General features: G+C 46.2%; 1 protein-coding gene across 1 annotated transcript; it reads right to left on the reverse strand.

The window, feature by feature from the left end:
- Positions 1-38855: 38855 nt before the first annotated feature.
- Positions 38856-104921, reverse strand: LOC125944634 (Down syndrome cell adhesion molecule-like protein Dscam2). The gene is made up of 3 exons (XM_049665171.1): positions 104413-104921; positions 39900-40247; positions 38856-38860 (listed from the first exon to the last, which is right to left on the reverse strand). Exons 1-3 carry the CDS (start codon positions 104486-104488, stop codon positions 38856-38858), a joined length of 429 nt encoding a protein of 142 aa, XP_049521128.1. The 5' UTR covers positions 104489-104921.
- Between the last annotated feature and the right edge of the window lie 39258 nt (positions 104922-144179).

Consider the following 144179-nt stretch of genomic DNA (forward strand, 5'->3'; position numbering starts at 1 on the left):
AGTGATCAGTGCCTACTTTCATTTTAAGTTTGTCCTCGAGCAACCTAAACCGATTAAAAAGATGAAGACATTAAGAAATTATAACAAGGCTGAATTTCTCTCAATTAATAATGAACTCGCAGTATTCCTTGATGAATACTTGCGTGAATTTGAATGCCGTAATGTTCAGTCAAACTGGTGTATCTTTGTTAATAAAGTGACTAAATTAACAGATAGGCACATCCCTGTTTAGCACGAGCACCTCTAATCTAAAAAAAGAAAACATGGCATAATCGTCAGCTAAAACGCTTGTCTATTAAAAAAAAAGCGCCTGTTTATATCAGCTAAACTAAGCCGTACCAATGCTCGTTGGTCAGCCTACAAACAGAGCGCCGATGAATACGCGCAGGCCTTAAAAGACGCCAAAGATAACTTCCTAAGCAGCACAATACCTTCTATGCTTAAAACTAACCCTAAAAAATTTTGGCGCATGGTTAATTTTAAGGACGATAGCATAATAGCGCTCAGTGACCTTAATGGGGACGCTATACCGGCCAACCAGTGTCCCGGAGTACTAAATGAAGTTTTCGCAAAATATTTTTCGTTACCCAGCAATTACACTCCGCCACACCTACGACCATATGACCATGATATAATGTTGCCTCTTATTATCAGCTATGACGGTGTCGTAAGCATCATTAGGTCCCTGAAACCGTCCTCTGCGCCGGGTTGTGATCAGATTAATGTGAAGTTCCTACAAAGCACAGTTTGCTACACATCAATCATCTTAACTAAAATTTTCTAGCAATCATTGCACGATGGTATTCTTCCATCCGAGTGGAAGGTCGGGAAGGTAATTCCAATCCATAAATCAGGCAATAAGCATTCCCCTCTAAATTACAGATCAATTTCGCTCACAAGTATACCTTGCAAAATACTAGAGCATATCTTGGCTTCTCACCTAACTACGTTCTTCGAATTACATTCATTTTTCGCACCATCGCAGCATGGATTTCGCAAATCATACTCGTGTGAAACTCAATTAACACTTTTTGTACGCAAACTAAACACCATTCCTGACAATAGGTTCATGGCTGACAGCTTTTTTCTTGACTTTTCTAAAGCCTTTGACAAAGTGTGTCACAAACTGCTCATTTTATATTACGACTACTTAACCTCAATCCCTCCATTTAAATCTGGATTGAAAGTTTTCTTGCTAGCCGTTCTCAGTTTGTTTCAGCTAACGGCGCGAATTCTGAAGAATGCACAGTCCATTCTGGTGTACCGCAGGGCTCAGTCCTCGACCCTCTTATTTTCCTCATTTATATTAACGATTTACCATCTTGCATTTCCTCATCCGTTCATTTGTTTGCCGATGATTGCGTAATTTTCCGAGAAATATCAGGTCCAAACGACGCCGCTCTTCTTCAAGCTGACATTAACGTCGTCTTTGAGTGGCGTAACACCTGTGTTATGGAACTAAACACTAAAAAATGCAAATTCATGCGAGTGTCTAGAAAGATTACTAGTTTACCTATTTATCACCTAAATAATGTACTACTCGACAGCGTATCTTCATATAAGTACCTCGGAGTTAACATCAGTAGCAATCTAACATGGGATACTCACATCTCTCATGTCTGCAACGCTAATCGCATGCTCGGGCAACTTCGTCGTAACTTTGCAAAATCGCCTTCGTCTCTCAAACTAATACTATATAAAACACTCATTCGCCCTAAGTTAGAATATGCCACTTCGGTTTGGGATCCGCATTATTATAATTTGGTGCATTAGCTTGAACTTGTGCATATTAAAGCCTGCCGCACAACATTAACATTCAAGAGAGATACGAAGAAATATTTACTAACGACACTACTGGCCACAGACTCATTACTATGAGTCTATATTGTGTACAGAATTATTTTCCAGTTTTCAATGTTTTTGTATTTATCTAATGTATTGATTGCTTTTATTTATTTTTTATTCTGTATCTTCCTTTGTCTTCTTTTTTTTCTCTCCTTCTTTTTAGTTGTTTTATATTTTTGGTCGCATAGTCTATATAACACTTGTACTTTGCGTATTGTGAGCATATATTTGTTTCTAATTATCGGTTAAATTAACCTCGTGTTCTTTGATATGTGTCATTCCTATGTTTCCATAACGTGTCAATTTATTTATCTATTCATACGCTGTATGTATTTCATTTGCCTATATTTTGAAGTTCAGTTATTGTAAGCACCTTTCTTGTATTTGATTATTTGCTTCACTAACTTTGTGTATTCTGATGTCTGTTGCTGTTATGTTGCCATAATGTATTAATTATTGCATCGTTAAATTACTAATAGGAGGTCCCCCTGACAGTTCTTGTAACTCCGGGACCTCCTTCTGTACTAATGATGAATGATGCTAACCTTAAACTACCTACGCTTGCTTCTCGGGGTGCGATGCGTCGCTTAAGCCTTTTTCACAAACTGTATCATCATCCTTACCTGCGCGATTTACTAATACTTCCTCCCCATTACGTTTTGCACCATCTGGATCATGCTCATAAAGTTGGCATTCCGTTGTGTAAAACAGAATCATTCCTACAGTCGTACATACCACGCACATCAAATGATTGGAATTACCTTCCCAATTTGGTAGCAACAATCTCAGATCATGAAAAATTTGTGACTTTATTAACTAATGCATTGTAACATCTTGTTGTATTTTGCCCTGCTCTTTATAGCAATTATTGTATAGTTAGAAACACTGGACTGCTTCTTTGTATTTATAGTATTTTTTGTAACATCTATTCTGCCTCTTCATAACTATTATCGTATAACTAGAAACATTGTGCTGCTTCTTGTAGTTAAAATTTTGTTGTTTTCCTGTATTTTATACCACTCCCCTCTATAATGTCAGTTGACCCTGAGGGTATCATAAATAAATAAATAAATAAATAAATAAATAAATAAATAAATAAATAAATAAATAAATAAATAAATAAATAAATAAATAAATAAATAAATAAATACGCGTGCGCGTGCATGAACGCACGCACTCAAGCACACACACACACACAGCCGTCGTTCAGCCTACATCTCTGCGGCTGCACTCACTTCCCTTCAAAACACCAACTTCTGCACTCCCGACGCTTCGAGTGGTGCAATCTGAATCTCGCACACGATCTTCGTTAGAGAAGTATCATAGGCTTCTGAGTGTAAATGTCATTCATGTCCTTGCAGCTTGTGTATTCATTCCTCAGTGTTAAAATCCTGAATACTTTGAAAAGATTAAGGATGCAGTTATTGTAAATATATTTGATTCATTGACGAAGAGAGAAAGAAATGATGATATGAAGGCAGCATGCCTAATGATTAAGAATTGACCCGATGTCTAGAACGACGCAGGGTAGCTACATTATGAGTTTTCACATTCATTTCTGTGATTAAAGACGTAAGACGCCTTTTCTTTGATGGACTGTAATAATTACCACCACTGGGCGCCCATTAATTCCTCCCAGTGACTGGCTTCGGAAATGTACGGCCGAAAAGGAGGCAGGTTGATAACGACATTGGACTTATGACGCTACGTGCCAGTTTTCCAGCCATCTTTTTTTTTTTTTCTAGAAACCCAAGTTCAGATTATTGACCACCTGTTGTGTTACTATTCTCAGTTTGATGCACACAGGCAATAGGTCGCCCCATGCACTAGCACAATTATAAGACCAATATTTTGTCTACAGGCATGGCATTATACAGCAGAGACGTCGTTGTTCATCGGCGCGCAAAACTCTGAAAGCACTATTGCTTTCTGTAAGGTTAACCAGCTTGAGTGATAGTCTTTGGCAAAATGACACTTTTTTGTGCTCATACGTGTTCAGAGAACGTTCTCTCTCTCTCTCTTTCTCATCTTTCTATTCCCTTCTCTTCTTCCTCCTGTGTAAATAGATATACGAACACTTTTACGGTAACGTTTTCTAAATTCCTTACTTCATATTACCTTTATTTCTCTCCAGCACAGATGAGCAGGCGAAGGCGTAAATATCGACCCGTGCTGCTTGCGTGTCGTTCCATCAAAATTTTCACAAATTTCCTTCATAGAAGTTCATCCAGTTTTGCTTAACGTTTTGTTTCCCTGAACGTTTCCTTCAATGCCTCTACAGGGCAGCTGTCCTTGGGAAAAAATTGATGACACTTGCTCGCGCCTTTACATTAGCGAGTCCACAGAAAGAAAAAAAAAGCAATCGATAAGAAAGATACCATATACGACATCGTGCAATCATAAAACATGTGCGCTTCACCTTGTATTTGCCTCGCAAGGTAACAATGCGTTTGTGAAAAACCGAAGGGACAATTTCGTGGTGATGACAACAATTGCAACGGGCGTTGCTTCTCGAAAAAAGAAAAAAGGACAGGCACCGGCGTGCGGTAACGCCGTTCTTGTGCCCTGCCTATTGATTTGTGCATTTGTACAGATGACTTCCGCAATAGCAACGCTCAGAAATGCTCTCGTTGTGTGTATACAGCCGCCAGTCCATTGATCGCCACGTGGAGTACACCGCACTGTCTTGGTCGCGACCTAATCACCGGCGACCAGCGCTTCCGCACGGGTAGACATTGTGAAAAATTGATCGCGACGTTGATACTTGCGAATGTCACACCGAGCAACGGGACGATTCTAAATACGGTTATAAATACGCGCACAACACGGTGAACGCTACCTGTGGAAACGCTTATCGGTCAGCGAAATTATATGTGCCTCTGTGCTTTATATATGACGTGTTTACACCACCGTGGTGGATCTATGGCTATGGCACTCTGTTGCTGAGAAGAAAGTCGTGGGTTCGAATCCCAGCTGCGGAGGCAGCATACCGATCAGGGTGGAATGCGGGAAATGCTCCTGTACCGCGCGTTTGGTGAAGAATAAATAACCCCGTGATAGTCCAAATTAACCCGTAGCCCTCCCCCACGTAAGATCTCACAGCCCATATATTGTTTTTAGATGGTAATCTAAGCATTTAGTCGACTCAAAATGTTTCAATTGAACCACGTGGAGCAAATTATAGTTGTACAACTTTTCCTGCGTAAGGTTGGCAGGGCATCAACCGGATCCTCCGTGACCATTTTGCCTTGAACGACGAGCGCGTCGTAATTCTGTGCGAACTTGTTTGACGTATAGTTGCTGGTTCAATCAGAAAATACCAGCGATGTATGCACTCTAGTTTCGATAACGTCTATGTTTCTCTCTCCTCCGTCCTCAAGAGTAGGCAGGCGTTGAGCCCTTTCCGGTGTCAGTTGCGAGCCTGCTCCTCGCTTTCACTTTCCTGTCCAGTGCATACATGTTTTCAAAACAGATGACAATATAACGTCGTTGTTATCACTGGACATCTGCCGGCACCGGGGGCGTCAGATTGGAAGTAAAATTGAAATTGCTGGTTTTTATATGCCTAATACACACAATTTATTAATAACCCACCGCTGTATAGCTCAGAGGATATGGCAGGGCGCTAATGGGGTCTCGGTTTCAATTCCTCGCCGTGGCGGCCAAATTTCGATGGGGGGGGTCATGCGAAAACGCTTGTGCACTTAGATTTAGGTGCACGTTAAAAAAACCCGGGTGGTCAAATTTATTTCGGAGTACCCCGCATCGGTGGGCCTCATAATGAAAGATTGCGGCTTTGGCACGTACAACAACAGAATTTAATTTCGACAGTTGAATAGTGTAAGACTTCCTCCATTGTCAGTTCAAAGGATGGTGGCTACCCGAAGCTGTTCTTAATATCATGGCATCCAATATTCTTCTCAGAGCTACGTCAAGGCTCCACTCTTCGCCCACACTGTGCCCCAAAGCTTTGAGGCAACTCGACTTTTCAGAGTAAACATATATAAAAAAGTGTTGAATGCTTTAACGGTTGAGAAATAGAAATACAAAGAGAGAGATTATTTTTGAGGGCCTTAAACACATGCTAGTAAGCTCCCAGGCAGCAGGGAACGAGATGTAAAGTAACATAACTGCTCTTACTCAAAAGAAAAAGAAAAAAAAAGAAAAAAAAAAACATGGCACACAACGTTGACTGCATCGGCAACGGTTGCGAATGCGTTTTCTCGTTTTTCCATCTTAGTTTGGAAAATTTCCCATTGCTGAAAAAAGAAAGACATAGTTTGTTGACAGCGTTGCCATGTGCGGCTCATTTGATGTGCACACAGCAACGCGCCACGAATGCAAAAACAGAAGCTATACCTGCAGCTATATGCCGTCGACCGAGTTGTTCCGTTTTGCCGTGCGGTAGGTAAAATATCAGAAGTAGCGCAAAAAAAAAATAAAAAAATGGGTTGAGAATTTACGTTGCTCAATTTACGCAACATAGTGCTAATGTGGGCTCAACGCAGGCCGACGTATAGTGTGAATGTGGGTTGAGTGATGTATCTAGAAGGGCCAGCGCTGTTCCATTGTGGGAACAGTATGACTCAGCACTGTGCTATTCTTGGTTCAATGTCGACAAACACAGTGCCAGCATGGGTTCAGTATGAGCCAGCGCTTGCCTGTGCGGGTTTAGTATAAGCCAACGTAGTGTCACTATAGGTACAATACGGGCCAACGTTGTGTCAGGGGGAAGTTATTACGCCACTGTTGTATATATAAGGGCCACTGCAGTGCTAATATAGGTTTTATATGGCCAGACGTAGCGTCACTGTGAGTTTAATATGGGTCAATGTCGTGGAGGAGGAGGAGCAAAAGAAGAAAGCAAAGTCAGGGCGGTCAACCAGACGCACGTGTGATTTGTGTGGGTTCGATATGGGCTAACGTTGGGGATACGTTGGCCCGGCTTCCCTACACTGATATTAATGGTGGATGGCGCTTTGCCGCGACGTCGATAGATGACATTTTTATTTTAAATACTGTCTAACGTCACTTTACCGGACCTCTAAAGATAAACATCATTATACTATAACCTCATACTACATCGCCATTCCAGAAATGTTGGAAGGTTTGATTTGTGACAAGAATTCAGTGAATTGTCGAAAAATAACCGATCAATTACGCAGTTCAATTTGGCTGACCACAGGTCACTTACGTAGGTACTCTTAGCAGCGCCTTCGACCTTGGAGGCCATGTTTGGCCGGGTGATACTGTATGCTTTGGATCAAATGCTGGCACGCAGATGGCGCTACATAGCCAGAAATAGGGCCGAAATTTAGCAATGAAGGGTCAGAGACGGCGAGCTCTTATGAAGAAAAATCTGATAAAGTGGTCAAGGTGCATTTTTTATGTTGAAATAAAATGCCATAAGCATCTTTTTTAAATTATCAGTGGATGGCTATAGAGCTTTCCACTGATTACAAACATAGGCCCTGCACGGCTTCCGGTTTTGCCCACTGATGTAGCTGCTAAATGCAACTGGCAAAGAAGCAACCATGCGTTAAAACATAGCAGACTGATAAGGCACGTGACCGGAAGTTTCTTGCAGGCGGCACGCTCGCTGCTGTTATCGCGAGCATGAAACCGTCTATAAGTTATACGCTCATAAACGGGGCATGTCAACGTCATGCGAGCCGACAATATATTTTAGCAGAGGCAGCGCCAATCCAGTTCTATGTTTATGTTCTTTTCTCACTTACGAAAGCTCAATTCCTGATAAAAGAGGTGCTAAGCCCACCCGGGAACAATAACTAACGACTTAAGCTTGACGAAATATTTCCTTTTCGTTTCCCTGCAAGTAGCGATATTCTCATGCCTGTTTCGTGGTTCGGAAACAAGCATTCTGCTAAGCCGCAAACCATGCACTCGTCCAGAGCACTTACGTGCTGTGAACAATCAAATCTGTGCTACGTTCCTCGCAACCTTGAGGGGCGTCTAACTAGTAACAGCCCTGGCGAGACACGACGGGGACCTGGTATCAAGCTTAAGACGTCGGCTTGCATTTGCCATGCCGCGCTAACTAGAGCAAAGCAAAAGCCCAGAACAGAATACACACGTGTCCTGCAGGGGGTCTGTTGTTGTCGAACGATACAGAAGGTAAGACAACGTCTGGGCGTCATTATCAACCTGACATTCGCTCTTCTCCTTACCGGTATGAAAAAGAAAACAGCGTATATAAATACCTCGAGCAGCTCAGGCGTCATTTCCAGCCGCTCCTCCCCAAGAGCGTGACAAAGACGCATGGTGGCACCGCAGCATCGTGTGCACAATACGGCGAGAGAAAAAAAGAAAAAGAAAAAAATCGAGATCGGGAGACGAAGGAGAAGAGGAACGGAGGCAACGCGTGACCTCCCCCGGGAACAGGCGAGACGAAGGCGCACAAAAGCAGCAGGCCGCGCAGGAGGCCCGAGGAGATCCAACGAGCAAGAACCGCTGTCGACCACGACCGCAATGACCCGTTGTCGGTCTATCACGAGTAGCTGGACACCGCAGGTCTTAATAAACATCAACGCCACCACAAGCTCGGGCTCACCCCCCTGGCCACGCCGAACTAAGCAGGCGAACCGGCAAAAGCTCCACTAATATGGCACGAAAGGACGCGATCGAAGAGTTATGGCAGCACCCAGAACGGAGGCATGGCTCCTTACGGTTCTCTCGCCTCCTTTCTTGTTTTTCTTTTTTTTTTCCCCGCTTGTTTTTCATCTCCCGCGCGGCGGAGCCGCGGGAACGTTGCGTGGCTCCTGGCATGAACAGAGCATCACCGAAGCGTCGTCGTAGAGCTTCGGTGGCCGTTGAGCGTGGAGTCTTATAGCCGCGAGCTAGATGAAAAGGTGGCTGATGAACGCCGCCGTGGCAGCCCTTCTTCTCCGTTCTTGTTGGTCGAACACAACGGCCGGCCCGCGGGGACACGGATACACGAGCGGGAAGCGTGCCTGCACAGCCGACCTGAGCAGCGCCGGTCGCTTAATGACCGCCGCCCGAGCAGCTATAGAGAATGACCCGAGATAGATGACGGGACGCCGAAGGGGCCTGCGCTGCGCGAGGCGTAAGCCGGTCGGAGGTTACCCCAGGCAACGCACGCGAGCTCGGGCTCACTGCCGTCGTATAGGTATAGGGGAAGGTGCCCTACCGAGTCCGAGAACCGCGCTATTACAGAAAAAGAAAATAACAAACAAACAAAAAGAAAAAGTGAAGACACTCATGGGTAACGGTTTCACCTATCGTTACGACAATGTCATTTAAGATGCAACAATGCGCCTGTGCCTCGAGGGGTATAACAACTCTCAAACAGGTCCTATCAGCTATTTTTGGCTAAACATTACGGCACCGTTTAGACGGTTCTTCTGCAAATATAGTTACTTATAGTTCTTAGCCCAGCTGCAAATACATTATTGAGTAGAGTGGCGCATGTAGGGAAAGTGTGCCTAGTGCCTATGCATGTACAGAGGCAATGTTTTTGCGAGGAATTAAACGAGGGTGGAACGTTTTTCGAGTTCGTCTATCCAGTTAGGGAAGCTATACTTTGGCTAAACTTATGGCATTACGCTGACAATAGAAGTTTGTATCTGTGCCTGCTGCGGGCACACGCAGTGAGTGTTGCCTTGCGTTTCATATACAGGGTGTTTTTTTTTTTAACTGCACCAAATTTTTAAAATTAGAAAAATATAAATATTGGTCACGTTATGTTTATCATTCGAGTGTACGGATTGGCGGCCTCTAGATACACAGCAATTTCCGCGCTTACGTGCGTAATTAGTGAAGTTACGGTAATTAACTTTCTAATTATCAACAATAGGTGGCTACAGCAAATGAGTACTTTGGGGCCCTTCCTCGATACTACCTATCCCAACAATCAAATTTTGAATAGCGAAGTTCATGTGGGATCTACGCGAACAATTAGTTGCCCTTGGCAGACTCCTTGAAACCGAAGCAGATTACGCTACGTTGAAACTGTGCGACGTTGTACAGACTTAATGATGGCCCCAAGTTTATTCGAATTTCAAGATTTCTTCGCCGAAGTACGAATGCCATCGTCGTCTTAACATACACCGCATGAAATAGCCACATGTACGTATGACTGTGTAACACGTAGTCGCTGATGTCGTCACAATCCATGCTTCTCTCGCTTAAGCTCGTAGACTACGTGCGTAGAACACAGCAATCGCCACGTCGCAGGCATGTGTCGAACGGGCGGCGTAGAAATTATGCCATTGCCGTCATACGATCGTCTACAACGTGGTTGTCATCGGGCTGCTGGCGTCACTCACATGTACGCTCGCGACCGATACGCTCAATTACTCAACTTTAAGGAACACGTTGGCCCACCTGGTATAGTTTTGTGTAACCACGATAAATGCAGGATAACCTGGTACTTGCAAAATGCTTCGCGTAACATCCATTCCCACAGTACGTGGGATCTGCACATTTTTTTATAGTGTTTTCATGGGGTGATACCGTGTTTTTTGATGAACAGCAGGCTATTCATCAGGTTCATTGTCTGTGCTCGTAGAATACTGGAGGTTGCGTTGGATGGTTATAAGTGCCTGGGATGCCTTGCCACCGCTTCAACCTATTGAGTATACCCTAATATAAATGATAATTCGTGCTTACCATCAAGAATGTATCAGAGAATCACACGTGTATCCCGTCCATAAGTATCATCCGTTCTCGTATAGCATTAGTATAGAAAACATCGATTCTCGGATCTTCGTTGAGAAACTCTCCTTCGGGAAAGAACACTTTCGCTGCGTCTATTATCTTCCAGGGCGATAACAACGTTTCCCGACAACGAGCAGGAACGTACAAGCAACATACTCTCCACTTTCTCTTTCCTCGGAGTGCCTTCTCGTCCGACGTCTTTCGCGAGTGGTTCGGAATCAATGCGCGGAATATTTGCCGTATTGTTGTGTACTGCTAGTACGCACACGGCCTTCGGGAGAGACACGCAGGCGCCGGCGTTGGAAAGCCCTGCTGGCACGCTATTACCGGGACACCGCGCAGGCGCTCGCGCTCATCCCCTTGCCCCGTGCACTAGGTCCCAGCCTTCTCGAGACCCGCTCAGGCAAAGCAGGACACGGCCGAGTGTGGGCGAGGGACCGCGAGGAGTTCGCGAGCGCTTCCTCTTAGTGTTGGAACCCGGCTCGCGGGCACTTCCTCCGAGAGAGCCAGGAAGTGTTTCCAGTCCGGATGTAGGACCGTGTTCTTGTTTTGGGCCCCCGCGTCTTCGTGTGTGCTCCAGTTGATTGGACCAAGCTGTCGCATCCGGTGTCTGTATCGACCTGAGATCCAATTGTGTTTGCTGCGAAAATGAGCAGCTTGCGCTGCCTCGCCTTCACTCTCTCCTCACGAGGTGCATCTCCTTCCTTTTCCCCGAGACGCCCGGCCGGGGTCTAAGGCAGAGGAAGCCCCGGGCTCGAGGCCCGAGCCCGCTGGTCGCCATGTTAACAAAGAGATTGCCGGGGATACGTGCAGAGGCGTTGATGGGCTTTACCGCCGTACCAGCGCTGCCGCTGCCCCGAAACCGTATTCATCACCGAAGAGGCGCCGCGTGTACTGCTTGCTTCTTGTATATACCCTGAGCTCGAGGGCTCTTACCTGTCACGAACACGGTTCTATTAGTGTTCGCGCCAAGCAGCGCGCACGCTTGCCTTAGCTTGCACAATCGGGAGGTTCTTGGATTCAAGGTATTAGTGTCGAAGGCAATGAATCATGTGTGGTACTCTGTGTAAGCCCACACTTCCTGTGCGCGCCCAGGAATCTTTGCAATGGATTCGCAACTTCGTAATAAGGTACGACGTACATTATATTTTATTTTTTATTTATTTCTTTCACGAAAAGAGAGCGTTGTACAGCAGGTGTAAGATTGTAGCAATACTTTGAAAAGTAAAGCAATGAAATAAAATTAAGTATTGATAAAAAGTAAAAGGTAACTCTGTAACACCCAAGCACATTTCAAAATGCACAACAATTTCAACAAATTGATTACCTTCATTTCTGGCCACGGAGAGCACATTCGTAAATAAAACAAAGAAAGAAAAAAAAGAATATAACACGTCGTTTTAGATAAAGCAAAATTAGCATAATAATTAATGAATTAGTGTATGGTTTTCTGAACTATCCACAACCGAATCTTCCCTCCTGCATATTAAGGACGTTACTATTGGCTTTGCGTTATTTTTCACGCTTTTAAATTGGCATATTGAGATATGAAAGTCAGTGTAGCATATGTGATATATAGGGCATTATAATCATTTACTAAGGACAAAGCAATGTACCAGTCGGCGGGTTTGGGATATATAAATTTGGTAGGCATCGTATGAAGGTAATCGGTTTAGCACGCAGCTCTTGTCATCTACGTGCGTACAGCTTTGTTGAGGGTTGATAACTCAAACGCAAAGTTCCAGATATAGCAAGTGAACCCGCCGTAGTGGCTTAGCGCCTATGATGTTGCGCTGTTAAGTATGAGGTCGCGGGATCAAATCCTGGCCGCGGCGGCCGCATTTCGATGAGGTGTCTCGTGCAATGGGGGCACGTTAAGATTTCCTGGTGGTCGACATTAGTCCGGAGTCCCCCACTACGGCGCGCCTCGTAATCAAATCGTGATTATCGCACGTAAAACTCCAGAATGAAATTCAGATATAGCAAGTGAATCGATTAAATGCAACAAGTATCTGGATCTAGCTCACAAGCGCCTCAGTTCTTGTCTCACGCACCACCCGAATATATGGAGCCGCACCAATTCCGGCTGATATCAACACTACTAGCAACTTTAAACGACCTTAAACCAAACAAAACATAAACCAAACATTTATAAGCACGCATCAAACAACGATAGCCATCATTATTCAAGTGTAACAAATTCATCGCACACTGACAGCTTTCGCCTTCTGCGAGGAAAACTTTTCTGAGACACTGATAACACCTGTGCGCTTTCTTTCCATCAATCACCACTAGCAGCAAAAAAAAATATATTTTGAAGGATGCACTTATCGCATCAATGAAACCAATGACATTATACCGAACGTCGCAACGTTAGTGCTTGCAACAAATCTAAAACTTAAGTTCCTGAATTGGTTCTTTAAAATGTCGTTTTGGCTATCAGTATTACGTTTGATGGCTTCCTCTTGGGTCGGATATTACGACCTTTAAATAGTTTACACGAGCAACCTGCCAGTGGTGCACGGGAAGCCATCAAAGTTTCATCGTTGACGACCGGGCTTCGCGAAGCCAGCCACGTCAAAACGTCACCAGTTGCGCGCGCGCTGCTATGTTTATATTTATTCAGTCGTCCACAGAAGCTAGCACCATTTTTCTACGTCCGAGCGTGGACGCCCACGCGCAGGAACAAATAAAAAAAAGGGGGGGGGGAGAGAGAGAGAGAGAGAAAGAAAGAACTGACGAAAGAGCATACAAGCCGATTGAACAACCCGGCTAAATGTCAGTCAGGTACGTGGTTCATTGCATCGGCACTCTTGAACGCACAGGCGGATTAAAGCCCGCATATACAAAAAAAGGACACAGAAAAGTCGGAGATGCAAGGGCTGGTAGGCCTGCAGAAGTGGTGTGTCCTCAGCCGAAAAGGCGGCGGAAAAAGGCGCTTCTTTTTCCGCGTATAAAGGCCCGACATGCTTTTCCAATCGCTCCGCGCTCAACTGCGCGCATCCTGGCGTCAATATTGCACGTCGTCTCCCGGTAAGGGCCCCATTCGTCGAAGGAGATGAGCCAGTCACGCGTCCTCCCTCACTTCCCCCGCCTTGCCTCTTTCAACCGCGATGGCTGGCTTCGTCTTTTTTTTTTTTTTTTGCCATCGCGTCTTTCACTCTCTCCCTCGACCAACAGGCTTCGCTGGGAGAAGCGGTGCAGAATCGTGGCTCTAGCCCGGAGAGTGTGGAAAGTGTGCGCTCCTTCATAAGACGAGCACTGGCCAACGTCGGCGGCCCCGCCGGCCGACCGACCAGCCCACCCCCGTCGCTCCATCTCGGCCAGACCTTCTAGCAATCCTCGCGATGCCGACCACCGACGAGGAGGATTTGGCCAAAAGTTGGGCTCTCGCCGGAATTACGGAGCCATCCGCTGTCATTCCCGATCCGCACCGAAGGGGGCCGGACGCTCGGAAATGAAAGAAGCTGGCAAAAGGAGGGAGAGAGAACGGAGACGGTCTGAATGAGTTGAGATGACTAGAAAGTGGGGAAGACAGGGATGACGGTAGGCGAGAATGACTTGAAGGTGGACATAGCGAGGGGAAGGTGGGCAGAAACGAACTGGTGGTGAGGGCACCGGCATGACGAAGGCTGCCGTGTTCTCCTCCGGGCTTGCTGACTGACCCCTTGCGGCCTCCCCGCAAGGAGGCTTGTTCGCGCACCAGCGCTAACGTACCCGTATATAGTATACGTCCTGCCTCGGAAGAGGAGGATATCGCGGGTGCCGCTAGCGAACCTTCTCCTTTCGCGCGCTTAGACAACTATGCCTGCGAGGCCAGCGTGCGCGCTCACGCACCAACAGGGCACGCACGCACGCACAAATTCTCTATCAGCATCCTTCTTCCGGCATTCTCGCCAGCGCTGCATTGTGCGCGGGAGCGACGCGTTTATGAGATTCCCGGCACGACCGCTATCCCTCTCCCTCTAGTCTCCCCCTGGGGAGGAGGGGGCGAAAGGTGGTCCCTTTCATTTCGCGAATTTCATTAGATCGCATTCGCGCTCTCCGACTCAGCTCGCATGCCGGGAACAAAGTGGAAGCGGAGGGCAAATAACGAACGACAAAAAAAGAAAGAAGGATAAGAATAACAAAGACGGGAAAGAAATGTGTATTCACGCACGCCATCACCCGGGTCTCTGGCCTATTCTGACGCCTTTTCATCTCTCACCTCTCTCCCTTTGCGCTGCCTCGATCTTATCTATTCCCGTCTCCTGCTGGAGCCCTTGTCTTGTACATATGTATACTTCCCGCTTATTGCTGTGTCTCTCTCGTCGTCATATTCTCGGTGCGCTGCACGAACATACCATCCTCTTCATTCACTCCGTTCCTTTCTCTTTTTTTTTTGCATTTTTGTTCTTTACTAGCCAGCCATCGTAGCTAGAGGCATTCTTCGCGTCTTCTCACTCTTCACAGCACGTTCACTCATCCGCGCACCCACCACCCCACTATCCACCATCGCGGAAAACCCCACCGACATTGTCAAGACGAATGAACAAAGTGGAAAGCGGGGGCGTAAGGAAACGCGAGAGGGCGATGGCAGAGGGACCGGGGTTTGGCTGCTGGCCTGGTCGTACATGTACGTGAGAAACGGTGCCGGGCGCTCGGCGTTCGTTTTTTATCCCCCAGATTAAAAGAACTGAAAGTGAGTGCGGGCGACGTGGCCGCCGCGGACTAGACGAGAAGACCGGGGGGTTAATAATAAATGCGACAGAAAGGGAGAGAGAGTGAGAAGTCTGCTTGTGTGAGCCGTACCTCGTTTTTCAAGACCGCGATGGAAAGTAAGAAAGAGAGAGAGAGATCAAAAGATGGACAAGAACAAAAAATCAGCAGAAAATAACAACAATTGAAAACCCTGTTGGAGTGAAATAAGACCGGGGACAAAAATTAAAGTCACCCTCTTTCGGCTCAGCTCTCATCTCGCCTGAAAGGAAGCGTCGGGGGCGGCGGGGGAGTTTTTCGCGTGATGCGCTCTTTAGAACAAAGTTTAATTAAAAGCGGCGATTGCGGTCTCAGTTTAAGCGGCCGTTAGAAAATTTAATAAGTCTGTCGTAAACCACTCCTTGACAGTTTGTTTTCGCAGGGACGGGCTTCACTTCCGCTTGCCGGGATCGCTGGAAAGACAATGCTCTGAGATCGTGTTTCCTTTTAAGGCAGGCCCCTGTTCAGACGTGAAGAAGAGCTAAATAGTGCGGCTAAAAGGGGTAAAGAAAATAATGAACTTCCTTTCTACGCAAGACGTCTTTCTTCTCCTAAAGGATGACCTCATTGACCACCTCAGCAAGAATAACAAGTCGTGCGTCCTTGCCATCGACGTGAAGGGCGCATTTGACAATGTCAGCCACAAAGCGATACTACAAAACCTCGAGGAGACCGCCTGCGGTTCAAAGACCTACGGCTATGTCCGTAACTTCCTCACCGGCCGGACGGCCACGGTGGGGATATCCAACTTACGCAGTAAGGAATTCAAGCTGCCGAACAGGGGAACGCCGCAAGGCTCCGTCGTGTCGCCCCTCCTATTCAACGTGGCACTCCTCAAGCTCCCCCGCCTGTCTGCCAGGCCTGCGTCACGCCTTCTACGCGGACGACATCACGCTCTGGACGCGAGGAACGAGCACCGGAGAGCAAGAACGTTGCCTTCAAGAAGCGGTTGATGTTATCGAGCACTACCTTGATAGCTGCGGCCTCCACTGCGCACCTGAGAAATCGGAGCTACTCGTACTCAAGGCACGCACGAGGGGTAGACCTCCCACCTACGAAGCTCCAGACCCATGCGTCACGCTCAACGGGATCCAAATACCGAAGGTCGCCTCGCTTCGAGTACTCGGCTTGCACCTCCACCGAGATGGATCAGGAGTCGCCACGCTCCCACGGCTCCAACGCACAATATCCCAACTCACACACCTCGTAAGGAGAGTAGCTAATCGACGCAGTGGTCTCAAGGAGCAAGACACCCTGAGAGTCGTTCAAGCTCTACTGACAAGCAGAATAACGTACGCAACCCCGTACCTGGCTCTCAAGAATTGCGAAGTCGACAAGCTCAATGTCATCATCCGCAAAGCTACGAAGCTCGCCATGGGTCTACCACCTGTGGCATCTACCACCCGACTTCTTAAAATGGGTGCTCATAACACCTGGCAAGAGCTGGTGGAAGCCCAGAAAACCAACCAACTCGAGAGGCTGAAGCTCACGCCGACGGGCAGATCGGTCCTTGCGCGCCTCGGCTACGCAGAACGCTACATCTCCGACGCGGACCGCAAGGTCAAGATACCGCCATGCTTAAGAGAATCCCTGAGCATCGGCAAACTACCGCGCAACATGCATCCCGAGCATCATCGGGGACGCCGGCTCGCTCGAGTCGACGCCATCCGAAGACGCCACAAGCACGATCCAGATGCTCGCTACGTAGATGCGTCCAAATACCCGGGAAAAACCGCTTACGCCCTGAGTGTGGTTGACTCGAGAGGCCAAGAACTGGCATCCGCCACAGTCAGGGTGCGGAACTCGGAGACAGCGGAAGAAGCGGCGATCGCCCTCGCCACCACCACGAGCACGAACGCGGTCGCAGTCTTCACGGACTCCCAATCCGCAGTGCGCAATTACACGAGAGGCCGAATATCAGTGGAAGCAGTCAAAATTCTGCAGAAAAGAAGCACTCCGCTCCCTTACACCTGCGTCACGTGGGTACCAGGGCACGAGGGGCTCGAGGGAAACGAAGCGGCACACGCCGCGGCCCGCGACCACGTCAACCGGGCCTCTTTCGACGCCTCGCGAGACCCCCGACCGCCTGGTGACGCAACGGAAACGGAGACAATACCCCCCACGTATAAAGCCATCCTCCAACACTACCGATTGGGACGCAGGGTGTACCCGCCACCTCATCCAAAACTGACGAAAGAGGAAAGCACCGCATTCCGAAGACTGCAGAGCAATACGTACACACATGGGATCCTTATGCATCGCATCCACCCGACACTACACACATACAACTGCCCGATCTGCGCCGTGCCAGACACTCTGGCGCATTTGCTACTAGAGTGCCCGTGGCGCCCCGAAGACGCCGTTACTAAACATACAACGTCTGAAGACGTGAACCTCCTCGCCGAGACGTGGGAGGCCAAGATCTCCACCCCGGCCCTGGACGAACAACGACGTCTTGTCGCCAGAGCCCGGGATGCTATCGCGGCCAGAGGATTCCTGGAATGAGGGACCCTCCCACCTAGAGTGATCCACAGCTCAAACGCTCGGGAACACCGTCTCGAAAATTAAAGTTTATATCATCATCATCATTCCTGTATGAGTTAAGCCGTTTCGGCTCAGGTAAACGCACTTTCCTCATCTACATTAGTTAAAGGACGAGATGGTCCTTGACGTGTCGCGTTTTTTTTTTTTGTTAGTGCTTGTTTATTCTCCTTAACAGAGCTGATGGACGTCAAGGTATCCGATTTCCTCTCGGACAAATGTATTGGCAGGAGAATCCAACAGCCGCGATTGTACGTGAGTGCAGAAAACCCAATTGTAAGGAACTCCAGATTAGAGGAATGTCAGTGCGTGTGGGGCTGAATGTATAGGCGCTTGGGTGAGAGGTTGGATGCGAGTGAGAACGCGTGTAGTTAGGCGTTCTCACTGTCTGTGTTTGCGGTCAGAAATGTTCAATATGCACGCCAAGGCACTCTGCAATGTTTCACAGATTCGTCCCAGACAGTAGTCCAATTTGTGAGCGAGGCGTCTATCTGCTGAAGTACCAGGTCGGCACAGCAAACTAAAGTTACCAGTTTTCGGGAGCAGTTCAATTCTCAGTGAGAAGGTTTGACAAACATACGGCGTAGACCTCATACATAGTGTACTCTAGACGCATGTCGAGCCTTCCCGGTGACTTTAAATATAGTGTGCCTTCAAATGGGATCATTAATTAGTTGCGTGAATCCCTCATCAGTCACTGTATTATGCACTGGTATAGAGGATGTGGTGGAACTGCAAACCCAGTAAAAGCTTTACGTCACATTTAGTGCAGAATACCGTTAATCAACGTGCATGCGAGCACACATACACGCACACACAGCCCTAACTACGAGTACATATGAGATTGTGTAGCTGTAATGGCAAAAGCCAAAGGATAGCCAAATGTTCTTTGAAAAGTGCGTTACATACAGGCACTTCAAAACGTGTTTATCTCATTTAAAATTCGTTGATATCATATTACGATGTATACGGACGTCCCAGTTCCATGATATTTAATTTAACGGGTGTTTTGAGTTTATCATTCATCACGCGAGGAAACTGGCAACCCGCAAAAAGAAATTTGGCTTCGCAACACTGTTGCAACGTCAGATTCTAGGCCTCCGTGAGGCTCACGCAAGTTGGGATGCTTAGGTTAATTGTCCAACCAGACGTGCTTCGAGCTGCATAACATGGTACTAGTATTTCGCCGTTTCAATTCAGCTGCAGTAGTGCAATATATAATTGAGTGGTTTAGTAAGTAGAACACCAGGCTCGGTACCAAAATGTAGCAATTTCGAATCCCACCCAGAGACAAGGATTTTTCTTTTCTACTCAGAATATTTTGTGGTCACAGACCGACTGACCGACGGACCGCAAGGCCTTTTTGTGATGGCAATAATGGCTATCGCAAATAAATAAATAAATAAATAAATAAATAAATAAATAAATAAATAAATAAATAAATAAATAAATAAATAAATAAATAAATAAATAAATAAATAAATAAATAAATAAATAAATAAATAAATACCCCCCTTTTGCAAAGGACCAAAACAAAATGTCTTTAGCCCATCCGGCCAGTCGAGATAATTAAAATATACTCTGGATTGTTTTTCTCTCAAACGTGTTTTATTCGAGGTAATCTTGGAGGGAGCCAATAATTTCTGTAACGTTTCTTGTTCCGAGATAAAGCCAGGGAACACTATTAAATGTATACCTGCTTATTCGCGGCTCTAGTTTCCTTGCACCAGGTTACAGACAGGCTGTACATTTCTGTTCTTTTATAAATACTGTGCAAGCCAACAGACACGACGATCAAGTAATCGCTTCATCTGTAAATGTATGACTACTAAGTAATTAATATTTTAAGCGGAACAATTACAAGGTATAACCACGCAAGGTAGTGAAATACCGGATACATAGTTCATTTTTCATTGTTACAAGATAAATGCCGACAAAATGACGAGCTCATGTCGGAATAGCTGGTGTAGGTAAAAACAGCAGTGGCGGAAATCACGAAGCCAGTGCTGCTTATCATTGGTAGGCTTCCTTCTCTAATAATATGTCCAATAAGAAGATTGGCCGGCACCACTTCTTAAGAGCAGCTCTAGCTTAAGAACGTCTAGCTTAAGAACTTCTAGCTTAAGTTCTAGCTTCTTAAGCACCTTAAGTTCTAGATTCAGTTCTAGCTTAAGCCGAGGTGAACAACGATGAGTTCTTCTTTGTTGTGTTTTCAGTTCGCTTTTTTGTATTCGGAGAATCATGAACTAACTATCCCAGCTTCAAATTCATTTAACGGGCCCAGCTACCGTATTCATGGTTCTTACGCTAAAGCTGTTTGTAAGAGCAGGTGCTGGTCAATCATGATGTTAGTTAGACACACCGTTAGCGTAGGAGGCCGGCCACTGGCAAACGGCTCTCACGAACGAAGGGCTTTCTGAATTCTGTCCCTTTTTTCTTTTCTTTTTTTTTTCTCTTTTTTAAAGATTTGCTTCCGTGAAGGAACAGACATAATCCTTGAGAGCCGAGTCACTGAACACTGTTAAATTGCGCCGATTCGACCAGACCATAGAGAAACAAGGCATCGGTGCCACCCCAGCCGCTCTTCTTCGTCTCCTCTGTTTGTGAGCGCACAGCCAGGATTGGCGGACGAAAACTGGCGCGTAGGCGAGGGACAGCGAAGCGAACCGAAGTGTGGGTGCTCGCTGACACGGCACTCGGAGAGGAAGGAGGCGACGTCGTCGCAGCTAATTACGACGCGTCACTCGGAATGCGATGGCGAATGCGAACGGCGTGCATACTTCCCGTCGCGGAAGAGAGCGCGTGGATAAAGGCGATAAAGAAGAGAGATGTAAAAAAAAAAATTAAAGAGAGAAGAACGGACCCTGCCAGTGCCAACAAAGTGACGCTTTACTGCTTCCTCTGCTGTTGCTCACAGCTCAATGAGAACGGCGGCGCATGGCACAGGAGAGCTCTTGGCGGGCAATTCGCGAACGGCGGCGGCTCTTGCACAAAAGTCACCGCTCGCTCGCTCGCTCCCGTGACCGAGCCGAATAAACACGGCACGCGGCGTCACGCACGTGCCTGCACCCTCTCCCTCCCCCCTCCCCCCCCCCTCGTCACCCACCTTCTTGCCATGGAACCCGCATTCGGCACACACGAGAGAGGACCCCGTCTCGCGTTAAGCGAATGCCCCATTCGGCGTTTTCTTATTTACTATAAGCTGGCTGTTCGTTTACTTTTCGCCGTCATTTGCGAAGCCGCGCTGCGGCGCGCAGGGAAGTTTGCTGCGAAACCATAGGAGTGGCAGACGTAAAAGTTTTCTAATTTCAAGTCGGGTCGTGCGGACAAGGAGGAACAAAAAACAAGGACAAGTGGAATTTGGGGCGAAGCTTGGGGAACGCACGTGGGCATTAAAAACAGCTCGCAGGTTATGAGGCAAACAAAGGTAATGACTTTCCAGTTGCGTTAGGCGGGCGGTCCTAATTGTGTTGCTCGTAATAAGTAAGTGCGCGGGCACCAGCAGCTCTGACCGTGGAGGTATGAAGACGCAGACGCGCTGCCCGAGTAAACTTTCGTTTTCGATTACGTTTAAGAGTTGCTCAATTGCTATACAAGGGAAGCCACGTGCGGAAGGGAACGAAGGAAGGGAGAGCCCCCAAAAGTAACAACATAAAATTTAAACACAATTTTGCGCAGAAAGGGGACTGAAAGGTAAAACCGAAACCTTGCGTTTGAACTGCTCGGTTTGTTCTTCGTGTTTTCGTTGTTGATGGGTCGGAGTTTTATGAATGACATTAGCGTTCTTTGGGAATTTCGCCCAGTTTGCGGTATGTTTGTTTGTCTGTACGTACTTAACCTCTTTAACTCTGACCGGGGTCATTGGGTAGTCCATGGTCTAATGGATAGATCATTGGGCTGCTGTGCTAGGGGAACGGGGTTCAAAACCAACCGTCGGATATGTTTTAACGCGATTCTCATTCTTTGGTATGTGACATTGATTACGTGCCACTCTGCAATGAACCTCTTTCACGCCAACTTGGCTCACTGGCCTGTCTTCAACGACAAAAAGAAGGAACAAAGACATTTAAAATGAAGCCGGTGTTGGGCGGAATTGAACCCACGTCAGATACAGAATATACGCGTACAGGTTATCTTGTCTGAATATTTATTCTTACACGCGCCACGCGCGCAGTTCCCGGCGGCACCGCTCGATGACGCTGCGTGTCCACAGGGAGGGGCGAGAGGGGAGTCCGGCAATACGGTGTGCCACTGCATTGCTTCAATGCTAGCCGCATTGACGCCGGTAGTCATGCTGAGATGGTTTAAGCAGATTTTCTTTTTTTAGTTCTACGTGTTTGTGTCACGAAACTTTTACACTGTGTTTGTAGCAAAATTTGTTTTACTGTCCTGTTGATTGCGGCAGTGCTCTTAATCATGCATTTCTAAAACAAGCGAATAAATTATATTGACAGTCTGTTCATATTTTTTACCTGAATAGAATGCAGAATCGCCTTGCTGCAAATATTTGAAACGGACAGCGTAAAACCTAGCTTATTTTCAATTTGTACATTTTTCCCTATAAGAAACTAAAAAAAAGTGTTTTTGAAGCCATTAAGAATTCCGGGACATTTTGCATCTCTAGCTGCAATGGCACTGCTAAACACCGTGTAATATGGTATATTGCATAAGCAAAACTTCACGTTCATTGCGCTATATAGCGCACTTGTAGTATGCTAAGAACCATTCCATGGTTATTATAAAGGAGGCAGAAGTCCTAAAAAAATTTGTTTCGTAGCCAATGCGATTTCTATGCTCTTATTATTTCTTTGATCGCATTGAGGTGAACAAGAGGCTGCCGTCATAAGTTAAAAGCTAAAACGTGACGTATAGCGTACGCTTGCATGTCATATAGGCAAGGACCCTCTATAGGTGACGTTCCAAACATGGCAACTAGGCCGTGTTTCCGGCTCCTGAAGTCAATTCCAGTCCATGCAACCCACAAAAGCAAAGCTTTAGAGATTGTTATTCGTTACTCGGAGGGAGCCATGGCTGGGAGGGTGGAAATTGGACACCCTATGTTAGGTTGACAGGATGCGGGGGCTCGTTTGAAACAGTGATGATTAAAAGAGAAGCCGACCTGCAAGACCCGTTTTTTTTTTTCGTTTTTTTTTCCGGCTAAGATAGCGACGTTTTACCAGTCAACAAGGTGGCCGTGCTCGTCAGCACGCTCAGCAACAATGTTTGACGCCTTCCTGTTTGTAGGGGGCGCCACGTTGATGCTCCTCCGTCGCACTGATGCTTAGTAGCAGTTCGAGGTACGAGATAAATGCGCAGCCGGAAGTCGCAGCTTGTACCTTTAAACCAAGAGCACACTGAGCTTTGCGGCCTATTTGTTCTTTTCTTCTGCCCTTTCTACTCCTAACTCATTACTTCGGGCAGATACACATTTGTGAGACTTTCGTTCTGGAGCCAAACGTTGGCTTTAATAAATAAAGAGAAAAAGGACGAACGGGCAGGTACACAAGAGGAAAGAACTGAGGGAGTTTGTTGACATATCACGAGGAAGGATGTTAAAGCGTTGAGTAGTACACATTGGTTCTTTGTGTCAGTAAGAAGAGGTAAAATTTCTTTTCCTAAACAGCGGGAGAGGGGGGAAACAATAAGTCTCTCTTTGATAGCTCGCTATCGGGAAATATTAAAAAGAGTTTATACTACTACCTCATTTCCTGCAAGAAATATCAATAATACCATTTGACGGATTTCCGCAATATCGTCTTACTCAGCCTGAGTTCGAGAGATTTCTTTTCGTCTACCCGCAAGTGAGTTATAACACGACCGCAAGGTCTCCCGTGCATCCTAAAACTTGCTTTGAAAGAAAATTGTGTTGCTCTGGTGTGCCTCAGCGTATTCAGCATTTTCTTGCGTTCGCACTATAGAACCAACCGAACTCAAAAGCAGAAGTGACTTGACCTCCTTTGTACTGCAAAAGCGGCCTTAGCCTTAGGGGCGACAGATCGAAACCTAATCCAAAATGGCTTTTCTGCGTGGAACGGCCATGCATACATTGCATTCCCCACTCTTTTCTACAGAGCGGATGCGAAATCTTTATTGAAGAGGTTCCGTAAAAGGAAGCAGTCGACCTCAAAAGATGCTCGCTTGCAGCTTTTTCAGCGCGCCGACTTAGGCTCCCGTATTTTCATCCACTTTCGTTCCAATCTCTTTCTTCTTTCTCCTTCGCTCGATACGGTGTCTTTTTTTTCTTCTGTTCCTTCTGTTCATTCCGAGAAAAGGAATACTTTATTATTTTTTGGTTTGAAAACATATACACACTTGAAAGAGAGAGAAGAAGAATGCAAGGAACTGGCTGACGAATAAAAGTATATCTCAAAAGCGAGAAATAAACTCTCCGCGCGTTTCGCGTCTCTGATGCGAGCACGCGCCGTAGGAGAGCATAGCGTTGTCGCAGCGGAGTCTAGCTATGCTTGCCTGCACACTGGGTCGCTTGGGCGACGCGACGCGTCGTGAGACAGATTCTTTTCGGCGAGTCATTACAACGGTGGCGGCGGCGGCGGCCGCCGCCGCGATCCTCTCGCATTCTCCGCGTTGTGAATTGGACGACTACGCCTCCCCCCCCCCCCCTCCACCTCTCCCTTCTCTCCTTTTCAGGGATTCCCAATAAACCTCCAACACCCTCATTCCTTTTTTTTCTTTACTTCTTTTCTTTTTTCTCCTTCGGAGTATAATGAAATGGCTCTCGCGGGAGGAAAAGCTTTTTGAACCTGAAAGCTGGCGCTCGCTTAGGAACGAGGAGCAGGAGGCCTGGAGAACGAATTCAAAGGTGCGACGAGAACACGCTGAGAGATTGCAAAAGGAGGAGGGCGACGGAAAGGAAAATCAGGGCGCTAAAAATTAGGGGACAAGAATGCCTTATAGGAGAGTACCCGCTTTCCTCCATCCGGAATTCCGTGTTCTGTCGAAACTTGCTCCACGAGTATGCTTCTGTCTAATGTTCCCCCGAGAGGATGTCGCTCTGCTTTACTTAAAAAAATTTTTTTTCGGGATCTCTGCTTCTCTTTAATAGTTGTCCTGGGTTTTTGAGCATAATTTCGACAACGAGGTGTGCAGTCGTCTGGCAAGCTAGGACTCTAAAAAAAAAAAAAAAACGCCCTCTAGAGGAGGGAATTCTGGCTCGCGTATTACGAAGCGTTTTACAGAAAGCATCCGAGCGTACGTGTTGGTTGAAAAGCGTGCATGGACGGGGTTGCGGGACGCGCACAAAGCGAAGCCCCTTGATGCCGTCGCAAGCCGACGCCACCGTCACCGCGAGGAATGCTGGCGAATAATCGGCGTGGCCAGAAACGCGTGAAAATGACTTCGCGTCTCGCTCGCGAGGCGTCGACGACGCTCTCTCCGGTATTTCGCCAGAGGCAGCGACCGAATACACTGCCTGTAGGAAAGCTTCGTGCGTGAGTGAACGTTAGCGAACATTGTGAATGTAAGTGCCACTTTAAAAATAATAATTAAAAAAAACACCGCATATCCACAAAGTGAATGATGATGAGTGGGCGAATTGCACCGGGGGATCATTCGGGTAACCGTGAATCCCCCGTACATTGCCCACTCGAACATGCAAATGAGTGACAACACATGTGTACAGTATATACAATGTTGTTTTATTGGTCGTATATGGTATTGAGGTGCGGACTTCGTTTTCCCTTCATTAAGACTACCTTGTGATCACTGCAGCAGCACGGCGATGCCGGCAAGCGGATTCAGAGGCGGCGAGAGCACGGGAAGCGGCGGAAAAACGCCGGAAGCGTTCTCTACCTGAGGTTGGTGGCGCCGATGCTCGGTTCAAGCGCGAGCTTTGCTGAGCCCTCAGCTCCGGGTCCGCTTGCCGGCGTTGCCGTACTGCTGCAGCTTTGCGAGCCCTCAGCTCCGGGTCCGCATGCCGGCATCGCCATGCTGCAGCAGCTTTGCGAGCCCTCGACTCCGCTTGCAGTTTAGCCACCACTCTCGCCTTTTCGTCCATAGCGGGCGCGCCGTTACCAGAAGCGACCATTGTCATCCATGGCTGAAGAGAGAAAAAGAGCGCGCGTCGGGAACGAACGCCTTTGTGCACCGCAGCGCCCCTAGCGGACTCCATGCAAACCAGAGCTACGGATGACGGGCGACGACGAGGGGGGGGGGACAAGGCTCGACCCTGAGGTTCTTCCCCCCTAATAATAATACGCTCCAAGGTTCCTTTTATGCTCCGTGTCGGTGAGTGGTGTCGTCTTTCAGTTGAGTATGTCGTGATATGCGCAGACCAAGTTGTAGGTTCACACAGGTGGATGCCCAAGCTGGGCTCTTTAAACCCAAATCTTTGTCATTTCGCACCTGCAGTGGTAGCTGCGACGCACTTAGAAAGCTGTTACATGTGTTCGTGTATATGCGTGTGCGGCTTTCTGGCGCTCGTCACAGCTGGCTTCTCTGCAAGCTATGTTGCAGTGAGGAGAAGCCAATATTTACAATTTTCTTTGTTAGAGGTTTTCATGCATAAATAAATAGTGCTGATGTGCCTCCGCGTGTGTTATTAGAACTATTGTCAGTGTTCTTACCAATTTTTTCTTTTTTTTTCTTTTGAGTCGTAAGGCGTATTAACGCCGCTTGACCTTTGATCCGTTCTATTCCTAGACCGGCGCTTATTTTCCACTTTTTCGATCAAAGCTTCGGCTAGTGCCGCACGATAAAAGAGCTCGTACTTTTAGTAGAGAAGTGCTCAAGAACAGGACGTGGTGGCGTAGTGGCTGGGGCGTTGCCCTGCTAAGCCCAAAGACACGGGATCGAATCCCGGCTGCGGAGGTCGCATTTCGGTTGGGGGAGAAATGCAAAAACGCCCATGTACCGTGCATTGGGTGCACGTTAAAGAATCCCAGGCGGTCGAAATTAATCCGGCGTCCCCCACTACGGCGTGCCTAATAATCATATCGTGGTTTTGGAACGTAAAAACCAAGAAGTAATTTTTTTATGTACTCACGCGACCGATAGGGCGCAGCGTTATAGAGCTGGAAAAACGCGTAGCTGAAAACGCGAGTGACAATAGTTTGGTAGATGTTTTGCTTGATCGATGCGGACGATAGATGCTTCGTTGGCTATTGTGACAGGTGTACCTTAGTAATATTTTTCTTCTTTCTTTCGAGAGTCTTGACGTCTACGACGGGAAACTATGTAATGACTACTTAGTGGGTCCTTCCCATGAAGGGAAAACGTAACATCAGAGCTTTGCAGAAAGCTGCTAGGGCAGCCCCTAGTTCGGTTAAATAAAGTTGAACATCGACCCCAGGGACATCATTCTGCGACGTCCTTTCGCCTTTAATGAAAAGGAGGAGGGCGCATAGAATGCAAGAAGGGAAAGGGGGGGGGGGGTTAACCGAAGTTGATTGCTCTTATGAAGAGAATAAAGCCGTAAAGTGTCAAGGAAATAAAAGAAAAGAAAAGTGCAGCAGTGAAATCAGTGCTTGCACGGGAAGATCTCCACTCCACTCTGCTGTAGTCTGAAGTACGGGACGCTGCGAAGATGAGGTGCCCCAGAAATGGGCTGTGTATCTCTCAGGAACGATGACGGGTGTGGACGCGTCATGTTCGAGGATCACTCTTTCTCAACAGCTGCCATAAAAAAGGGGCAGCTTTCAGAGTGTATGCTTAGCGCCTTAAGCGTACGCTGTAGTCCCTGTGTTTTCGGTCAGTGAACCCACCGTTTATCTTGAAGAGCCAGCAGGCGGCCATCTCTTCTCGATTCCCCACTCTCCAGCATTCTCCCTTTTTTCTCTCTCTCTCTCTCTTTCCCGTTCCTCGCTTTTCTGCATATGCGCTAGCACGAGTCGATGCAGTGACTTATGCCACCGATTACGGGGTGGCGGAAGCGAGTTGAGAAAAAAATAAATACAGGAAACGTTGGACCTGCTCTTCTTTCGGCGCATAGTCTTACGTGCCGACGCTATGAAGAGGCTGATAGTGCCTGCTGTAAAACACATATGCAGTGGCAGACCAAGATACACTCGCGAAATCTCGGGAACGTTCGGCGGGACGGTCTATACGGCATAAACGCGCGGCGTGTTTTCAAGAGAAAACGGATACGAACACGGCCTTTCCCGACGCTCGATCCCGCGCAACCCTCCCCTTTCCCATCGGAACGCCAAGCCCTGCTGCTACTGCACGCAGTGGGAAGTCATGGTTGGGTGAAGGAGCATCGCGGCAGGCGTCTACCCTGCTTCCCTACCCGAGTTCCCGTGTTTCCCCCGCGCTCTTTCCTACTTCCATCCTCCCCGGAACTTCTCGCCGGGAGAGATAGGAGCGTCGGCGCCGGCGACGGAGGAAGCTGATTTATAGTGAGCGCGCGGCGTCAGAATATTAAGTGACCGTTCTGAAGAGAGGTGACAAAGAAGCGTCGCGGCGCTGGTCACTGATGAATGGGCGCCGAGCTCCTCGGCGCGATATGCAGCTGTGCCCGGCACCAGCCGCCGCCCTCAATTCTGTGTGCGTTCGCTGGTCCGCACATATGTGTGTATATATCTCTTCGTGTATGTGCCCATGAGCGTGCGTGCGCGCGTGCAACATTAAGAAAGCCTGTGCTGCCGCCATGACCGTGTGTGTGCCTGCCCCTTCTGTGCGTTAGTGGCGCACACCCCCCAAACTATACCTCTACATAACACATTCGCCGACCAACCGACCGACCGACCGAACGCCAGAAGTCGAAGCGCTCGAGAACTGAGAGTGGCCATAAGCTTACAACATCTGAAAAGACGTAAACGCCGGACGCCAGCAGCCATCCATCATCTATCATCTTCCCTATACTCTCCGCATTTTGATCAGTTCGCTTCTCCGCTCCTCACTTTTTTTTTTTACTCTTGCAATAAATTACATATCCCTCTTTCTGCATTATCCTCTTTCCTGCTCCGGGCCGCGCAACAATGGTTCATTTCCTTCGGAGAAAGGCGGCTGTGGGACGATAGTTTATGAATGCAAACGCTCGCGGCTCTTTGTGTGTGTTTTGGTGTCTGTAAAGTTGCGTGCCTCTGGAGATACGAGGGAAAATCGACTTTTAAAATTTTTTTTCTTCCGTTTTATACTCAAGTGCTGGTAAATAAATATGTTCTCCCGTCGAGACTGAGAAGTGCCTTAAATTCTAGTATCGGGCCAAAAGCAGGCACTCTATAGCTTAAGGAGTCCGCATAATGGACTTATGATTCACCGCTGCAAGAGAAAATAGCCGAGTGGTCGTGATCGGCGTATTAATTTTAAGTCCCTGAATAATGAGTTGCAGGAAGACTGCTGTAACAAACTGCTGCAATCATCAGTCGGACGACGTTTTATGTATCACGAGTTGGAAATACAGCACACGTGCTCGTTACTGAATTTAATTTTGCGTGTTCGTTGTGAATACCTTTCTGTTCATTCTTCTTTGGCGGTAAGAGGTGTTTAACAGGTTATATTATTTCCTACAGTGAGAAGAAAAATAAAATAGAACATGCGTTTGCAGTGATTCATTTAATTTGCTTTCTCTACTCTATTTTTCCAGCCGACGTCAGCCGCCTTGGTCGAAAAGCACTCGCGTATTTTTGGAAGCATCGGGACTGTTTGAAAGACTGCAGTCGTTGTCAGATGCCTTCCGTGTGCTAGCGCGGACAGATTCCTTTCATATCTTATTGTTTTTTTCTCCTCACTTGCCTATTCTTTCTCCTTTCATCCAGTGCAGAATAGTTACTTTGGTTAACCTCTCTGCGTTTCAACTCTTATTTCTATATCTGTCTCTCTCTCATGTATTTCGCGTCGCGGTACAAGACCTCCAGTTCACATCGTAGCAATGATTAACTTCGCATAGATATGTAGAGCAAGAAATGCTACGGACTTTTCAGATGCTTCAATCAGTCACATAAAAATGTTAAATCAATCAATCAAACTGCTTTCCGTGCACCAAAGTCAATAATGCAAAGCCCTGTGAAGAAACGGACATGCTTACTCAGTCTCCATCCGTATAGTGGCTCGGTGACTACGACGTCCTATTGCTAAGGATGAGGTAATGGGACCGAATTTCTACCGCGACGGCACCATTCTACAGAGTATTGCATAAGAAAAGAAAAAGAACTATGATGCCCTTAGATTTAGAATTCGACGTCATCAACAGTACTGCGTATGCCACTAACGGCTGAACAGCATCCCCTGTTGTAGCGCCAACAGTGGGCCGCCACACCTTAAATATTACAATCTGTTTTATTGCTCACTAAATCTCCGATTGGAAACACACGTCGTAATATAACGCCGGCGCTTAGCGGAAGGTCTGAGACCCTTTCGGCAGCGCGATCCACCCTAGACGCGTGTGATTAGACAAAGGACCCCGTCCGGCGGCGACAGCGGCATTCGCGCTTGTTCCTCCGGAACCCGAGAGTGCGCCGGCGAAAGCTGCGCCGAGCCTCTTCGGAGTGATTGCACCCCCGAAGCTGAGCCTCGCGCAGTGCAAACACCTTTCATCTCGGGCAAGGCTCGGACAAACACAGCACTCGCCAAACACAGGCTTCAATTTGCGATTCCGCCCCCGTTCTAGCTCACACGGTTTTCCTCCTCTATCCTTCTACCCTTTCTCTCTCTTCTCGGCTGCTCGTTCCTAACACTCCATGCCTTTCGCGCCATTGGAAACACGTGGCCCAGCGCGTGCTTCACGCTCAGCTGGTCTCCTGTGCGCTTGCGGAGAAGCAAGCGCAAAAGACGAGTTCGCGATTAGGCGCCGCAAAGCCGGCAAGCACTACTCAGTGCCTTACCGCATTTTCAACCAAACTGCTCATGTTCTCTTACTTACTTTCTTTCTTTTTTTCCTTTTCGTTCGTTTCTTTGAGCGGCCTATGCAGTAAACTTTGACTTCGAGTTTTCCGCGTGACGGCGCTGATGAGAGGTTCTGTTTACCCCGAACAACTGTTTGCGTTAAATCTAAGTGCTTCGAGGATGCTTCAGTTAAGTAAGACTAAGAGCCTGTGATGAATACTAACAACAGCGTCGCCATTGCCGTGTTTGCAGAGTCACTCATGGGGTGGAAGCATTGTACTCGGCTGCACTTCAAAAGCGTGCACACTTCATTGAGTTAAGCATAGAGTAATAATAATAAAAAAGCTCTGGTAGGCAATGAATAATGATAATGATACTCAATAAAAGGTAGCATCACTGTAAAAAAAAATTGAAACTGACTCCTGCTAGATCACGTTGTAGTCTATTTCTTAGTGTTATACCATGGGTGTACCGTGTTGTATTTTGTGCTTCTGTATAGATTTTCACTACCCCTATACTGATGTTATTTTCGCGGCTGCAATTATACCACATTTTTTTACAGCGAAGTTGTTAAGGACTAGGTTCCCCAGGATCGTGTCCGCGTGTAGAAAAAAAAGGCTATCATCACCAGCATAAGCTTTGGTTACATGTGCGTGTGGTTTGGCTCCGTGTGCCTGGTGGTTTCACGCCAGTTGTGCCTTAGCACAGGTGCCAAACGGATGATGAATGGCCCATTGTCAGACCCCTCGTCACCGCCGATACCTCTTTCACATGTGTCACGATCCTCGGCGGCGGCACGTCCCACCAATCGTTGTGCCCCTTTGTCGCGCGAGCGCTGTTATCAGCAGTTGCCCTTTGGACTCGCTAGTGGTACGGACGCTACCACATCTTCCAGGATCCTGACGTCAGGATCCTGATGCCGAGCAGTGTGCCGCGGCTATGAACGCTGCGGCCCATACGCTAGTCTATGACGATCGGGTGGACTTGGTGCAGCAAACGCACTACTTGGCCATCGCGCCGGGCGAAAACAAGACGTCGGTGTACGTGCTCTTTGACGAACAGACGGAAAACGCCCAATATTGTTAATAATGATAATATATGGCAATATATATGGCAATTCACTATGGCAATAATAACTATAGCAGACCCACCGTAGCCACAGTTTCGTTGGCTTCCATCTTCACAGTAGTAGAAGAGCTCTCAATTAAAAAAAACTTTTTTTTGCTTTGTTGCACCACTTTACAGTTTGTACTTTGTGTAGTTGTTGCTGCATTAACATAGTATTTTTCATAGTAGATTACTTTATTTTATGCTGTAGCTATTCAATTTTGACTTCTTCACACGTACATGCTGTAACCACTTTATTTCGATGATCTTTCATGAGAACGGCAGTAGATGTAGTCTTAACTAAAATAAGTAAGCTATGCGACCGTTTCACCGAGTCTTTAGAAAATAGGAGATGGTGTCGTTTTAATGCTGTAGGCCTCTACTCAATGCCGACAGCAAAGACAGCACAGCTGCTGACTGCTGTTATGGCTTAGTGGCTGAGGCATTCCTACTGCCCCGCACCGAGGTCGACAGTTCGATTCCGCTAAGTTGCGGCTAAATTCTTATACGAGCGAGAAAAAAAAAGAAAACGTTTGTGCACCCAGCTTTGGCTGCACGTTAAACACCCAGAGTCCAATACTAATCCGGAGCCTTCTACTAAGCGGCCTTACTCAAATGCCTGTGTTGAATTCCAAAGTTAAATATCATTAATCAAACAGGGGTGTTGTGAATAGCATGTTGACCCCTCGTTCAAAGTACAAAACTCCTTAGTCCCGCAGTAGGATGCTTTAGTATATAACTTCTGTATTTAACTGAGGCTAGAGATTATGTCCTATATTCAGGAAAGTAATATTCCCCATTTCATTGCTTATAAAATCTCGAGCGACGAAGTGCTCGATCCTGTTTTTTACAATGGTTTTTGAAACATTCACTTGCACAGCTTCGCGATTCACTGCGCAACGTTATTAATATTTCGCAGACACCTTCTTCGCGTCGCTTTTTGTGTTCTTCTATACGGCTTGGAGATTCGCTCCGACATAATTTGAGACATAATTAAATCACCAGTTTCATCCCCTGTTCCCTTTATTGCATTTCTTTCAAACGAATTTAAAAGGTTTCACGCACGCTGATGTTCCGGATAAAGAGATTTAATGTATCCCACCGAAGCGTAGTACACGCATTCAGCCTCAGGTGTATGCGACGATTCCGGGACCAATCCGGGAGCTTCGAATGGGTCGAGGTGCTCATTTTTGCCCGCGAGAGGGCTGATTCGGGCAAAAATTCTCGAAAAAAAAATTAATAAACGTGCATGGCGCGAGCGCGTTCTGCGGGAGACGACATCGACGCCAACCTTTGATCTCGTCATCCGAACTCAATTATACTGGGCTCCCCTTGTTTGAACCTCGGAAGGCTTTTGATCTCACAGGATATTCCTTGCGCACTTCAATGAAGGCAGAATTCAAATGACCGAGCTCGTGCCGGATATCCTCAGCTTCTGTCCTTCTCTTTTAGAGCTCTTTATATTACTGTTTTTTTAACTTTATGTGTAAAGGAAGAGATTATAAATGCGTATTCGTTTCAGACCCGTGAACCTGTTATATTTTATATTCAGTAAATGCATCTGCAAAGTGATACGCCGAGCGGACTTCCTCCCGCTTTTTGCGCTTTTAGGCCCCGCGTTGTCCTTTTTGTGCGTCTGCGCTAATTAGGATTCGTTGACTTGATGGAGTCTTATTCTCTAGAACAGAAAGGAAGCCGGCACTTGCGTCTTTCCTAAGTCAAGCTGCGTTAAAGTTCTGTCCTTCGCGCGACGCCAATACGATGGTAAGAAAGCATGTCTACCTGGAATAAGAAATATATATGGGATAAAAAATGGTGGATTTCACGCATATGCACGAATCGGTGATGAGGGAAGCTTTCTTTGATGTTTACTAAAATGTCTTCTCTTCACTTCTCTTTCTTCAGTTCTGTGTAGCTCAACGCCCTTCGCTCAATGCACGCTCTATAGTCCCATTTTGTTTGCGCTATAACTTCTTTCTCCACACTTCTCTGTAGCGCACTCCTTCGATTTTCTTTTGCTGACTTCTTCACTTCTTGCCAGTTCTTCTGCTTGTCTATCCGGGCATCTACCCAGTGCAGCAAACCCATTATGATGATATGCATATACGGCCATGAATGTCTACGTACCCAGTACCACGACCCCGTGGAGCAAGTTATTGCATACTCGGCAAGACAGCAGCCAACAGTCAACATCCGCCAAATGGAGAGCAGAGGCTAAGAAAACTTCGCTCTAAAAAGACAGAAGCGTTAAGTTTACAAAAGGGGTATCGAGACACAAGAAAGTAATTCATAATATTAATCGACGACGACGTCATCGTCGTCGTCGTCATATCGGTTATAATTATCATCCTTAATTTATGTTCACTGCAGGAACGAAGGCATCGCCCAAGCGATTTCCAATTAGCCCTCTCTTTTGCATCACCTAGTTTCATTTTACGCCTGCAAATTTCCTAGTTTCAAACACGTCACCTTATCCACTGTCATCCCGTCCGCGACTGCATTTCCTTCCCATTTAGACACGGATTCCATTACCCTAGCAGACCACCGGTAATCTCTTCAACGCCATTACATCATTTGCCCAATTGCATTAGCTCCCCGTAATCTGAATTTGAATATCGGCTATCTTTGTAACTATATATATCGATACCGCCGCTTTCCTTTCTCGCAAAGTTGAAACCATCAGTTTTCGTTCCACCACTCGTTACGCGGTCCTCTGCTTCCGCTAAAATTCCATTCTAATGAGCGTTCTCTAGATGTATGGGGATCGATATGGAGAGTGACGCGATCTTCGGAACACTTGCGCTAAAAACAAACAAACAAGACACAAATAAAAAACAAAACAACACAAAAAGCGCTTAAGCGATTGCGCAAAGTTTGATTACCTGACTAGCGATTAATCCAATCGCAAACTCTGGAGACCTCTCTTGCGGGTTGCGGCGTCACCCTATGGCTTCATTTCACAGTGTGGGGTTGCACCGTACGGCTCCTATGTGCTTTAAGAACCATCGGCTAGAAACGCGATGGAAGTGCATCAGCAAAAAGCCCGCATCACGTGACTACCCCGTGGTTTCCCGGTACCGATAAACGCAAAAGACCAACGGCACATCTTAGGTACATGGTTATTATAGTTGTTATTTATCGATTGATTTATGAGTGGAAGTAGCCTCAAAGTAATGAACACATCATAGAGACTTGCGGGGGAACAGCATTATATGGGAAATAGATTAGAAAAACATGGTTTTACAAAAGGAATGGCAACATGTTGCTAGAACATATAAGGAAAACAAATAAGAAACGTATATTATGACAATGTCATACAATTGAAACTATTCATAAGAGATCATAAGAGCCATGTATAAGGTCAGAATAATATGTGCTCGTTACTGCTGCGTTTGTAATGAATGTTGTTGTTCTGGCTGTTAATGAAGCGCGCATTTTAGTGCGGGCATAAATAGAACGTCTGAAGGTAATGCAATGCGATATGTTATTGTTATGCTGGGAATCACAACGAGAAACAAAAAGGAAAGGGGGAGGGGGGGGGGGGGGGTCAGACGGATTCGAAGTATTTTCGGAGGATTCTTTATGTTAAGGCTCAAAGTTAACATTATTCGAGTGTATAGTTCTTGTTTTCTCAATATGCCAAGTTTCAGTATGCATGTTCTGTGCTATCTCTCTGCGCTGCTGAAATTCTCTGCTGAATGGGTCTGAAGCATCGCCATGTTCTTCATTGGCTGTCCACCACGTTTATCATCATTCTGTACTCACATCTGTCCTTCTGTACTCCCATTCTGTAATCCATCGCAAAGGGAATGAAAGAGGACATCCAGCACACCTAGCTGTAGTGATCAGAAGCTGTGCGATCTTTTAGCATACTTGCTCCTTATACAAGAATGTTTACTCCTATAAAGTTACTTGTCATGGTGGCCCAGTGGTCACGGTGGCCCTAGGCCGCAGTGGTCGCATTTTGATGGCGGTGAAATGAAAGAACACTCGTGTATCATTGTTTGCGTTTATAACGTTAAAGAACGGCAGGCAACTGAAGTTAATCTGCAGCCTCTCCACTAAAGCGTCTCTTGTAGCCGACATCTTGCCTTGGCATGTTGAACCCCATCAATTAATTCTAGATAGTTTCCTCTTGAGTTCGCGCAGCCAGATCTGTAAGGCACCACTAGAGGCAATTCCCGCAATACAGCTGCAGTGGTGGCCGATCAAAGATGCGCAATGATAAGAGCGTTACTTTTCCTTGCTGCGACAGCACTGTTTATTTCTATGCGATATCCTTCTAGTTTACTCGCTCGTCTGTTATTCGATATGCAATTTACACACAGTATTTTCTTCCTAGCTATGTCGTTATCATATATGTATGCTAGTGGTACATTCCTGAAAGCGGTTTCCTCTATCTCACGTCATCGCCCGCTATTTAGTTTCATCATGGATTCCCTTCACTGTACAGTACCGCTGCGCATACACGGTCGTGAATGAACTATTACACCATACAAAGACTTCGTCTACCAAATGCAGGATTGAATCATATTTCATGCATACTAGATGTGCTGGAAATAATAGAATGGTAACGTTAGGGGGTGTCGAGACAGTGCTTATAAGCTATGCTTTTGGTGACGCTGCTATTACGCAAGAAAATAAACATATACCTTTGACGCACGGACGCGTCGAAGGCACCGTCTCGCCAGAAATAAAATCCGCTCTATGAAGACCACCGGATCATATATATTTCTCATTCTTTATTAGTTCAAATAGCCAATTGCACCATCACATCTTAATAGTCATAATTGGAAATACACAATTCCCACCATAGCACAGCTTCGCTGGTCTTCCATCTCCACCCCAGTGCAAGGGCTGACAATTTTTTTTTGTAGCTTTTTTTTTTCCTTCCCGGAAAATAAAAGTATTCGACGACATTGTCGAGTCATGACATGACCAACCTTATTTACCACTGCACTTTCCTGCCCCAGCCACACGCCACACTACGGATCCAAACACGACCACGGCCCCAAGGAGCACTCCGCCGACCATTTACATAAGTGCACAGCCGACGGTATATCTATGTACCTTCCTTGCCGCCGCACATTAATAAGAGAGAGAAAGAAAGGGAAAGAAAGACGTTAATAAGACAAACAGATAGTGGTAATGCAAATACGCGAGAAACGTATAACCACACAAGAACCGGCAGCTGCAAGCGGCTGCGGCTGCAGCCAAACAAAGAAATGCCAAAGACAGAAAATCCATCGACATTCTGCCGGTGAGCTGTTTACTCGACTTGGCGTCACCGCAGGAAGCGCGCGTATACAGTTCGCGTTCAGTGCGCGCCCGACCAAACGCACCGGGGAAGCTCGGCGAGTGCGCGCTCCGCGAACGGGCGTTCAGACACTCGGCTTGCCCGTGGCTGAAGAGGTCGGCCGCCTAATCCGGATTCTGCTCGGCCGCCGGCATCGAAGCCAGCAACGAGGCATTTCACGCTCGGCTGAAGTCCCCAAAAAGCCCGTCTCGGGGAAAAGCCGTCCAGAAGGCACGGCACGCTCCAGAATCACCGGATTGTGGCCGATTTTGGGAACCGGGAAACATCTCCTTTCCCCAAACCCTCCCTCCCCCCCCCCCTTTTTTTTTTCTTGTTTTCTTTCCGCGCTCTTCCGCCGCCAACTCTTCCCTGGCCGGAGCTCTGTTCTCCGTCAGTCTGAAGTTTCCGAGAGCTCACGCTGAGTGCGCGCGCCGTTGGATCGCTGCGTGTACTGAGAGCGATAGAACGAGTGTTGCGGCGGAAGCCAGCCGTGTTGTGTTATATGCGGCGCGTAGTGTAACGTAATGCTCGCGGGCACCTTTCGATAATTTGCATGTTCGATCCGCCTCCGCCGAACTGGCTGAGGCAAAAGTTTTGCCTGCCTTCGTCGACGGCCGCAGCCGCCGAGGTTGGTGCCGGCTCTCCGCTGCCTGTACGAACGAACCGCGCGGTACGGGGATCGATGAGTGCCGGCGGTGCGCAGATTACGTCCTCTCCAGCCAGCGCCAGTCGCGTAGCCAGCCGGGGCTCGCAACGACCGCAGGCTAAGGGCGAGGAAGAGGCCCTCGCTGCGGTTGACGCTATGAGCTCGTTAGCGCTTCGCGCCCATTCGAATCTCTCTCTCTCTCTCTCTCGTTACGAGGTATTGGTCACACTTCTCGGCACAATGCGTCCGATCACAGCGAGTCTCGAATAGTGTCGCAGCCGCTTTCGTCGATTCCCGGTTCTCTTATTTGCGTTGGCCTGTCTTCCTACTCGTTAGCGCGTTGCCTATCTTCTCGGGAGAAAGTGTACGAAAAATGTAAGCGAAAGCTAAACGCACTATCGGACAGCGCTAATGGTTCTCTGATTGGCCGGGCAATGGAGTTCTGCCTTTCGCGGTGTATATAGTGCTACTGCGTCCGTTGTGTTGCGTTGCTAAATGTGAGCCCGCGCTGTTCTCGTATATATACCCTTGCGAGATCCAAACGGCGTTAAGTGGAGGGAGTGGGTGAGCAAATCTGTATTTTTTTCTTTGTCCGCTGCGCACTCACAAGTGGTCGCACTAACGATTTCTGGACGTTGAACGTACGTCCCGGTGCAACCGGAAGTGAAGGCGTGTAGGAGCTCCCAAAGCGTTCATGCGGGGGCGGATATCATTATTCTTGCGACAGAACGAGAATAGTAGCAACCAGGCAAGGGGAAACGGCGGATGAACTTCGGAATAATGGAAGCCCCTGTAAGTGACGCTTCGTAATCGTAGCTGAGCAGTTAATAGGCAATGAAGAAAGGTTCTCGATCTTTGTCCACGAAGCGTGCATGAGCATCGGGCACGCGGTGTGCGAGGAACGTTTCCCGCATGGTTCTCGCTAGTATAGCAATACTTAAACTTTTTATGTCTACGCTCCTCGAGTTTCCTGAGGCATTGCCTTAGGCATCTTGTGGAACGAATGGAAAAGAGGTGCAAGTACTGCGACCACTTCGGCATCCATGCCAAAAAGAACGGCGTGTCACCTATTTAAAAGAGAGAAGTTGCGACTGCTCACCGCGCAGCAGTGAGACTTTTTTTTTTTTTTGTCCATTGCGTATGCGCAAGTATCCGCGTCTACGAACAAACAGTTTCGTTTGTTCTTTTCCCCTGTGCTCTCTAACTTCAGGCTGCAATGCCCCCAGCACGTCTCAAGCAACAAACTCAGCAACAAGTCATTTCAAGCTCTCAGCGTTTTGATTAACTGTTTTAAGCATTTTACAAGTTCAAAAATAAACTTGCTGTGTAAATTATCCCCTCACGTGATTTCTACACAAGAAATGCGCAATGAAAAATGGTTTGTAAATAAGAAAAGGATTGTTCATTTATTAATAATGAAATACTAATAATAATAATAATAATAATAATAATAATAATAATAATAATAATAATAATAATAATAATAATAATAATAATAATAATAATAATAATAATAATAATAATAATAAAATTATTTATTAACTATACATAAAATTATTATGAAACATTTTCGCCTTTTTTCCATAATGAGCGCTGTTCATCTAATTCTACATTGTTACCTGAAAGATCCCCTCTAGGCGTTATTACTTAAGGATTGGGGTTACAAGAGGAGTGAAATAGTTATTTGCTGTTGAGTTTGTTACAACGTGTGATGCGCGCTAACAATTTACATGAAGTAGCTGAAGTGGTGGTGGCTGTGATACCGCAAGAAAGGTGTTACCTGCCTGTGGCTATTCGAGGGAAACGAAAAAAAAAAAAAAAGGTGCAAAACGGACGCCCATAAGGACGCGCGAGAGTACGGGCTACGTTTAATCAATGACGTACGAAAGAGGACGCACGTGATGGTGACAAAATTTACGATACCAGTGTATCGTGACCAGCATGAAGTTCTTTATACAGTCGAACCTCGATATACCGAAGTTTTACTTGCAGCGAAAAACTTCGTTATATTGTGAATTTCATTAATTCGAGGTTTCATTAATTCAATGAAACTAAGATCAGGAAGTAAAGGTAGTTCGTTACATCGCGAATTTCATTAAATGAAGGTTTCCCTAATTCAATAAAATTAAGATCGGGAAGCAAAAGTAGTTTGTTATACCGCGAATTTCGTTAAATTGAGGTTCTTTATGTCGAGGTTTGACAGAATTTTGTTTCCCTTTTTTTTTCTAGGATAGCGTTGGGAAAGCTCACCTGCGCGGACGCGCACGTCATGGCTGCCAATGGTGCCCAGCGAGTTCGTCCCGAGGCACCGGTACACGGCGCTGTGCACGTCCTCCTTGAAGTCCTCCGCTCGGAACGGGGGCAGCACGAGGGAGCCGTCGGCGCGCATGTGACGCAACCCCGGGACCTCGTGCAGCGGCTGACCCGCACGCGTCGACCACGTGACCCGCGGCGCGGGCGAGCCGTGCACCACGCACGGCACCACGGCGCCCGTGCCGTTCAGGAACTCGACGCGCGATGGCGGCTCGTGCAGGAAGTGAGGCGCCCGGGGCTCGGAAATCGCCGCCACTGGTCTCGGAGCCAATGCTAGGGCAAGTCCTGTGGGAGAGCAGGAAGAAGAAAAGGGGAACGATAAGCATTGCACGAATCGTACTGACGTGGCCTCTGAGATCGTAACGGCGGGCCTTTGCTCCCGTGCGATCTCGGAGGCCACGGCACAGAGCGTAAGTTTCCGAAAAAAAAAAAAAAAAGATGACTCGAGGGAACTTTGGGGCTCGCGTCTACGGGAGCTGCAAGAGTGGCGCTCCGACTAGCATGGGAATGATGCGCAGTGCATGGATGTGCCTAAACTTCGTCCTTGTGGCTTCAAACGGCTTGGTGACTTGCAAAGTGATCATTACGAAGTAATCATTTCCACTAAAAGGTTTTACTGTAAGTGCACTAATTCGCAGTGATTGCGCATGTGCGCAGAGCCTTATTGCCTTGCCGTGTTTGGATAAAAAAATACGATTGTTAATTTTGGTAACGTAGAAAGTTAAAACTTAAAAATAACGCCACAATAACCTCTTAAGCCACAAGCACAGAGATTAGACAGATCCATGTAATACCGACGGTTGCCATCGTATCTCAACGATTGTACCGCCAGACTACACTTAGGTAATTGTTTTTAGGAAACTGTGGCTCAGAGTAGTAAGAGGTTATTGTCACGGTTGTCATTGATGATGGCGAATGTTGTGGTGGTGTTGGTGGCATAGTGGCTTCTTTGTAAAGGATAACCCCCAGTGCGTCGTGAGAGCAGCTAAGGTTTCCGGGGTCATGACAATTAGGTAGCATAAAAAACAACAACAATGGCGGCCATGACGTTGCATGTTGCTTTGGCCGCCTGCAGCATGGCGAAACATACGGTACAACGAAAACGTGCAGTACGGTTCCCCCATTACTCTGAGGGGGCTAGAGGATGCAGACGAATGAGTGACGACGAACAGGAAGTGGAATTGAGTTTCTGCAGAATTGTGCGACTTGCTCAAGGTGAAACAAAGCTAAACGACGCGAGCAATAGAAACACGTAAATATAGCAAGAGTGAGCGGTGTAAGGAAAGACTAAGCACGTAAGTAAGAAAATGAGGTAAAAGAAAAAAAAAATCAAGGGCACGAAGAAGAAAATTAAGAAGACGGAGAGAAATGATGGTGTATAATGTGAAGAAGGCATGAAACTAAGATAAGGTCATCTCGTATGGAGAATTATAGCCTTAAAAGTGTCGTGAAATATAATAATCCGCAGGTCTACGAGCGAGAGAAAGCTCAAACTATGAGAAAAAAAAACGATAGAAGTGCCAAAAGTTAACTGTAACCTATGAGCAAGGGAAAGCTCTAACTAGAAAAAAAAAAACGAAAAAGAAAGAAAAAAAAAGATTATTTTCGTTGTTTGTGGCCTTATTTCGATAGTTATTTGTTTACCTCCTCACGTATTTTTATTGTTTGTTCTTTTGGCTAGGATTCTGGGCCAGAATTAACAAACACTTGTTACGCTAGAATTTTTTTAAAGAAAAAATATTAGCCAATCCGGATGCCCGACATATCATTAGTGAAGGCGGCCAGCCAAAGGCAAGGCGAAATTACGAAAGAAAAGCTTTGTGAATCTGGCCCCTGGGTTATCTGGCCCTTTCAGAGGCAAAACATTCCCCTTTTGCACCGGTATTAAAGAAGTTTCAGCTATTCTTAAGAGGAGCTGGTCAGTTGGGACAACAAACATGTTAGCGAAGCTGCCTGGCAGTATGAAGCAGGTTTACGAGCCCAAAGCTTCGTTACCGAGCTGCATCAGAGTTCGCAAAGCTATCTTCATTCGTTATAAATGCTTTTCTTTTTACTGACGACCCAATTATGCTGATTAGATGGTCATGTTACTGTTGAATTAACATGTTTCAAATTTCCTCTCAAATAAATAAATAAATAAATAAAAATAAGAAAGAAAAACGCAGGGAGCCGGGCCTAAAGGTGGATAGGCCTGACAAGGTGTCGTTTTGGTCGGTGAAGTGCTCCATAATACGAGCTGCCTGCTTTGTGAATATGGAATCAAATGCTTAGGAAGTGATGCTGTGGGTGCGAGAAGCTTATGTGAGCGCTTTGGCGGGATAGCATCTTGTATGTGGCATCGAATAAAATGATTTTGTTCGTGCTTCTCACATCCGAGTTTCCCAGCGAGAATAACTAAGAAGAGTGAACCGTGAACGTCTTGAAGAAGGGTCACAACAGTGGTGTAGAAGGAGCATTGCAGAATTTTTGAAAACACAAGTGATCAAATATATAAGAACTATAAGAACTACAGAATTATGTGGTGCAGCGTCAGCTGGCGTGTTTTTATTCTGCCAGTCTTCATTTTTACGTGGTGTTTACAGCCACAAGACTGTCCCTAAAATATGGAAAGCAACCGTCGGAAAAATTCCGAGGGAATACGTCTCCCCACTGCTGCAAAGCTACCGGACTGAAGTTCTCGTGGCATGAGCAATAGGTACGCTCATTCATTTAGCTATAGGTCGAGGTGGGACTAAAGGGCGCAGGAAATGCCGTTGAAGGGCTCGAATGTCCCGAAATCAAAGCAGTCAGTTCGATTCATCTCCCTGGGGTTCCAAGGCAGAGAAGTCAATATGTTAGTCATGTCACCGTAGCCACCTATACGGGGGTCGCGAAATCGTAGATCTGGCACTCGTTAATAATTCTGTCAAACGGAAACCTTGGGACAAGCAAATCCGTCTTCCTTATCGCAGGGAAGGACCTGGGAACTGTCAAGCGAGAGCGTGTTCTTGTCATTTTTCTTTATTTCGTTTCTTGGGAAGATTTGTCACAGCAAACAGCGAAGGCGAAACGAAGGGCGTTCTTGGAAGTACATATGGACAACGTTTTTCGTTGGTATAAAGAAGGTGTTCTTAAGCTATGCGTGTACAGCAACTGATGTTGTGTGGCTATATTGCATTGCAATGTTTTGTTAGAGAAGTTTCAAAATGGCTCGCGAATGTTGTAGGCCACCCACTACTATTCGAAATAGAGGAAGCGAAAGAAAAGGCTGCTTTATACGCGTTATACGCATGGAAAGCGTCAAAATACATACGAAGACATGATCTGTGGTTGAGACAAAAAATATTTTCCATTGTCTTTCCTGACTAAATCCTCCAGGTATAAAAGCATTATTTTCAAAAAAAACAAGAACGACTAGAAGAAGAAAGAAAGAAAGAAAAAAAAAGAAAGAAAGAAAGAACCAAAGGAATGTAAGAATGGTGTCAAAACACACCCTGGATACTTCATACAGCGCGTAAGCGACCAAGGACAGTCAGAAAAGGAACAAATAAGCCAACAAAGAAGAAACAAGGTTATGTGTGTTGTTCTGATGTTATTTAATTGGGACGAGGACTCGTACTTAAATATATAATTAGGTACAGTGGACTTGCAGTTCATCGATTCTGTGTGCCTATAGCAGAGTTGACGGCATAATAGGAGGCAACATGGTACAAGGTACACAGTGCTTACAGCGCTGGTTATGGCGAGGTGAGAAGGCGGAGAAGCATTTGATTTAAAAACAAAAATCTTTAGTCCAGAAGTCACAGAGGGCCACAGTTGATCATAGTAGAGCATGCATGAGGCATTCCCGATAGCGTAAGGAAATTAGATATGCTTTGTAGCACCATCGCGAGTGAAAATTCGGAGTCCTCGGCAGCCCCGAAAAGTTTCAAATTGATTTAGGCGCGGCCGTGGAGAGCCTGCTTTTGGAACATGCAATGCATCGACCGAACAAGCTGCAGGTACATCGGACCTCTCTACTTCGATATAAATGTATGGGCGATAGAAAAAAAGAAACGACAGAACGAAAAAAAGAAAACAAACAAAAATTTATTTTCACCTTAAACTTGATGTCCAAAATTTTGATCGTGGTTACATACGTAGCAAATACGTATTAGAAACGGGGGTCCCAGGCGTCGGGTGCAAGTCCGTTTGAAACGTTAGAGACAACATTCATTTAGACAAAATGACGGATAAATATATCTAAAGAAAGCGAGAACAAAAAAAAAAGAAGAAGAAAAAGACAAAAAAAAAGACAGAAGGTTAAAAAAAAAGTGACGTCGTAATTCAGGGTCGGGACCTTGGGTTTCGCCCATCAGCAACTGCGCAGGGATTACAGTGGTGCTACAAAGAAACAGCGCTTCGCAGTCGGACTCACACGGATGATTGAAACAGACGAGCGTTTGATGCTAATTCCGTGGTTCCTTGCTGTTATGAGCGAATGCCAAAAGCGAGGGGAGACCTTAGGACCTCCGACACCACGTATATGCAGATTGCTTTCCCCCGAGCGATACTTTCCCTGCTGCGATGAGACGATTTCGTACGGCTATCCCAGCGGGCAAGCGATACCAGTGGAGGATACGTGCGCCATAATATATGACTCGAAGTATCGAGCGCTGCAGCTGCACTGATTAACGAGGCCAGCTCGGGCGCGCGGCGGTTCAGGGGAAGTGGATGAGCCGGTTCGCCATAAGCGTTTGTCACCGCGGGCTGTGTTACTGCGAAAGACAGAGAGAGAGAGAGAGACGAAAAAAACTTAGCAGAGACAAAGCGAAGTAAGTAAAACGTTTTGTGATTCTGACGACGTACGGTCGGCAATGGAGCCTCCCTAATAGACGGCACTGCCTACGCAGGGTCATGTATAGTTAGCTTGTCTTGCCTCAGTTTGTCTGATAGCGAACGCAGACGCTGCCTTGGCGCGGTAAGTCAAGGTTGCGAAGTGGTGCAGAACTGTTTGTGCGACAAGAAAAAAAAAATCCCATGAGGTATACATGAACATGAACGATTGCCGTTTTTCGTGCGTTCAACGTAAACGAAGCGAATGAGTAAACGAACGTAGAGCTTGCGAAGAAATGCGACCTCATATAGTAATGACAAATAGCTGAGACAAAAGCTACATGTTAGCATATCTGTGTGAGAACGTTGTGTAAAGGTACAAGTACGACCACTTATACTCTGTTTGCATTGGAATTGTCGTAGCTAGTTTGCGAGAAAGAGAAATAATAAAGGATCATTATTGTTCCTTCATATGGAGGCGCCATTTAGTTTACTCGGTTACACAGCCATCGTCATTACCTTCACGATTGTCTAGAGTGCATAGCTACTATACCAGAACCGTAAGCATCGAGCAGAAGTCAACCAACAAAAATAAAGTATCAAAGCCTTTGCGAGGCACGCGTATTTCATCTTTAAGACAGGATGATAAAGTTAATGAAAGCCAAAACAAGAGCAGTTTCCTTCCCACATTTTCGATGCATTGTACATTACTATGCATGCATAAATAGTACTTTGCTAGTGTGACGACATCAGGATAATGAACAAGACGAGAGAACATGCACTATTCCGTCATTCTGTAAAATATGCATGGAGTCTGTTTCAATCTAGCGGAACACATATTACTTGAATGCCCCTCGTACTGTGACGAGAGATATTGTATTGGGCGCCAAATGGATACGATCTGTCACGTTCCGTATACGTTAGGTGACATTTTAGATCCCATGCGCTGTCCTTCAAGACAGTGACGGGTCTTGGATTCATCGTTCACATACCTCTCTGAAATTGCCCTTATCGAAAAGCGTTAACCAACGTACACTTCCTGACATATAGAAAGCCCAGAATTTTTTATCATTATCGAAACCAGATATCATTATCAGGTTTAGTCGCAAATTCTCTTTTTATAATCTTTTTTTGAAGTTTTCCACTCTTCTCCGGAGTATTTTAATTCCCTTTCCCTTTCCTATGCAGAGCAGCATGTCAGCGGTCATATTTGTACGCTGTAAAAATACCTGCCTTCGAATAAAAGCCTTCCTCCTCTACCATAAATAGGTTAACGAAAGTTCGCTGTAGGAATAAAGCCGAGAACAGTTTCTCTTCAAAAGCAGCAAAGAAAAGACAAAAAAAGCACTATACAGGGTGTTCATTTTTAAACCTTGCGGAATTTTAAAAAATCGCCTGTGGCAGATAGCATAATTCTTATCATTGAGCTGGGTTATTCGATGAGGCGGACATTAGTAGCACGAGAAATTGAAACACCTATTCAACTTATCCACACAAATTAACCAATTAACTTCCTACTTAATTGCGGTACGACTGATATTGCAATGTAGGAATTGTAGCCGGTGAGCTTGTCAGTCGTATCCACTTGGAATGAATTTCCAAAATGACACCAGTTTGAAGATATGCGCCATCAAACTCGCCGTTAAAATGCACTGTTGTTTCACTTACTTTTTACCAAAATGCTGTTTTATACATTGAAGCACGAAAGTATCTGGAACGCCCATGTATTTCGTCCCACACTTTGGGAGACATCATCTCGAAACTGGTGTCATCCCGAAAATTCATTTCAAGTGGATGCGTCTTGCAAACTCACCGGCTACAATGCGTAAATTGCAATGTGTGTCATAAAGTAATTAACTAAGAAGTTCATTACTCAATTTTTTAAAATTAGTTGAAGATGTGTTTCGATTTCTCGTGCTACTAATGGCCGCCTATTCGAATAACCCAGCTCAACGATAAGAATTAGGCTACCTGCCACAGGCGATTTTTAAAAATTCAGTAAAGCTTAATTTTGAACACACGGTATATATATTTTCATTGGTGGAGGTGCGTGTTGGCTCACTGTGTTGGCTTGAAAATCTTAGGAACCTTTCAGGCCGCCTCGCTCGTTTGAGCCTCCGCCTTCAGGAGTACGACGTCACAGTGGTATATCGATCGAGACAGAAGCACGCCGACGCTGATTGCCTCTCACGTGCACCTATACCTTTGCAGCCAAGTGACTTAGAGCAAGATTTCCCGTTTCTCGGTGTAGCAGACACTGTCGCGATGGCTGAACTACAACCTGCAGACAGTAAATTGCTTCTCCTCATCAGTTACCTTCAGGGAGCCGACGTTGTTGTCCCACGACCGATGTCACGAGGACTGACTTCTTACTGCCTCCGAAACAACGTTCTCTACAAAAGAACTTCGAAAACAGCCAAGAAACGTTCCTTCTTGTCGTCCCAGTTTCACTGCGCGAACAAGTGTTGCAGGCGTGTTATGAGGACCCGAGTGCCGGATACTTAGGCTTCGCCAGGACATTAGCGCGCATACGCCTGAAGTATTACTGGCCACAGCTATTCTATTCCGTTCAGCACTACGTGAGAAGCTTCCGTGATTGTCGGCGGCGCAAGGTTCCACCTTTGAAACCTGCGGGTCTTCTGCAACCCATGAACTCTCCTCCAGCACCGTTTCAGCAGGTTGGAATGGATCTGCTCGGTTCGTTCCCTACGTCTTCTGCAGGAAACAAATGGACAGTCGTCGCAACAGACTACCTCACGTGCTACGCAGAAACCAAAGCTGTGCCCCACGGCACCTCTGCAGAAGTCACCATGTTTTTTGTCGATGACATTGTACTACGTCACGGGGCCCCTCCCATCTTAATAACCGGTAGAGGAACATCGTTTATTGCTGACTAAATGCAGGAGATCGTCACCCTGACCCACAGAAATCATCGGAAAACCACGGCCTATCGCCCAAAAACTAATGGATTAACGGAGCACACTAAATAGAACTATGGCAGATATGATCTCGATGTACTTTGACTTAGAGCACAAGTCGATCGTGGGACCAAATTCTACCATACGTGACATTCGCATACAATACTGCTGTGCAGGAAACCACCCGATTCACACCATTTGAACAGGTTTATGGGCGCTGCGTTACAACACCTTTAGACGCCATGCTCCCGGTAGACACCGGAACAAGAAGTGACAATGCTGACGACATCGTCCAGAAAGCCTGAAGAAGCTCGACAGCTTGCTCGCAACCGCATCCGCAACCAGCAGAGTGCCAATGCCCGCCGTTACAACAGTGGCTGAAGGAACATCGAGTACGAACCCGGCGACTACGTTTGGGTGTGGACACCCATCCGTCATCAGGGTTTGTCGGAAAAATTACTGCGCAGATACTTTGGCCCATACAAGATCGTCAGGCGACTCAGCGACGTAAACTACGAGTTCGTCCCTCAGAGTACTAATATGACCTCGAGCCGACGGCGGGCACGAGCCGAGATTGCTCACGTAGTACTGATGAAGCCGTACTACGCCCGCGAAGAAGTGCCCCTCTGATCAACTTTCTTCCACGCCCTCTGTCACCCTTTACTCGCTCCCACCGGCGCCCGGGATGGTCGCTTTCACGTGGGGAGTAATGACGCGAAGTAAGCTGCCCACTATGAGTGCCGATCGCCAGAAGTGAACTGCCCACACTACAGGCACTGATCGCCAAAGAGACGAGGACGAAGCGCGCAGTTGTGAGGTTTTTACAGAAAGCTGTGCTCTTTCGGTGAGCAGGTAGTAATTATCTTCGTGACAATATATATACATATATATATATATATATATATATATATATATATATATATATATATATATATATATTAATCGCTGCGTGAATTCTAATGAGAGGTGTCGCTGACTTGCAGTGAAGTACACAAGCAACACAGTGTTGTTTATTCGACAGAGGGGAAGCGATAATGCGGCTCCAAAGAGTGGCACAACACGTTTCGTGTTGCTTCAGCAGCAGATACATCTCCCATATATAGAGAAGTTGGAATACGCTAGCGCAAGACAGGGGTAATTGGAGATCGCAGGGAGAGGCCTTCGTCATGCAGTGGACATAAATATAGGCTGATAATGATGATGATGATGATGATGATAATGATGATGATAAAAAGACATGCACGTGAGGAAGTGACTGTTGGTGTTTAAAGACACCTACAGCGATACCCATACATGAATATTATTACGTCTACATCATGACGTACTTCCGAACGTACTCCATTTTGCAACCAAACGTCTATAGCCCAGCGAAACCTTGATGTATCAACACCGATGTCAGACCCCTAAATTAGAGATATACTTTCCTAAGAACCACGCAGACAAACCAAGTGCATCGGTAGCGTCTCTCTCCCACTGCAAACGACAAACGGCGGCATTATTGGAACTGGCAGCGATTACCGTTCCAGATAGCAAATGAGCTCATCCCTAATGACTTCGCAGTCACGCTACTGTAAACGACTACCTAGAGCACTTTACGAGAACTTCATCCCGGTCGTACCAGCGTCTCACATTCATTTCTTGGGTCGAAGTGTCTCGAATTAAATGTCTCGGACCAAAAAGAAAAGCATAAAACGGAGTACGCCTCGTATCAGTTTAGATCACACTTAGCGGCGTTGTATAGCCGATAAAACGGATCGTTCCTCTGTTCTGGGTGTTGTTCCTAACTTCGTTTTTCTTATTTTCCCCACCGCGTCGCACCGGGCAGCGTACCTCCCTCATTTTTAATTTTTTTTTTAGTCGCGCCAATGCGTGACCCCCCGGGACCTCGACGACAACGACGCTAACGAGGAGCGTGCTCGCGAGGCGCTGGAGCCACGCCGCGCAGGGACCCACAAGAGTGCGCGCACGAGCTGGCCCGTTTCCTCGCTGTACCGTATAGCGCCGTCAAAGAACGCCCGAGAGTGGAGAGGAGAACACAAATACGGGAAAGGGGGAGAGGAGGATGAGACCATTTTAACCACTCGCGCATTCGCTCGCTGGATGTGCTGTGGCGATGGCGGCGCGCGCAACATTTTGCCGCCATCAAGCCGCGAAAAGCGTTCGCTTCGCAGCGGCGGCACAGAGCGCGCTTGGACGACGTCGACGCGCAACTATAGCGAGCGGCGGCTGCTGCTGCGACGGTGGTGGAGGACGTGATCATTAGGTGCCCGTAAATCTTTGTTCGGGAACACGAGACGACCGTCCCCTGAGTCTCGCCAGAGGCCGCCGTGGGGACATCGGAGACGGCGGCGACAAAGCTCGGCGGACCCGAGTCGCTATAGTTCGCTTGGCTCGCTCGTTAACTAGAGGAGACCCTTTGTGCCCGCGCTATACTGGTCGTATTCGCGTTGGGACTGTGCTTCAGGCTTAGTGAGAGATTGTACCGCCTTCCTTTTGTTCTCTGTCGCCCGTTCATTTCTTTTTTGCACTCCAGAAGAAAGCGTTATCGTTTGTGTGGTGGTCTCGAGGATAAATTCTCGCGAATGCAGAATCTCTGGTACGATATAGGCTTAATCCGAGAGAGGAATGGAGAAGCCGGAACATAAACTATGCTGTGGAGTGCATGGAGCTCGTTTTTATTCTGTCCGTATATATAGTTACAAGGTACCCTATACAGGGATGTCGTCTGATTCGCTCCGTTAGAGACCGGCAGAGGAGAAGTGGTCATCGGGAGTCATTATGAAAAGAAGTACTTGGATGAAGTGCTTTATTCCAGCCAACCTCGAGCTATTACAACGAAGAAGACATGACGAGAAATGATGATGATCCGTACAGATGAGAAAGATAAAAGTCCCAGTCACATATCGGGCTCACAGTATGTTTAACTGCAGCTTATCATTTGAATTATTTTTTGGTAATCTTCTGAACATTCCACAGATAGCTGCGCGCCGCGCCCTAAGTACGTGTATGAAACACGGATGTCATGATTCTTCTGAGGTTCTTGGTCATTGTACAAACGGCTTAAGTGTATATTGGAAATTGAGGTTTGTTAGTAAGCATGCCTACGAAGAAGGATGCTCTAATCAGCCGCTGTAGCCTTGCAGATTCGCAGTCTTTTTTTGTCGCCTCTTAAAAAAAAAAAACGAAGAAAAGAAATGAGGCCAGGTTAAGTACTACAGGAATTTTGCACCGACATTTCAATCTCCTTAACTACAATGGTAGTTACAAGAAAAAGAAAAGAAAGAAAGAAACCATGGAAAACGCGGGCATTCATTTTTTTTTCCTAATTTACAGCCATAGCTGTTTGGGGCTCACTCCCATAAGTAGTTTTGATGTCGTAACAATGCACCAGCTGTCGCGTCACTTCGTTGCATTACGGGCGAAACGGCCTCATTTATTTTTACTGGTTCAAATAAATTCACAGCGTGGCACGCTAGTATCCGGATTTTCTCATTTCTCCCTGACAAAACCCAAAAAAACCAAGAAACCAAAACAAAACAAGAATGAGCTTAGGCATGTGAGAACAAACGCCTTCTTTCAAGCTGGTGAAGCAAATATTAACGCTTGCATCGCCACACTGCCCTTGCTACTCGCATCTAACGGCATCATTGATCAGCTAAAACCTAACTTGCAGAGAGAGCCACTTTGTATAATACTACGAGTATAGTAGCGCTTGACACTTGTACGTGATGTCCTCGCGGGAGATACACGGACACGTCCCATATCATAGAATACAGCTGCTCAATCAGCCCTAGTCTGTTTTGAATAGCCGTCTTCAAGCGTGCAAACTGCCTACCGGGAAAGGTTGCTTTAAAGTGAGGGGGAAAATGGATATGACAAAATTTTACTAATGGAATGTAACCGGTCAAAATATGATATGCAATCTGGCGATGGAAATTGGTGAGCCAGATAGCTAATCTTCAGAAAGAAAGAGAGAAAGTTGGCCTAAATATAGAACCAACACTACATGTGTGACCACTATGGCGTGCTGTGTAAAAACGCTCCCGTCCGTTTATTGATTCTTCTTTCGCATGCTGTGCGCTTGCATTAACTTGACTTGAAACATAAAAGCACTTCTTTCGGCACGTTTTGAGAGAGTACATACTTTGCGCAAGGCATTCGCCGTTTTAAGAATTTTCGAGCGTTGGGATTAATAAAAGAGGCTGATTATATTCCAGAAACAGGAGCTCCTGCGGATGACAGGTGCCAATGAGTCTTGCGACATCTTTATTTTAAGGTCCCGAAAATTTATACCGTGGAATTGTGACCAATTCTACCGACAGTTTAAAGCAGTAAATAAAAAAAAAAGATCGACAATGCGTATGTGAATTGGCAGCAATGCCCTGAAAGACAGGTAAAAAAAAAAAAAAAGGCTCCGTCCCCAAAAGATATTTTTCTAAAACATTCACATCGTCTGTCATTGGCATTATTGAAAAGATGGAATGACGCAAGCGACCATATCCAACCTTTTTTTAAACATTGCGTCACTGTGTGTGTCATGTTTAAAACACAAAGAAAACACAAAGAAACACTAAGAGAGAAAGCACGACGCTTGTATGCTGCAAGCGTGAAAGATAAACGAAGAACGTCAAAAACAAACAGCATGAAACAAGATAACGTCAGAAGAGAAACGGGCGAAGGAAAGCCTGTTCTTTAATAATACATCCCGGGGCGAGCTGCAGGTCTGCCAATGCTGTCATTCCGCCGGTTTGAGCGCAATGTCAACGCCATATTCATAATAGATTGACTCCGCCACGCATGTGCTTTGCACGTGCGCGCTCAGCTCTCGTCAGTGCTCTTTCGTTTTATATATCCGAGGCTTAATGTAACCACCACAAAGATACGTGAGGCCAAGTAAATCTCGAAGAACGGAAAGAGAAACTAAAAGAAATGAAAAAGGCAGCCGGCCATGGATACAGCACGGGAGAGACATGGCAGGCGAGGACGGGTCGCTCCACACGGCTGCGGCTTGTCGCGGACAGAAGAGTCGGCCAGGCGTTCTTATCTTCATTGAGCGATGTCCTTTTGCGTCTTTCGAATCAAACATTTATGCCACCTCCCCTCTCTTTCCACCCATTCCCCTTACCCTCTCCCTTTCGCTCACTGTCTCTTCGTTTCATACGCACACACTCACGCCGGCCGCGCAGAACAAACGTTGACACACGCACACAGAACGAACACCGTACAGAGACACACACACACACGCACGCTCGTAAAATATGGGCGCCAGCGACTCTTCCTGTGGAATGTACGGCGGCGCGCCCGACAACGCGCGACCGTGTTCGCGTCCGCCCGCCGTTCTCCGCGTTTCCGATTCGTCCATTTTCGCCGAGTTTTCGCGCCTGCGTTGTGCAACTTAGAAGCTGTGAAACAATGTGTTGGTTGTTCTCCTGCCGGACATTTCAGCGCGCGCTTTCTGGCTTCCCAAAAGCGTACAATATTAGGTAAACCATGGCAGCATGTGGTGCGCGCCAGCCGTGCGGCCCGATATTTCATTCTCGATGCCGAGCGTCCGCTCCGCATTTATTCCCCTCTGTTCAGTTTTCTCATTCCTTGCCTTTTCTTTCTTTTTTTTTCAATTTTGCTGCTACGGGATACGAAACGAGATTTTTCGCGTGTGCGTGCCGGCTTTCGTGATAGCGCCGCACGATCAGATCAGGGTCTCGGAACAAAGGCCTGCCTGGCTCGTCGCTATACATTCGGCTCGCCGAGCATTTACAATGGTTTCGCACGGAGTGGATATTTCGGGTGTTCCGCTCAGCCGCTCGCACAAATAGGCGAGGTGTGAAGAGAGCGCGGAGGAGCTTCAGCCGTTGTTTCGACATTGTATAAACAACGCACGATGTGGACCACGTATCTTTTGTTGTACAGTGAGATATCTACAGCCTTCTCCGGTGACTATAGGAAGGTGGCGTGCTGCAGCGCGACAGAGATTTATAGATAGCGATAAAGCCCGAATGGCCCACTGTTTCCACACAGTCGTTACGGGTTCTTTTTATATATCGGCGAACATCAAAGCGCTATTGCGAAAACGCCTACATCACTTTGATACTTCGAAGCTGTTTGTGCGGCTATCAGCGAAGAACAAAGTACCCGCTCTGCTATAAAACTTGCTCTCCATCTTCATCATTTCAGCATCATGAATTATAGGGGTACTGCATATATTTCTTGCGAGGCATGGCGCGGGTTATAGGAGAGAATCTCCTGGAACTGAGCTCTGTCGACGGTGGTTCAAAATGTTTGCGCGGAGACGTGCCGACTTAATGAATGCGGTGCTGGTGTTTGCATTAAGAAATTAGGCATTGCGTTGCACTGCTTTATGATACAGTCGACTGTGTCCATTCTTAAGTGCATGGCAGGAACACCTGATTGTGTCTCAGCCTAATTTTTCTACGTGATCTTTAGGCCTTTGCGTAGACATTTGTCGCAGTGCGAGAGTAACACTTTAGGTGCTATAATAAAAAAAAGAGAAGAAAGAAACGTTGAATTTCGTTCGACTCACAAAGCCTGCCTTTTTTTTAGCACGTATAGTATCCAAGACAAGAGCCAATTGGCTATCTGCTAAATTGTGGCCCATTTGTGCCAGGACTTAAAGGGTATGAGTATGAAGGAACTTTTTTTTTTAAGTACCGCTGCGATTGAGACTTAGCTTGAACCACAAGTCCCAGGTTTACTCATATATGACTTCGTGAGACAGGTCTCTAACGGCGAACACACCATATACCGGGACATTCTCAAGTATAATAGTAAAAAAGACATACTGGTCTCCTTTCGGGCAAGCAAGTGTGTACAGAAAAGGTGGACGTAATGCGGATATTGTCTTGCATACATTGTTTAGCTTTTTGCCTGTGACCGTTTTTTTTTTTGCCAGATTATCACAGCTGTCAAAGGCGCCTACAAGGTATCCGTAATTTATTTAATGTTATCGCACCTTCGATAGCGAAATGTATTGTTTAATCAGATTACACGCGTGACGCTAATATTGTCGCACATTTTCGACTGTAAGCTAGCAGGAGCGATTACTCAGAATATACTATGTATACTGAAATGTGCACATTTATAGTGTCATTTAAATGTGTCTTTTTATAACGTGACTTCTTCAGCATAGCGGTGTTGAGTGACACATTTCCACGTTAGGAATATGAAAACGAATAGCCGGTATCATATCTGTTGGTGCCAGCATTTTCTTATTTATTCATGTCAATAAAACATTTGTGGATCCACTTGACCAGTGAGATAAGATTCGATGACCGGCGACTGTACCTGCCGCTATTGTTGTGATTTAAGCGTTGCCTACCTTTCTGGGTACAAGTTGGCCCAATGAAGAGGTAGTTAGCACACATTGTTTGTAGCGTTTAATTCTTCACCTGTCTCTACAACGGGACCATATATTACTTTAAAAAAGAGAACATGTTGCGTTTTGCATCCTAACTGCCTTCTGCTGCGCAGTAGCACGGAAAATGGTCCGTAGCTCAGCAGAGTTTTTTAACCTTCTATCGGCTGAGTGCTAATGATCATCTGGTTGTCTACCGTCTTTCCCGCTTGTTCAGTAACCTGCGGTTGCCCAATTGTTGCTCTTGCGAACGGTTCTGACGACGAGTGAACTGATGACAAAGAAATAGGATTCACTTGTGCTCTGTACACCTAGAAAAAGAGAACTTCGCTTAAGCAGGCACGGTTTATGCAAATGTGTACCGCTCTCGCTACCGTTGCAAAGAAGACTACGGAGCAGGTCCTCCCGTAATTGTACCACCGTCTTTTCATAACCCCTGGCGTCATTATGAGTGAAGTACGCGCACGCTCTGCGAGAGCACGCTATAGCTGAGTGTTCGTGTTTTTTTTTTTTTCTTTTTATCTGCATCGCGATATTCTCCGTTCTTTACAATGAGCTCGCGATACGAACATAAGTGCATTCGTTGAGAGGATCGTTATTTTGGTGCGTGCACTTCCCGTACGCATCATCGTACTTCATATCTTCCTCGGGCGAGCAGAAAATAAACGTTATCTCTTTAGCGAACGGTTACATATTGTTTAGCGACCGAGTTTAGCGACGGACAAGCGCGCGTTTGAGCTTCGTTGTTGATTGTTAGGACGTTCGTACGCTTAAAAGTCAACTAAGGATCGCTTAGTGATTGGCGATTGCACGGTTTTTAGTCAAGAATAGACCTCCTGCTCGAAAGCTAGCTATGTAAATTAAGGCCCAAATTCACAAAGCCTTTCATTCATAAGTGTTCCTTTCCATTGGCAGGCCGCTTTCGCTAGTGTTATGGCTAGCATCAAGATTGGCTGAAATGCGCTCTTACGCAAGATTATGCCAAGACCGTTTCTTGAATATAGGTCCAAGATTCCCGTTGTGCTACTTTTCCTTATTTGGCGCACAGAGGCAATTCCTGCCCAATGCAAATGGGATACGGAGCAGACGTTACTTGAACACTCTTTTTTTACCAAACAGTAAGAAGAGGAGGAGGATTAAGACAGACGGATCTAGCCTTGCAAATGATGAAGTTGAAGATGACGATGAAGGATGAAGATTTGAAGTTATAAACAGTGGTTGAACAATGAATGTCGCTGGCGCCAACGTTATGACAAGGGTACTCGTCTTCGTCAGGACAGCCCTAACTGAGCCAAGTTAAGCGAGGTGTGAGAAGGGAGGTGGTGCCTGCCGTGTTATTAGAGCTACCAGAGAACTCAAGAAGTCCAGTAACGAAGTAGAAGACGCCTCCTCCTCCCTGCTAAATGTTTAGCCAATGTATCGCTAAATGTCGCCTCTGGTGGAATAAATTAGTGTCTCCAACAAACGTCAGGAAGTTGGAAAAAGGCCTCCCCACTGAGCATCCAGTGCCCCCGCGGTAGCGTGTAAAGCCCCTGCATAAGTTCCAATTCGTCGAGGGAAGTACTCACTGACGCGTCCACCCACAAGGGGATATAGACACGTCGGCGCCTTTGGGAACACCTCTGACAGCATGGCACTTCATTTCCTATCGTTCTGTTCTCTTACTTCCTTCAATCAACATAGGATGCTGGCTTAATCATTGGATGCATTGGACGCATAGAATGTCCAGCATAACATGCTCGTAAGTTGAAAGCAGACTTCCACTCTATCGCTTCTATGTGTTTTAACGCTTTAATTGCCTATTAAAATGCTGGGAAGCCAACCTGTCACGATTCTACTTTGAGATGAATTTCTCCAGACTCTTTTCCCCCCCTTTCTTTGAGTGCTGCTTCTCGTTTCCTTTTTTAAATATTTTCTCTTTTTTTTCAGAATCGCATCAAATAGAAAATAATATACACACAGAAGTTGACAGCACAAAAGAGAGATCCTTTCTTTCCTGGGTCCTCAAATTAATAATTTGCATTTGTTCCTTCTTTCTATACCTGTTATTCGACGACGACTACAGAAATATCTACAAGGCCTCTGTGACAGGCCTAAAATACTTCGTTTCATGCGACATAATTGATTGCGTGCCGCAGAGGGAGTGCAAGTGAAACTCGAAGTTCACTCTAATTGGAAGGATGGGCCGTAGAGTTTCGTACAATTACTATAGAGGGAGCTGTGGCGCTGTTATCTACGAGAGCTGCAAGCAGGGTGGATCAGCCAGTACAATTACTAGAGGGAACTGTGGCGCTGTTATCTACGAGAGCTGCAAGCAGGGTGGATCAGCCAGTACAATTACTAGAGGGAACTATGGCGCTGTTATCTACGAGAGCTGCAAGCAGGGTGGATCAGCCAGTACAATTACTAGAGGGAACTGTGGCACTGTTAACTACGAGAGCTGCAAGCAGGGTGGATCAGCCAGTACAATTACTAGAGGGAACTGTGGCGCTGTTATCTACGAGAGCTACAAGCAGGGTGGATCAGCCAGCCTGAAATTTATGGTTAGTACATGAATTTGCCTAAACTTCGTCCTTCTGGCTTTAAACGGCTTCGTGATTCTGCGAACTGATCATTTTCAAGAAAGTGAAGTGTTATAAATCATTAAATATGCATTATTAAATTTGTCCGATGGCAGGATTCCAACAGAGGACTTCTACCACGGAAGCCCGATATTGAAACCATTACGCCGCAAGAGCATCGACAAGCGGAACAGCGGCAAATAGCAGCCTTATGGGCGTTCGCACTGTCTCATTGCCATTTGAATTCAGGAAAAAGTATAGATTGCTTTGAAATTTAGGCCAGTGTGAAGATAGACAAAGTGTAATAAACAAAACCACCAGAACGTATGAAGCCAAACGCCCGCAGATCAAACAAATCAATGTAATAACCATCATTCCCACGGGGGCTCAACGAACACAGTGCCAGAGTTCCCTCTAGTAATTAATGTAGGAAACTATATGAATGTGGCACCTTACGTCTTGCGCTCTATTTGGGTAAGGTGCCTTACGGCACCTTACCCAAATAGAGCGCATGCGCACTGCCTGTTCAAGCACGTACAATAGCGCGAACGTAGCGCCGTCTACCCCCTCCCCCCTCTTTATTTCTCTCTTTTTGCGTTCACACACACGAACGCACAAGCAAATTCATCCAATCTCCGACTCGCACATCTACTTCGGGTCAACGCACGTTCACTCATGTACGGACATGCGAAGGCACGTCAGCAATATCCTCTAACGACAACATATGTGACTTCCTCGCACAATAACTATGCGGCCGCGGACACTCCTGTGGCGCGCGGCGAGCAGTCCGGACCGCTTCGATGATTGGATTGCTATACGCATCACGGCTCCTAGACTCTCTAGAGAACGTCGTCCCGGAAGCTTCGGCGCGTATATTGCCCTGGACCAACTTAATCCAGAGCCAATCGCAATTTACGAAGTACGTATACCGCTACTCGTACACGATTTTGGAGAGCTCAACAATAAATGCGACCTCACTCTAGAATTAATGTGGACTATACTTCACCGACAATCTCTCACTTGCTGCTCTGTTGCACATAAATGGCGACCACCCCCGGGTTCACAATTACCAGATAACAATTATTTCCCGAATTAAATGCAAATGTTTTCAGTGGCTGCGGAATAATTAGCAGCACCTGCAAATAAATCATTTCGGGCTATGCTTTCCAAGTTTTTCTCGAATAGCCACTCTACCTGGCTCTTGAGATAGGAACCGACTTACTTTTACGAAGAAAGAAAGTACTGATTTCGCTGGCTTCGTCCCCTTGTAGCTTTTCGCCTGCAAGAAAATGGCCTAGCGAGGAATGACGCGCATTTTAGGCCTTTCACTGCATGTGTCCGTGAGACAAGCCAGTGAAGGAAGCAATTTTTGTAAATGATGCACGGTTGTTTACAGACATGTACCCCACCGTAACCGAAGTGGGGCGTGCAAGGTTCCTGTTTATAGTAGCGTCAGAACAGCCTTTAGAGCGGGAGGGCTAGATGTAAATTGAAAGAGGTACCCTGTATATATCCGCAGCCTGTCGGATTGAAGGAGACGTTTTCGTAAATGAAACTATATATTTTCTGGGTCAGTGTGTGCCAGACATACAAGGAGAAAAAGCTTCAGGCACAACTCATTATTTGTCCATTTGAGAGCCATAAGAAATTGCGTGGGGGGGGGGACACACCTTTGCACTAGCCTGCTTAATCTGGAATCCCCTGGTGCTTTCTGCTGCGTACGATGTCCAAGAGTGCGTTGCATTGACTAGGCAAGACGGGGAAAGAGTCCAATTGTGCTCGCGTCGGACTCTCACGGAGCAAGAGGCAATATCGGAAATGCTTATTTTTAACAGTCTGACGTAAGAAACAAGGCGTTCGCTCCTTTGCTCCACTTGATGTTCTCCTTGCCGGAACAACTAGGTCGCACACTTCGCAGGTGCTAATAGCACTGAATTTTTTTCACCATGCGGGTCTGAATTCTATCGCTCTAACGCAGAGCCTCTCCCGCCCTCAGCCCCAGGAAAGATAAAATCACAAATCATAGCCGGCGTTTCTGCGCATTATGTGCGTGTTGTCTGTGAAGACGTGTTGTACTCTCGAACCCGTCGTGCTGTGGAACGAATGCATTTCGACAAGCGTATATCCGAGTTCTGGGCCTGCACCTTTGAACTAGGAGGACACTGCGCGTTTTAATTTCTTCTTTTATTTTTATGCTTTACTTTCATTTTATTTCATTCTTCTTTCTGTCGGGGCTCCGTGGGTATAACACATTTTCCCAAAGTTATGTGGTATTGAGCAGCCATAAGGTTACAAGATTTTATAAACAAACTGCTAATTACAGAAACTATAAGGTGTTTGTGAAAACGTGTAGTGTCGAACTGCACTGAGGTCAACGTCAGCTTTCTCTTCGATGAATCTGCTGTATTGGCTTCCGTTTTCGGCAGAACTAGATTGCTTAATTACCCGCCGCGATGGCTTAGCGGCGCTGCTAACCACGAAGTCGTGGGATCGAACCCCGGACACGGCGGCCGCATTTCGATGGTGGCGAAATGCAAAAACGCCCGTGTCCCGTGCAATGGGAGAACGTGAAATAACCCGAGGTGGTCAAACTTAATCCGGAGTCTCCCACTACGGCGTGCCTCGTAATCAAATCGTGAATTTGGCACGTAAAACCCAAGAATTCAATTCCGCTTGCCTAATTCAAGATTTAATTAGTGTAAGGCTTGCAAAAGAGAAAGCTGTTACTGGCAAAGTCTAGATAGATGAATACTACACATTATGGCTGATATCTTGCAAGTGTAATCCCACCACCCCCTCGGAAAGCAAAAAAAAAAAAAAAATGTCGTCTTCTGCTTCTTGTTCCAATAAAAATGGCTTTGACGCAGTGCGGTGATTATACGTCGGAGCTAGCTCTTCCTCACTAACGTGCTGCTCGCGAAGATACGACAGTGCCGAAAGATGCTCGCAATATAGCTTCGCTAACGGCTTCCCAAGGCACCGTCTCGTTTCACCCGTAAAATTCAAAACTTGGAGCGCCTTCGTAATAAAATGGAAGCGACTGCGTCGCAGTCGTAAAGTAATGTGTCGTGTAAGCATTTAGCATTCTTTTCTTTTGCACAGATAGTCTGGGCCACCTATTCAAAAAAAAAAAAAAATACGGCGTCCCCTACAGACACTTGGAGAACGACGTACTCATGCATATTGGAGGAGTGTGAATAATGCGAGAGCAGCAGATGGGCGTTATTACTGAGGCCCGTTCTGACTCCCCGGGAATAGCTATCTTTCCTATTGGAAATGTGCCATGTTTTCCTTTGCTTTCAAGTTGAACTGGCAGTGAAAACCAGGGAAAGGAATGGTGAGCACTGAAATCAAGTAAATTTATGAACAGCTAGCGTTTTATTAATGAGACGGAGCTTTCATGTGAATGTCAGGAGCGTGTTATATGACCGGGTATAACGCATAAGCATTTGAAGCGAAGTCTCGCTGTTATTACAAGCTTTGTAGCATCTAGATAGGGCGTAATGTAACGGAACAAATAAAAAGCAGTGTTTCAAAATAATAATGAAGATTATCATCTATTATGACCACGGCCTCGACAAAGGCTTCTTCTACCAGCTTGTCTACCACACGCATGACCAACTTCATCAAGGCGTTTGTACGCAGCCGCAGTTTTGACAGTGGAGCTGTTTAACCTCTTGGTTAAGCCGCGTAGTGCGAACAAGAAACTGCACCTGGCGATGACGTCACCGCGCGTTGCCTAGCAACTACTCGCGGAGCGGCGTGGGCTTCGCCTCCTTTCCGTGTCGTGCACAAGTTGCCTTGACATGAGACGTTAAGGAGAGGGAAGGAGAGCATGCGCGCAGCGCGCGCAATGCTCGGGAGAGGGAAAGAAAAAATGAGAGCGAGATAGAGAGAGAAAGAAATTGTAGCAGCACCAACGAGGCAACGCGCAGAGCTGCTGCCGACGCCATCCGCGTTTCTCCGCGTTCGCGCCGAACGTGCGCGGTGTCCGTGACTGCAGTCAGCGCCTCTGGCGGCGGCTCGGCAGGTTTCGACCAGCCACGTCCCGGCAAGTGTGGAAGCGCAGCTTGGCCGTGGCGTCAGCGGGCAGATAAAGGTCGGAGCCGCCGCGACGGTGGCAGAACTCTCGTTGACTCTGTACCGAGTACATGTAGCCTTGACATGGGACGACCAAAGAAGATCCGGATACCCGAACAAGAAGCCGCTCATCTTGAAGCGTGTCGCGCGGCCAACCGAGAATCTGCACGTCGGCGGCGAGCCGATTTGGATTACCGTGCCTAGCAGCACTTAGCATTTCCTAGCAAAACTTAGGCAAGCCTAGTAAAACCTGGAAGAAGCTAGGTCGATCACCAGCTCCGCTCTTTGCTCCAGCCTTGCACCACTAGTGGAAGCTGCCCACATTTTTTACAGCGAAGCTGTTCTAGCTAACCGTAAAAAGTGGCAGCTGCTGTCGCAAAACCTCGCCGAGCTATGAAGTCACTGCGTTGCTTAGCAACCACCTCGCGGAGCGGCGTGTGCCTCGCATCCTCTCCGTGCCGTGCACATGTTGTCTTGACATGAGACGTTAAGGAGAGGGAAGGAGAGCATGCATGCGCGCGGCGCGCGCAATGCTCGGAAGAGAGAAAGAGAAAATGAGAGCGAGATAGAGAGAGAAAGAAATTGTAGCAGCACCACCGAGGGAACGCGCGGAGCTGCTGCCGACGCCGTCCGCGTTGCCTAGCCGCGCATGCGCCGAAGAAGTAGCGATGACGTCCCCTCACGTTATACAAGGCAACCCCACTACTGAAGCCGCCATCCGCCTAACATCTGACAACCAGCCCATCGCGCCATCCTGCTAACGGGTATATTCGTATTTTGGGGGTGCGTTGCCTAGCAACCACCTCACAGAGCGGCGTGTGCCTCGCCTCCTCTCCGTGCCGTGCACATGTTGCCTTGACATGGGACGTTAAAGTAAGGAAAGGAGAGCATGCGCGCGGCGCGCGCATGCTCTCTATTGATTATAGCTTAGCATTCACGTGGCTGGACCAGCTGAAAAACGCTTGGCGGAAATTTTTGCGCTTGAATCTTCGTATCTCGCATCGACTGTACAGTTGGTAAAAACGTAGCACGAATGTTGGTACAAGCCACACTAAACCACGTTTGCAAAACATTTTATGCATAAATTTACCCACTCGGATAGTCCGTAATGCATTTGTGGCCACGCCGACGAATACATACTTCATCTATTGCTCGAATGTTCCTGATATGATACTTAAAGACGCCATGTAGCTATCACGCCCCTAGACTACAGGTCTATAACCATTAAAAAGATGCTAGGCCCATGGCCAGCAGATACATCACGCTAATAGACATCCGGTTACCTACTCTACGCATTACACGACGTGTCCAACTGCAGTACTACATCTTATTCTCAATATCAGCTACCCACACAACCTATACTCTGCTTGGACTTTGACACTCACACGTACAGAAAGCACTTTATAAAGGACTGCACTGAGCACCCGCTTTTCAATGCGCAGGGTGCGCTTTTGTGTCGGCGTCTTCCTCGTCATGTATAACAGTTTTGCAAACTAGGTGTACACTTATTATTATCGCTTGCTTTGATTCTCTTTTTATGCTACCCGCGGCATCTGCTCTCTCTCATTCATACTAGCACCTGCCTGCTTTTTTAACGTTACGCACACCATTTTCCGTTGCATTGTTATATTTGAGCACCTAGCGTCTTAAGTTTCTTTATTAGCTTAAACGATTCAGCTCGATATGTTAGCATTATAAAAATACACTGATTATTTATTTATCTTTTCAAAGATATCGGTAAGCCATCGTTCGTGACCTAAGAGTGTCTGGCACAAGCGCGTCAACTTATTTTTATTTGCCTGGAGATTCCCTTCGCGTGATCCGACTCCCCTGTGACAACTTGGTCTGGAAACACGCGCAACTGCAGAGCTCAAACAGGCTTACTGCCAAACACGGAGTCTTATTACCTTGCAGGGCTAGCGAACATTAAATTTGTGTCCTACATGTTGCCGCGTTTTGACGATACCGTAGAGGAAAATCAAGCGAGCAACACGAGCAGTAACCACCAACCACCATTCCTGAGGGTGAAGACGAAATTGGCGCGTCATCTCACTAAATGTAGTGTCGTTCTTTGTCGCCCCATGATTATGATTATGGTTTTATTGTGTTGCGACACTGCCGGCGGCGATGGGTATCTTTAAACATTCTCTTAGTCACAGTCGTCCTATACTTATCAGTCAAATCTTGAAGACAAGTTAAGCTAGAAAGACAATTTTAGTTGGGAAAAAAAAGTTGGGAAAAAAAAGTTGGAACTGGTACATTTGCTAACTTTTCCTGTCCGTTATGCTAACTTTATACCAACCTATCAATAGCGTGTGCGGCCGATAATATATGTGGTGGTTTGTTGAGTAAACGAAATTACCCTTTCCAGCCTGCGATCTGTACATAGGTGGCGAACCGTGCGAGATTGAACTTCTTCTTCTTTCTGGGGTTTTACGTGCCAAAACCTGTTCTGATTATGAAGAACGCCGTAGTGGAGGGCTGCGGATTAATTTTGACCACCAGGGCTTCTTTAACGTGCACTACAACGCAAGCACACGGGCGGCCGCGGCCGGGATGAACTAATGTACGAGAGTAGCCAGCAATAAACAACGGCGCAGAAAGATAAGCGTGAAACAAGCGCCGCGGTCTGTTATTTGATGCGATCACAATCGTCAGGCGTTATTACTATCACATGCAATTTCGATGACGCAGAGTTAAAAGTATCGTGCCTCGTTCTCGAACACTCATAGACAATTAGTTTGATAAACACGTTTGAGCTGTCGAGGAAAGTAAGAATAGCCTCACGACGCTAAAGAAAACTTACCTGTAATTGGAAGATGCAAGACGCTTCTTTGTTGAAAGCAAACATTGTAATATAAGCGTGACTCGTGAGATGAAATCAGCGTGCCGTACCGGACACAGTTCTTCCAGTGACTAAAATGACCCGCGAATGTATCAACACATGTACGTGGATGTAGAGCTGCGCGCGTAATCTTCCTTTTGCTAATGGAAGCAACATTAGCCAATATCGGCAAAAATGGCGACATGCCGGTGCTCTACTAGCCGTTTCAGCCATACGCTATACATGCAGCAGCGTTAAGACCAGTCCCAAATCGGCAGAGCGAATCGAAGTTACGCGTTTAGTACGACTGCAAAAAAAAGAAAAGCGATGAAACTTTGAACATCCAAACAAGAAATTAAGCGACGAAAGAGCAATAGACGGGGAAACGCAGCTGCCATTATTGACCTGGCTTACACACATTGCTCCTTTTACGCATACCTTGCAGGGAGGGGCGAGAGATTCTCCGTTCGAAGCGATTGCGTATGTGTGTGTGCGTGCGCCTGCCGAGTATGTGTCGTGTGTGCGCCAGCGTTCTCGCGCGTAGACCCGCTTGGTCGATTCTGAGCCTGCTTCGGCGGTGGCGGCGAAACTCCTAATTCTGACAGATTTCCGTGCCCACGTTAGGCAGGAGGCGTTTCAGCCGCGAGGAGTTGGCGGAGGCCAAAAAGGAGATGGGGTCTGCTGGGCTGCCTCCAGCGCCAGAGCCAGGTCGCAGTCTCTCTCTCTCACCTTCCTCTATTCTGTGCAGCCTCGCCTAGGGCGGGTGCGTGAGACGGATTCGATCCAAGGCCCGTGGCAGATCTGTTTCTATTTGCCCGCGAGCGCGCGAGAGTGCCTGACAGAGAAGCATGCCTTGCGCCTCTGAAGGTAGAGCCGAGGAGAGGCGGGGGGCTGGTGTTCTTTAGGAGAACCTTCGATCACGTACTGCTTTCGGGGCAGCCATTCGGATACGGAGTACCGTCGCGCAGCGGCCACTGTGACCAATGGCCGTGTCCGGTCTCCTCGGTTAAATGCGTGCACCGAAGCGCAGAAAGAAAGCCCAAGGGGGGCCTAGCGAATGAGTCGAAAACGGCAAAAGCTAATGACACCGAGAACGCCGTCGCTGCGTTGGACTTGACATTTACTGCAGAGTAGTTATCTTTAGTCAGTAAAGCCTTTACAAAGACACATTCTTCCTTCGGCGGTATCAGAATGGGCGTAATAATTATTAAGTAGGCCTAAAGAGCTGGAGCTGATTTCACAAAGCTTTTCATTCGTTAGTACTGTTTGCCATTGGCTGCTTGCCTTCTTCACTAATAATACGTCCAGCTGCCCTCTCATCTCCCGAGCAGCTTTAGCCGAGGGACCTTTTTTGCTCCACATTTCTGCCACCCGCAAAGTATCGAACGCTGATGTATCGAATCTTCGGAACACCATGCCATACACCAAAAAATAAAAGAATTTATGTCAGTGTTTCATTTTGCGTTGCCTGACTACACGGTCTGTCTCTTTACAACAGGACGGGCTATCGGAACTTTGTACCAGAGCCATCCATTCAGTGGACAGGGAGCCATTCAGTGAAGCCATTGAGCAGTTCGTGTGTTATAACAGTTTAGGGTCAGCTGACGCTTTGTTTCTAGTCTTTTCTTACTGGCCAGCTGCACAGGTGCCAGTTAGCTCGGAAGGTAATTGTATTAAGAACTCAGTTGTTGCGCACATTAGCTTGAACAGCGCTTACGAGGTCTTGAGCAAAAGCTAAACACCGGGTACTCTACTGCCGTTATCGATTTCAAAGCAGTCTCGTACCATGTGGAACCTGCGCCAGCTTCTACAATGCCGCATCGTAAGCTCTTCGTTATCTAACAATAAATATGTAAAGAAACATGAACTGGTAGACACTGAGACATGCGACAACTGGTTTAGTGGAGGCACGATCAATGTTCTTAGAACGCTGCATTAGTACGCCCAATGTTCTTAGAACGCTGCACGCAACTAACAGCACTGCAGAAAACATGTTCCACTTTTGTCCTCGCACAAACGTGGTGCGTGCAGCAAGACATCATGAAGTCGCGATAGGGCCGGCGCAGCTTTGCCCTTCGGCTTTATACGCTTTCGCTCGGGCTAGTGGACGAGAAGTGCTGCCCGATCGGTGCGCTGCACTTTGTTGCCGCGACAGGGAATATGTCAGTCAGGCTGGAGCGCCTGTTGGGAGACGGAGTGACGGGCACTCTGGTGCCGTTCGGACAGGTGTATAGTGCTTCACGCAATACAACAGGGGCAAGGAGACGCAGGAAAGCTCACGTCGCTTTCTGCTGGAAAGCTGCAATCTCACGTAGCACGCAATAGCATAGAATCTGGCAGATATCGTGCACCTGTTCCTATAGGCGCAAGGAGAACGTAAAAGTTGCTCATAAGTGTAGGAACCACTCCACCCCTTTTTTCCTTCGTTTCATATTCAGAAAAAAAAAGGAAATGGAACACTATCAAAGGTCGCACGAAAATCAAATCAAAAATTCATCGGTTGTGAGTCATGACGGAAGTTAAAAAAAAGAGAGAGAGAGAACAGAGGAAGACGAAAAAGAAGGATACCACTCAACAACGAAGTCAAAACGGCAGCTGGGAAATTGGGGGAGCTGGACTGAAGTTTCGGAACTCTTACGTATGCATTTTTGCATAATGTATTGGTGGCTTCGCCAAAAGTGCGAAGCATTGACTGCCGCAGCAAGGTGTTGTAAACATCAAACACGAAACGGTGTTGCGACGCGGTTGTGACATGTTGGCGCGAAGCAGCAAGCAAGGCACTGTTACTATTATTCTTATTATTAGCAGTAACAGTATGCACGAAACTGCATGTTAGTAGGCTATGGAGAACTTTAAGAACTATAGGCGCCGGCTGATCAAGGCAACGTATACTTGTAATTCGCGAACCAGGTAGGCCAATGACAAAATTTTACGAAAGAAAAACTTTACGAATTAGGCCTCATGTAATGGGAACCTTATTTTTAAAGTATGCGTATCATTAGCAGTCAGTCCAATGCAACTTCAACATTTCATCGATGTTAAGGTAACGAAGTTGGAGATAAAACACCTATGCATATTTTTGGTAATCAAGGATCAATCTGCAGGCATTCGTGCGAAATCTAAGCGGCTACGAGCTTCTTGAATACTCATATGGCGGTTTGTTTCCCTAAGAGCGCATGGTCTTGTACATAATAGTGTCCTACATTCAAGGAGAAGTTTTTTGCACACAAAAATGACGCGTGTTGCAGGGATGGTCAAGATGCGTTGAAGCCTTATCTTGTTTATGTTCTTCTGCAATCACGCTTTGTAATATTTGTTTTTGTAAGATGGATCAATTGAGTCTTACCGAGCTGTTCCCTCAATTTGTAAAACTTAGGGTATTTGCTCGCCCACAATGAAGACATCGCCCTTTAAATGAAAGGAACCATTACGGTACAATGCTTTCGAGGAGAAAGAAGATGCTTAGTAAACTAAGACTATACTCTGTTTTATACTTAGCGCGCAACGCTGGAGAAGCTACTCAAGGAGTTCGGTCAGCAAATCTGATCAGTGCGTGCGTTTCGCGGTCACGTGGTATGGACACCTAGCTCGCGCAGACATTCGCGTGGGGCTGTCGCGATGGTCTCCAAAGGAAAAGCGCGAAAAGGAAAACAACCAAAATAAAGCTATATAAAACAACGTACCAGCAGTCGTATAACAGGGTTGGTTTCTCTCTTAATGCGAAGCATTCTTTGGCTCATCCCAGGCACGTTGTGGTCGGTAGGTTCATAAAAAATTCAGAGCGCTCCACCTGTCGAGAAAATGGGGATAAGCGAAGCTTGGTGGCAAAACGAGACTGTCGCAGGCGTTCCGCTTCGTTAGCCCAAAACTCAGGGTCGGCGGATCAATTCGCCGACGTTTGGCCTCAACATCGCACTCCCGCAACTCGGGGTCCACGGCTCTTCACTAACGTTTCGCCTGGGCTTCCGAAGCCCTCACGCTAGAATCGGACGACAAGCTTCGCTTACCCCCATTTTCTCGACAGGGGGAGGGTTGGTGATGTTGTCTCTTTGAGTCCCACGTGTGGCAAGGGTAGTTCAAGGGCGCGTTACAGGACCCCGAGTCCACAGGGGTATGGGTCATTGAGTTGGACACTTTCTGCGATATCACCAGGATCGGCCCACATGACAGAGGTATGTGCCATTGAACTTGGACCCTTTCTGCACTATCACCAGGATCGGCCCACTTTTCAAAGCAGCCTCCACCCAAAGTCTGCCCAGCCTCCACAGCGTTGCACGCGATGTATGAAACTTAGTATAATAGTTTAAAAAAAAATGTAGCATCCACGGAGATGTACGAAAGGTTTCGTTTCGTTCCACTTTCCTTCAACGCAAGGGAAGCAATTATTTCTTTTTCTTTTCTCTTACCACCTCATGTTCTTCCGCGACAGAATAAATATGCCACGGAATAAGGCGCCGTTATTGAAAAAAAGAAGAAGAAAGAAAAAGGAAGAATTACTCCACGTGTCAGCGTATTAAACGTCCTGAATGTTGCGAGGTTTTCGATTTCGAGGCTGCGGCGGTGGTGGCGGCGGTGGGTCCCCCTTTTTCAATCTGTTCACCTTGAGAGACGATGACGAAGACATTGGGTGACTTTAGCAGGAATGGAAGCAAAAGGGGAACTAAAAGGGCACGGGGAGGCGGGAAGGCGGGAAGGCAAGGGTCGAGCTCGGAAGTTCAGGCAAGAACAGTCGTCTCGTCTTCCGTCGCGAAATTACATTTCTCGTCGCGGCAGCAGCCACGCACGGCGCGAGGGCACAATTTCTCCTTCCGTTACATGCACTGCTCCGGTGCCGGCAAGCACTTTCGTATACGTAGAAACACGAACGAAAAAATAAAAGTATACTAAAAGAACGCGCGTCACTTGGTTTTTTTTTTTTTTTCTTCCTGCGCGTCAGCTTTTGTGCAGCAGGGGGTTTCGAGAGAATTGCAAGAAACCCTCAGGACGAACTAAAGGCAACGACTGACAGTCACTAACGTTTTCCGGCCGGCTTAACATTTGCGTTCGAGAAATACGCATGAGGGCTAAAGAGTCGGCGCTGAAAATGTATTTCCTTTTTTTTTTCTTGGATTCCTAACCTCCCGTGATGGAATATACGGGCTTATTGAAAAGTACACACGGACCGGTATTTTGAAATATAAACCACACGAAAAACGACCGCCTTAGGGTAATCCTGCGCTCGTGTTCACCTGTAAGCCGACTCATAACCGCAGAAGCAACATGTTGGGCGCGCTGAGCAAGATGTAACCTTATATAACCCTTATTTATTTTTCAGCATGACTGCTGTACGTGCCGCGTTCGACTCTGCGTAAAAGCGGCAATGACAATATAAGAAAAGGCAAATAACAAGATGTTTATGACCTTTTAAACCTGAGCGTTTTCTTCATTTACGCAGAGGGCCTTGCGACATTTCTGAACGTCGCTCGTGTTGAGCCTTATGTTGAAGATGCTTGCCGGACGGCGTACAGTAGGACTTATTTTCTCGCGCGAACGTGACGTAATAAGGTAAGTAATGAACGTGGCCCGAGAATAAGAATATCATTAATAAATAAATGCTTCTTCACATTGCGGCGCTAACGTAATACGCAATTCAAGACATCACGCGGGGCCGCTCGCGGATATGCCATAATCACGAACTTAGTTATTGCTGCTTGAAGCATGTTCTCCAGGCGTAGGAAAGGCTTCATCTTTATCATATAGCCAGTTCGCGGCACAATGAAATAATGCGAAACAACTATATTGAAAAAATAGGAACCATATGTTTTTATATATAATTCGATATGACCATACTGGTTTCTATATATGTAAAGGCGCAATGGACGCATGATGTAATTTTGCGCTGGAGATCAGAGCCGGCGTTCACAGAAATGTTCTGCTAAAGCTGTCCGTAAGATCACGTGCCAGTTATTCGTGATGTTAGACGTTATATTAGCCAAATTGACTGGCCAATGGCAAGCAGCTTTTAGAAACGAAAAGCTTTGTGAATTCCGCCCGAGAGGTGTACGAATGTCGTTGCTAAGGCACTACAAACTTCTATCCTTCGCGGGTCATTTTTTAGGAACTGCAGGTCCATGCGGAAATTTCAGCTGGAAGCAAAGTGCCGGTGCACATCGGACGTCCTGACGTAAATATATACTTAACACAAATACAGAAACAGACAGATTATGTTCTCATGCAGACGACGAGAAATTTGAAGGAAAAATAACATTTGGAAAGGCATGCACGTTCATTTAGCAAGGAGGGCTTGGCTTTAAGCCTCGGCTAACTTCTGAAATTTCATAATGCGGTCAGGTAATCTGCCTCATTAGCTAATGGCGTGGAAAAACAGCTTAACTTAAGTATGACACAGGTGCTTTAACGTTGCAAACACACACTTATTTTTTTTTTCAACGGTTGCAACACCTGACCGAAAAGTAAGAGGTGAAACTTCTTCCCACAAAAATTGCGCTTTTAGTGAACACCGTACTGCTCTTATACTATATGTTCAGCCTTGACAATCATAAGGAATTCATTCGTGATCAAGAAAAGAGACCATTCAAAGTATTTCATCTTTCAGAGTCTCTGCGATGTATTGTGGTATGCGAAAAACTAATGTCGAGTGTCGTAGGCTTGACTGGAACAGCTGTAGGTACGGTTCAGGTCACGGGAGGCGTTGAAGTATGCGTACAATAGCGGGCATGCGATGTTGCTGCCCACTAGGAGTGAAACAGGGGCCATGGGTCCAGAACAAGAACGGTTGTTACAACGATGGCTATAGTTTCGACGCCTCTGGTGGCACTGATCAAGTTGATAAAGATTTGCCAAGGCGCGATGCAACAGTGACATTAGACTACCCGCATGAATTACCTTCGTCTTTAGAGCGTGTATTCTGGACGTCATGTTCACATACTTCTGCCATCTGCAAACATATGACAACAGATATGACAACACATTTAAGGAATGAGCAATGTCAGTTCACGCGCGTTTTATTATTCTTCCTCATTTCTGGCTACCGAAAAAAAGACTACTGTTTACTTGGAGTCCTCACTATCATGCACCAAGATTTAAAAATATGAAAGTGCCACGTAGCTGGACTGAAGCAGGGTAATGTTGTTTGGAGATACACAGATTATTCCTTTCATTAGGCCTAATTACATAATTAGTCTTAATTATTTAATCAACTTCTCAAATATTATAGTTAGAGGAAAAGTGTCAATGAGAAAACGGCAAAGCAAGACGATAAACTCCCGATACAGCTTTCTGTTGCTCAATACGTGCTTCATAAAAGTGTTTTTCCGAGCGTGAAAGAAGTCCGCAAATACACCAAAGTGCCTCGAGCGGCCAGTCGCGCGGCAATTTTGCGTGTTTCGCGGGCTTCTTTCACGCTCGGAAAAACACTTTTATGAAGCACGTATTGAGCAACAGAAAGCTGTATCGGGATGTTTTCATGTTGCTCTACAATTTTCTCATTGACACTTTTCATCTAATTAAAATATTGGAGAAGCTGATTGATTAATTAAGACTAAACATTTAATTAGGCGGAACGCAAAAAAAATAATCTATTCTCCAAGCGACGGCAAACGAGTAACTGTCTATTACACACACACAATGAGAGATAGAGAGAGAGGCGAGGAAGGGAAGGCAGGGAGGATAACTAGACTGTCCAGTTTGCTACACAACACGTGGGGGGGGGGGGGGGGGTGCAAGAAAGAGAGAGAGAGAGAAGACACGAGTCTTCTTATAGAGTAGGAACCTGCTTTCACTTAACTAGAATCTCAATAGGCGAGGAGCAGTGGCGAATAAGCTATGCTAATCATCTCGGCGAGAATGATGGCGCGCGTATCTGCCTGTCTATATTATCTCCTTCGACAGGCTACGTGGGCTTTAATCAGCTGAGCTTGCTTACGCACATATAGAATATTTTTTTGTGTGTGTGTGGGAGAAGATTGAAAGCACTGAAACAATGCATGAAGTAAGAATTCAGAGGAGCCCGCTTCGATGTCGTGTGAGGGAAAGCACGGGATAGGCAATCTTTAGGTGTTCAGCCAGTTAAGAGAAATATTGTTTTAAGCAAAGAAAACTTAAGGAGCTCGCCGTTTAATTACCTCTCAGTTTATTTACTTTCATTCATCCCTGGACACTCTCTAAGCTCACGCCTATGCTTTTGTTGGCTACCTTACTATGAACCCTTGAAAGAGGACGTGTCGAAGTAACGTATAAAAAATGGTCAAGAAGCAACGCTTTACCTGTATTAGAACGTTGTTTTTTTAATTATTTGTCGGCGACTAGCAACAAGAACAAATGTAAGTATCATAGCTAAGATGATTGAAGTCGACGTTTTTTGTTGGGTTTAGTAAATCATTAGACCTTGAGAGAATAGGCCACAGCAGGGCCAGCTGTCCCAAACATTAAAAGCAAACCCCGGAGACTAAGAAATGTCAAAAAAATAAAAAAAGCCGAAAGCAAGAATATCAGAGGTGTATAATATCACAGGGATCAAGCATATACATTTATTGACCGCGAAATTGGGTTGTATAGGTGGAAGCACCGTCACCGCGTTAGTATCGATGGGTGGTCGGCGACACCCATTGAAGTGTACACGGCGGCGCTTCGCTGGGAGCAATTTGGGCTGATTTTTTTTCTAATAAAACGCACTGACCGCAGTGAAGTGATAATATTGTTACGGGGCAACCAAGAGTGGCGTCTGTCAGAAGAAGACGATTTGACTTGTAAAGGTCAACTCGGTCTCGACAGTCATCTTGTTTATGACTGTCGAGACCGAGTCCACCTCTATCCCCCTTAGTGGGTGCGAGTCATGACAGAGGTTCATCATCATCATCATTATCATCTTGTTTATGTATCGTTGTCTCTCTTGTAAACAGTGTACATACATCTTTATATGGGACTTCCGCATCGTAATAAATTGGTGAGAGGTGCTGGGTACCCACAAGAGGCAACAACGGAGCTTCGCAGTGGTCGTCACCTCGGACTGGACAACATGATGGACGAAACAGGACCCGGAATGGCGCGGCCCACATCAACGCCTACAACCCAGACGGTTGTTTCTGGCTCAGCCGCGGAATCCAGGAACGTTCTGCGGCACCGAACACCTCTATTAGGTGGACTGGATTGCAACGTATGAGCGTGTAAGTGCCCATAACAAATGAGATCCAGCGATTATGTTAGCTAACCTGGTCTTCTACCTACAAGGCACGGCGAAGGTGTGGTATGATAACCACGAGGAAAAACTTAACGACTGGGACACGTGCAAGCAGAAGCTGAGGGACTTGTTCGGCCGTCCCACCGGGCTGAAGAGCGCCGCTAAGAAAGAGCTAGCGACCCGCGTGCAAACGTCCACAGAATCATACGTATCTTACATCCAGGGCGTGCTGGCTCTCTGCCGTAAGGCCGACAGCTATATGGCTGAATCAGACAAGGTTGGGTACGTACTGAAGGGAATCGCTGACGATGCTTTCAACCTTCTCATGTGCAAAAATTGTCAAACACTAGAGGAGATCACAAAAGAGTGTCAACGCTTTGAGCAGGCCAAGAGCCGCGGCATTGCAACACCGTTCGCACATCTGCCGAACACAACTGCGACATACTCTTGTGACGACAGGCTAGGAATATATTGCCCTCCAATGCCGCATTTTTGCCCGAAACGCACTGAAGATATTTACTAAACGTGAACGGAGCGCGAAGCGCAGTTTCTGTTCCAGTATACATCCATGGTGCTTTTTGTTCGCGTTCGGCTTGCGTTCTGCCCATTGTGTTGGCGGTGCTGTTGCGAAACTTTGCTTTCTGCTAATATTGTACTGGTTATAAAAATGGCTGTATTCCTGTTCAACGAAGTTAAAATGGTTAGTTGAGACGTTACTTCGCCGCTTGTACGCATACATAAATTACTTCTTCAATTCTCCGTCAAGTACAAGTGGTTACTAGTGTAGGTAACAAGATATGCCACTATGAGTGACAGCGTAGTGCCAGGATCGTAATGTGGCTTCACACGCGTTTTGTTTTTTCGCGATAGCAGTAAACACGTAGCAATTTAGCACAAGGATGTTTTTGCATGATTATGTGAATGAGAATGACTCGAATAATTTTGAATTATTTTAAGAAGCAACTTCTTTCTTTTCTTTGTTTGTGAAAATAATCACAGCTACATTCCGTCAAGCTAACAACACCACGCTAAATAGTGCATTGTATTAGCCGCCAGCAACTCAGCTTTACTACGTCCAGGGTCTAGCGACTGCAGCGTTGCACATGATCCTCTTGTAATACTCCATTCCCGCTTTTCTCTTGTAGCAGGTAATAAAAGCGTCAAAGCGCCAAAATTCACTTGCGAGTCGACATCATTTCTGCGTATACTGGGATATCCACACAATAGAAGGGCACATCAAGAACAACTAAGGATGGCTGCTTAACCACTAACCGAGATTCATGCGAGAGTCATGCAATTAGACGCCCTGAGATTAATTGTATCCTGCAACATCATTTGAGCGCTTAAGATTTTCTTACCTACTGCTGAGTGATCTCGCGCCACCTCTTTCATGTTTCGTGATATAACAAAGATTGCGGAATGGTCAACAGATCGCTACAAGGAATCGATAAAATCGAGTGACCACTTCATTTATTTAAAACAACGCCAAATGCCTTTCGTGAAGTACTTGACTCACAATGCGGCAATAAAGTTTAAATGATTGTGGTGAACGGAGGGCGCGACGAACACACATAACGCCTCGAAACGTGCAGTCATTAGTTTTATTGCAGTGCAATGACTACAACGCCAACCTAAACAAATCTCTACATCGTAAACAAATACATACCACGGTTTACCACTGCCATACAACCAAGTAACAAACACACTTTAAAGGATATGTGCGCCGTACGTGCACACGTAAACAAGTGGCGGCTAGCAGACGACGCGACACACCATCCACTCTATCGTGGTTCGGCGAGTGTCCGCCAGGCGGCGACTCCACTCGATCTCGCGGCCAATAAGGTATTTTATAACCACAGTGCGATATACAGGGTCTTTAAAGTTAAACTAGCTAGTTTGAACAAAAAAACTCAGCCTCAGGAAGATCTTAGGTCCATATGGACAACATAATTATTGCAAAGACGAGCCTTAATGGCATTCCAAAGATATCTAGAAGAGAGCGATATTTTAGGAAACTACTGAGTAGAGTATCTATCTATGATATGCTCACTCTATGTGTTTAACTTGACCATACTTTCGTTCATTCAATGCCTGGATTTATGTGCACTCGTGTGAATATATTGCGGATTTTCTTATGTGCCTGCCCTACCTTTAGTGCAGTTATGTGACTGGACGTTGTGTTGACTTTAGTGTACCGCTGTGTTTCTGAGTTTACCTTAAGTGTGGCTTTAGTGTACTTATGAGACTAGACTTTGTGTTACGGTGTTTCTGAGTTAAAGGCACCAACATCTCCTAACCATCATATAACAATGATAATAATAAAAAAAACACTGTTTCCACAGATGGTTTATGCGCTTTGGTGGATACAATTTTCGCAACAAATCAGAGTTCACATGTGCATAATTAACAAAAACTTCTTAATTAACGTTATTGTTATCACGATAATGCTATACTGGAGACGTTAACTCAATCGTATTCGAAGACTACTTTGATTCTCCTGGAGCGCTTCTGTACCGGTAATAAATTCACAAGCAAATTTGACACTGAGTCAGCTAATTGCAGTTATGCACCACTATGTGTATGCCTGAATAAACAAGTAGAACAAGCAGAGCAGGACTTGCATCAAAACATTGGCGTAATCGCGATACATTCAAATCATCACTGCAATGCATTTGCGTCATTAGCATTACATTTGCGACAATTTACAATTCGGATGCGTAATTTTGTAGAATAATATATGTATAGCCGTCCATAGCGTTACTATCGCGTAACATGTCCTGTAATATTTGCGCAAAGATCAAAGAAAGGTTCGCTCAACACCGCCTCCCGCATAAGCGTGGGATCCGTCGATTTCTAAGAAAAAAAAATTGAGGCGTAGAAGGCATATTACAATGGTTAAAGCTTACAAAATGATTCCGCCAGGTTCGCCGCCAAAACATCCATCCCGATAAGTGCCGACATAGCAGCCCTGCCACAGGCAGATAGCATTTCGGCGTTAATCTTTAGTTGCGGGGTATATGCGACTCCGCACTGCGGCGTTATCTCCTCTCTGCGTACACGCTGCGGTGACTATGTAGCACGAGTACCGGGAAAACGGGCAGCGCTCAGCTGCGAATTCGGGAGCCAAATCTCGTTCACGAAACTCTCCACTAGACAAAGGGAACGGCCGGGGGCGCGCTTCGAAGGCGCGCCGCGAAGACTCCGCCTATATAGCTGAACGTTAAAGTGCTTAAGAAGGAAGTCTCTCGGCGCAAATACAAATAAACCGGGAAGCGATTCAGATACCACACAGCCCCGGGCTGGTCGGGAAAAATAGACTGAAAAAAGAAAGAAAGAAAGAAGAAAGAGAAAGAAAGAATGAAAAGAACAGTGGGTGGTACGAAAGCAAGCGCGTAGCTGCTTCTTGGGAAGCTAATCGAGGCTGCAGCAGCGGCGAGCGTCGGGCTTCGATTTCTTAATGGCGTGTGCTTTTCTTAGAGGAGAAGAGGGAAGGGCGGGACCGAAGAGGACGCCGGGATGCAGGCGAGCTCCACTGAAGAAGAAGAAGCTTTTCTTCACCCACGCCGAGCCCTCCCTTTATTTTTTTCCCGGCCAAAGATAAACGGTCGTCCAAAGTCAAAGATCATCGGAACCGCGATTACAGAGTCTTTGCCCGGAGCAAATTTAGCGCGTCGCCGCAGAGCGAAAGAAAGTTCGGGTATGTCGAAAGCAGGACGAGACATTCGCGTCCTTTTTTCCTTTCTTTTACTTCTCGGGTGGTCCACGCAAGAGACAGTCCGTCCTTACATTTGTACTTCGGCTCACATGATGGTCGAGACCTCGGTGACTTCTTTCTTTAGTATTAGTATTAAGTACGCTTTCCTGATTTCCTAACGCCAGCTCCCAATCGCAATTTCCTTATCGTGCTCTACTCAGAAACCTCATCTTCCGGAAGGCATGTTCGCTTCTGGCCATACTGCTGAGTCAAACAAGGAAGGAGGACAGTTTGGCCCTCTGACATGGCTGAAGGATTCGGCGGGAATATGTCCTAGTTTATATTACCCTTATTCGATTGAAATTTAGCGATGCTTGTTCACTTTCACTCAACCGTATAGTCAGATAGAACAAGAGATTGCGGTAATAAATGGTAACACACACACACACACACACACACACACACACACACACACACACACACACACACACACACACACACACACACACACACACACACACACACACACACACACACACACACACACACACACACACACACACACACACACACACACACACACACGCACGCACGCAATCAAACAGTTTACAAAAGAATGCGATAACGTATACAAAGAAAGCAAAGCAAGAGAGCTACGAAAGAAGGCATGCCGGACGTGACTCAATGGGTACGCAAAGACGCTTCGGTGCGCTATTTGTAAGGCTGCCTATTATCTTGCCGTGCTATCACTATATCGTGCCATCGCGATGCAGCCATCTCCGCCGTTGCCATCCTCTCGCCGTCGTCCTCACATCGGAATCGTCATTGTCGTCTCTGCTAACTGCTTAGCGCAGTATAACAAATATGTCGCACTCGCCGCCTTTTTGTTGCGATAGCTACACTAGAGGCGCGTGTGCGCATTTGGCACGGTACCGCCGCCGTCGTACTGTTCGGGTATCTACAGTGAATGCGCGGCCCTCGCTTGGACAGTCAGAAGGTCTCTCGAAACGTGCAGAGCGTTTGGCTGCAAAAACTACGAAACCGAGTGGACGCACCTTCACGGTCCGCTCAAGCATCTTTGCCTGAGCCAGGGCCGCATTCTGGCTTCCTCTGCTGGCATGACTGTTGTGCGTCAAGACATTAGAGTTCCCCGTGAGCAGCCAGACCATGGAACATACACTGGTTTAAGGGCTAACGGACCGCAAATGTCGAGCGAAGCCTATGTAATGCTTCCATTGGGCCCTTACAAACGCCGACGGTTTTCCATCGGCCTCGTCTCGTGCACAATCGAGGTGCAACTCCGGTAACGCCGCTTCTGTTGTTCCTTATCATGTCACAGTTGTGACGTGCATATAGTATCTTCCAGGGTTCTTGCTGCTTCTATCAGCTGTTCCTGCTACGTTACAGCAACTGCAAACCACGCTGTGTCGCGCCATGTCACATCCGCGTGTTGTTCGAACACCGTACGAGCAACTCCAGGTGCAACTCTAAACCTTGCTTCCGTTATCAATGCTTCGCCTTCAAATGAAACTGCCATTGGCTTTTTTTTTTTTTCAGTTGCAATTTCATCAATAGCTAGTATCAGAATTGTATGTGTTACCTTCAGATGACTTTGCGAAAACGTTTACAATGTTCTCATTACTGCGACCTTCAGTTGTCTTACTACCACTGTCGTAAAACGACTACAAATATACACAGTTTGAATATCACGCGCGAATAAAGAACTATATTTCGGTCTTTCATTCAAGTGAATGTTTAGCACTTCCGCGTTCCGCGGCGAACTTTCTCCCGCTCTCTAACTACTTTGAGGTCACATTTTCCCAGTAATTCGCTCCGACAAGTTGCGCAGTGGCTGTTTTCCGGAACATTATCACGGGCCTCCGCCATCCGCCGGGGCCCCCGCCAGACTGGCCGATATCGCTGGGCAAGTGTCGACGCGACGTGGAAATAATGCATGGCCGGCTCTACCAGTAATGGCCCTTGTAGAGAGCCTTTCGGGACTCGGGGCCAAATCCCCTCCCGCGGTACGTCTTCATGGGCCGGTGGTCCCAGCGCCACTACACTCCGCGCACAGTGAGCCGAGGCCCGACAGACTCCTCGTTAGCGGCGTGTCAGCGGGAACCGACTCATCTCTCTCCCCTTCGCTCGAAAAAAAAAAACCTAATCAGTCCTAATTCGGAGAGCCTCTGGAATTGGACCTTCCTCGGCGCTCGATGAGACGGCAAGTTCGTGCGGAGTGCCCCCCCCCCCCCCCCTCTATTGGCGCATTCGTCGTCACTCAGTTCACATTTGCCACTTCTTTATAGGTCAGTCCTAGAGCTCGGTTCATAGGAATGGACATGTGGTTCAGCGCAGGTTTTGATGGGGCATGAACCTGAATAACCGGTTTCTTTTTTTTTTTCGTGCGCACGTACTTACGTATTTATGCGTAGTGCTCAGCAATTCAAACGCGATAATTAGACCGCATGGCGGCCGGCACTGTTTGCGTCACAGGTGAGCGTTGGCTGATCGCTGGGTTAGCATAACGTGCACTCAAAAACAGTACAAGACAAGATCCAGACTGAGCCTCTCTCTGTGACACAGAGCTTATATTTCATTACACCGGCGACTCAACTGCACACAAACTGTCCCCTTTCTATCCTTTTTTTAAAATTTTCCCTCCTCTTTTCACTTCCGCCAGTGCTTGGTAGCCAATCAGGCTCAGTCCTGGTTAGGTTAGGAGGGGGAGGAAAGGGAGGCGACGTTTAGCTGCGGCACCAAGTGCCTATTTATATCAGACGCTGCGCCGTGCTCCCTTATGGGCTGCAGAATTAAGCGTCTCTTCCTTATGTATAATAAACACCTCCTCCTCCTCCTCCCTATTTATATCAGAGGCTCCGGCAACAGTCACCAACGCCGCACGCATTTTGAGCGAACGCGGGCAAAACGCCGACGGCGTCGACAACAGTTCTGCGTGTTGCTGGTGCTGCTGCATGTCCAAGTTTATACAGCTGATAAAGCTAATATCATTTACTCCGTATAGCTCTCTACAAATTTGCTATCGCAATTGATGCTTCGCCTTTCAGGTGAAACTGCGACAACCTTTTTTTTTCACAACAGGTTTTCCCTGCACATGATAGACAATGAAGGGCACACTAAGAAGATAGTGGTCGAATTTATTTGTTTCTTTATACTCTAGGTGAGATTCAACTAATACGACATTATTCGTGCTCCATTAAATATGGTGCGCCCGGGTAGAGTAGGATGTGATCATTTGTTTTACTAAGTAAACGCTGTCTATTTAGAATGTTAATGGGAGAAAGCAAGCAATTTCTGAAAGGAATCCTGATAGGATAGTTATGCTGTCAGTTCTGGTTCGAGAATCCATAAATTAGAGCATATGCCGCCTCCGGTCGCAGGTGCTGTTGCATTGCCTTATTCGTTACGCGTGCTTGCATTGCCGTCAACTTCCGTCTCCCTTCTGTAGAGAGCGGGCGCAGTGCGTATCCGTGTGCGTTTGCATGCTCCGCGGATATAGGCAAGGTGGGGTTACATTCATGAAAGCGAAAGTTTGCATCCGAACTGAAGGCAGGGCTGATACACTTATCATTTCGGTCGACTCTATTCCGTTCATATTATACACAGCTCGCGATTGCCCGATCATGCTGATAAACATAGGCGGAGCGCCGCTCGGGCCACTGACTAAGCTCGCAAAAAGAAAGAATTAGAACACTATATGCTTTCAGTACAATGCCAACTTTAATTGTAATGAATTTACCTCAATCTGTAAAGGATCCTCCGCAGAATTCATTTCGCTATATAGATAATGTTAGTGGGCGTTCAGTTGTCGACTATTCGACGTGGTGGCGTAGTGGCTTTCACTTTGTGCTGCTAAGCCCAAGGGCGCGGAATCGGATCCTGGCGGTGGCGGCTGCATTTCGGTAGGGGCGAAATGCAATAACGCCCGTGTACCGTGCATTGGGTGTACGTTAAAGAAAGCCCAAGTGAATAAAATTAATCCGGACTCCCCTACTATGGCGCGCCTCATAATGATAGCGTGTTTTTGGCACGTAAAAACCCAGAATTGAATTGAGTTTTCGACTGATAAGCCCTCGCGCTGTGAATCGCAAGCGCTGCTCCAGGAAGGCTGCGGTGCTTTCTGTGCTCCGTCCGCTGTTGCGCTGTTTTTATACTGGATTACCAACTAGCCCGGTCCCACACGTTAATCCCAGGGACAGGGGGCAATTTTGAACAGCTGAGTGGTCCAAGCCGGCCGTTAATCCGTCCGTCGTCGACAAAAAATGTGGGACGATCCTGGCGGTAGTGCAGAAAGGGTCCAAGCGCAATGGCACATACAAGGTAAATATAAATGGTAGCGAAGCTTCCATAGAAGCCCATACGTTCAAAACATGACGGTTCATGGGGCTTAGCGCCATCTGTGTGAGGAGGGAACACTTCCGGTGGAATAAAAAATAATGTGACGCCATATACGTTAAAAACAGAAGTGCCGTCATTTTGTTCTCAAAGGCGCGAAATTTGTTTTCGTGGGCCTGCCATTAGAGCTGTATATTCAAATGCCGCGCCATTCGGCGTGATGGGCGTTTCGAGCTTTCAGCGCGGAAACCTATGCAGGAAAAGTTCGGCCATGCGCGTGTCGAAACCGCACCCTTGCGCAGAACATACTTTGTTTGGAGGCCGACGAACGCTTTGGGCGTAGAGTGCTCGTCCTTTCGTCGAACGCCAAGCCCGCCAGCCAGCGTTGTCCCACGAAAACAACTAAAGTGAACAATTATCTGGTGTTCGCAACTCACAACTTTTTACTGAACAGGTTAAGAAACAATGAAACTACACGCGTCACCAAATTCGGACAAACGTCGACAAGCAAAGCAACACAACATGTGCGGGGGGCGTATTGTAACAGGTGAACTTTGAGTGCGCCTTTCCACGCACTCCAAGAGCTGCATTACATTGCAAGTGATAGCTGCGTCAACGCCCGCCGCTATCGGTGGGCGCTCTTACGGTGGGCTCTGGAAAAAGGTATATTTATTGATAATGATAAAGTAAAATACAGTTGTTCTTTTCTCGCCATGCCTATATAAAATTGATTAGGAATTTTATTTTCGTTGAATGAATCTGTGTATCGCTTTAATTAAAAAACGCTTTTTTCTTTCGCAATGTTTGCTCCCTCCAAACATAGTCGCGATTCAATCACTGCTACCATAACCATCCTTGCTGATGTTGGTGACAATTCGTTCTGAACCGCTTTTCACCAGAAGCTTCGGTACCATTTGGATCGACCTTGGCACATACCCCTGTCAACTAGCGAAGCTGAGGCTGGCTAAGTCTAGTTAATCATGGTTAGGACTACTTAAGCTTAGTCAGTCATCGAAAGCCAAATAATAGCCAATAAATACCTAATCAATAATTAATCAATAATCAATAAATTCCGGAAAATGCCGGGAATTACTTGGCAGTACTTAGCCTAGCCCAAATACGTGGCCAATACCTTGCGATAGCCAATCGATATTCAATGAATAGCTAATCAATAATTGATCAATAATCAATAAATTCCGGAAAATGCTGGGGATGACTTGGTAGTGCTTAGCCTAGCCAAAAAGCCAGGCCTAGCTAGGTGCTTTTAATGATCTTTTTTGCACTTGCATACTGCTTAGACCGAGCCATTATGAAAGTATTAAAACCAAATGTGCCATTATCATCGGTTATAATCACTGATTAAACACCTTTCTAGCGCTTGCCTTACTGGTAACGCTAGCTGTCAACTTCTACCAGACAATCGAACATTCATTTATAACATAGGAGCCAAGCAGAGAGTGAACGCCGACGCACGTAGAAGCTCAGCCAGGCACTCTTCACTTGGCTCCTGCTCGGACGAGCCATTCTCATCACTAGTCCACGTCACTGGCAGACAGCCAGTCGCGCGACCCGCGAGCGGCGGGGGGGCACCACTCCCTCACTTCCCCGCTGGAGGCCTAATCACTCCTAATTCGAAGAGAGTCCCAAATTGGTCCTTTCGGCGGGCCCCTTACGACCTTTCGGTGGCAAACGCCGGGGCCATTTCCACAAGGAGAGAGTCTTCTTTCTCTGGGCCGGAAACAAAAACTTTCCCCGCAGGACGATACCACAAGGGAGCTGGCCCGACACCTTCGACGGGGAGCCACGCCGTACCCTCTGTGGTCCTGCTTTCATCCTGCTGCTTCTCTTTCTGTCTAGATATAAAGAGTGCCACGAGAACTGTCTGCGAGTGCGTGCGTGCGTTTGTGTTTAAGGATGGCCAGCCTGGAGAACGGAGGGAAAGGAGAGGTATGGCAGAAAAGACGAGAGCGAGAGAGAGAGAGAAAGGAGTGAAGCAGGCCAACCACACATATACGTATAGCAGGTCTTGCGATAGCGCGTGCGCTAGGCGGTGGGGGGAGGGTGCGAGCGAATCGATTGCAAGGAGTCCCAGTGCAACGGCGGCTGACGGTTTGCAGAGAGGAGGGGTGCCTGTGTCCGATGGATCCGCAATTAACGTCTCCGGCTGTGAGTCCCAAATGGCTTGCCGGCCACGAAGGCTGTCCCGCCGGTAATGTGCGCGCGCGATCCCCCTTCTTTTCACTGCGGCCGTCACGAAGCCGCGCGGGGGTCACGACGACGCATCGTCGACTCGGACGCGCGAGAGGCCAGGCGCATTTATGCGCGTCTGCTGCCGCGGCATTCACGCCCGCTGCGCTGTATACGTGCGCCTGCGGGCGGGTCCGGACGGACCCGCCGTCCGGCCGCTTCGCGACGCTATACGTACTTCGTGGCTATGTCGATGTCACATCGAGTGATGCATAACTCGATGAAATAGGAAGCTGAGAGAGTGTGTGAGAGAGAGAGAGAGAGAAAATGGTAGTGTGAGCGTGCGTGCCTGCTCGTTGCTCCACAAGTGTATGTGTATGTGAGTGCGCGGGTGCTTGCTTGCTATTTGCGTGCGCGCGCCGAGTGTGTTGCGCGTGGGCATTTGTGTTTGTGCTGTTCGCCTGTCGGTCTCTATCTGTGTTTGTGTGTGCGCGTTTCCATGCCTGTCTGTGTGTATGTTGCGGGTGTTTATGAGTGAGTTCGTGTGTTTCTGGTGTATGCGCGTGTGTGTACATGTGTTCGTGGCATTTGTATGCACGGGCGTCTGTAATTTTTGCGTTTGCACTCATCGTGTGTGTATCTTTGAGAGTGTGTTCTTGTGCGTGTCTGATGGCGAGTGCTTGTTCGCATGTGTGAGTGAAGGGCGAGGGGTATAGGCCCGTAGGTCAGAAGGGTCACGTGAGTGTGCTTATTTGCTCCGGCTTATAGATCTTTCGTTCCCTAACCGCGTTAGGTATTGCGAGGAGACGCCTGAATACGTGAGGGGAGCTTCTAATCAGCTCGCTCGGTTGGTTCGTTGGTTTTGTTGGCTGCATGTTCGGTGGGTGCAGCGACGCGTGGGCGAGTCCTGTCACGCGAAGTATTGCCACCGTTTTGTCCAGATAGCGCTATTCGCACTTTCTGTTTGTTTCTCCGTGCAGTCGGACCAAATTGGATTTGTGCGAGTTGCTGGCTTGGTAAAACTTTTTCTGCGTTCCAGCCGTTTTGTTCACAGTTTGGCGACGCTCGTTTCCAGCATGTTGTGCTAGCATTCGTTGTGGCTTGTTGGAAGTCAGTGACGGACTTGAATACAGGCGCTGACACCTTTAACTGGAGTGCTTTAAGCAAATTAGCCAAGTTTGCAAACTACCTACGCGGGAGCATACATATGTTTTGCGAGATGACGTCATGTTCTAATGTCGACCCGAATCAACGAAGCTTCTTTAACATAAGGCACTGGCCATCACCGCGGTTTTAGCGTTCTTACAATGGTGATGGCTATTGTGAATAGTATGCGCCCAGACGCTGGCCAGTCAGGAAGCTTTCTTTGTAAAGCCGTTTTTCATGATTGTGGTCCCAGGTTAAGATGTAACCCTTGGGCGTTAAATTAGCTTGTAATATTCAAACTCATATGATACAATTTCGGAAACAAGGCACAATACAGGGCGATAACATTGGCTTCTGAATGTGTGACTCTGGGCTGTATCCAAGGTTCACAAGGTTTTATAAGTGCCTTTGGTGTGATTTATTGTGCGGAATTGACCCGAATGGTAATTTATACTCGTTAAATTTTTCGATCAAGAGGTCTCATTCATGAAAATTATTACGACACCACCTAACTGCTACATGACACCCCGTACTGTCACGTACACGTTCTGCACATCCTAGTAATGTTTATCTTCACTCACACGAAACAAGCTGAGCAAATTCCGACGTGGGATAATTAATGATAGAAGAGAGCCGACACTAGAAAACTAAATAGCGTATCCGGATGAAAAAAAAAAAAAAAAAACGTGCGTAGAAGGCTGTCTCCAATTCGCAGCGTTGCCCCAACTAGGAAGCGCCGTCAAACAATCGCGGTACAAGACAGTGCACTAAAAGCCTCGGTTACAAATTACGACCTCAGCGCAAACTTTGGGATTTCGGAGCCGGCTCACGCGGAGTCTAATTAATGAGCGGAGTCGGCTCCGCGAACGTGTGTAGACAGAGGTTTTTCAACGTGTTTAAGCGGCGGCGAGGGCCTTCACCCCTGAAACAAACGCGCGGTCGGTAAATGCGCCCTCGTCTCGCGACTCGCGCGGCGGTCTTTTCGCAGAGATACTGGACGCTACACAAAGGCCACTGTGTCCCGTTAGTGCCTGCATTACGATGACGTACGCCAGTTCGCATGGTTCGTCTATTTTAACCATTTTTCGCTTCGTTCACGTTCATTCTTATGATTCGCGGTTGCTTTTTGATTATATGGCTAAAATAACAAAAAGATGGAAGAAAGGGGGGTTACAATAGCGAAACTTCGGAATCGAATACGGATATTAGAAAAAAGTGTTAATACTTTAATATTAAATAAATAGTAATAATTAGTGGGGAACTGAATGTAAAACGCGTTTCTACTTTTTAAGAGGAAGTTTCACACCAGGAGTTATTACCTAAATACATGGTAGCAGAGAAATCGTTTTCCTCGGCGTTAACTGCCCTCAATTCAACGAGCCTTGCTGCATTTGAAACAAATAATTAGAATCTACCGACTTTAGGAACTAGATTTTTCTTAATTAGGCTTTCATTCGTTCAGCAATAATTGTGGAAACTTGCAAAATTGAGAAAATCTGAAGCATAAAGCTTGCAGGTCTGTAACTCAGGAAGAAGAAACGATAACACAATTCTGCAAACTGGACTTACTAAAACATCTAAAGCTGCCAAAGTTTATGTATTTACACCGCTCTGAGTTATAATACTAATTTTTGAGTAGTACTTTATGACTGTTCTAAAACAAACGTAAACATTGCAACAATTTCACCCAAGCTTCACACTCATATTTCGTGGCTTCAGATGCTAAGATGGAGTTCACGGAACTGTGATCTGTTTTTGGCACAATGTTACCGTTTTGTAAGCTTTGTGCTTCAGTTCCTGACTAAGCGTACCAAACTTTGGCAATATTTTGAAACCATTATGCCCTAAACACATCTTTATATTTTTCTACACTCGTAATAATTCAGCTTTATCGATTGAATGCAACAAATTTTCATGAACTTGGTTCATTGGTCATCTAATGAGAGAATTTCTGCGTTTTATATGTCTTTGAATAGGAAAATTGGAGGAGATGGCCTCGGCTTATCGTTTCCCTTCAAGTAGAGAAATAAAAGATAATAAGGAGTACTTGTATTGTCTTACGCAACTGTGTATGCTTATTATCTGTGGCTTCCTGGACTCATGCGTAGAACTTTGTGTTCATGTTGTCCGCCTTTATTCAATGTTGTTTGCCACATTTACTGGCCTCATTTTGTTTGATTATCGGTGCGAAGTAGCCGGTACCACCTAAAGGCGCGTAACTTCTCCTATTACATTATGTAAAAGAAAGAAAGAAAGAAAGGAAAGAAACAAAGAAAAAAAAACAAAGGAAGAAAGGAAAGAAAGAAAGAGAGAGATACTTTAAAAGAGACATTGTTGGCTTCGTGCGTCTGTGATGCACAAAGCAACAAAACAGCTGCCTCGGTTTCTAAGAATAACTATAGCCTACGTGAACACTTGTGATTGACAGGACGACAAAGACTTGAGCGTGTGTGTGTTCGCTGTAAGCTTTTCTCCTCTCCTCTCCTTCTCCTAATTGGTTTTTACAGTGAAGCTGCTAGCCTCAAGTTGGTCGGCATTTTTCCTTGGGGCGCTCAGCCCAAAAAACAGGCGGTCGCGGCCACTCAGACAGACCTCAAACTGCTGCCCGTAAAGAGGCTTGTATTTCAGTTTCCGCGTAAAAAAAATTACGTTTTCTCCTATATTCGCATTGCAATCCGATGCTATCGTGTCTGTAGGTTGTGTGTAAGTCATAATTTACGAATTTCCTGACGCAATTTACTTCGAGAAATTCAATTATTTAAATAACGCAGTTGCGCCAGGCGGAGGGGCTACAAGAATATGGATGTATGCCGCACTTCCGCACGCGCGCATGCGCACGTGACGTAAGTCGCTTGTGGTGGTGGTGCTTCTCTAACGTCGTCTAACGTCCGTCGGGGGGGGGGGGGGGGGGGCGGCACTCCTGTAACGCTGGTTGTGCGTGTCTAACATCCGCACCAGCTTCACTGTGTACATCCACGTTCACAGAATGGAATGGAGGCGGATTTTTTTTTTCTTTCCTCCTTATATCCTTCCTCACTGCGGGGTAGCCGACCGGGCTCAGCCTGATTAACCTCTTTGCCTTTGCCTGATTACTAATCTCTCTGACTCTCTTGTTCGTTTATCTCAACGCCCGTAAAGCTAGTTTGAAGTGGATTCGACTGGGAGCCTTCTCCGCAAACACAGTGCGCTGTGTCACGACAGCTTCCGCTTAATTTACAGTGGGACACGTGGAACGGCATTTGGATCGAGCATATGTAGAAACAGTCTTCCATAGAAGGCGAGCTCCAGCCAGTCATAGCAAACCCCTACGTTCGGCTGCAATCGAATATTCGACAAATTCGAGCATCAAGTGTTCGAATCGAATACATCGGTTCAAAGCAAATGTAACGGACGCATTTAAAAATTTGAGTATTCACATATCACACACGCGAGCCAAGAAAAAAAAATGCTTCCGCTGCTTGATAGCATCCTTTCTTCTTTTGCACCGCCTGAGCCGAAAATAACGAGAAGGCATGCATCGACCGCCTACACTCGCTTGTTATTCAAACAGTCGCAATTTCGCCGCTCGAAGGATGGCGAGGCGAACTTGCGTATGCAACACCAGCGGTCGGCTCGTAAAAACAGGAGAAAAAGAGGGCGCTTTGCGATCATTTTCTTAATGAAGGACGGACATCGCGAGATTCGAACATGATTTGTAGTTACGAAAGAGCGAAAAGAATAAAAGACAGAAAATTAGAGAGCCCGAAGATGAGTCACAGAAAAAAAGACGAAAAAAAAAGGGGGGACAAGTAATGGCCAATACAGAGAGCGAGAGCAGTTCTCCGTTTTGGCGCGCTCAAACGAACCATCGCTGAGCAACGATCCGGTTCTTATGCGTGCTCCTCAGACTATCGGAATAACTGAGACGAAGGAAGAACGTAGTATCAAGGAAAAAGAAAAAAAGAAATACGAAAGAAAGAAAGAACGAATCGTAAAGTGAGAAAGGTACAGTTATTTCTCTATTTCATTCATTCGTTGCCGTATGAGCAAGCGACATAGATGTATTGCGAGTGGCCGAAGAAGAGCACGCAAGTGGTTTCGCGGGGGAAAAAGAGGGAGAGGAGGAAACGGAATCTCAATGCGCGGAATAAATAAATAAGTAAACAGAGATCAGCGGTCGCAGCGCGCGCCGCCCACATCATTTGTATCCACGTCGTATTGCTTTCGCTTAACCCCCGACAGGGCTCACGGTGCGTGCGGTATCGGGGCGTTATTAGGGCCAATATATATACGCCGCGTCTTCGCCATCGCCTGGAAAGAGGTGCAGGACGCGATCCGCATCCTCTCAGCCACGAACGACTCCTTTTCGCTGACCGTGCTGCCCCGCCGGACAAGGAGGAGCGCTCGAGTTGTTTACGCACAGCACTGGCTGGAACCCCCGGTTAGCGCGCACCCCGAGGCCGTGTGATCACTGACGCACGAGCGTCCCCGTGAAACCACGAGGGATTCGTTTTTCGTCCGCGTTTACGAGTTTGCCGTAAGTCTGTAAGACGTGCGCTCGATAGTTGCTGCATTGCGAAACGAAATGCGTGCTCTGCGATTATGAGAAGTACGCGGAAATCGAAAGGGGGGGGGGGGGGGGGGGGGGGCTCAGATGCTGGCGCTCTTTCTGCGAGCGGCGAGTACCGGCTGCGCTTGACTTGGCCAAATACACTTCTCCTCGCAAAAGAAAAAACAATAATAATAAAAAAGGAAGAAAAGAGTCACTGACCAATACAATACTCCCTAATGCGAAATTTGAGCGCAGCTCTATACGTGTTTTCATTTCGCGATATATTGAGGCATCGCACCGGTCATCGCGCCGACGGGGAGACCCGCGACGCGCGGCGCTATACTATAAAGACCGGCCACACAGTCGCTGCTTCCCGTCAACTGCAGCTTATGCAGCCGTAATGTTTACCGGGAAACGTTTGCGGCGAACGCTATGCGGGAAGGCGAGCTTTCTGGTTATTTTTTTTTCTTTCCCGGCCCCGCTCGGCCACCGCTGCCGCGGATGCGTAGACGGCGCGCTCCTCTGGCGCCATCTATTAGCGGTCGTCGCCCGTCTTGCGCGGCACTACGCTCTTCTTACGCTGCGCTCCGCGTTCACTTTCATCTTTCGTCGTGCTCGTTCGCTCGGTTACGCCGAGGGACAACGTCGCCACTCACCGCGCGAACCGGGCGCCCAAGAGCTTCGCTTAAAGAAAAATTCATAGCCCTTCCGCTACTGCGAAGATGGAAGCCAGCGAAGCTGTGACTATGGTGGGTCTGCTATACAGAATATTGCTACAGTGAATTTATATGTTATCATTATTGATTATATTGAACGCCTTCGGCATCTTACGCTCCTGAACCATGGTAGCCCCACCTTTCTTCGAGGCGTGACATACGGCAGCTGCCTCGACCTTGCTTTCGTCTCCAATTCTCTCGCCAGATGTGTGAAGTGGTTTCCAGATATTGAGACGCATGGGAGTGATCACATTCCCACCTATCTTAACATCAATGGCTTGTCGTCTATATCTGGTCCACGGAAGACCATTCGGCCGATTCAATGGGCCACCTTCAAATCTGATATGGAAAATGCTTGCCGCGAGGGTCTACCCTCTGGGTTAGAGCAAACAATTCAAAGTACGATGCAAATCGCCACTCGCATGATGGCAATGTCTTCCACGCGAAACGACTTCGACATAAAATTAGAGCGACTTCGAGCACTTCGTCGCCGGGCAGAACTTTGATATCGGCGTACAAAATCAATCCATGACCTTAGGGCGGCCAGGAGGATGCAAAAGGAGATCCAACGTCGCATGGATAGATTAGCGTCGGAACGTTGGGCAACGTTTTTCCAGACACTAGACCCCCGCAAGCCACTGTTTCACATTTGGAAAACGGTGCAAGGTCTGCGTTGCCTTCCGGAACAGTGTTTTCCATTCAAGGCGCTCGCGCTCTTCCAAGGGTGGCAAGACATTGATGTCGCAGAAGACTTTTGTGCGCGGATCGCCGACCAAGTGACTCGTCCAAATGCTCCAGCCCGAAGTGACGTCCCCCATTCCCGTGATAGCCGCATGGACCATCCTGTTACAATGGGGGAGCTCGAGGCGGCACTAGCTCTCTGCAGGCGCTCTTCATCTCCGGGTCCAGATGGTATGTCATATCGAGCCTTGTGCTATCTCGGAGAATCCGCACGGAGAGAATTGTTGAGTCTTTACAACTCCTCATGGCAGGAGGGAAACGTTCCTGACGGATGGAAAGTAAGCCGCCTGGTGCCACTCTTGAAGCAGGGCAAATCCCAACTCGAGCTCACCTCTTACCGCCCAATAGCGCTGGCCAGCTGTATAGGAGAGATAATTGAACGGATGCTCCTTGGCCGCCTGGAATGGTACCTTGAGCACTCCAGAATTTATCCGAATTCCATGGCTGGTTACCGACGTGACCGCTCTTCCATCGACAATGCAGTTGATCTCGTTTCGTATGTTCAGCACGAAAGGTCCCGTAAGCGTTTATCTGCAGCTTTATTCTTATATGTGAAAAGCGCATACGATAACGTATGGCATGAGGCCATTCTCGATGCTCTTGCGAAGGTTGGCCTAGGTGGTCAAGTCTTTTTGTGGATTGCAAGTTACCTGGCTGCAAGATCATTCTTTGTGTTAACTGACGATGGCCCAACTACGCGACGCTATACCAGCAGGGGCGTTCCTCAAAGCGGTGCTCTCAGCCCGGCGCTATTCAACCTTGCTCTTGTTGGACTTGCTGAATAGTTGCCAACTACCATCAAGATTTGAATATACGCAGACGACATCTGTGTCTGGACTTCGGCAGTCACACGTCTTCAGATACGTGCGTGGCTTCAAAGAGCAGCAACTTTGACAGCGAGCTATTTGTGTAAACAAGGTCTCAGCATATCACCAGAAAAATGCGCACTAGTGACATTTACTCGCAAGCCAGTGAGGCCTTATGTCACCTCAATCAATGGGCGGACCATTTCCTATGTCAGAACCCACAGGTTTCTTGGCATAATCATTGACCGTGACCTCTGTTGGAGCCCGAACGTGGCCAACATAAAGCAGCGCCTGACAGCAACTTCCCAGTTGTTTAAATACTTGGCAGGAAAGACGTGGGGGATGTCAGTATACGCAATGCTGAAACTCTACAGAGCTCTCTTTCTCGGTTTTCTAAGATACAGTCTACCGGTACTGAGCAACACTTGCAAGACAAATATTCGTGTTCTGCAGGCAGCACAAGCTCAAGCACTCAGAGTTTGCCTTGGTTTGCCCAGATGCACGTCAACAGAGGCAAGCTATTGCGATTGCTCGGGACCATCCAATGCAAACTCACATTACGGTAGAAGTCCTGAGAATGCACATCAGACATTTTGCACGTGCCCCTTATCACCAACTTGCAACACTACCTTCAGACAGGCGCCAAGCATCGTCCCCTAAAACTGTCGTCAAGTACAACGACAAACTTCCCTAGGACTTCACCACTGCATCTAAACCATCGATACCCCCTTGGTGCCTTATTAGCCCCACAGTACATCTCAGTGTACCAAGAATCAGAAAGAAATCTGAGCTGTCCTCGCCTGTGCTGAAACAACTGTATCTGCTTCTTTTGCACGAGAGGTATGCGGACAGTGTACATATGTATACTGATGGTTCCACGAACCTCCAGTGTTCGTCCGGTGCTGTGGTTGTCCCAGCAAGAGCTATTACCATTAGCTTCAGGACTGACCACCCAACGACATCGACATCTGCGGAACTAGCTGCTCTTCGCGCTTGCACTTCGTTTCGTCAATCGGGAACCACCTCGACAATGGTAAATCTTCAGTGACTCAAAGGCAGCCCTACAATCTGTGCTATCAGCTCTGCGTCGCGGGCCATACGAACAGCTCGTACTCGATATTAGATACATACACCATAGATCACATGAGAAAGGACACCACGTGACGTTTCGGTGGCTGCCAAGTCACTGCGGAGTCATAGGGAACGAAGACGCCGATAATGCCGCTCGGGGCAGCTCTTGAAGACACAAAGGAAGAGGCCATACCACTTTCACGGTCCGACGCAGCAAGCAGACTTCGAGTGCTTGCACGGGAGATCCCGCTTTCTTTATGGAACACACCAAGCAGCAAGACAAACCAAAGCAATCGTCAACTCAACCTGCCCTCCTTGATGCATCTCTCTATGCCAACTGGACTCCACCGAAGAGAGGCCACTATGCTTTATCGCTTATGCCTAGGGGTGGAATTCACGAAATCTTATTCTTTTCTCATTTGGAATGGCCGACAATGCACTTTGCAATACCTGTCTTTTCGAGGAGACGCTAGAACACATTTTATGCGACTGTCCTGAATATAATGTTCAGAGACAGTCCCTGGCGTCCGTTTTAGTGCACCTCGACAATAAACCAATGTCAGTTGAAACGATTTTCACATCTCGTCGACAGAAGACATCGCAGCTGAAGGCGACCAAAGGACTGCTTAGATTTTTGAAAGATTTGGACTTTGTAAGGCTTGGACAAGTGGCTGTGACAGTGATGTCACGTACCACGCAAGAATGACGAACTGTAACTGACGATACATGAGCTTTGCTATGTGCTCTCTCTCTCTCCTCCCCATCTTTCATTCTCCCCCATCCCGCTCCCAAGTGTAGGTTAGCAAACTGGTTGTGCTTAACTGGTTAACCTTCCTGCCTTTCCTTCTCCACTCTTTCCTTCCTTCCTTCGGCATCTTCGTCAAAGAGCAAGGACACCAGCGTCTTGTTTTTGCCCGGCGCGATGGCCAAGTAGTGCGTTTGCTGTGCCAAGTCCACCCCATCGTCATAGACTAGCTTATGAACCACAGCGTTCATAGGTGCGCTCACTGCACGGCATCTTCAGGATCCGGACGTCAGGATCCTGGAAGATGTGGTTAAACGAACATCCATCCCATAGCGAGCCCGAAGGGCAACTGCTAATAACAGCACTAGCGTGATCTGTACGTCACGAGACAAAGGGGCACAACGATTGGTGGGACGTGCCGCCACCGAGTATCGCGACAGCTGTAAAAGAGGCATCGGCGGTGGCGAGGGGTACAACAATGGGCCATCCATCATCCGTTTTGACACTTGTGCTAAGGCCCAACTGGCAGGAAATTGCCATGCACATGGAGCCAAACGACGGCACACATGGAGCCAAAGCACATTCTGACGATGATAATTTCTTTTCTACACGCGGACACGATACTGGGGAACATAGCCCATAATAGCTTCGCTGTAAACAGAAAGAATAGAAGCGGACGCTGACCAAGGTGAAGACATTCTTAAAAACGTCACGTTTCAGCCCCCATACGGCAGCCTTGTTCCGAATCTGTGAAGAAGACTCGCGTGCGGGAACCGAAACTTCAGAAGTTTTTAATAATTTATTTACCTTGGTGGGCGGCTGCTCCGTTTCCTTCATAATTCTTGCCAACCAGACGCAATTCGTGAGACGTTTGACTTCCGCACTCCTTATCTTAATCTCAACTATAAAAGCCGAATACGCACGCTACCCCCTTAATATATATTATACTGCTGTCTTCTATTTTCTTAACGTTATCAATGTTCGTTTGTGCAGACGCCTGTTATTTCCAGTTTCACCGCTCGGTGCGAGTTCTTCAGCTTCTTATGAAATGTCTTTGTTGCCTTCGAAGCTCCGATCACATACATTATAGACATCTTAAGAGACATCGATAAGCTGCCATTTGTCACTTGGAAGTGTTTAGCTTATGTATGTGCACTCGAACGCATTTATATTTGTATTAAGAGCTATTTTTCACGATCCGAGTCTCCATGACTATTTGGGCCAGATAAGTGCGCTGCTGCTTCAAGAAGCGCACTGCCAATCACGAACTCTTAATTTTATTCCCGCATTTCTCGCAGATTTTTGAAATCCGAAATTTAAAGTAAAGCTAGTTTCAAAATTTTTGCATGAGGCTGTGACGAAATATATCTGAAGTGAAGCAGTTGTTTCCCCTCACTTCTGTAGTGAATAAAGACGTGTATTTACGCAGTAAATTTTCTTAAAACTGGTAAACGCTGTACAACATTGAAAAAAAAGGGAACGCCGTTAGAACATTTCGTTATCAGACGCTGAGCAAAAAAGCAATAAGCCGTGCGCACGAATTTACACTGCTTGTAGTATTCTAGATGGGAAGATTCTATCCACCAAAAAGTAGCACTAAACTACGAAGGCAAATTGCACCTTTCCTTCGGAAAGCTTCGATCTCCAACAAAAAAAGAAAAAAGAAAAAAAAAAGGAAAGAAGAAACTATTGGTTCGGGAATGGAAGCCGGAACCACCGCTATTATGAAGCAGTCGCTCTTCCTCGACCCTTTATATTTCCTCAGAACGAAGTTGCTTGTAAATTACATCTACAAGGCAATGGTCGCTGGCCGCTAGAAAATAAAAAGAAAAGAAAAAAGGTAGAAGAAAAACGAAGAGCACGAGAGAACACCGTGACTACGACTACAGCGCAATTCGGTTCTATCACAGACTATCGGAGTGGCTGTGGTCAAGATGATTGGGTCAGTGCATATGAAGCACTTCAGCCCGTTATTGCCTAGTAGTACGGCAGTGTCGTTGTTGCTCTTATTGACGCACCTGTTTAATATTGAGTGCTTTTTCTTGCCGTAAGCCTAAAGCCTCAAGGCCTCATCCATGTGCCTATATACGGAAACTCACCTCCAGCCTTCCATGTCTTTGGCGCACCCAGCAAGCAATAACTAAGTAGGTAGCAATCCCAAACACGAGAATAGACGGTCGAGGACAAAGTACAGGCGCAGTTGGGAATGTTGTGCATGCGAGACGAAACTGACGTGATTAGGGAAGCGTTCCTGCACCACACGTGCACGTACACTATACGCCACACACATTACGCCGGGGTGCACACTGAAGAGAGAGATAAGATGTCGTAACTTACGCGCTAGACGCCTAAAGGATGCAATGCGGGCGGTTGAGAATGATCAAGTACTCCACTAATGCGACCGCACATCCATTTTCAGCGAGCTGTAATAGAGTTATCACGAAAGTTGGTGGGCACGCCAGTTGTAAGGAGTGCAGTGTAAGTAATCCGACGCCAAGGAGCGTAGGCGCTCAGCGAAGAACCTCGAGGCATTCGTATGTCATTAGTGTTGATGGAGAGGTGTCCCAAATAACTGGTTTTGTCGCGTTACAGCCAAGAAGTATGTGCTGCAATAAAATAACCTTTAATAAAAGCGCATAATTAATCGAGGCGGCTGCAATGGAATGGTGGCTTCGAACTGTTTAGTACTGTCACGAAAATATCTGCAAGTGACGCGAGGAAATGAAACTAATCAAGACGATATTACGCACTTGAGCTCAAGAACTTACAACTGTGCATAAACGTGTGAGGTAAAGAAAAAATCAACAAACGTCACATTAACAACTTATTTTACAAGAATTCGGTGCGACTCCTGCTGGTAATGATCGGTCTGAAAACCAACCGGGTATAAGATATAAACGCGCCGTCGAACTGAATATCTGCTAACTGAATAACAGCTTAGCGTATGCGTTCAAACGCGGGAAGACTGACTTGTTGCGCTCTGCGAAGGCCGCCGAAGCAAGGATCTCGCGAGCGTTAAATGATCAACAAGACTGATGCCTTCGCGCCTGCTAAAACGTTAACAAAGCATCCTCAGAAGCGAGTCGGAGACGCGCTCTTACTGGACAAGTGAGGCATTCTTCTCTCGTAGTCGCTAAACTTTTTATTAGGCTCCGCGTATAGTTCGCGCGCGCGCGAAATCTCAATCCGTGCGGGCCGGCGACGTTCACTTAGGCGCCTTATTTATTTAGGGAAGCGCGCGGCCCGCTCCTAAACGACTCGCCGACCGTCCCAAACCACCGCTGCCGCCGCTGGTCCTAATAGCGCTAAGGACAGCAGTTCCCGCCGTCAGCGTCTTTCCTTTCTCGGCCGCTCCCTAGCTCGCGCGGACGACCGCACATCCTCTCGGAGCTTCATCGCGAGTTAAAATAACAGCGTTCGCCTTTTAAGCGCTTACATGCCCTCAAGCAACAGCTCGTGACTTCGCCTAATGTCCGTCATTTCCCCTCCTCTTTTTGTTGATCCCTTAGTTTTTGTTTGCGGCCGCCTGAGCGGTCTTACGAAAACTTCGTTCTTTCCCTTTTTTCCGTTTTAGACTTCGAGCTTATCCAGCAGTATTTGCTTCTGCCATTCTCTGACCATCCAAGTAATGTAGGGAACCGGGTTTGAGGTAGTGGGGATGGAACATCCCGGGAGTGGGTTAGGAAAGGGGGGGGGGGGGGGCGACGGGGGTCCTAAATATGTGGCTGGTTAGCCACACTCATGCGTTCAGGCGCGATGGACGCTCGTTAATTTCGATTAGAGCCGCGCGAATTCGCCAGCAGCGACAAGCGGAGGGCGCAAACGCAGCCACCCCCAAACCCCTTCTTTTTCCTTGGCCGAGCGCTCCTGCTCGCAAATGTGCGTGGGCTCTCATGGATGTCGTCTTTACGGGGGGTGGGAGGGCGGGGGGAGGGAGGGGCGTGTGTGCGAGTGCAGACGTGGTGTTTCTCTTCGCTCTCTTTTCTTGTTGTACTTTTTCTGTTTTGATCGCGTTCGTTTTGCACGCGAGCGTGCCGGTCCCTGCTTGTTTTTCTTGTCCTTTCAGTTATTTACGCCTTGTTTGTTCCCCACAGCTGTGGTCGGTAATGGAAGCGACACAACGCAACAACTCATTTAATGCAGCGTCCGCGCGTGGCCGTCGTGTGCAGGGCTGGAAGTGCCGAGTTTTCAGTGTCGAACGGTTGCGGCTGATGCGCTTTTGAAGACTTTCACCTTGACTTGCGTTCAACGAAAGCTTGCGTCATTTTGCTTTTTACTGGACCTGTTTTTGACAATCTCTTCTGTATTTCATTCTTTTTTTTAAAGCTCTGCGGTGACACCCGGTGTTTTTAAGACGAAATTCAAATAGCTGCATGAACGCTGGTTCAGCTTTAAAGTGAAACTTAAGCCATTACGAAACTTTCTGTAAAACTCTTGTCTGTTTCAAACTGATCAATAACATCGAACGGGTAACGCGTATGCCAGTTCAGCTGGGTAACTCCCAACGACTCCGTTCTTCTACTGTCTGGATAACTCTGAACGATACCGTTCTTCTACTGTCTTCAGCTTACAGGTATGCGCGGAGACAACGACAGGCTAATGTGAATGGTTCTGGCGATGTGTGGGTGCCAAAGCAGCGCAACGTTTGAAGTAGTTTCACACGTTAGAGATCTCAACATGCCTAATCATACTTGGTCATGGTAGACACGCGTATGTTTTCAGATAATAAACTGCTACAACATAGGCAAATACTATTAGGATACGTGCTTCTAGTGACTTAACCGTCAGGTGACTACAAGTGACTATGGAATCCCTGTGCTTTTCTTTTGCGCGCACAATTTTACGCGCACGACAGCACACAAGATCCTATGAGACGATTCAATTTGATTATAAATATAAGTATTTTATGCAATACTGCAAACAATTCCGCGGTAAATTGCAGTTTCTATACTTATCTCTCTTCAACAGCAGATAACCAGTATGGAAAGCGTAGGAAGATCACTTTATTCGTCGTACGAAGTTCTAAGGTTGAAAAAAGCCGCTTATTTAATGCTGTTCTCGAAGCAAACAGGTTCTTTCTTCGCCTGAATAGAGCGCGAATTCATCATTTTGCGCAAATGTGCAGGACAATAATAATAATAGGTAACCCAACTAATGTTTTGCAGTGGCAACGAAACTGCAGGGCGAACAAGAAAATTCAAACACTATAAGACAACAGATTTTATCTTGAAATGCGGCAATCGAAAACACTATTCCAGGGGTATGACTCAGAGGTTGTCTCGTTAGGATGCGATAAAGTTAGGAGTGCTTTAAAGAGAAAGCCCGCTTCTATAACGCACCTATTACATGAGAACTACGTCGAAGGTCCATTCAGCAAACAAAATTTCGATCACTTTAAGAGTTCACTGTGCTCTTTCGAGTCCCTTCCGAAGACAGCCGCAGACAGCGAAAGGTAAAATGCTCGTTCCAGGCAGTCGCCATCGAATATTGCGAAAACAGCACCGAACTGACCACCGTTCAGACAGAAACTGGTAGGCCCATTTTAAGGTGATCAGACGAGGAGCGGTCTGCTGCACATTTGCTCCGTTTCATTCTGTCATTCGCCACAAGCTTTCTGATTTGAAACTCGGTGAATCAACCCCTACTGCGAACGAAGTTATGTTCGAGGGGAACGGACCAAAAAGACAAAGCGCAAAGCCTCAAAATGGAAATAGAACAAAAGTGTCCTAAACTGTACGATGCGCTGAACTGCAATTTCTCTGTTCGTATTATACTGCAGTCGCCGAAGAAGGACAGACGTATGTACTTCAATGTTGAGCAAATCATGAAAGGATAAAAAGTCTAGAATAAAATGAATTAGTTCATACCACTCTTAGTAAAGTTATTTTATATTAGGTTACCCGGACGTGCAATCATTGTTTATCTTGTGCCCGAAAGCTTCGTGTGATTGACATCGGCTAGAATATCGGCCGTTGTCGCTCAAGGTTGCGCAGTTCTACGTAATAATCAGCGCCCGTATTCACAATAAGCTTCTTACGACAGAACTGCTCATCAGAATAGAAAAGGGGAAATGTCATGCGCATGTTGACGTCAGACATGTTGATTGTAGGTCGGCGAATCCACAAAGGTTTACATTTGTAAAACCTGGTTGGCGTCCTGCCGACTTCGCTAATAATAGGTCTAATGCCACGATGAACTGACATCTACAATCACGAACAGTTCCAAGCGCAAAAACATTTTTTTTCTCGAATACACGTCACGAATAGCAAGACAAACAAGAAGCACGCTTGAATTCCGTCGCATTTCATCTGCACGCGGCCGAATTAATGTTTGCTTTGTTATGCCGCTGAAAGACATATCTGCCGCTAAGAGGACACAAACAAAAATGGAAGACGCTTACAAGACGCCTGTGTTCTTCTTTTTGCGTGTGCCCCTCTTAACAGCAAATATGTCTTTCAGCAAACACCAACTAGGCCACGAACTTAGTATTATTGTTATGTCGCGTTCAGTTCCAAATAAAACTCGAAATGTGGTCGGAAACCTGGAGCAGACGGATTACCGAATGATGCTGTTTAACAGGCTGTTCAGGCGTTCAGCCACGGCCGTGAAGCGGTTAAGCGCTTGCTTGCTCTGTTTCTGCCGAAGCCGAGCCGCCCAAACCGCGTAAACAATCTTTGCATTCGTTGCATTCCGTCGCGTCGCTGGATGGCGTTTATACGCTAACAAAGAACAGGCCAGCGCTTCTTGCAACACATCAGGCTGCATCAGTGATGCAGATGAAAGGCCCCTGTAAATATTAGAGAGGGGTGAATGGACGCACCAGATTGCGTATTTGAACGAAAGCGCTCCCGCGGTCCTTTGTCCTGGGTTGGCGCGGCTGCGTATCTAGCGGATATTAAACCCGTACTCGAATATGCCTGCCCTGTGCGGGACCGTGTTGATGGTACGTGTTGATGCCGTGGAGCGTATTCAGACACTTGGAGCAAGACTTGTTCTGGGAACGTATGACCGATTTGCAAGTACCCGAGAGATGAAGCGATGCTTTAAATGGCGCTCGCTCAGTGAAAGAAGGCAAAATGCTTGACTTTACCTGTTTGATTTATAACTAATAAACCGGAAATAATGCTTACAAATATCTACAGCCTGTGCACTACCTGTCTTCACGAATGGAACACAAATTAAAGGTCCGGTTTCACGCCTCTAAGACAATCGTTCTAAGTGTTCATTATTGTTTTCCGAGGACCATAGATGAGTAGCATAAGTTGCCAGCACATGTAGTTGGCCGCAATACTGTTGCTTCAATATATGATGCTTTGTGCCCCCCGCGATAATGTCAAGGATGGCGCTGCGGGTAACATTTAAAATGATATATATATATATATATATATATATATATATAAGGGAACCAAGGAGACAAAGACAACACCCGTTCCTGGGCCAGCTGTTCTATTATCTCCTCGTTGTCTTCTCTAGCTGTCCAAGCGCCCGAGCCCAAGTGCATCTCTTCATCTTTACACTCGGCCACGCTGCAAGTTTCTGGCATTAAATTAAATTAAATTATGGGGTTTTACGTGCCAAAACCAGTTCTGATTATGAGGCACGCCGTAATGGGGGACTCCGGAAATTTAGACCACCTGGGGTTCTTTAACGTGCACCTAAATCTAAGTACACGGGTGTTTTCGCATTTCGCCCCCATCGAAATGCGGCCGCCGTGGCCCGGATTCGATCCCGCGACCTCGTGCTCAGCAGCCCAATTGACACCATAGCCACTGAGCAACCACGGCGGGTAAGTTTCCGGCATGTCTTGCAATATATATATATATATATATATATATATATATATATATATTATCGTAGATAAAATACAGTGTAATTAAAGCAGGGTACTGAACGGGCATGAATTACGGTGTTCAAATAGGAGTGATATCTATTGCATGGTAAGTAATTTTATGTAGCGGCCTCGAAAACTTGAAGTTCCAAAAGAAAACAATATCGCAGCATCGCGATACGGTACGTAGGCAAATGTTGAACATTGTGTGCTATACAGACAATCACTTGTGGGTTGTCATAGAAGATAATTATCAATAAGAAGAGACAAAATTTATTATCTGAAGAGTAATTACCGCGCGTTGCTGCATGCGGTACGTACGCAAGACTCGTCCTTTCTTGGTACAATCTAAGAGAAAAAGTCTAATTAACCGGCCTCATTCACCAATATTACCTATGTCTTGATTGAAATTTTCTTTAAAGCAAAACGGGATATTCGGAGCAGAAAGGCAACTTTGGGCAGAATACCAATATCAGCAGGATTTAAAAAAAAAGTGATTTGCGGCCCCAAGGACACCATTATAAGTGACAGCGCTGGTTTGGGAGTGCTAATAAATATAATCGGTGATCCTCATGGTCATCATTAAGATGAAGTAGTACTGCTGTACGTACGATGCCCTCAGGAAACTCCAGTTACGCCTGTACAGCATCAACCGAACCAGTCCTATAAATGAAATATAGGTGGGGTGGTGAAGTTAGGAAATTTGTAGGCGCAAGTAGGAATCAGCTAGCGCAAGACAGGGGTAATTATTTGTAGATCGCAGGGAGAGGCCTTCGTCCTGCAGTGAACATAAATATAGGCTGCTGCTGATGATGAATCTAAATCAATGTATACAATAAATTTTTAGTTTTTAAACATCAGTTTTCTTACGTTCGAAGTGCGTGCCAATGCCTTGAAGTCATCGACCTTTGTTCACAAACGTATTCATAGACGAGATCTGTTCGTAAGGGTAGATTGCAACCGATCGTAGCATTGTACATAGCAGTCAAGGCCGCCGAGCAGTAGCAGATCCCACGAATAAAAAGCTTTGTGGATTCGGCAGCAGTTTCTTTCTAAAGAAATAGCATATACTGTACGGATATTCTCATATTGCATTTGTGCCTCGAAGCCACTCATATTCCATCTTGTAAATCTTCCACAGTGAATCATTACGGACGTAGAAAAAAGAAATTACTAAAAATCCAGACAGCGAGACAGACAAAGGCACTTTAAAAAGCCAGAGAGGTTAACCAGAGGTTGTTCTAGTTGGTTACCCTGCCCGTGTGGAAGGGAGTTAAGGGATAAATAGAGAAATAGATGAGAGGAGCACAAAGAATGTAATGTTCCGCGGTACACAACCCAGCGGTAGTAGACAGTGCTCTGGAAGGTTGCCATGCAGTAAATGCCGTAAGCGTATGCATATTTCTGAGAAACTCCAATTAGATAGCCAGATTTTGTCACGATAGCCCGAGACTTGTAGGTGGTTGCTTAGTGTAGCAACTATTTCAGAGTAAAATAAGTATGTTCATCTTAGTTCGGGTGTTTTCGTGTTACTCATTTTGCACGCGTCGTTTCATTCAAGGCCAGGCTGGTTTCCACCTTAATGGTTATTGAATTAAACTAAACACTGTTCTACACTCGCGGAAGATAAAATTTTGTAGACAGCTGGGAAAACTAAAGTGACAGAGGACTAGGTGAAACGAAGCGTGGGAAATAACCTAGTCGCAGCGCACATTCCTCCAGAAATTAGGCCACCTCCGATGACTTGTTGTGGATTCGGGTTGTATTTGGTTGCTGCAGCTGCGACAGTACTTTATGAAGTAAGAAAAAGGCGTATTCTGTAACAATGTAGCTCATTGGGCAGGTTGGTGAAACATTTTTCATCAAATAAAAGCCTTAGCTCATGTCAAATTCTCAAGGAAGAAATTAAGATGGCGAAGGTACTGTCTTGTCGCCTTCTTTTATCCCTTGTAAATTGTGCGCGAGATAAGACTTTTTCTTGATGAAAGGCATATTCTGCTTTACTCGAGGACGTTTAATGTCTACGTTTCTGCTGGGAGGGTGGCCTATGTTAAAACGTTGTGAAACATTGGAAACAAACACCTCCAAGAAAAGAATGCGTTGCGAGTCACCGAGTAATGGGTTCATCGTTATATGATATTATTATTTGTACGTGTCATTGTACGCCACACTAAAAATAAATGTATTTTGCTAAATACTTAGTCATCGAGCATTAAGTTGCTGTCCTACTTGCATAGCGGAATTTCATGCCTCTTAGGCTTCGTCTAGTAGATGAGCGAAGTTTTCTAGTACATTGAAATAAGGAAACATTATAGCAGTTATAATTATTTACCTTATGACAATTCACCAATTGTAGGTCACCGCGAAAGCAGTTTGGAGCAGCAGTAGTGTGTAATCAATTGAGTGTTGTAATGCGTGATTCTCGCCTACATTTTCTTTTGGAAAAAATAAAAAAGAACAATAAAGTTAATATGTAAATTTTGAGAGGTCATGTTAGTGAGAGCAGGTTTTTCAGTGTTACTAGCAAAACAAAACTTTTGAAGTGAAGTTAAATTTTACCATCTCATATTATTGTATGACTTGTGCACCCAATGAAGTTATAAAATAAAACAAAATAATGTGATGCTAAGTTGAAGGATGTGTCAACGACGGTGGTTCTCGTACTAGGACAAAGAATTGTGTTTCGAGCTGCAGGCAAACTTAGCATTACAAAAGGCATAAACCAGGATTTTTATCAATCTAGAAAAATAAAACATTACGCTTGCTTTAATAGTTCCTGTACACAGTAGAGTACTTATTATGGGGACTGTAGTTTTATGTATTCATGAAAGGCACATTTAATACTCTTGCCGACAACGTTAATTACAGAATGAACTATCCAGAGACTAGGAACTGACAGACTCACCAATAAGAAACCAGCCGACGCAAAGAATCTTCACTGGTGGTCTACAGTCCTTGCTGGGGAACAACGGTGGTCCCATTTTATCGGTCTCCCTAGCCCGAGGCTTCCTTTAGAAGACGTTACACGCAGAGTCGCATCACAAGGTAGTTCGTCCAGAAACTGACAGTCAGATTTTTTTTCCACCGTCACCTAAGTCCAACGACGTCAATGCAGTTAATCCACCGAAGAACACAAGTAGTTCGTGGCGTTTATTTGCAATTGTAGCACGTTGGCGACGAGCGCGACTCACTCTTCTTACGCTGCAAAGGAGCACGCATTTCTTTCAGAAACACGAAGTTAGGTGAGCTGAGAACAAGTACGGAAGAAATTAGGAAATCAAAGACGCCACGGAACTGGGACGGCCCACAAGTGAGCATAAGTAAGTGCCATGTTATCAACAAGGTGGGGCGACAGCCGCGAAGATGACGCCGGTCGCACGCGGCTGTCAGCGCTGCCTCGGAGTTCAAACACCGCGTGCCGTGGCAGACGACCCCGAACGTCGTCTGCTTCTGCGATGGGCTCCGGTCTCGAAACCCTTCCTCTTTCCCGTTACGACGAGGAGGCGGCGTCACGTGGTCGTCCGGAACACGCCCAGAGTGCTCCCTGGTGGCGAAAACGAGCCCCACAGCGCACCGGAGAGCACTCCCTCCCCTGTCCTCGCCCTCATAACTCTCGGCGAAACACACTGAGACTCCTCTCGGTGATGCTAATACGCGAATTCACCACTGAGTTGTGTGCGGACAGATGCAAGTACTGTGAAAAGTACGCGCGACGCAAAAAAGGAAATTAAATACTGTGGTGTAGCCGGAGTGAATTTGCAGGAATCCAGAAGCGGGGGAAGGCAGTGGTGAATGGTGGGACGGACAAAGCGTCCGTAGGTGACAGTCGTGGTTATGCAGTTAGCTTGTGAAGAAACGCTCCATTGCTCTGATTCTTCGTTAGGTCGTATTCAAATGCAGACACGCTGTAGCGCAGTCCGCTGCTAAACTTTGTGCTGCTTGTGTGCGTTTTAGGCCTTTCTTGATTACTGCGCCCGAAAACCGAAACCTTATTTTGAGCCACCTCTGTCTCGCACGAAATGTCAGTTTCACCGAAGAGGTAACGTAAAATTAAGGTGTAGACCCTGGCCTACGTATTCATGGCTGTGTATCGTCATTTTGGTGCTGCCACTTCATTTCTTCGACGGGTACAGTCACTATATCATAGCGGGAAGACGACGGTATCACACTTTTGCGCGTTCTGATCTATTATATGCTGCGGAACACTAGGTTGTGGATTCGATTCCTCGTCATAGCGGCCTCATTCTGATTGTGGCGAAATGTAAGAATGCTCCTACACGAGTATCGGGCTTCTGGTACCCTTAAAAATACCCACGTGATCTAAAACATTCCAAAAAAGTAAAATATTGAAACACTGCTATATTTACAAGCATTGTTCCTATAGGTTTCTAAGAAAACTTGTAGACTTGTTTCAGTTCCAAACTTTGTCCCGCGATAACGTTTTTGCAAGTCTTTTCAACGCTCTTGTTCTTGTGTGAGCAATGTGTGAAGTTACACATCCTGAAGAATCCAAACCTGTGACCAGCATAATTGAATATGCATGCATGCATGCATGCATGCATGCATGCATGCATGCACGCACGCACGCACGCACGCACGCACGCACGCACGCACGCACGCACGCACGCACGCACGCACGCACGCACGCACGCACGCAAACACACACACACGTACATAAATACATACATACATATAATTGACAATTTGAAGTACAAATGCTTGCACACACTGGGTAGGCACATAGCCACTGGCTAGTAGTGGGCCCACTCACAAAAATGTAATTGTCAGTATTCTATGTTAATAAAGAAAAATAGCTTTATATGCTCCAATAGCAACAAAAAGACACACTGAAATAAAATACAAGAAAACTGACATCAAACATTATTGGAGAGCACTTAATTAGTAAACCAAAGCTCGCTCCTAATTCTAATTTCATTGATCTAAAAAAAGCCAGAAAGAAAAATAAAACACAGGAAATATACTTATTTGTTATATACCAAAAAAAGAGAGATATTCAAGCACATGCGCATACTAATGGGCCTGCACATGAAATGCATATTTCAGACTTATTACGCGTAGATTTGCTGAAGAAGGTTTTTTTTTAAACCCGTGTGATATATTTTTGCGTTGTTAAAGCGAAAGCTTTGTATGTCTCATGGTGATGTATCTGTTTCAAAGCCGTTTGAAAACCGCGTCGTCGACAGGAAATGGTCCTCTTAGGATAAGAGACGATAATGCGCACAAAACCGTGATTAGGGTGGAAGAATGATTAAGCAAGTGAACTGAAGTGATAAGGGGTATACAGGGAGGTGAATGAGCTGAATTAAGAGTGGATTGATTGTGAATTAAAGGGTTTAGTTGGGTGATAGGAGTCAAACGAAAGGTAATTATGAGATAGAGTGAGGTAAGACCGTTAAGAGTAAATTAGAAGGAATTAAGAGTGAATGAAGGTGTCTTCTTCTCTCGGGGATTTGACGTGCCAAAACCTGTTCTGATTATGAGGCACGCCGTAGTGGAGGGCTCCGGCTTAATTTTGACCACCTGGGGTTCTTTAACATGCACTACAACGCAAGCACACGGGCATTTTTGCATTTCGCCTCCATTGAAATGCGGCAGCCGTGGCCGGGATTCGATCCCGCGATTTCGTGCTCTGCAGCGCAACGCAACGCAACGCCTTAGCTGACTGAGTCACCGCGGCGAGTATGTGAATGAAGGCGAATAAAGTGGTGAGAGGGTGAATCAACAGTGATGAAAATTGGAAATTTGGAGTAATAGAGCAAACCAAGTGTGATGGAAGTAAATCCGAGATGGACATAGAATGAATGAAGGTGAACCAATCAGTGATAGGGTGAATCAAGGGTGAATCAAATGTGAATTAAGAGTGAATCAAGGAGTTATGGAGTGGGGGAGTGACTTGCAAAAATATGTTAGATTTGAAGGTCCAAGTGAGAGTGACTCAGCAGAAAAAAGGGCTCAGTCTCAGTTCGAGTTTCATGAATCACAGGAAGGGTGACTTCCAAAAAAACATGATGAGTTGCAAAAATGACTGCAAATTGTGGTTTCAGAGTGATGATGACTCAGCATGAAAAAGTGGTCGTCGTGTCATTGATTTAGCGGCGCTCGGGCTTTCGCCTTCAAGTCGTCTTAGTTGTAGCATAAGGGGCCCGTAGTATTTTTTTTATGTTAATGGGATGTTGTTCCACGGTTTTATAGTGACAAAGTCAACCAACATTAGGCGACATATAATTCCTGTGTGGAATTAAATCATGGGCGCTATAACGTAAAATGATTTCAAACTGTTTTGATTCCAAACGCCTGACCGCAAATTTACGTAACCATCGACGCAAGCATCGGGCAGTAACCGGCAGCGTTGTCTGAACAACCCAATCAAAAACTCTCCTCGTTTTTAGGAGGTCACCTTTGTTCGCTTTCAAAACCAATAACATTATCTACACTCAGCGGTTTTTCTTATCTAATTGGCTGACAAGGAGCGAGGAGCACGCTCTAGTGGAGAGGGTTTCGATGGGGTCGAGCCAGCACAGTGAAAATAGATAACCGCATGAAGAGGGTGGTGCCGGCTTCTCCGATTGGTCCGCTTAGGCCTTACTTAGCTTGCGGTGCCTGGTCGAAAATCGCGGCGGCGTGAAACGGAAGTACAAGAATACCGCTAAAACGGATCCTCAGCAAAGAATTGTTAGCAGAGCATGTCGTATGCATGCCGAAAGGGCTCGATAACGTTTTGCTGCCACAGAAAAAGGTTTATCATGCGCAAATAAATACATGCTCACCGATAGGTGCGAGTAGCGAGGGCCTGAGCGATCGGCAGGCAGCCATGTTCTATTCCTTTCGGAACGGGGTAGTCTGTGGCTATTCAGAAAAAAATTCAGTTTTGTTCGGCATATTAATGCATTTTTTTCGCGTTCACGTCACTTTGACGTGGTGAGTTTTCGCGGTTTTGTAAGGTCGCGTGACAGACAGGCGAAGTAGGCGCAGCCAGAAAACATTGGACCAATAGCAGAGGGCTAATGGTGAAAAGTCGTCGAATCAGGAATGATTATTTTTCGTTTGCGCGGTTTAATCATGCATAATCAGTGTGTTCACGTTATATCCGATTGGGAGCTATCGAGGTTTTTGTGACGTCGCCCGAAAATGTTTTGACCAATCGTGGAGGCTAATTGGAGAAATTGGAATCAAAACAGTTTGGAATCATTTTACGTTATAGCGCCCCATTTGTTTAAAAAAAATTGCATGCAAGCGGGTTAGAAGATAATCATTGGATGTGCCATGTCTAAAGCAGGAAACAAAAACATGCACGCCTACACACGTCAAAACAATCCGCGCGGCTCGGAAACTGCCTGAGACGCATTACACCTTCGGAAACCAACTACACCAGCGCAAGAAAAATCCCGGTTTCCGCCTGAGACGCCGCTTTTATACCTCCTTAACCGGTCGTACCAGGACCAGCCCCAGGGCGCCGGGAAGAAAAGCCGTACAGGGCGCTTTCGATGTTCCGCCGAGGAAACACGGTGGTTTCTTTTGCTCAAGTTTCTTGAACGTTACACTGCAGTTACACGTTTGCGTTTCTAGCAGCTATGATGTGGAGACGCGAGAGTGGAAAATACAATTGTCGCGCTAAAGAAAACGACAGAGGAAGCAGAAAGGAGACGCTCGAGGGAGGAGCGTCGAAGGCCTGCCACTTGCGACGAGAAACGCCTAAAAGGAGCAAATGGATTCCAGTGAAGAGCGTTGAGTACGACCCACGGGAAAGAAAGGCTGGCGGGAGAAAACATCAAGCCACGTGAGTGAAAAGAGAGAAACGGGAAAGCAAGGAAACGAAGAAAACCAGTCAGAGCGCGCGTGCTAGTTTGAGCCTGAGGCACTGGGAGGCTACCACGGTTGAGAACTGTGAGATAGAAAGAACACTGAAAGTAGTGGAAGAAGCAGTTCGCGTTGTTGTGCGGAACAGCAACGCTGGCTCTCTGTCCCTTGCTATCAGCAAAAGCGCTGGAGGGAAACGAGACTACGCACGAAAAAAAAAAATTTTTTTTTGAGCGAGCAATAACGAAAGAACAAAAATGGCGGAGTGAGGACTCGCTCGAAAAAGAACAGAGGCGGTGTAATTTTGCTATGTCGGAGCCAGAATTTCGCTTAGTGACGTAGTTAAACGACAAAGAGAGCGTACGTCGCTATCAGGTTCTTTCTCTCGCGAGCACAGGCTAAGATATAAAAGTGAACACCCAGAAAAAGAGCAGACATCACGATGCAAACAAGTTCGATCAAAATGAAGTGGCTTCCTCGCTGAAAGACTTGGACGTCCGATGCTTCTTTTATATTTGGGGGGAAAGAACAGAAAAAAAAATGAAGTCGGCAGAGAGCAGCAGAGGGTCCAAGCAAGAGCTTAGACACGGTCGTTTAATTCGCTCGAGGAAAATGAAAACTGCGCCAACTCGGTTCGGCGTAACTTCGTCACGGCCGTGTTTGAAGCGTCGACTTACAGACACATTTTATGATCGAACGTAAATCAATGTTAAACTTTGGCCGCGGGGAAACGGAACAAACGTACAGTGAAACCGGGCCAAAACCTTCGGGTAGTGCAACGTCTCATTGAGACCAGTAGCAAGATCCTGATAGCAGTTGAAAAGACAGGTTCTGGCAGGCCTCCTTGGTTCAGCGTGTTTCTTTTTGTGACGTGTAAAAGGAAAATTGGAGGAAACGGAAAAATTGAAAGCAGCCTTTCAATGGGGCGGCCAGTGAAAACTGTGTTATAGACATTACTGAATAAAAAAGTAAAACGCCATTTGAAGGCCGCGCTATGACACTCAGTTGAAGCCAAGAGAAACAGAGCTGTTTTCACCGATAGTTACGTAATTCATGTCGCACGTTAAACAGCAGCAGAGCTGCGAAAGGCGACAAGCCTTTCCCAATTTCTCTGGACACATAAAGGAATGGCTACCTCTATTTTTTACTAAAGCTTGCTTTGCTGCGGTAATTGTGTTACTGCGGCAAAGCCATTTCTGAAAGGTCAAGGGCATTGAAGTGAGCGAGTACCCATGAAAAGGTTAGCGAAAGCAGTAGAGGGATCATTGAATGCTAACGTGGGCACTGATGAATTACACTTAAAGGTGAGAGCTAAATGCGATTAGTAAAGTAGGCCTTGTCTCAGGTTATGGAATACGTGCAGGTGGATATAAAGGTCAACATGGTTGTGTAATCGTGAGTTGTACAAGACAATCTATGTTATAAGCTGGTTGCACCAGTTCTGTTGAGTCCCTTAATCACCCGAGGTTGAAGCGGTGGAGATTACAACGAACAGAAGTGGCCTTCTTTATGTCTCTTTTCGCACCATGGGGAGCCTTCTAAGTTGGCTTGAATTGCAGCGCTTTGCGCGCCAGACTGTCAGCGGCCCTCGTTGCCTGCTACACCGATATCGCATCCGTACACGGTCAGCTAAAATTCCAGCTCCTGGCGGTGCGAGACACGACTTGGCTAATCATCGTCATGTGTGGATTGTCAAGTTCTTGGTGACGTTGAAGATCACATACTAAAGTGTCCTGAATTTGAAGCAGAACGTAAGAAAAAAAAATATATATATGAACCATGGGGAGCCTTCTAAGTTGGCTTGAATTGCAGCGCTTTGCGCGCCAGACTGTCAGCGGCCCTCGTTGCCTGCTACACCGATATCGCATCCGTACACGGTCAGCTAAAACTCCAGCTCCTGGCGGTGCGAGACACGACTTGGCTCATCATCGTCATGTGAGGATTGTCAAATTCTTGTTGACGTTGAAGATCACATACTAAAGTGTCCTGAATTTGAAGCAGAACGTAAGAAAAAAATATATATATGAACCATGGGGAGCCTTCTAAGTTGGCTTGAATTGCAGCGCTTTGCGCGCCAGACTGTCAGCGGCCCTCGTTGCCTGCTACACCGATATCGCATCCGTACACGGTCAGCTAAAACTCCAGCTCCTGGCGGTGCGAGACACGACTTGGCTCATCATCGTCATGTGTGAATTGTCAAGTTCTTGGTGACGTTGAAGATCACATACTAAAGTGTCCTGAATTTGAAGCAGAACGTAAGAAAAAATATATATATATGAACTCAAGTTATATATATATTTCATTTTTATCAATAAAAATGAATTGAATTGAAATTGAAGTGCAAGACGGCACCACACTCAAATGCAAGTGATATTTTGTTCCCGCGAGGACATTGGGTATTTAGGATGGAGGTGTTTCGGCTTCTTATAAAGTTTCTTCCTCATATAATGTTGGGAAGTGAATGGTGAGCCGCATGGGTCGTCGTGATTCGGAAAACGCGCAATGTATTGGGCTCCGTGCAAACTTATTTTTGATACGCGATGTTGTTAGTTGTACTGCGAAGTGTTTCAGATCGCATCACTCTCAGGCAGAGCAATTGCTGGCAACCTTTTCAAGGATAGGCCCGCCTGCAGCAACCAACACCACTCTTCCTCCTCCATAAGGTGGCGTAAACAAAATGCAACGCAGAGTTTTACACGTAGACTTAGTATTGACTACAGAGGATTTAAAGGAATGCGGTGTCTATCTGTATAGGGCCCGAGGAACAGCTTAACTGAAAGTAGTGCACGTTTTCCACGCGGTAGCGAACATCGCAAGCGTCCCCTTGTGCCCCTGGTCACGTATACGTGTACCACCAGCATAAATTGATAGGCTATCCAATAATCACATCACAATGCCTCTTCGGCATAATTACATCAAAGTGCGACCTGTAATCCCTCTCTAACCGGTCTCTAAGCGTAGAATATTCCCAAGTGTACGTTTTGAATTCTGAAAGAAGCCACTGATGAAAATGCATGTGAGCCTGGAAATGTGACAACACATGGAATGGTTTCGAAATAGTTCGCGTTTGAATTTATGCGGATAATAGATGTCATTCACGCATACAATGCAATCTATGCCAATGGTGAGTTTATTGAGCAATTGCACAATCGAGGGAAAGCTTAACGCTCTCTCCTAAATGATCGAGAAAGAAAATCTAAAAAAAAAATTGTTGGCCTTTCCACTGCGTGAAGATGGATTATAAGCGAAGCTTGTCCCTTTGTATACCTAACAATCACCTTTGCCATCAACATTATGTTTCCTGGAGTGTGCCCTTATGATTAACGAGATGTGCATTGTGTTTATACTGGTTAAATCAATGTAGACAAATTTCAGTGAAACACATGTTTATGGAACATCGGAAACTTCACCGGCCAATTTTGTGAAATTGAGCAGAGTAGCCTTGTGAACGCAGCGGTATACTGCAAGGGGTTCGGTTTTCTCGATGCCACACATGTCTTTTGCAAATGTCAAATCTACACACGTACGTCTTATAATAGTGGTTACGTTCACAATGAATGGCTCACGCCCCCTTAACCAATGGCTCATACCCCCGTGAACGCGGCCTCACGATTAGGACGACAGAAGTGAAATTCTACGCTGGAATGATGAGCGACAACGAAGCCAGCTGTGGAAGAAGACGATGATGACGAACGCGGGAGCAGTGGCCTGAGCGCAGTTCGCGCGGTTGCGCCTATAGGGCCGCCAACGTGCCAGGTGTGGATGAAGACGACGACGGTCAAGCCATTACTGATGATCATAGTTTCTGCGTTACATCGCCCGCGCAGGCTGGCGTATACAAGCTTCGCTTGAAAAAAATTAACCAGGACTAATCTGCAATTTTAAACTATCACAGAGGAAATAGAATGAAACTACGACCCCCAGATAAGAATCTCAGCAAGGAAGAACTGGTGAAATGAAGAAAGCTGCAAACCTATGCATATAACAACCTGCACATTCTCCATAAAATTCATCGCGAAAGATATACGGACACATGCCCATGGTGCGGGGCCGCGCCAACCTTAGACCACATCTCATGGGCATGCACGGCATATACACAAAAACAAACACAGAAATTGCGGAGCACACACAATGGGAGGCGGCACTGTCCAGTTTACAGGAAGAGGTCCGACCATCATGCGACAAGCAAGACTGTGCGCTGAAGCCAGTGGGGCCCTTGTCTATGGGCTCCACCCATTGAGCGTTTTATTCTTCAATAAAGTCGTTGCTGTTCTTCTTCTTCTTGAAAAAATAGTGACACTTCGGCCGCTGGTACTTGAGTCCGGCTCCGCTGGACTTCTCAGCCCTAAGGGGCTGTGACATTATATGCTGCTGAACACGAGGTTGTGGATTCGATTCCCGGTCATAGCGGACTCATTCTGATTGTGACGAAATGTAAGACCGCTGCTACACGAGTATCGGGCTTCTGTTGCCCTTAAAGAACCCACGTGATCTAACACATTCCACAGCACTATACTTCGGCGTTTATCAAACCGCACTCTGCAGTTTTGGGGCGTTGAACCCCAGAGTACTTTATTTTTGATTTATCAGCCAATACTTTATAGGCACTAAAAGAATAATAACATTCTGAAGAATAAATTTGGGAAGATTGAGCTCAGTACAATTGCGTGGAAACTTAAAGGGGCGTTACACAGAAACGAAGAAGCGGAAAGGAGACAAGGTATTGGCGCTGTGTACCAGTGCAAATATCGTCTATAGCGTTGTCGCATGACTACCCTGTCAATTTTTCTTTTACACTCATTCCCTCTTCCTTTTCATGTGCTTTGATGCATCTTATTTTCTCATCGCCAAAGGTATTTATAGTTATTGTTTTCGTGCAACGGTAGGCTCTTACGTGGTTTCCTCTTTATTTGTTCAGCGAGCGGCCTACTTAGTGCGGATCAGTGGGTTCAGAACATGTAAACAAAAACTGACACAGAATATGAAAATGAAAGCAAGGATTGTTCAGATAGACAGAAAGAAGTGCATAGTGGCGTATGACCCAGTTGATCAGCGTGATTTTGCCGTCTCATGGCGTGTGTACATGGGCCCGCGCAACCTCAACTTGACACACTTGTCCACAGAGAAACAGGACTCAGTAACCTCATTGTTTTCTTTACCGCCTACAAAGAAAATTCGAGCCGAGTGGAGAAATCACAGAGACAGAAATATGCACGACTTCGCGTATCAATTGTTATCTGACACAATGAGCGTAGTCATTTCTTCTTCAGCAGAGCAAGAACAGGGCAAGAGCAGGACAAGATCAGAGTGGGGACAGTAGTGACTTTAAGCGATCGGTCCGCCCTGTGGCTCGGCTAGTGGCTAGTCGCAGCCGCGTGGTCATTCGCTTACGCGGGAAATCACTCACATGGGTTTTACATTCAAGCCGTGACAAGTGGTGTCAAGAATTCACTGAAAACAACTTCGCCCACTCTCACATAGGTCGCGCGTTACGGCACTGCGATCTCTTCAGAAACTGGAAGCGCAGGTTGCCGATGTTTTATAGGCGGTCTCCTCGGAATTTCGCAGAGCGCCAGCAGCACAAGTTCCATTCGAGCGATCAAAAAGTAGTAATACGGCACGAATGCACTACCGCACACATGAAGCAAACAGAGAAGGACTATAATATCTGCCTATCGCACAGCAGAAACCTTTCTATCTGTCAATTTACTTCTCAGTCAACGCGGCATGTTACGCCACATAAATCTGCGCGTCACCTATGTTCCGGCGGGTGACCGTCGTAATTTGCTTTCAGACAAGTGCATCGTCTAATAATGTCTAATGTGCGAATGATTTGAAGGATCTTTGCTCAGAGATAATGCAAAAGATTTCCAAATGGAGAAACCGGCGTCGTAAATTGTCACCTTAAACACATGCCGCCACCTCTATCACCATAACTGCCACCATCAACAGAAGCTTGCAGTCAATGCCTACAAAGGACGCCGTACCTATATGTCTACTCATACAATGACTGAGGTGGTGCGAATTTTGTTTATTCAATGCCTCATTTTTGCTCGACTAATTATTTTTGAACAAGTCGGTTCGTTCTTAGCACTTTTATTTACCGTGGCGAAAAAGTATACAGAAGGCAGTAACCGCAATCACGAACTTTTGGAAGATTCCTCAAGATAACCTTTAATTATTGTTACTACATATCATAGGTTACTTTCCTGTACTGTCAGCGAGGTATTCAGTTCCCTGTCCACCCCCTCCCCCAGAATTCACCCTTTTAATCAGAAACCTCTTAATTTCACGTTATGTGGAAATTTCAGAGAATATCATCGAAACTCGAGTAAGGACCGGAATTTTTTTCGCCACCTTCACGAGCTGCCGCTCTAACTCTGGGGCAGCCCTTACTCAAATGTATACACTATTATAGAACAATATTTTGGAAATTATCTGAGACGAAGAGACCGGAAAACTTCGTGAGCAGTGGAGTTCGAAAACCTACCATACCCGTCAAATGGTTTTCACTCAAGTGCACGAGAGCGGAATGGTCGATGGTGGGTGTGGCGCGTGTAGGTGTTAGACCGAAACGAAAGTGAGGCGTGCCGAAGAACAAACTAGGTCGGGTCAGCCGGAAAACCTTTGCGTCTCTAGTGGGCGCGGATGTTCTCCACGCCCATTAGTCTACGCCTATTTCGCCTTTACCACACGACCATTCCGTTTCTCCTATTTCGCGGCATCTCGGGGCCCTGAAAGCATTTATTCCGAGTATATTAACCTAGAATCGTTTTCGGCTTGAGCTCTATTTTACAGCGATGGACGTTATGAGTATTTCATGAAATATTCATGGCATCCGTCGCAGTTATCATCTCATTCATTATGATCGCAGTACAAGTAACAAAGACGTAAGCCGAGAAAAGGACACAGGACAGTGTTTATCTTGGTCTTGTTTTCTGCGCAGGAGAAGACGCAGGGAAAAACTCCTCGTGACCAACGAGGAATCGAAACCGGATCCGCGAGCCACTGCAGTGCCACCGTCGGAGTTTTCATTGTCGTTGTCGTGCTTTTGTAGTTGTCGCCGTCATCACGCAATCCTCGTCTTTGTCGCCGTTGTTCATGGCGTTACCGACGTCGTACATTTCTTGGTCATTGTCGCAGCAGCTATTGCTCTTTTGGGTAGCACATCAGGCTTTCTTTACAACGGCTCCCAACAAAACCTTCCGAAGCTTCTAGCTAACAGCCCTGGTCGCAACATGTTCGGCTACTAAACATCAGGTGAGTATTCGCACTGATTGTTTGTGACGTAAAATATTGTGCTATAGATCATCGGGAGCGACAAATAAACACCTGTCAACCGCGTAAACGTCTCTTTGTCTCTGATTAGTTAAGTTGATTGCATTCAATTTGGATTTACGTTTCTGACGATCACTAACACATTTATGTCAACAGCTGTCGTATATTCTATTAAAAAGCCCACAGCTATATAAGCCACATGTATTCGTAGTAACACCGCTGCATGCTTGCTTGAGAAGCGTGGGAGAAAGAGTAGTAATTTAAGTTATTTTGTGTTCCTGTTAAAATTACCCATGAAAGAATTCGAATGTACAGTACGCAGCAGACTTAAAACTGCATGTTGCTTACTGTGTTTGCGCCATCCTATCATACAGCACTGGGCTGCACTAACGCTTCCTTCTGATATACTGGTGCATGATTTGCGTGCCACCGATTGTCGAGCTGTAATCAGTTCAGCGAATATGGCAGCTGCAGTGTACGATTGGTGAGACAATGCGACAAAGTAAAGACTGGCTACTTCGTATACAGAGCCCTGTAGTTGGGTGGCGCCTATCAACCGCGTAAATAGGCACAAAAAAGAAAAAAAAAACGATGTACAGAAATTACACAGCACGATGCGGTTTCACTGCAGTTCAAAATTCGCCTTTAGGTGAAGCTTTTTGGCAAGAAGAAGCTTATTGCTGCGAAGCCGCACTCAGTTAAAAAAAATAGTGCAAAGGCATATTGTTACAATACACTTGATCTCATTCAATTATATGTTGATATGCGGCCGTTGCCTTACCTGTTTTCTCTTTCCCTTCTTTTTTTTTTTTTTGCGGCTCCACTAGCTCAAACGCATCCGGTCACCCACTTGACAGTTTCCGGTCGAGCAATTCTTAGTCAACAAGGAAAATGAACGAAAGAAACAAACCAAAGCGGATGTCGCAAACCTGGGCACCTTTGATAGAATAAGAAAATATACTTAGGGACGACAGCGAAGCACTGCTGGCTGTTGACTTGAGAGGTGTTTAACAAAAAATTGAGGTGGTTGCCTAATCTGTCTTGCGGGCGATCACAAAATAAAGAAGGGATGCCTGATTTCCTGACACTAACTGCTTATTCACTCTTGGCTGAAAGATTCTCGAGTATTTCTTTAGCTGTTGCTTGAAAGAATCTTAGCAATGGCGGCAATTTTAAGGCAATAAGTACACCAGTCGCTCTATAATTGCCGTCTAGTTAACAGAATGTGCGCTCTTTGTAGCCACGACGTAAAAGTAGTTAAGGTATAACCTTCAACGCTTTGTTCTAATATTTTCTAATCCATGAACCGTTCATGCTGAATTAGTAGCTCAACCACCGCCTTTCCAGGTGACTTTAGAGGCCATGATGTAAAGAGGCAGAGCAAGGGGGTGAAACAATTTCAGATTGTGGGGCCACGTCATTGATTCCGTAAGCCGCACTTGTTCAGTGTACAAACTCAAATTCGAGTAAAACTATTGTGCCACATATTTAGATTAAGAATAAACTATTCCGTTCATGGCACGAGTAATGCTAGGGCATTTACAACGACCCAAAAAAAGCCGACAACCAAAAGAACCCTTTCGCATTATTTGATTTAAGCAGAAGCAGGTTCTTGGCCCCCTTTGGTATTTTTTTCTCTATACTTCTGTTATATACACACACATCTCAGTGTTAGTCCAGTTTGCTTAATAATTTGCCTGCAGGTGCAAGTCTGTGCTCAGCAGTTCCATTGCGACAGTCAGCGAACGAAGCCACGTGGCAAGCTCCGCGAGACAAAATCAGACGAAATTCACGTTTTTGCTTGCTTTTATTCCAAATATGGGTTGTTGAATACAGAACGTGATGAAAGAACTAGGCATAAACAAACTTTAATCTCGTTACCGCAGAACCGTAATTTATCTGCTGTGCAAAAGGCGTGCGAAAGCAAATTCTAGAGCCCTTCGTGAATGGTAATTTTAAGCATACACGGCTGTTTCAAAGAAGGCTGGTCATGCTGCGAGAGCTCACTAAAGAACGAATTTGCATTTGAATAGGTCTAGATAATCCGACTTCGCCGTGAATGGTTCATTATGGTCGGCTTATAGAAGTTCAGAAGTTCTCTAAACAAGATCTGCGTTCAAATCATGTACATTAAATTTAAAAAACGGGCGCAGCACTGCAATGGCCGCAAAAGCGCTAGACGAACTACAGTGGCGAAGTGAGCCTGTTCGCGATTCAATACAAAGATTGACTCACACTCACTGACTTCAACACTGCTAGGAAATACGAATGTGAGAGATCCCTCATATTCGCGTTTGATAAATAAGGTGTCTGAACGCTTTCATCAGAAATTAATGTTATACTAGAAGGCTGTATTTTGTTTTTGTATGAAGCCTTTCATTATATTCCACATATAATTCATTTATCAGGCTAGACATGGGTAAGAAAATTTACTCATACACGTAAAAGAATCATCCACGTTGAGTTAGTTCGAAAAAGAAGAGAGAAGTTCACACTTTGCACTAGTACACACACAATCGAGCGTTCATCGTTCAGTCAATCATAAGTGGTGCATTTCAAGAAACCCAGCAGCACTCCTGTGGCTTTTTACATAGCAGATTCAAGAGGCCCCGGTCCCAAGATATTCTCTTTTGCGAAAGGCCTGTCATCTAAGTGTCCTAAAGCTGCCCGAGAGCAATTCCTCCCATCTTCTTATGTTGGGCGGTGACACAGGAGGTTACCCAGTTCAGGGTAGCCTACCGGGCTCAACCTCGTTAACCTCCCTGCCTTTCCCTTATGATTTCTCTCTCTCTTTCTCTTTCGGTTTGTTTCCATAAAGGCAAATATTAAATTCGAGTGACTTTCACGAATCTGAGTTTCTACAAAAGCCTGCATTATATTTCTTGAAAAAGTTATAAAAACACCAGAACTTTAAATGTCGAAACATTGAATATTAAATAAATAAGTTCACTCTAAGGTACATGTCACTCACTGATCACACGTAAATCGAAAGCATTTCAATGGAGGGCCCACTCTGATTAATGTACAGAGTTACCTTCCTCTGGGAAGCTACACCTCTTTTACAATTAACAAATCTACCAGTCTACTCCTATGTAATAGGCCGGCTTGTAGAACTGCCGGCCACTGTGTGGTGTACACGGATGCATCGGTCATTCGACAAGGAGAACGGGTCTCCATCGTAAGCGCTAGTCACCAGGAATTAAGTACACAGGCGCATAAGCCACTGAAATGACAGATTCCATGTTACTAGCACTACAAATCATACATGATTCAATCGAGTGTATCAACGCATTATCAAGCATTACGGAGTTTAACATCTATGCTGACTCAATCAATGCGTTGAAGGAACTGAAGAAAGTTACGAAGGAAATAATAATGTGCGCGGAATCCACTAACGTTTTCTTTTCTGGTGTTGACCCTCAGGAACTAGAAGTTGCCACAAATTCTCGGTTAGAAGAACTTCACAAATGGCTACATTTAAATCAGCTCAGCCTAAATGCGAAAAAAAAACTAAGTTTACGGTCTTTTATGCTAGGAATAAAGAAATAAGTTACGATGTTAAACTTTACTACTGTGGATCGCAACTAGACCATGTGTCAAGTCATTCTTTTTTAGGAGATACATTTCATAAAAACTTAAGCTGGACAGAACACATAAATAAGGTACGCACTAAAGTTGCACGGTCAGTTGGTTTGCTACAACGAATCCGGTACTATGTGCCTGTCAGGCTTATCAGGCAACTGTACTTAACCTCCCTGTCATCTTAGCTATGGCTTATTAGTATGGGGAAACGGCAATAAAACCGATATAGAAAAACAAGTGGTGTTACAACGGCGAGCTGTTCGCTTGCTTAATTTTTCTAATCAATACATAGGATCTTCTAAACTAATGATGCACTACAATATCCTTAATATTAGAAACTCTTACCAAGCAAAAATCTGCATTCGGTTGTTTAAGAGATCTCCAGCAACTTTGAGACATTTTCAAACCGGTACCTCAGTAGAAACACAGGATGCAGCTTACGCCACACCTCAATAGTAGCGAAGAAACCCAGGACAAACTATGAAATGCAATCTATCGAATATGAAACCATGCGTTTATGTAATACGTACCCTAACATTGTTGATGTCGCTAGAGATTGTACAACTATTCGCCAATTTAAACACTTCATAGTGAACATCTTTCTCTCTTCTGACCTAGATATGCTGTATAAATGTTAATGCAACAGTGAATTCTTCAGTGTTAAGGGTGCGTGGTTGTTGCATTAGTGATGTAATAATTAAATTCTTTAAATGTTACTTTTATGTTAGTGATGTATTAACTCGTTCGTATGTTATTTTACAAGCAACCTGTGTTCTGCAGTGTGCTTCAAAGATTGTTTTGTATGTAGTTACGAAATGTCTGCTTTACAAACTGCTTTTGTAACTTGAAAGTTTCGCTACCTCTGCTGACCCAGCGAGGTAAGGCCTAGTCAGGAGGTTTAAGCCCTCCTTTTGCCTAACCTCGCGAGCAAACCTTGTACCTGTTTTGTCCAAATAAAAAAAATCCAAATCTGCCAACAAATAAATAGGCTAAACATGTCGTCACACTTCCACAAACAGTGCATTGGATTCAGGCACACGGTGTAAGTTCATTCAACAACCCCGCCGATCAAATTATCCTCTTTATCTGTAATCCCCACCAGCCCGACTTCCCTTTGACCCTCAAGCTGTCCTCCAAGCCCAGAAGTTAATTCGTGTTCCGACTTGACACACACACTTATACCCCGTGTATCTGCTTCCTTCACCGCAACCTTTCGCAGCTGCATAATTCTGTGTATAAAATTTATTGCGGTCAGTTTTCGTGTCCTCGTCTTCATTTACACCACTGTCGAACTGTGCAGGCCTCAGGAGCTCGTCAAGACGCAGCTTTTTCTCCTGTAGCCCTCTCCTGATTGAAGCAGAAATAAAGGTTGATTGATTGATTGATTGATTGATTGATTGATTGATTGATTGATTGATTGATTGGTGAATTCTGCCGTCGGATGCATCGAGGTGATGTGGCCTTGATAGGGGCCTGGGGATCTGCAAATGGCAGCGCCTAGAATGTGTCCTAAGTGCGCGGCTCCTGCGTCAACGTTCATCACTTGTGGCAGTGCTCTGCTTCATGTCTGCGCTGATAATAGCGTTCATTTCCTGCACGTTTCTAGCGCTTCGGCAAGATATTTAAAAACCATCTTCTTATCGTGCAATAACGTGGTGTGTCCACATATTTCGCAGTATTTTGCTCGCTCATTCTTGTCTTAATGAAATTTTCCACCCGCGCACTTTATTATTCGCATGGTGCGACTATCTTCGAATACAATCGGTAAATTTATAGTTAGAAATGACTGTTTACGAGCAGCGTTTCCTGAAACGGAAGCATTCAGACCATTCTAACTTCTTCGTGACAACTTTTTCTGGACATGATCTGCTGGCTTATTTCAATACATAGCAATTAAAGAGACTAATTAACTACGGTCTTATTATAAGTGACAACGTGCCCACTAAATCTAAAATTTATGCTTTGTTTGGGCATGTAAAGCAAAAGCGGAAAAAATTGGTATAATAAAACAAACGACACTATTTTTTTAAGGAGGAAGAAGACAATATCATTGAATAATATTGATAGTTATAGCAATGCTAATAGGAAATCTGACTCCCTGAAGCTTTTTTACCTGACGTGCACGGAAATTAATGTGAAAACTTTTTTCTAGTCTCAGATTAACGTAATAACTCTACGCTACGCTGGGATGAGATTTCACTAAAAATTAATTGATGAAGCTTTGTTATGCTGCTCGGAAAAAATAAAATAAAGCGTATTTATTCGCAGCTAAGTGCAGCTTATAACTCTCGGAAGTAACGAATCAAGGCAGAAGAAAAAAACCGCTCATAATCAGCGTTAACACGGTTTCTGCCTAATTTGCACAGTCTTGTAGTTCTTGCGTGTCTGGAAGGATGTCGCCAGTTTTCTAGGGTCTCGCAGCAATTTCTGATTTTGTAAGGCTTTGTTCGATTTGAATGATGTCACAAAGTCTCGATATAGAACACCCTCCTTCGTCATTCATCACTTAACAAGTCAAACGAAAATCAAAGCGAAGTGAAATGAACCCAGCATCAATCTGCAGCCATGAGCGCCACCATTTCCATTTCAATACATTCGGGGGTCTCAACGAACGGTTTATAAGAGTGTGGGCGATCAAATTAAGTAAGTGTTCCACGACTGAATTCTCTTCGCGCAGATATACCACGAACGCACAGCGCTTGTCCTTGCCTTATCTCTTCTGTCAGCGTTTTTTGCGCGATAATATTGTTTGCTTTAGGAGAAGCATGGAGAACTTAGGCTACTGGCGCTCGTGCTACACAAGATGCGTGGCGAAATCCGAGTGGGGAATAAGGGTGGGACGACAAATTGATTGATTGATTGATTGATTGATTGATTGATTGATTGATTGATTGATTGATTGATTGATTGATTGATTGATTGATTGATTGAGGGAGTGATTTTTCGGTCCCAAAGAAACTCGGGCGCTTTGAGAGATACTACAGTGAAATACTTCGAAGTAATTTTATTGCTTTTTAACGTGCATTTCATCCTCAGCAAAAGAGCGTTTTTGCATTCGGACCATTTCGGATTGTAGGTACTGCGATAAGGAATTGAACCTGAGACCTCGTGCTCCGCAGCATAACAATATAGCCACTGAACGAACAGGTAAAGCAACGAATAAAACATTTAGACGCACATTCATGTCTAACGAAGTAGGGATGGTAATGGTCGAAGTAGAAAGGGTCATACCATCATTAAGTGATGGGGATTTACGGACCTGGGGAAGCCGTATCATTACTTCCTGCAGTGATTGATTATTGTTGATTACGACGTTGCTGATTATTGTTGATTAAAATTTTCCCAAGGTGACGTCATTTTGAAGACTTTCACTGCAAAGGCCGACCGGCTTACCGTCATATTTGGATCAGAATCAGAATCAGAATCAGTTTATTCAATACAAAAAACGGGGTTAATTACATGGTAAGTATATACAGAAGGAGGTCCCGTAGTTAAAAACTGAAATGGGACCTCCTATGCATGATTACAAGAATTATTAATACAAACAAACAATGGCAACATGTAAAGTTTACGATAATACAGGTTTTTTTGAAAGACAAGGCATAAATAAAAAAAATGCAGCAGTTAATGCATAAGAACAAGGTTGCAGATCACTGAATAATAGGCAGAACTACAAAGGGTGCTTTTCCAAGGCGATGAAAAGAATGCAGGAAATAAATATAGAAACACAGTTAAAGTTTAAAAAAAAAGAAAGAAAAAACATACTACACTGAAAAATGGGAGTCGGATAAAGCTAAAAGAAAGCGCTTAAGTTCAGTATGAAACCGGTGAGATTTCAACAATTTTAAAAGAAATGGTAATGTGTTCCAGAGGGATATAGCTGAAAAGTGTAATGACTGCTTGCCGTAGTTGGTGCGAACGCTGGGTAATATAAAGTTCATATTGTCTGCAAATCTAGTATTATTTATATTAATAAGAGACGTCGTTGGTATGATGGTTACTGGAAGATTATTGTTTATGGCCCTAAAAATAAAAATGGCGAGGTTGTATTTAACAAGATCAGTCACATTCAAAATGTTATGAGCATGTAATAACTCACTAGCGTTAATGCTACGAGATGAAAATGTTATTAGACGAATAGCTCGATTTTGAATGACTTGCAATGACATTAGGTGACTGCTATAAGTGTTTCCCCATGATTCAATGTTATAGTTGATATGAGAATGAACGAAAGCATAATACAGTGACATTAGAGTAGAAAATGAGAAATAAGGTCGTGATTTAATTAGAGCGCGTATTCCATATGCCATTTTCTTTTTTACGTTAGCTATGTGAAGATTAAATTTAAGGTGGCGATCGAATTCCACACCTAAATAGGAGCAATTATGAACTGCAGTGATTAGGTGATTGTTGATGGAAATGGATTGACGGTGGTCAGGCGATCTCTGATGCGAGGTGAAGACGACAAAATTGGTCTTATTATGGTTAATCTGCAGCTTATTCTGGTCACACCACGCGGAGATTGACAGAAGATCTTCGTTTAGTTTACTTGTTAGTGTTTTTACACAATTGTTAGAATTAAATATAGTAGTGTCATCAGCGTACAGAATGCACTTCGATGAGGAGAGGCAACTAGGCAGATCATTAATATAAATTAGAAAAAGTAGGGGACCTAATATGGACCCCTGCGGTACACCTATATTAGTAGTAGCTTCTTTAGAGTAGCACCCAGAAATGTTAACGACTTGTTTTCTATCTTGTAAGTAACTGCGGATTAGAAGTAGTGGCGGACCTGTTATTCCAATGGCTTCGAGCTTAGCGCAAAGAATTGCGTGATCAATAGTGTCGAAGGCCTTAGATAGGTCAACAAATATGGAGGCTGCAAATTTACCTTCATCAATTGCTTTTTTAAGGTAATCAGTAAGAGCTATAAGTGCTAGATTAGTTGAAAAACCAGGACGAAAGCCAAATTGATGGGGAGAAAGAATACTAAATTTATTTAAATACTTTGTTAGACGCTTTTCGATAACTTTTTCAATGACCTTATTAAAAAATGGAAGAACACAAATAGGTCTATAATTCTGCATGAGCGTGCGATCACCTTTTTTGAAAACAGGAATGACTCGACCGCGTTTAAGTTCACGTGGGAAGACACCGGTTTTAAATATGAGGTTAATGATAGCAGAGAGAACGTTAGCAATATGTTGTGCAATCATTTTAATATGGTAAGCGTTAATATTATCGAGGCCAGTGCTAGTGGCTTTAAGGGTCCTAATTATTGAAATTACTTCATCAGGCGTAGTTGGAAATAGGAAAAATGAATGAGGTAGGCGGTTAAATGACATGTTACAGCATGAAGCGGAATCAGAAGTAGTATTGAAAAAAGCATCACAAAAGGCATTAGCAATATCAAGCGGATTACTGTATTCCCTGTTATTGTGAATGATCCTCGAAATGACGTTCTGGGTGTTACGATTTAAAAAGGTGTTAACAATTTCCCACTTTTTCTTAGTGTTATTACCACATTCTGCAATTTTATGTTCGTTATAATTCCTCTTCGCAATTCTCAGCTGAGCACAAAGTGATTTGGAAAATTTTTTGTAACGGGCAAGTAGTTTAGTATTAAAAGGTTGTTTTTTAGTTTTTTTGTACAAATTTTCACGAGACCGCATTGCTTTCAGAAGGCTATCTGTAAGCCATGGGTTTTGCGGTGACGCTACCTTTTTTCTGCATCCATCTGACTGTATTCTTTCCTAACTGCGAAATAAATGAAAGGGAATAAAATGTTCACTACAAGTTTAATGGGATCTCTACAGCAAGCCACACCTCAGCAACGGACATTCGTGAGTTTACTTTTCTTTCCAGGAGTTCAAAAGTTTTCAAATGATGTGCATTTACCTTCCTATCAGGTGCGCCGATTGGATACTCTGAACACTTTGTGACAGTGTCTTCTTGGCGAGGCCGGAAACTTCCTAGCCTACCCTAACGTCCTATGAGGAACATTCAGCGCAGGAGTGGAAACATGACATGTCCTACTTGTCCCTAGCCAATAGTTACCTCTCATAGCGTGATATTTTAAGTGCGGCGCACTTCATGAACCCGGGATGCCGTCCCTCGTCGGTGTGTGTCACGCACAACTCAAGATCTACGTAAGACATAAAATTCCCGTAAAATTCCCCTAAAAATGAGTAAGTTAAACCAAATAAGTATAAAATAACATAAAATAAGGAAAACGTCATGAACGAACGTATTCATTAACCCAAATTATTAAAAACCCGATCGAAAATGCAAAGCTGATACCGAAACTAGTCAAGAAAGGGCGCCACAGCCTCACAAGTGGAAAAATTCCACTATGGCGCGCTGAAAGAGGCGTTCCCACACTCCGGAACGCTCTTTCCCGCCATGGACGCCGTGCAGCAAGCACGCTTGGAGCGACAAGGGGCGCTCGCCCGTGAAAGACAGCACAGACGCAGCGCCGATCAAGTGGTGCGCGCCCGAGAAGCTGAAGTTGCTCACCAGCGCAGGCAAGCTAATCCCAACATCGTGAAAAGAATAGCTGAACACAAGATAAACACATGACCGTCATCATAATCAGCCTATGTTTATGTCCACTGCAGGACGAAGGCCTCATAACCTCCCTCTTGACCCCTGCAATTAAACACAGGATAAAACAAGATAAACACAAGGGAAACACAAGGGAAACACAAGGGAAACACTGGCGAATCACTGCTCCGCACTTCCTCAGCTTTCACGTTGAGTGAAACTGCATTACCACTGAGTTTACCATTGCATTAGCGCCGAGTTAGCACATAAATGACACGTTCGATATTTTTTTTTTTTTTTGGTCCGGTGTTTTATATTTCATGATGGATTCAGTGCTAAGGCACAACAAACTGGTATGAGTAGGCACCGGCACCTGTTGTGTCTCCTCTTCTTGTGTGATGTGTCATAGTACTTTCCCCACAATGCGTTGAAACTCGTTCCTTGAGTTGGGGCACTTTCTCTGCTCGTAAATAAGCACTAGCCAAAGTGTCCAACCAAAACTCGCTTCAATCTCGCCTTATTCCCGGCGCCGGGGAAACGCGGGCGGCGTCGGCAGCACCTATGTGCGTTGCCTCGTTGGTGCTGCTACAATTTCACTCTCTCTCTATCTCGCTCTCATTTTCTCTTTCTCTCTCCCGCTTGGCGCTGAGCCGTGCTCCCTCAAGGGCTGCAGAAGATAGCGCCAACCTTTCCCTTTCCCTCAAGAACCACTTATCATCATCTCTCTCCCGCTCCCACTTACCCCTCCCCGTTGGCGCTGAGCCGTGCTCCCTCAAGGGCTGCAGAAGATAGCGCCAACCTTTCCCTTTCCCTCAAGAACCACTTATCATCATCTCTCTCCCGAGCAATGCACGCGCCGCGCGCATGCTCTCCTTCCTTAACGTCCCATGTCAAGGCAACATGTGCACGGCACGGAGAGGAGGCGAGGCATACGCCAGGCGGTTGCTAGGGGACGCAGTGACGTCATAGCTCAGTGAGGTTTTGCGGCAGCAGGCAGCACTCTTTACGGTTAGCTAGAACAGCCTTCTCTGTTAAAAAAAGAACTTATGCAGATCCAACGCGCATGTTCGAATCTAAGCAACGTGAAGCTAAAGTAAAGTGCTTAATGAAGTGCTTTACATATAACGGCGACGCGTACAAATTAATTTGGGGACGACAAGTGTATCCACAGAAAAGTACGGCACATATTAAGCAACATTTAAGTATTCTGTACCGGTTGTGTCACAGTGGGACATACACATTCTGGAGGATCAGCCACGAACGGGCCCATCCCCAGTGGCACACACCGAATGGTTAAATCAAAGAAAGTATAGTAAATAAATAGAATGTGATATACATTTACCATTCTATAAACATATCGGTGTGCTTTATGAAGATATTTGTGAGCCGACGTTATAGCTTCACGCTTTATCTAGGAATCCTACGTAGTGGAATAGTCCCATTCTGAAGGAGTGGCCAAGAAGCCATTGGCACATACTGAGTGGATAAGTCAAGGAGAATTAAATAAATCAAAGGATTCCTTCAATATAATTAAGCGTTCCATTAACATATTAGTGTGCTTTGGAGATACCTCTGAGCCGACATTATATGTGCAGGTTTTATGTAAGGAGTTATATTTTGCTACGCAAAATAAAGCGCGACATCCGCGGTCAGCAAACAATGCGTAGCAAAAATGACAAGTTTGTGTAAATCGTAAGTTTTTCAGCATGCCTTCAACGGAGTTGTCAAGAAAAGAGCTGTCTTTTCTCAGCCTGATTTAGTACGCGGAAGTCCCTTTTGCCTGAGCATGATTTCCCTGCCTAGAAATATGTACACCTGTTTCGGATAAAGCATTTGTTGCAGTTGGCGGCTTGTGCGTGCCCACTCGCTTGTCTTCGGTGTCAGTGCGCTTAAACAATGTTAAGTATGTCTTATCAACACAGCCGTATGTCACCCGATTGTCAAGTTCGCTTGAAAATAAAGATTCAAACCGGATGGAAACGGTTTACGTTCAATTGCATAACCTAAGAATAATTAGAAGAAAAAAAGCACAAAGTTATTTTTATGAGATCTCGACTCGAAAAAGACGCACGCACGCATGCACGCACGCACGCACATGGTCAAAGCATAGATCAGACGCAATACTTTATTTCTATCGCACTTCAATTTATATATTAGTGCGGTCCAATGCGACCACCTTACTTTGGAGCGCTTCTTCCGTTCAACGTTTATATATACGTATATTGGTCTCGCCACCAAACACTATTTGATGGTCTTCAAATTTGAACGCTCACATTAGTACTATTTAGTATTACTCATATGCTTACCTCACGAAGGGACATGTTGAAGGCTGTATTATCGGTGTTACTACTTCTACAATGAAGGCATACTCATGTGCGTTAATAAATGAGGTAGTATGGTTGGCACACGAAACCCAAGCAATCGATAGATGAAACACTCCAGAGAAAGTGGCCAACCTGAACCGAAAGCGATTGCCTTTCCGATTTCGTACCGGAGGGAATAAAATCTAAACTTTGTGATTCTGTTCCAGATCACAGAAAAATAACCTTTTTTTTTTCGGCGTTAGATTTCGGTTCAGTTGAAGTACGATACGCTGATATCGACTGCACCTAGCGCCCCAGCAATAGCTAGCTCTAGAAGCAAACAGATTACACCAGACACAGTGGTTAGGAGGAAATTCATGACAAGAGATTTGAAAGATCTCGGAAAAAAGATTTTACATCCTTTCATAGTGTCATGTCAAGCTCGGAGTGCACTTAAGTGCGATAAAGTAAAAAAAAAAAAAAAAAAAAAACGACAACCGTGTCAGTGTTCCTTGCTGGAGGAGCTTCGTTCTCATTCCATGAGCTTGAACAACCGTGTCAGTGTTCATTGCTGGAGGTGCTTCGTCCTCATTCTATGAGCTTGAGTGCCCGAGACAGGCACTGAGATCGCACATGCGAGCGACTTGAGCGGTGCACTATAGACGTATTGCCCTTCGGCGGAACGTAAGACAGTGGCGCGTCGTGCTTGCGTCTTGTACAATTTTCCCATGGACAGCCCGCTGGTTCCTTTTGCTAATCAGAATTCTAAAGTCGGCGAGAAACAAGCCTTGACAACGAGGGAGCCTTTTAACTTTAAGTTCAACGGCTACGCCTGTTCTGTCGCTTTTCCGATATATAAGAATAACTCGACACGAAATGGTGTTCATTCGAAGCCACTTTTGGAGGGGCTCAAGTTAAGAGTGAAGTGCGAGCAAAGTGACCCTCTTATAGCGGGTGTCACGTTACTTAGCGGAAATTTTGTTACCACTGTCAGATCGAGTTGTTCTACCATTCTCAGCAGCAAGCTTTATGCTTTTGATTTTACGTTGTGTTATACTTGAACTAAGATTGGAATGAATGGTTTCTAGCATCAAATCTATCCATAGTAGAAAACGGCAGTTCAAATTTTTTTATTGTTTCTTTGAAGTAGCAGATTTGACGCGCTTGTCATTTTCCGACCGTGTAAATGCTTTCGGTTTCACAGTTGGAGCATTTAAAGAAACAGCATGTCTGCGTTTCGTAAAAATTATTTCGAAGGAATTCCGTACATATCAATGGTTGGATGGGAGAGCTTACATTCTAACATTCAAGGAGAGCGTAGTGAATGATTGCTAGTGAAACAGTCTTGTGAATGATTGCTGTAGCCCATACACTGGCTAGTAAGGCTAAATAAAATTTTAGTTAGCGTATATGGAGCAACTTCAGTAATTTATTATTTTGTAATAGTATTTGGAATTCTTCAGATGTACGCCACTTGAAGCGTGGAAACCTCTGCACTGTTTTAGTGAAACAGTCCAAGTAAATAATAACTGCTATTAAGTCTGCACGATATTAGGAATGGATCAACTCCTGCTTTCTTATTTTGTTTCATGTGGCCCTCACAGAGTTCTATATAAATAGACTTGGAGAAGCAGGGTAGACATATTCGCACTTATGGTCCAATGTTCAAGCTCTGCAGGCCATGTGACCTCAACAGGCGCGATTGTGTTTGCCTACACCATGTTGCCTGAAGGTTGCGATACACAAACTGTATCTTGCCTAAAATGAAGCTTTCCGGAGCTTTGATTCCAGAAAAAGTGCAAATGAAATGTCAATCCTTGAAGTAATAAAATGGGCGATGAGAACAACCGGCTACAAATTAGCCCCCGAAATATATATCGTTAGTCTAAATAATCTTCATGCCAATTATAATAAGTGGGACATTATTAGCAGGCTAAATCAAAAGACCGGGGATGTGGGGAAGCAATGCAATTGCAAGGAGCAAAATAAAAGAGAAAGAAAATAAGAACTCGAGTTCTGACTCTGCGCGTTATCGGCCAATACCTCGTGACACGAGCCTATTTTGCCGAACCATAATATATAGTATTAACTGTTTCTCCTTCATTAGGCACGAAAATAAACTACTTCCTTTCATGCTTCCTAAGGCGGCTGGCGCAAGGCCTAAAGCAAAAGTAGCGTAAGCGTGTGTGTATGTGTGTGTGGGTGGGTGGGTAGGTGGGTGAGGGAGGTAACGTTAGAAGCCCAAAGATCAAAAGCACACCGAGTCACTTTCATCAGGACGCTGAATGAATCAGTCGGCGATGTTATCCGTAAACGGGTCCCGGCGCTCTGCCATTAAGGAGGCTCATGTATGAGACGACTATTTTCCCGAGGCTCCCACCTCTTGCGGCAATGCTGTGTGACCTCAGCGGGGCGGGAGCCGTTGGGGGAGCAACGGGCAGGCGGGGGGGATGCAGCGGCAGTTGGGAAGAAGGCGTATAGTAAGCGAAAATAAATGATCGCCTCTGGCTGGGTGCTGACGATTACGCAAGGTTCCAGACGACCTCCTTAGGATAAGATACGATGATCTCTCCCAAGGCAACTTTTCTGTGCCTCCGTCCGCTTATTACACTTCTTGGGCCAAAGTGCCCGCCATCACGAGGAAGGAGAAGATGACGTGGGTATAAACAGGACAAGACAGCATCGGCTCGTATGGTAAATGTTCGAGAACCATTTATGTTTTTAGTATTACTATAACTTATTTAGCTCTTTTTTTTCGCTTGAAAATGCCGTTACCGTCCCGTTTGCTTCGAGCGTCGGTAAGCAAGACTGTGCGCTGTCCTTGAAGATGTGTGCTCCGCAGCGATTGGAACCCTGCATCGTAGTTCGCGAAAGACAGGTTCTTGGGCCCAGAAAAAGAAATTAGCGGCCTGCGTTTCCGAGCATGTTCCGCGAAATGAGTGCGCTCGAGCACAAGTCACTTGCGAAAGAACTCGACGCTGCGAGCCGCAAACTAAAGCTGCGCTAAACCGTGAATGCAAGGAGACAGCATTTGTTAGAATACAAGCAGCGGTGCATTACGCAAGACGTCACGCTTAAGCGTATCGAACTAAGGAACGTATTGCCTCCGCGACCCGAGCTTTACTGCTTCTCATGTGGTTCGCTTTTATTGAGATAGCAACTATATGGACACTCCAAAGCAGACTTCTGCCGTCGGCGTCGCCGTCGCCGTCGCCGTGAGGTTCCGTATGACGTCAATGGAGATGAAATCGTCGCCGCGCGCCGAACGCTGTATGTGCGAGTGAAAGGGCGCGAGGGACGCGTGCTTTCACGGGGAGTGAACCCACGGCGGAGAACAAACGCGCGTTCTGCGCCATGCTCCCTTAAGGGCTGCAGAAGTAGGCGTCCCTTTCCTCCTTTACAATCACCATATATGTAGAGCAAACGCGCCTTCTTCCGACGCGCGAAAGGCCGTGGGAGGGGGGGGGGAGGGGGAGGGAGGCGACGTTTAGCTGCGGCACCAAGTGCCTATTTATATCAGAGGCCCCGGCAACAGTCACCAACGCCGCACGCATTTTGTGCGAACGCGGGCAAAACGCCGACGGCGTCGACAACAGTTCTGCGTGTTGCCGGCGCTGCTGCATGTCCAAGTTTATACAGCTGATAAAGCTACTATCATTACTCCGTATAGCTCTCTACAAATTTGCTATCGCAATTGATGCTTCGCCTTTCAGGTGAAACTGCGACAACTTTTTTATGGGACAGGTTGGCTTTTGCGCCTCCGAACTCTGCTTCAATAAAACCGAAATAAGCGATGCGTTCTCAAGAATATACGCCCTACTACATGCTACCGGGTACGACATTGTTGCTCAAGGCCTCTTGCTGATCGTCTTACGGTATTCCTTCGAAATGTTAGAGAAGTGCCATTTACCTGCAGCAGTCATAAAGACTTCGTTCACGGCATATGTCTTCTAACTTATTTCCTCAAGTGCAAGCCGCCAAGCGCTACAAATTCGGTTTTGACCCTAGAGTTATTGCACTCTGTCATGCTTTCATTTCTTATGCCTTTATGACAGGTGCATACATGGCACGGACTTGCAGTAAAGGGTAACCACGACCATTTCATGAAAAGGTAGCCGATCAAGCTAATTCGCTAGCCCATTTCCACATACCCAGCATCCCACTCCGATGGCCAGAAGTATATTCCCCTAAAGCTCGTCAAGCTGAGCATCGCAAGCAACGCGGCGCTCCGCTCAGAGGTCAGCGAATCCCTTATATCCTACCAACTACCTCATACCCCTTTCCCCGTGCAAGTGCAATCTCTGACCCGACAAAGCATCTCTCACCAGGTTCACTTATTATTGCGATAGCAATTATATGGACACTCAAAAGCAGATTTCTGCCGTCGGCGTCGCCGTCGCCGTCGCCGTCGCCGTGAGGTTCCGTATGACGTCATTTGGAGATGAAATCGTCGCCGCGCGCCGAACGCTGTATGTGCGAGTGAAAGGGCGCGAGGGGCGCGTCTTTCACGGGGAGTGAACGCACGGCGGAGAACAAACGCGCATTCTGCGCCGTGCTCGCTTAAGGGCTGCAGAAGTAGGCGTCTCTGTTCTCCTTCACAATCACCATGTATGTAGAGCAAACGCGCCTTCTTCCGACGAGCGAGAGGCCGTGGGGGAGGGGGAGGGAAGGGAGGCGACGTTTAGCTGCGGCACGCAGTGCCTATTTATATCAGAGGCTCCGGCAACAGTCACCAACGCCGCACGCATTTTGAGCGAACGCGGGCAAAACGCCGATGGCGTCGACAACAGTTCTGCGTGTTGCCGATGCTGCTGCATGTCCAAGTTTATACAGCTGATAAAGCTAATATCAGTACTCCGTATAGCTCTCTACAAGTTTGCTATCGCAATTGATGCTTCGACTTTCAGGTGAAACTGCGACAACTTTTTTACTTGACGTCAAGTGGTGTTGCATGTTTAAATTGGCTGTTTTAAGCTGTACGCTCATGTCAATCTGTCTTTGTGTCACTGGTTCGCGAACGAAACCTGAACATCTTGGCTAAATTTACAGGTTATGATCCTGTGATTAGTTTTCAGTGAATGGTAACATTCTAGCTTGAAACAACGAGCTTATATTTTCCAATTATGCTAGAACTTAAATTAGCAGAGCAATGTCATTAAGCTATGAACGAACTTCAGTTGGATCGGCTTCCTTTCAAAGGTGAAAGGCAAGTGCACGGCATTTTTACAGCGAAGCTGTTAAGGGCTCACTCTTCGATGGTCGCGTCCGGCAATAGAAAAAAAACTCTCATTGGCCGTATGCTGTATGTGCGAGTGAAAGCGCGCGAGGGCGAGGGACGCGTGCTTTCACGGGGAGCGAACGCATGGCGGAGAGCAAACGCGACTTCACAGTGGAAGGGGAGCGGTGGGCGAGTAGGGCATCGAGGCCACGGAGGAAGAACAATATAGGAGGGAGCCTACCGCAATGCGATTGTCGCCGACAGTGGTGGCCCAACACGTGATGAAAACGTCAGAGCACGGAGGATACGTCAGAGCGCGCGGTCGGTCTTAGAACTCCCGGTTGATATTTGTTTTTCAATACCCATTCGAAAACATTTGAAATTCTCAAAATAAACAAAAACAAAAACAAGCAAAAAAACAAAGCAAGGAAATATCTTTTTCCTTCCTGCATGTGAGCAGCTGCCGGCCGAGAGCGCACCGAATAAAAGCTACCGGTAACGAAACGTCTCGGCAAATCTCGATTCACCGTGATCTCGGCGCAAGAGGTCACGTGTTGGGCCACCACTGCTGGCTACATGAAGCGTTCGCTTGCCAAGGCTGGCTGCGTGACGTAATGATCCCTCCTATATTTTCCTTCCTCCATGATCCCACTGCGGCGCATGCGCGCAGCCCTGCCGGCCTCCGCCGCCTGTGCCGCCGACTCTCTCTCTCTGCGCTCTCGCCCGCCTCTCCCCTAACAGTGTCGACAACGGCATTTAGACGTTCCGTCACGTAGCCAGCGTTTTGACAGCGGTTGTGCGCGGTCACACAAACAACGAGCACAACTGAGGTGGTATTCTGTAAGAGTCCATTTAGTGGACAGTCATGGTGGACAGTCAGTCCTCCAGTCATGGTAAGCCATATGGAAGGCGGAGCTTCAGATGAGGATCCAGGGAACAAAGACGCTTGTTTTTAGATGTGTGCCCAATTTCATTGGGCCAACGTAAGCTCGCGAGATAGCGCACAGAGCTTTCCGTTGCGTCTGTTCTTGACATCGGCACAACGACGCAATCGCCAATGTTATGTGAAGATCGAGTGGCTGCGTCTGCTTGCTCGTTTCGAAGGATACCACGATGACTTGGCATTCAATGAAATACAATGTCATGTCCGTTCTCAACAGCCGAATGGTACATTTCTCGTGTGTCCGCGACAAGTCGTTCGTGGCGTCCACGGCGTAGTGCAGAGAGCAAACTCTGGAAGGCGACCTTGAAATCACAGAAGACGGACCATTTATGGATCGTTTCCGTGGTCGATGAATTGAATTGCTGCGCGCAAAGTCAATAGGTCGATAGGTGATGATGACATTGTCCCGAAATTGCCGCTTGCGATTCTGCGAAATTAAATTGCTTCAAAATTTAATCTGTCCGTTAGCTGAGACAATGAATGGCTGATACCCTCTTAAGCAATGGCTCATAGCCCCGTAAACGCAGCCAGCTGTGGAAGAAGACGACGATGATGAATGCAAGAGCCGTGGCACGTGCCGACCACGAGCGCAACCCGAGGGGACGCCAACGAGGCAGCTGCGCAAGAAGACGACGACGCTCGAGCCAATGCTGATGACGATCGTTTTCTATATGGACAGGCGGCTAACAGACGCTTTTTTGTTTCGCTTAGCCATATAAAGCTTCGCTTTAAAAGGCGGGACACTCGACACAAGTACATTATCATGCATATACTACATTCATCAATCCTTACAGACAACACTCCAAGGCGATTTATCTCGGTATACCTGTCTTTCTTACTTCCCTACGCATCACATAGACTATTCGTGTATTACAGGAACCCGCCCATCGCGTATAGATTTTCTACTTGTTCTGTGACACAGTGCATATATATTCTGGGCTTCAGACCATACAACAGGAATCAGAATCTATCAGACCGATACATCTAGGAGGCTGCCGGATTACCCGTGGTTTCGATAATCGTATTCAAACGCACTCGGGAATCGAAGGTTCACTGCTGGGCACGCCACTTTCCTGCCGCTCTCTGCTCTCCATTCACTCGTTCAGACAAGAAAGAAAACCGCAGCTTTTCGATGCCGATCTGCGCTCGAACGGTTCTGATTCACGGCGGGATCTCAAAAGAGCAGCGGTGAAAAGGCGAGTTCACTCTCGGTTCGACGGGCAGACACTACAAGGCTGTAGTGAAAGCGGGGGCGGGCTCAGGATGAACGTCTCGGAAAAAGCAGGTCGTCGCACAAGAAGAGGCGCTCGAAAGTATTCTTCTCGCCTCTATTCAGGAAACTAAGAAGCGCTTTTAGTTTAGAAAAGAAGGGAATAATAAAATACGCAAAAGATTGCAGAAAGCGGGGGAGACAATGCAATAAGCAGCCGAGCGCGTTCGGGGGGGGGTTTTAGACCGAAGGCGAACAATGGAGCACACATCGTTCTTCGTGGCCTGTTACGCGGCTTATAAGGAAAAGGGAAAAAAATGAAGCGATTAATTTATACCTCTCTGGTCTCGCTTCCCTCTAAGAGGCCACTTCGCGTAGCGCACTGAACAAGAACTGCAGGAGACGGTGGCGCCGAAGAAGGAAGATGAGGAGGTAACGAAGCCTCTCCTTGAATCTCGACTGGATTCGGCTCTCACGATTTCAGCCAGTTTATCTTCTCCAATTCTGTATTCGCGAGACTACCTTCTTCTTTTACTTCCCTGATACCAGCTCTGCTAGAGAGCGCCGAGTACTGCTATGTATACCTTCCCAACTATGCTCGCATCTTACGCATATATGCTTGTGTTCTATTTATTTCTTTGTCGCTTCATATTCTGCGTATTTTTTTCTTTTCAAACGAATTTATTTTCTTTTTCTTCCCGTGTCTGCTAGAATCCGTTGTACATTTCGAAAACGAGGGTACTCATTCGCCGGAGGCGGCAGTATTTATTCGCTTAGCACGTTCCGCCTCCGTGAATCGTGCCGTATATAGAGCGATGCGCGGAGGAGCCCGAGCGCTCGCTTTTCGTGCTATCCCGCTCGGCTGTGCAAAGACGCTTAAAAAAGACTAAGAACGAGAGCGTCGAGGCACAGAGTTTCGGGCTATGTACGTAACTGCAGCGTATACCTGCGAACCACTTTAAGGAATAATGCCTCCGCGTTTCGCCTGCTTCGGTGATCTAAAAAAAAAAAAAAAAATACGGCAGAACCCATCTGACAAGGGATGCCGACGTCAATGGGATTAGCACTGAAGCAACGTAACGACACGCCGTATTGCACCGCCAAACGCATCATGTCTGAGGTGGGTACTGCAACCGGCCTCCTCTCTCACTCTTCCCTATGGACACGGTGCGCCCCCTGGCGGCGCCACCACGAAGTTCTCGCGTGTCTCTGGTGCGTGCGAACGCTGAGAAGTGTTTTCGTCGCTGCCTGCGCCCATTCGTTTCGCAGTACGCTGAAGCGTCCGGCTGGTGTGCTTGAGGAACCCGTGTGACGGGGCTTCAGTACCGCCCAGGACCGGATATATTTTCAAAAGTTATTTTTGAAAGAGTATGGCACATACCTATTCAGAAGGGTCTGACCAAGAATTAGCACTTGCCCCAAGTACATGCCTAGTTGCACATATCTAGTTGCACACAACCAGTAGCCCTGGTTGTTGTCTATTCGGATAGAGACCTATGGACGCATACCCAGTGGTCCTGGTCTATTCGGGCGCAGACCCAGTGTCACATACGCAGAGTGGCCCAAGTCGTGGCATAAAAGAGGTGTTAGATACAAAGAAATATACTGCAAAGTGGGTAACCGTCTCAAAAATGCTAATCGCATTTAAACTAGAAGCAATTTTGTGAGCTGATGGAAGTCGACAAATCGATGATAATGCTCCACACAGAATAATGTGTGTAGTAGCTCCAACCCGACTTTGTTTTGTTTCAGTATATTAACTATAACTGCGGCATGGTTAGCCGATCACTGCAAAAGAACGCTCAATTTTTTTTTCTCTGACATAGCTTCCTTTATTGTGAACGGAAACCTCGGTTAAGAGAGAGAGAGAGAAAGGCAAAGGAAAGACAGGGAGGTTAGCCAGATATTATTTCCGGTTGGCTACCCTGTACCGGGGGAGGAGTAAAGGGATGCGATAGGTGAGAGAGAGAAAAATAATAATAAAAAGAAGGAAAAAAAAGAAAACCACACAGACACAAAACAGATCTGTTTTTGTGGGCCAGTGTCACGCAGTCTACGAAGGCGTTCTAGTGTTGCATAGTGTCAACGTCCCATCCTACGTCACACAGTGTAGAGTCACAATTTGTGACTGAGTTCGGTGTCTTTTAAATAACTGCAGCAGTGCCTTCAGGGCGGCTCGCGCTGTTGTTCGTGTAGGCCAGTTTCCAAGGATGTTGTTTTCCATTATTGGGCGTTTGTCCAGTTGATCTATCGTGATTGAGAGGGCTGCTCTCTGCGGGTTGAAACGAGGGCACTCACAAAGAAGGTGCGCGATTGTTTCGTTGCACCTGCAGAAGTCACAAAGTGGGCTATTGGCCATTCCGATAAGAAAGGAGTACGCATTTGAAAATGCTACTCCAAGTCATAGACGGACTAGAAGTGTGCAGTCACGTCGTGGAAGGTCGGACGGAATACGGAGCTGTAAATTAGGATCCAGGTTATGAAGGCGTGCACTTGTGAAATCAGATGAATTCCATTGAACCAATATTAGGTCACGCGCAAGCGCGGGAAGTTTTTTCGATGCGTCGGCTCTCGAAAGAGGAATGGCAACGCAGTTGACGCCGTCATGGGTATAGATCGGGCCGCTGCGTCCACTCGATCATTGCGATGTATGCCACAGTGACTAGGCAACCACTGATGTATTATATCGTCTCCTTCGTCAACTATGCGATGGTGTACTTGTCTGATCTTTGCAACGAGCTGCTCATGTGATCCATGGCGCAGTACTGAGAGTAAACTCTGGAGGGCTGCATTGGAGTCACAGAAGATTGACCATGGATGGGGTGGTTCCTCCAGAATGAAATGAAGAGCCGCACGGAAGACTACCAGTTCAGCAGTCGTCGTTGATGAGACATGTGGCGTCTTTAGCTGTATTTTGACGGATCTCGCTGGAATCACCACCGCGGCAGCTGAACTTGTAGGTTTGACTGAGCCATCGACGTAAACATGTACGCGGCCACTGTGAACTTCATGTAAAAGTCCTAATGTGGCATGTTTCATGGCAAAGGTTGGCATGTGAGCTTTCTTCGTGAGTCCTGGGATGGTGAGGCTTATTTCAGGTTTGTTCAGGCACCATAAAGGTGAGGATGGTCTTGTCGTTGATAGCAACGAGGTACGATTGGCAGCAATTATATGACTGAAAGTTGTGTGGGGCCTTTCTGTAGGCGAAGAAGCAAGATGGTCAGATTGTAGTCGGGCAACGTGCCGAATATGCGCCCTGAGAGCGTCGGTGGCTAAGTGCGTTGATATTGGGTGATCTCGCGCTGTGCCAATCGTTGCCACCGTAAACGCACACTTCGGAAGACCGAGACACGTCCTTAGGGCTTGTGCTTGTAGTCCCTGGAGCATACGCAAGTTTGTTTTGTAGGCGTTGCCTAGCACAGGGAGGCTGTATTTTGGGAAAGGGAGGAACAAGTCATTATATAGCTGCAGCATCGACCGCACCGATGTGCCTCATGACTTTCCGCCGATAAATTTGAGGAGGTGTGTTATTGTCGTTAACCTCTTCTTTAGGTATGAAACGTGCGGGCTCATGATAGGTCATGGTCGATAATTACTCTTAAAAAGCTGTGTTTTCTTGCGTTTGCAATTGCGTGCCCATTGACACTTAAAGAGTAAGGCCTCGTGCCTGCCGAATGAATGTAACAAGGCAGCATTTCTCTGAAGACATCTCTAAGTTCTGTTTTCGAAAGTACAATGATGTTAACGTAGCTGCCTTTTCTAGCCTTGCTCGTACCTGCAGTCGTGTTACAGCAGACGCCCAGATGCAGATTTCGTAAGCATAGTTTGATACTCATACGGTGTTGGGCAAGCATCTGACTAGACCAGCGAGCACTAAGTTGAATAGTGTCGGGCTCAACACCCTAACTTGTTGTACTCCACGGAATGTTTGGTGGTGAGTCGTGGCGCCGTCCTAGCTCATCACGAAGAAATGTCTGCCGGTCAAATAGCTGCATAGCCACTGAAAAGTGCGGCCTCCGATTCCGGCTTGAATCAGAGCCTTTATAATTACATAATGTGCTGCATTATCGTAGGCGCCTTTTATGTCAAGGAACAATGCCGCATTGAGTCGTTTCAGACGTTTTTGATGTTGAAGAAACGTTACCAAATCGATGACAATATCTATGGATGAGCGTCCACGCCGGAAGCCAGCCATAGCATCTGGGTATACATGGTAATTCTCCAGGTACCATTCCAGGCGCGTCCAAACCATTGTTTTCATTATTTTTGCGATGCAACTGGCCAGAGCGATGGGGTGGTACGATGACAAATCTAACGGAGATTTACCAAGTTTCAGAAGTGGTACCAAGCGGCTGCATTTCCATTCACGTGGAACCATACCGTTGCGTCAAGACTTGGTGTAATGGTTTAGCAGCATGAGTTCTGCTTTCTGCCCAAGATTGCCGAGCACCGCATATATAGGTAAGGCCGTCCGGTCCAGGTGACGAAGAGCGCCTGCGAGTCACCTGTGCCGCTTCAATCTCCTCCACCGAAAACATGACATCCATACGGGAGTCCCGAGACGCAGGAGTGACACATGGTGTAAGTGCGTGTTGGGGCTACAAGCTGGCAAGTCTTGAGCAAAATTCTTCAGCAATCTCAATCTCTATGCGACCTTGATGCGAAGCGAGAGATTTGAAAGGGACACGCTGTTGCGGTGATACGCGAAGTCCACGCATGGTTCTCCATATCTGAGATAATTAAGCGCTGACGTGGATCCAACGACTCACAGAATCGTTTTCATCTTTGAGATTGTAGGGAATTCATGCGGCGCTGGATCTTCTTTTGCATCCACCTTGTCTCTCTGAGATCGTGGATGGATTTAGCTCTCCTGTAACTTCTTTCAGCCCGCCGGCGAATCGCTCGTAGTCGCTGCAATTAGGCTTCAAATTCTTCATATTTCGGGAAAGAGTGAAAACCGCGCGTAGCCTTTTTCATGGCTTCTTAAATTTCGTGTTCCAGACTAGAACAGTTCCTTTCCTGACATACTTCCTCCATGTGTGACCAAAACGCCGACCAGTCAATTCGTTGGCCAGTCGTGGAGGAGGAGTATTTAAATAGTCCCTTGATCTTCAGATATGTGGGAATATGGCCGCTGCCATCTGATTCGATGTCTGAGAACCATTGCACTTTTCTTTCAAGACGCCGAGAGACCAGGGTCAAATCTAGGCAGCTGCTGTGTGTAAGCCCTCGTAAATATATCGGACTACCGAAAGTACTGCAGTGCGAAGGAACAGTGATCTGTACAAGAATCACTTCGTCGTCGTCTCCTCGGGTAAGAGAAAATGCGTTAAACGAATGAGGAAGTCTCGTGTAGTTGTTCCTTAGTGTCCTTAAGTTGTCTTCTAAGAACGTTGCTGGCGTTATTTTGCCTTGAAATGTTCACGTGAAGCGGTCGTTAATATACTTCCCAATCCCTGTGGTCTTAAACGAGGCTTCTTATGAGCCGGCACGCACGAATGTGTGACAAAAATAATCACAGTCTTTTTAACGAATACATAAATTCAATACGAGCGTATATGTATTCGGCATCTATCGGAATGTTGCTGTCTCGGGCAGAAACAGAACCTAAGAACTTCCCGCTGAGCAGCGAATGTCATATCCAATGAGCGCTTTGAATGGGTGCAAGAATTTTCTTCAAAATTTTTGGTGAAATTAGAAGAAATATGTTTCAAGATATTGGCATCGTGGTATTTATTACCCCATCACCACCAGAGCCCTTCCACGCAGGTCCTCGTTATATCTGATTGACATGTTTCTACTTTCAATACTGATGCGCTTGCAGCAAGGAGTTGGTCAATTAACTATGTTTCTTTTTTTTTCGTAGGTGTGCTTTTCCTGAAGAATAATCAAAGTTTTGTTCAGCAGACTACAGAAAAGACTACTTTGTAACGGCAGTGTTTATACAACACAGGAGAATGGCTCATGAGCTCATACGGCGGACATATGTCATACGGCGGACATCCAACAAGGAGACCAAACTTCCAACGACGACTTTGCCGAATATAACGTCTCTGAAGAAAACTCAAAATAATATCGTTTCATAAGCATTCGCTTGCGTTATACACTGCACGAATATTAAGGAAATGTAAGGAGTTCCAGATACGCGTAAGAACTACCTCTAGCGATTGCAGTTTACGAAAGAAACTACGGCTTAGGTTTAACAGCAGATAAGGTTTCTACATACCATTGCGTCTTCATCCGGGTGTAACAAAGCCGTCCCTCGGGATAGCTAGGGTGATCTTTTCTAAGCCAATACATTTTCAGATATCTTGGTGCAGGCAAAAATCTCATATCTCGAAGCCGGCTTCAGCGCGTTATAAAACAACGTGTATCCGCCCCTTCAACATCTGACGTTTAAACAGCGCGTAAGCACGTTTCGCGACGTGAGCAGTACCAGGCAATCTTGTAATTTCAGTTGGAAACACTTGAGAAAAGCCGCTCAAATCGTTTGGAGAGTGCCAATGGAGAGCGAGGTGCGGAGAGAGAGAGAGAGAGAGAGAGCGAGGCGTTCCGGGATCTGTTAGGAGCCTATCGCCAAAGTAAATAATCCCGGCACTTCATCCAATTCAACTGAGGGCCATCGCAACGAACGAACCGAAGTGTAAAGAGCGGACGCCTCGAACGACGACGATGTCGCTTTTATTGAGCCGCTCGGCCGCTTGAAGCTTAGTCTTTTGGTCACGTTCAATGGGTGCGCCGAAAATCTTCAGAAGCAGCAGCAGCAAAAACGGGAGAAAGTGAATGTTGAAAGTGCTTCGATGGGGAGATGGCGAGAAGAAGACCGAAGACGGGCTCCGCCGGAGTGCACCTGCAAGCACAAGTGCTCCACCCGCCACACCAGCCCCTGCTTAAGGAAAGTGCTCACCTTTAACTACGATGTACAACCTCATTCCGAAAACGCTAGGGCAGGAGAAGCCTTGTCGTCTTTAGGCGCCCTTCTCACGTTTTCTTTCCCTCACGACACCGCGCTCATGTCGTGAAGCCTCACCCTCGAGATCCCAGGACGTTCGCCATTCAAGGGGCGAACATTCGAACCGCCGCGGCAGCCCAAACGAGAAAACCATCTTTCTTGCTTCGCCACCTCCGGCATCCCTTCCCACCGCCTCTCGAGCCCTCCTCGACCGGCGAGGCTTTGAGCCGGCGACGAAAAGTGTAAAAGCGCTATATAGGCGTGGATAGTGGTATAGATGTACGCGAGGCTTTCAAAGCAGCCCCAGGGCGAACGCGTCTTGTAAAGCAACCGTATACGACGCGCTCTCGCACGGCGGTGCTTCAGGCGGTCAGTGACGGAGCGGAGAAACGCGTAAGTAGAGAAATTCGAACGACGCGGAGAGAATCTACAAAAAGGAGTAAACGTCAAAAAATAGAGAGCATCGAAGGAGGAGGCGAGACCGGAAGCAAGGCAAACGTGATGACTGGAGCCCCCAACACGAGGAGTGTTCGAGAACTAAAGCGACAGTTAAAACAAATACAGAAAGAAGAAGAAGAAGAAGAAGAAACACGTCGAGAAGTAAAAAAACTCGGGGGCCTTAATCCCGAGAACTGCTGCCAGCGGCGTTTTTCTTGAAATCCCTCGAAGCGGATCAAATCGAGATTGATGAGACGAAGCTCCTTCGTACGCCGCCGCTTTCTTCACCTTACCACTGCTGTCTAGTCCCCCTCCTCTCCTTCTTTCAAGTATTTATCATGAATGTGTTTTTGTGTGTTTCTTTCTCTCCTCGCTCGTGCCATCCTG

This window comes from Dermacentor silvarum, chromosome 4 (genome assembly GCF_013339745.2).
Source record: "Dermacentor silvarum isolate Dsil-2018 chromosome 4, BIME_Dsil_1.4, whole genome shotgun sequence".
Lineage (NCBI taxonomy): Eukaryota > Metazoa > Arthropoda > Arachnida > Ixodida > Ixodidae > Dermacentor > Dermacentor silvarum.

Excerpts from the sequence above, each read along its gene's own strand:
- LOC125944634 (XM_049665171.1), bottom strand. The coding sequence starts at position 104,488 with ATGGGACCACCGTTGTTCCCCAGCAAGGACTGTAGACCACCAGTGAAG. Across the intron at positions 40,248-104,412 it reads CGTCGGCTGGTTTCTTATTG|GACTTGCCCTAGCATTGGCT; the intron begins GTGAGTCTGTCA and ends GCTCTCCCACAG.